This window comes from Ornithodoros turicata, chromosome 3 (genome assembly GCF_037126465.1).
Source record: "Ornithodoros turicata isolate Travis chromosome 3, ASM3712646v1, whole genome shotgun sequence".
Lineage (NCBI taxonomy): Eukaryota > Metazoa > Arthropoda > Arachnida > Ixodida > Argasidae > Ornithodoros > Ornithodoros turicata.
In genome coordinates, this window is record NC_088203.1 from 93650910 (window position 1) to 93791066 (window position 140157).

Genomic DNA, 140157 nt, shown 5'->3' on the forward strand with positions numbered 1-140157 from the left:
TTCATAAGACCCAAAAAAATGTTGGGCCTTTTGAGCATTTGGGTCAAATGCGAAGGGCAGGGTAAGGTGTCCAGAACGCCAAAATATTCATATGGCCCGAAAACCAGGAGGGAAGACTAGGACTGACCTAGATACTGTATTTTCTTTGCACATATGCGCAATATTAATTAAATGCTGAATGCGACAGAGGAGAAAAAGGTAACTGAACTAAAAAAAATTAATAAAAGTAACTTAACTAAAAATATTAATAAAAGTACTGAAATGAAGAAAAAAAATTTCAAGCAAATAAGATATAAATGTGACAAAAAGTAAAATACAAATAAATATTGAATCCTTACAGCGTTCAATATTTCGCTCGGTACAGATTGGTAAGCTCTGTGCCTAATATATTTATTGAACAACTGATTCGTTTGCCGGATTAAAAGCTTTTCAACATTCGCTTGAATACTGCTATGACGCACAATATGTAGCGCTTTTTCTGCGAAGGTATCCAAGCCGGGCACGGCAGTAGCGTAGCTAGAAAAAAATATTTCTGGAGGGGTTCAGGAGGAAATTTGCATAGGAGATAAGGGTTTACTCCTCGTTTCTCTCTTCCAGATGCGCTACCAAAGGTACGATTTCGGGAGGGGTCTGAACGTCGCAAACCACGCCTACGCATGGGACCGTTTTTTCCGCTCTAACCCATCGGTGTAATTTTTTTCGAGACCATTTGTTCCGTCACCAAATTTTCCGGGGCCATTTTTTCGGGGCCGTTCGACCAAATGGCGCTCTATCAAATAGGCGGACACCTTTGAATTGATTCTGTAACTGAACTCTTTGGAGACTACATTTCACAAAACGGAAGAAGCGCATTGTTTGTGTTCACGTGAGATGCGCGCTGCAGAAGGAGCATATTCCACTGAGTGACCGAGTGAAATTGTCCAAAATGGGCACTGCTTGATGAACTGCTGACAGAACAAGAGATAAACTGATGTTCTGAGGCTGGAACAACATAGAAGGGACAGATACAAACAAAGCCTCAATTTGCCTAAGAAATCAACGATGAAAGATGAAAGTCACTGAAAAGGTTAGCCAGCTGTAGGGATCGAACCCACATCTTCTGGATTGCCGGTCCAGGGCTCAACCAATTGAGCTAAGCTAACACGCCTCTCCAGTGACTTTCGGGGTGCGTCATCTGAAGGGACGACAAACCAGCCACTCACTCACCCTCCTTTCACTCTTACATTTTTGCTCACTCATACACACAAATGTACATGCAAAAATGTAAGAGTGAAAGGAGGGTGAGTGAGAGTGAGTGGCTGGTTTGTCGTCCCTTCAGATGACGCACCCCGAAAGTCACTGGAGAGGCGTGTTAGCTTAGCTCAATTGGTAGAGCCCTGGACCGGCAATCCAGAAGATGTGGGTTCGATCCCTACAGCTGGCTAACCTTTTCAGTGACCTTCATCTTTCATTGCTGACTGCTCCTGCGCAGTCACACCTGAAAAGCGATTTTACAGAAAAATATTTCTCGCATATAACTCGCACTGATGAAAGTTACCGCATTTTTCTGTGTACAAGCTCCGTTATATATAAAAAACTTCTCTGAAGAAGTCCTGCGCAGGATGATGACGCGCATATGATGACATTAGATGACGCGCAGGACTTCTTCAGAGAACTTCTTTCAATGTATAACGGCGCTTATACACTGAAAAATACGGTCGAAAGAATACACTGTGAGTCTTCCTTTCTGGTTTTCGGGCCATATTACCATTTGGGCCTTCTGGGCGTTAGGGCCTTCTGGACACCTTATCCTGTCATGCTCATTTGACCCAAATGCGCAAAAGGCCCAATTTTTTTTCGGGTCTTATGAACATGTGGACGTTTTGGTCACTTGGGCCTTATGCCGTCCGTAACGTCATGTGGGGTTGGCTCTTGAATTTCATGCGCAGCGAATTATGCCACCCTTCGGCGTGATTGTTTGTGCGGAGATCGTCCTCATCCGCAAACTAATTCCAGAGATGAACGTTGGTAAGCCACTGCCGCTCGAAGTAGTCTGCGTAAAGGCAAAGGACCGCAAGTTCCCTTTCAGATCCCTAGATGTTTCCAAGAAAGATCACTAACATTGGGAAACGCGGTACTTAGCGAGAACACAGTTATAGACAACAACGGTCACTGTAGGCCAGCGGTCCTGTGAACGGGTTTGTGTTTTCTGTGATTCCCCGTTTGATCGATAATCCATTTGCTTTCATGAATACAGTCACGTGCCATTCACCCAGTGTCAAAATGGCCTGTGCTTTCATGAATGCAGCCAGGCAGTCGCCTGCCGAAAGATTTTTGGGAATTCCCCCATTTGGACGAAATGGGCTATTGGACGGTACGGGTATTGGACGCGCTGGGCAAGTTTCTCCCCGCCTGTTCATTTCGTCCAAGTGTTCAGTACGTCCGATTTTTTTCGGACGAATTAAATATTTGGACGTTGTGAGTACTTGGACGAAATGAACGTTTGGACGAAATGGGGCGTAACCGAAAATTTATAGGCTTTATAAAAGCAGTTCAACATACGAGGGGTGTTCAAGTCAAACCGGGACTTTCTAGGTGCATTCTTTTCGCTTGCACCTTCTGCACCAGATCTGAACTGTTTTTTTTTTTTTGCGTGCTGCACTTTCCTTTTGAAAAGAAAGGCATTACTAATAAATGGCGAGAGAATGCGCGGCCCGTAAAACGGTCGTCGGGGCAACATCGCTTGCGGTGTTGTTTCCGGGAAGATTTTTTCTAAAGATTACTAATAAAGTTCCTTTCAGCTGGAAAGTGTAGCTCCCGAAAACTCGTCTTGCGTGGAGTCCAAGGTAGTGTGGTCCAGTGCAAGTGAAAAGAACGCGCTTTCTGACTCCTGAGTGTACAAATGGCTCGCGCTACTTCTTTTTCGTCATTTTCACACGCAACAAGCCTCCGCGTTCACCACGTGGTGGTCCAAAGTTTGTACAAAACAGAAGACACGTGCTGGACAAGATGGCCGACAACGAGGTGAGCGCGCACATCGAACAGCGAATTGTCATGAAGTTTCTCATGAATGAAGGCGTAAAGTCATCTGAGATTCACAGAAGGCTTCAGGCTCAGTATGGCCACGATACACTTAGCCGCAGCAAAGCGTTTGAGTGGTGCAAACGGTTCCGAGACGGCCGCACATCGGTGCAGGACGATCCCGGCCGGGGCGCGGCTCAGAGCCCAGTGTCAGAGTTGAATTGAATTGAATTGAATTGAAACTTTATTTTACATTGTAGCATGTACAATGTGGGAGGCCCAGTGCAAAAAGCTGCAAGAAGCAGCTTGACAAGGCTCTGGGTTCCCACTCTGACCGTGACAGTTGTCAACGATAAACACACACAAGGCAATGTTCACTGTGTCACATATCAAATCATTCTATCAATACTAATGACCAACGCAAGTGGAACATAATCAGACACACTTAGACAAGTAACATTTGACGAATCTGCTTGTTGGAAGTGTTTGCATAGATTTGAAATTTATTTAAAATTACAGGCGCTTGAAAGGATAGTTTTTGATTACCATAGTTCGTTCTTGAGAACGGAATTTTCCAGGTGTCTTTGTGACGTGTGTTAGCACTGGAGGAGGGGGCTGTGAGCTTTAATAAGTTAAGAAAAGTGCTATTATGAGTTTTCACAGCATTTTTATATATTGTAAGTAGTCGATAATGGTATAACTTTGGAGCAGGTATGATATCAAACTTGGTGAAGAGATTGATTAATTGATTAATTGATTAATTGAGCTATACTCCTCAGGCTCTTTTTCTGTAACCTTAATATAGAGTGTAAATTACCATGTGTCGTTGTCCCCCAAATTAGAGTGCAGTAATTTAAGTACGAATGAATTAAAGCATTATAGACCATTAACTTTATTCTAGTAGGTAATATGTAGCGATTTCGGCAGAGGACTCCTACAGATTTAGATATTTTACGTTTTATGTGCTCAACGTGATCGTCCCAGGTGACGTTGCTTTGAAAATAAACACCGAGTAACTTTTGACTATTAACAAATTCAATTGAGACATATATGAGAAATCCTGTAGTGTAATTCTCTTCATCTCGTCTTCCTCTTTGTGATGAAAGCACCCGCGTCAAAATCTGCGCGGCGGTTACCGAGAGAAAGCATAAAAACTGTCCCATAGGAAGTACATTGGGACGGAGAGCTGGTAAGAGGCCATACCAGTCGGGGAGCAACTCCGATTCACGATTTTCCCGATTCTAGATGGCGCCAAGCTCGCCGATCCTTATCACGCCGTTCGCCTCCGACTCACGAAATAATCCCCATTGCGCATGGTTGACCTCGCGAGATTAAGGCGGCCCGTGCCCTCTGCGCTGTTTGTCGAGTGGTAATGTGTCGGACTTTGCCACGAAAGGTCCGCAGTTCGATTCGAGACATTCACGTCTTTTTGCTTGTCTCCTATTGCTACATGAGTACTTTATTTTTATTTTTTTGTTCTTATATATTCATGCTACAATTATTGTTTTCACAAGTCACTACCGCCTGTACTGACTGATTATGGAATTTTTAGCTGCTCTTCGTATTGTTTTACTAGTGCATACTTACTGTATGCCGATATACAAGTGTGATCGGATAGTACGGATGCCGGTATCTCGGAGGCTCTCAATGGATCTACCAGCGGCTGTAAATTAGGCTATAAACATTGCCTACACACAGCGCTTACAATGCCAGTCTGGAAAATCTGCTCGAAACGGTATTCGTTTTTTTTTTTTTTTTGCACTCGCTTACATAATAATAATGATAATAATTTTACTCAAGAAAGCAAACTACAAATATAATAAAACAGGCCCGTCTAAGCGGAAAAGCTTGTGGCACTGGGCCTGAAGCAGTCAGCGGCATACAGTTTGACAGTACATGAACATATAAAGGTACTACATCCTATGATAAAGTTGCCGTAGCGCTTTTTTTAGTTTGTACTTCGATTGTCGAAGGGGAGCTCATTAAAGATACGAGGTACATAGCATTGCCTGCGACAAAGTCCATAATTTGTGTGTCAGAAATGCACAACAGGGCAGCATTCGCTAACCGGGGTCCTATATGAGGGGTCCCAAAAATGTTTTTACAACATGCAATTTACCTTGATAATAACTCTATTATTCATGCAAAAATGACATTTTGATATATATATTTCATGTAAGTAAGCATTATCAAATATCTGAATTCATTTACAAGGCGTTTGTGCAAAAGACTTTTCAAAATTTCCGTCGTAGAACAGACTTCTTATTATTACCCGAAAACTTCAGTAACATATTTGGAAGGCTCCTTTCCTCCATGTTCTCCCTTCTTTTTCTTTCACCTTATACCCGCTGAGAAAAATGATGTCAGTCGACAACCCCAGTGACAGGGGGCGAACTTTTACTAACCTAATAATCAACTAACTATCGTGCTGTTCCGTCGCGTCCGTTTCATTTATCTCCTATTTCTTAATTTTATTTATTTATTTATTTATTTATTTTAAGTATTTTTGGAATAGCAAGCCGACGTCCCGTTTGGCTGACCTTTAGCCGGGTTCTCTTTTTTTTTTTTTTTTCCTTTTCGTCTAATAAATATATTCCCCTCCCCCGTCGCTGTCGTTGGTTGTCGTTGGTTTTCCTTGCTACGCGAACGTGAATTTGGGTTCCGGAAAAGACTGTTGCTCATTGCGTGGGCGGAAATAATTGTGCAAGCGGCCGCTTGATCGATTTTTCTTATTGGTTCACGTGGAGCGTCCATGAAAAAAAAAAGAAAATAATAAAGATAAAAATAAATCGATCAATAAAAGAAAGAAAGAGAAACAACAAATAAAGCTGCAGTTCTAAGTACCGTTATCCTAAGAAACATTTATCTGTGTGTAATCCGCTTGCTGGCTGTTTCAACATTACGAACGTTGAACATTACGTTGCTCTTCGTATTGTTTTACTAGTGCATACTTAGTGTATGCCGACGTATAGGTGTGATCGGATAGTATGGATGGCAATATGGGCACACACACAGATGGTATTATAAACGAATGTTGCCAGCAGTGAGTCTGAGCACAAGGCGATTGCCAATTAAGAAATCAGGAAATGGCCAAGGAAAGGTAACCTCATATGCTATCAAAGCTCGCCCGAGATGTCGGTATCACGGAGGCTCTCAACTGGATGTACCGGCGGCTGTAAATTTGGCTATAAACACACAGCGCTTACAATGCCAGTCAGGAAAATCTAGTGCTCAAAACAGTATTCCCTTTTTCTTTTTTTTTCTGCACACGCTTACACGCAATTTACCTTGATAATAACTCTATTATTCATGCAAAAATGACATTTTGGTATGTATATTTCTGGTAAGTAAGCATTATCAAATATTTGACTTCATTTACAGGGCGTTGGTGCAAAATACTTTTCAAAATTTTCATCGCAGAATAGACTTCTTTACCAGAAAACTACAGTAATCCTTTCCCCCATGTTGCCTCTCCTTTTTCTTTCACATCGGCTCAGAAAAATGATGTCGGTCGACAACCCCCAGTGACAGAAGACTCCCTTCTTCTCGCCTTGGTGTGCCACTTTGCAAAACCGTACAAAGAACATGAAGGGCGATAAAGGCTTCGGGTCGACCCAACCAAGGAAGATACGGAAAGGTCGAGCGGCGAGACCTCGCAGCGGGAGTCGCGATATTCCCAACATATACTTTTTTTTCTGGACGCCAAGAGGAACGATTCGACAAAAAATAAAAGGGCACACAATAGAAAAATATTAACAATGGTCACCTGACAACATAACAGGTTCTTGTTTGAGTGTTGCAAAAAGTGCAGCTCGGTCTCCTTATCATGTGGGACAGGAAAATCACCATTCTTGTAGGGCAACACGTTCGAAGCAGATACATACTCTAAACAAGATTGAACTAGTTTTATATGGCTGTTAATACAATATCTTTATTTTATACTATGGCGAAATTTCCTTCTTAGCATTCAGACTTCGAGTGCCTTTCGTCCACATATCACTATCCCATTTAGCGTGAACCACATGGCCCGAAAAGCGTCCGAATTCTTTCCGAACCGAATTCGGGACCGGACTTTTTTCGGGGAACAGAATTTCGGGCCGAAGTCGGCCCGATCTGACCAAGCCAGATTTCTCCTCCGAAATGGGAAGTGACGCCAACCGAAAAAGGAGAAGCATCCAATGGCTATTCAGCCGGAAGGAGAACCATAGCAACGATGACGTAGCAGTCGGGTCGACTGTTGCCGTGTGTGCGATTTCTACTTCTATGAATACAGGGATTATCTCATTGAGCTGGATTGTTGAAAGGCGATGTTCCCCAAGGCCAGAAGTCTTCGGCCGAAATTTGGGGTGCATTTCGGTAGCACGCGGTGATGCACAGAAAAAGTTCGGTCCCGATTTCGGTTCGGCCAGTTTTCGGACAGTTTTTCGTGCCATGCCCAGAAGAAGCACAGACTATTGGCTGCTCTCAACTTGAAGACATTTTGTTGTTGTTGTTGGTTGGTTACATAAATAAATAACAAGGGGAGGTTGAATTCGCGCAAGCGAATTCTGCTACCCCCCCAAAAAAAAGAAGAAAAAAAAAGAAACCATACGATCGTACGATCGTGAAGACATTTTCTTCGGTATGTGTCCCACTGGTTCGCGGGATACAACAATAACTTTATTTCAGGATGATGGGTAGGGAGTTCATCGCCGGGGGATTGAAGTAATGGGTCCCGTTACAATTTCGCGGGATACTTCCACATTGTTCTATTCAATTTTATTTTATTTTCAGATGGGAGAGAGTAAAAAGCCAGAAGGCTGTGCTGTTCGTGAATGACAAAGGTCTGCAAATAACCAGTGGGGTCTTTAGCTGAAAAAAAAAAAGAAGCAAGAAACAAACAAACAAAAAAGGAGAGGACACTGATTGCCTGCTCCATATGTTCGAGTCAAAAGTTACAGAAAAAGAGGTGCTAAGGACACGCTGCGAGCTTCGAACTCCCTTCGAAGAAACATCTTTCGAACAAACGGCGTCGATCAACCGGCTTGCGATCAAACGGCTTTCGACCAAGCGGCGTTCGACCAAACGGCGTTCGATCAAATGCTGTTATGCTGTTTATGATGTTTCTTACTCATGTTTGTACTGTTATCAATTACTTTTCTTCAAATAACAGCTTAGGATTTCGGAATATAATTTCGGTTATAATGTGATCGGTGTGTTTTTCATCTTCGCTGGCTAATCTATTTGCGACCACCAAATGCTATGCATTCCAGTTATTTGATTTCTAATACAATAGCCACAAAACTTTTTCATAATCAACATCATCCCATTCAGTGGTCATTCACTGGAGTGCTCACCCCGTGTCTCTTTGGCCTTTCCATTTTCAGCCTTCTTATTTTCGGCCTTCTGTCAGTTCGACGTTATGATTTTTTGGTCTTTTGGCTTCCGGCCTTCTGATAGTTCGACGTTATGATTTTCGGCCTTTTGATAGGCTCAATACTTACACTCAGTCAGCCTAAATAAATGCATTGCATTTAGCAACAGCTATTTAGAAAAAAAAAGAAATAAGAAAAGGAGAAGGGAAGCTCCTAAAACTCTTTGAACTCCGTCTTTATGTACGCGAGGAGGGTCTCGGAGCACAAATTACGTCTCATAATGAACTGATTATTACCCGGAAACTTCAGTACTATATTGTTAGACACTCCTTGGTTTTCACAGGGTACTTCACATTACACCAGACCTTTCGTTACTAGTTTCGTCACTAGTTCAGTTGAGAATCCCCAGTGACCCAGAGTTCCTTATCTTCCTCAGAAGGCTTCCCTTTGTTTGCGGTGCAAAGAACGACGGGTACAGGTTTTGGGTCATCCAACGCGCAACCAGCAAGAAGTGTCGAAAGATGGAAAATCCAGGGAACCGGTATCGAAAAATTGGCCGTATCTCAAAATAACGTGATCGAAGTCGCCGTTGAAAAATAAACAACATGAACATGAAAATGCAAACACCGACCTAACGTGCTGTTCCGTCGCGTCCGCCCCGCTAAGCCTAAGAGCCAAAAATGTGGATCTCGTTCGCTAAAATGACTTGGACAGATAGCGAAATTTGATGCATGATGTAAAACCCCGAGACTAGTGAACACGAAGGGACAGACACAAACACGAAGTCTCAAAAACACCTGTTCGTGTCTGTCCCTTCGTGTTCCCTAGTCTCGGGGTTTGACATCATGCATCATCTTCAGCAGCTCGCTTGCTTCCTAGCCATTTTTTCATCGGAATTTGTTGAGTTTGTGTGGTAAATAGTGATGTCGGACTTTTAAACATGGCATATCACCGTTCGAAGCAATCGAGCATTGTCATTGGTTTTCCTTTTTCGCGAACGTGAATTTGGGTTCCGGAAAAGACGGTTGCCCATTGCGTGGGCGGAAATAATTGTGCAGCAGTCGCTTGATCGATTTTTCTTATTGGTTCACGTGGAGCGTTGACGAAAAAAAAAAGAAAATAATAAGATAAACATAAAAATAAATCGATCAATAAAAGAAAGAGAAGAACAAAGAGAGCTGCAGTTCTAAATGCAGTTATCCTGAGGAACATTTATCTGTGTGTAATCCGCTTGATCGCTGTTTCAACATTACGAACATTACAGGGCAGTCCTGTTGAACGTCACTGGAATGTTTGTAAAGTCGGCCTTCCACTAATCGTAAATACGACAGATTCTCGTTAGCCTTATGAGACAGTTGACTGAGTAAGCACAAACCCGAAACGTCAAAATCGGGCAAATTGATGTTTCATGTGAAGCTAATAAACTCATCTCAATTCTCTATACGCGCACCGAAAAAAGAAGACGGTTGTTGGTCTCTGGTTGTTGGCGACAATGCCTCAGGCTCAGGCAATAATCCCTTTACGAGCAGCTAAGTAAGCTTTTGTTCTGGTCTCCAAGGTCATGCCCTAAGTCAGCGGTCCGGGAAAGTAAAGAGGACAGAGGAGCCAACAGGACGGTCAGGTGCGCACGCGCACGCTTGCTCGGCGGAAGAATACGATCCGCGTGGTTTTGCTGTCGCGTCACCAGATGGCAACACAGAATGACGCCGTTCACGGGGCTTTGAGTGGGCGATTTTGCGTACTCACGTTTCATGCTTTTTTATAAAAACTATAAGTGGTAGACATATAAATTTGATGTCTATCGATTCCTGAAATAATTCCAGAGAGAGTAATGGAAAAGTTTTTTTCGAAATGGCTATAGAAGTTTAATAAAACCTTTTCAAAGAGGGAGGAGAAAAATTGTGTATTTTTTTCGCATTCGTGACGTCGCCGTAAAATACATACGACATATATGAGAAATCCTGTAGTGTAATTCTCTTCATCTCGTCTTCCTCTTTGTGATGAAAGCACCGGCGTCAAAATCTGCGCGGCGGTTACCGAGAGAAAGCATAAAAACTGTCCCATAGGAAATACATTGGGACGGAGAGCTGGTATGCTGGTATGGTATGTTTTTTGGCCTAAATAGAATTGCCTTGGTTTTACCTGCGTTAATCTTAAGTGAATTGTTTGTCGTCCATTGGTAAAGATTATGCAGATCCTCGTTTGCCATAGTTATAAGGGAGTCAGCATTTTGGCCAGAGAACAACAGAGTGGTGTCATCTGCATAAATAACCAGTTTAGCATATTTACAAGTATGAACTATGTCATTTAAATACACGTTAAATAACAGTGGCCCAAGGATACTACCCTGGGGGACGCCAGTTTTGATATCCGTAGGGTCGGAAATAAATTGCCCTATAGCTACATTTTGTTTCCTGCATTGGAGATATGATATAATGAGCTGTAATGGAGTTCCACGTATACCATAATTCTGAAGTTTACAAGAAAGTGTGTCATGGTTCATCATGTCAAAAGCCTCACTTAGATCAAGAAAGATACCTAATGTTATATTCTTACACTCAAAATCCAACAGGATTTGCTCCTTAATAGTTGATAGCGCAGTTTCTGTAGATCGCATTTTACGAAAACCGTGTTGGGAATTAGATATTATGTTGTGTTTATCAAAAAATGATATTAGCCTATTCAATATGATGCTTTCCAGACCTTTTGATAATACGGGAAGAACTGATATCGGCCGATAATTAGATAAGATATTTCTGTCACCTCCTTTAAAAACTGCGACCACCTTCGCATTCTTCAGCCGGGTAGGAAACGTGCCCGACGACAAGGCTAAGTTGTAAATATAAACCAAGTGGGGGGTGATTAAGTCTAGCACATACTTTATAGGTAGGATTTGAAGCCCATCAATATCAGAGCTTTTAGAATTTTTTATATTGGCAAATACGGACATCACTTCAGGTTCAGATGTTGGAAAAAAATAGACTGAATTTGATGTTATGAATTGACACGATTCAGGGGGCTGTGAGTGCACAGCACTAGGCCCTATATTACTGAAATGTTGATTAAAGACGTCTGCCAATGTTTTACCAGTGAGTGTTTCACCATTAATTGTAAGCTCATCAGTTGAGTGATCTCCCACAGAGCGATTCATAAGACGATTAAGATTACGCCATACCGTTCGGATATCACATGTAGAGTCGAACAGCGAATTATAATATCGTTCTTTAGTTTGGCGTATCAGCTTGTTCGTAAAATTCCTATATGCTTTAAACTGATCATAATCCTGCTGCCTTCGAGATTTAAGGAAAGTGCGAAATAATTTGCTACGTTTAGAGATCATACTGATTATTTCAGTTGTCATCCATGGTTTACGAGCTCTTCGGCAGCGTTTTTTTGTTATTACTGGAAAACTCCTTTCATATGCTTCCTTTACAAGGCTGAGAAAGCTATCATAAACTACATTTACATCAAGAGAAGAATATAAGAAATCCCAGTTGATTTCTTCGATGGATCTCCTGAAGTTGCTTAGACCATCTTGAGTAATTGGTTGTGAAGAATATACATTTTGCTTTGCATTTCTACTAACAGGTACACAAAGATCCACAAACATAAATATCGGTAGGTGATCTGCTATGTCACAGGCCATAACACCAGCTGAGATGTTCATTTGATCGTTATTCGTGACAAATAGATCAATAAGCGTTGACGACGAAACGTTAATGCGAGTTGGATGGGATATAACGTTAACGCAGAAATTAGATTCCAACAATCTACTAAGGTTTTGTTGTGGAGTATTACTGCTCATTAAATTTACATTAAAATCTCCCCCGAGATATAGGTGATAACCATTTTCATTGATAAACGATAAGTATTTCTCCAAATAGTCCAAAAATTTCGGAATATTTCCATGCGGTGGTCGATATAATGTCGAAAAGAAATGTTTTCCGGAATGAACTGTGATAAGTTCTATGTCATCGGTAGACATAGTAAACTCGCTAATATATAGACAGTTTAGGTTTTTCTGCGTCAAAATTGCTACTCCACCTCCACGTCTACACTTCCGATTCAAATAAAATGCATCAAAAGTATCTAAGAGAAATTCATCTCCTTCTTGTTCACACCATGTATCAGATCACCAGTTCACACCATGTTTCAGTTCATGAGAACATCCAACTTGTGGAGCGACTGATCCTCCAGGACCGACGGATAACATGTCTCGAACTGGCTCGAAAGACGGGCCTTTCTGTGGGAACGTTGAACACTATCATTCATGAACACCTCCAGTTTCGGAAAGTTAGTGCCAGTTGGGTCCCGAGGCAGCTCTTTGTGTTTGACCGGCAGAGAAGACTGGAAATCTCCCAAGAGATAAGGTACCGTTTAGACACTGAAGGACAGCCATTCCTTGATCGGATCATCGCGTGCGATGAAACGTGGGTGCACCATTTCAGTCCCAGTCTAAACGCGCATCAAAACAGTGGAAGCATCCGGGCTCGCCAGCTCCCAAGAAGTTCCGAGGCACCTCGTCTGTGCGTAAGGTCATGGCCACGGTTTTCTGGGACAAGACTGGCGTTGTTCATGTTGATTTTCTGCCCAGTGGTACCACCATCAATAGTGCATATTACTGCCTGGTTCTCGGGGATGTGCATAAGGCGCCGAAGCAAAAGCGGCCGGGCCTCATCACCAAAGGAGTCCTCCTCCTACAGGACAATGCACGCCCGCATACCGCGCATCTCACGACACGCACCTTACAGGAACTTGGCTGGGAGTTGCTGCCACATCCCCCTTACAGTCCAGACCTCGCTCCTAGCGATTTCCATCTCTTCAGGCCGCTGAAGGCGTTCCTTGGGGGCCGCCACATCAGCTGCGACGACGAGGTCAAGATTTCGGTAAGGATTTCTACGCTGCTGGCATACAAGCCCTGTGCACCCTTGGCAGAGGCAAAAAGACAGGCGATGCTTTCAGACGGCCTGGACTTTGACGTTCACATTGACGTGCGGATTTCTTGCGCTCCGTGGGTGCAGTGCACCTCTTTCGCTTATCGTCTACTATCTCCATGTGCCCGCACACACCAAAAAGGAGTGACCTCAGAAGAAAAGAAGGTCAAACACTACAGAATGGCCCCGTGAGATGTGACCCTTTTCCGGAACACAGCACATACCAGGGACAGAGGACGTTGACACTTTTCCGGATAAGCGAATCAGAATAGCATGGGTCCTGGAAGATTGTTCCCCGTACTTGCTGTCTGGATACGGATAATGAATTCCGGATAACCGAGACAAAATCCAATGGTAGGAGGTTCGTTCCCGATAATGTAGTCCGGATAACGAGGTTTCCGGATATCTGAACTCCGGATAAGCGAGACATGACTGTATATGCTTGCCCTGGTATATCTTGAAACCGCGTAGGGAGACTGCGTCTCATATGGTGAAAGGCGAAAGCACATTTATTAACGCGTGTTCTGCATTCGTCTTGGATTATGGCCCAAAGGTCGCTGGGCTGCCATTCACCGCACTACAATATGCTTATGGTGCCAAAAACCTGGCCATAATGTAGCCTCGAAATAAAACATTGTTGCATATCTTATGAGAATGTGTGATACAACACTGCATAGTATAGCACACTTCTGAAAGAACACATTTATAGCAATAATATGTGCAGATTTGAGAACATCCTCTGAATATCAAAATATCCCGAAGTTGCGTCTCTGGGACGTTCGTGGAATGTAGAAAAAGTGGGACAAACCATAGTCGCCAGGACGTACATGCGGCGTCTACGGGCTCTCTGCAATGATCCATGGGATATCCAAGCATCCAATTTGGGATATCAGGTGGACATCTCCTAGATGTCTATGGTTTACTGGGGGTGCACCGTGAAGGCGGGGCGTCCGTGTATGCCGCGATAGACGCAGACGCTGTGGCCTTTAGAGTGAGTGAGTGGACCTCACAAGATAGATTTTGCGTCGCCCCGCCGTATGAATGCGTGCGTGAGTGAGAAAACATGTATGAGTGAAAGTGGAATGAGTGAGCGAGTGGATGTGATTGTCCCTTCAAATGACGTAACCTTGGAAGTTTCTATAGACGACCTGTGCCCCTACGTCATTGATTACGTAACGCCATCGCGCAACGCATGCTGGTGGGCACTATCAGCTTTATCAACCTATCAGCCGACGCGTTTTTCCCGCTTCTTGCCCACCACAGCAAAACATAACCTCGAACCGGTCTTCTCGTGACTTCACATGTTTGTAAACAGAGGGTCGTCTATTGAATTGTATTTTGTGTTTGTGTCTACATGGCTCAATAAAAAGTTGTGTTCTGTGTTTAAAAAAAAAAGTGTTAGCTTAGCTCAATTGGTAGAGCCGTGGACCGGCAATCCAGAAGATGTGGGTTCGAGTTCCACAGCTGGGCTAACCTTTTCAGTGACTTCTTTCTTTCATAGATGTTGGTCCTCGTGCACAAGTGAATGCAGGCGTGAAAGCGAGGCTGTGTGATGCTGTGTTCCACACATGCGAGCGCATTTATGAGAAACTTCCGGGTCTGCTGCCACGGGCTTCCTGGTAACGCAGAATAGCGGACACGGCGTGGCATTCTCTCTCTCTGTCTCTCTCTTTTTTTTTTTTTTTTAATTTGTGGGTCGCGACCCATAGTTTGGGAGCCACTGCCCTAGGGGGTTTGGTTGTTGTGTTAATTCCTTGCGTTAATTCGTACTGTTATGTTAATTCGTGTGTTAAGTCTCTCTGCACCGGTTTCCTTGGTTCCAGTATTTATACGTTGGATGCCTCTACCGGCATGCCAACGCACTAGTAGTGGAAGGTGTAACGGCGGCATTCGAACCATCATCGAGCTGGCTAGGGAATGGTCACGAGCAAGGAGGTTGAGGCGGGCAGGAAGAACACACGAGATACGATTTGAGACTGGGAGGTAGCCGGGTCCGAATCCCTGTGCCGGCTGTGCTGTCTGTGTTTTTTTCTGGGGTTTCCTCACACGGTTTCAGACATATGTCGGCACAGTTCCCTTAGAAGTCGGCCCAGGACGCACATTCCCCCAGAGCGTTAGTCGTAACGTTGTCCACCTCTGTGAGGCCGGCAACAGCGAGCTCTTTCATTAGCACCACCACCGCCAGATGCGATGTGGACCTGGAAGCAGGTGGACCTCCTAGGCTAGGATCAGATGCCCCCGTTCTATTAAACTCTTTGCTTGTCTACTCATCCTGACATCACCTGCGTTTTCCGCAGACTTTACACACGACGCATACTTAATCCCCCTGTTCCCCGCTCGTCCTTGCTGCCCTCTCTCTATCTGTCCACGTCTGTACGCAGATCATAGCCACAGTTGCTTCGCGGCGCTAACACGGAATAAAAAAACAAAAACAAAATTCTAGCAGGATAATGCACCCGTTTGTTATGGGGTCCAAATTGCCCGCATAGATTGAGAAGTTACCCGCCAAAAAGAACTCGTTACAAGTTAAGTTACCGCGTGCAAAATGTAACTAAGTTAATAACGAAGTTCTTACATGAAATCTAACTCGCAGTTACTGAGTTACTTAAAAAAAAGAACGAGTTACTTCCAAGTTACTTCGGACACAAAATAGCATCACGTAGGTGCAGCGCGCGTGAGCAGTTGAGTTAGACCTTGAGTTGCCTGCGGAGGAGTGCAACACGCTTAGATCGTTTTCCTTTATGCCCAGACCTCTCCCTGTTTGTAAATAAATGACGTCATAGTGTTCGACAGCGCCAAAATTTGGTAGAATTGAACTACGCTCGAAGCTAGAGGGGAACAAGGTCGCGCCCGAAAGCCACGGCCTTGAGGGGATTATGAGATGATCCCTTGAAGGGACGCGATACTCGGTCCTACTTTTCTTTCAATGGGAGAAGCGAACAAGTGCCCGTTCGTGGAACCCAGCCGTCCTTCCGCTTTGTTTCGGTTTCAGTCTGTCTACTAATGTCATGATGACGTTTCTCTGGTAGAGGTCTATTCGAACGCTTTGCATCTTACCCTCTGTGGGCGCACAACGGTTCAGCTTCATTTCAATGGCAGCGGTTGTTACTTCCTGAATAAAATACTGTCACTCACTGAACATCACGTTTTATGGCAAAATATGCCCTGAAGGAACCGGAGAGAAATCAAGAAAATGTGTGGACGTGAGTGAAATGCGAGTTAAAAGTAACTTGGAACTTAACTTTAGTTACTTTGGTAAAGTTACCCAAAAAAGGAACGAGTTCCTCTGAAAGTTACCACGGCGCAAAAGTACCGAGTTAAGCTACAAGTTACCAAAAAAAGGAACTTAGTTACAGTAACGAGTTACTTGTAACGAGTTACCTCGAACTCTGGGATGGAGAGTATACCGACGAATGGTGAGGCCACCACATTCTCCGACAAGAACCCAGTCGGTCTGGTGGAGGGGTCTATTGACCGTCTAGTCTGTCGTCTAGTCTGTGCCTATCTATATGGGCAGCTACCCAAACAGTATGGGTCAACATCTATCTGGAGATCTTACGTCCACTTGTGGAGTCGATGCCACCCCATAATTAACCCAGGATCATAGTTGGCTCACGATCCAAAAGTTACTCATCAAAAATCAACTGGGGTAATGTTACCTGCCCCTGGACCAACGAAAGCAGCACAATGTACTCGAAATACCAGTACAGTAAGCTGTTTTGATAAGTCAGCGCTGCTTACCCTTCCACTTATGCTCGAAATAAGCCAGTAAACTGACAATACCACTACCCCTGTCCACGCCAATCTGCATACCTGTGCGTTCAAAGTTTCTTTCACTTTCTGTTTGTGAAGCTTCACAAAGGGAAGCCTTCTTCTGGGGCATAACAATGTAAATGATCATGCTCGGCGCAATATTTGTTCATTCTATATGAACAGACAGCTGGTGTTTGCGTGGGTATATATATCTAGAGCGCACTCGTTGCGCTTTGTGCATTGCAAACGCTTTTTTCCTATCGCACAACTGGTGGCACTTCCGTTTTCCTTCCTGATCAGTATTGTTTTATTTCACGATCGTTCCTCGTGGCTTGAATCTAGTCGCATGACGGCTGTAAAAGATTTCCTGAAGCCTATTTCTGGTGTTTATAGACGACTTGGTAGCATTTCTTGATGTGCCGACAATTTTATTATTATTTGATTAATTGATTATTTCTTCAAAGCTGTGATATTGTGGATCTGTATGAAAGGGCGAACAATGCAGTAACAAAGCTGAGAGCTTGGCTTAAGTATAATAAATTGTTAGTGAGCTCATCTAAGCCATCGTATGTTATATTTAGACCACCGCAGATTCCCACAAGTACATACACTCAGGATGTACTTCTCGGTTCTGACGTCATTAATAGATGTTCATCGGGTAAAATATTAGGGATTCTACACTCTTAAAAAAAAGGGTGTACTTAAACTCCTTTCCTTGCCACATATATAACACCCTTTTGGAGAGTACAATTACGCTCAAAAGGGTATCTCCTCACTCCCGCAAGGGAGTAGCATAACACCTTCTCCCTGCCGGGGAGTAATATTACTCTCCAGTAGGGAGAAAGTTGTTACGCTACTCCCTTGAGGGAGTGAGGAGATACCCTTTTGAGCGTAATTGTACTCTCCAAAAGGGTATTATATATGTGGCAAAAAAAGGAGTGAAAGTACACCCTTTTTTTTAAGAGTGATACTCGATGAGCACTTGCAGTGGCATGAACATATTTCTTACATCTGTAAAAAAATCTCTTTTGGCACTTATGCAATAGCCAAGTTAAAATTTCTTTTCCCCTTGCACTCTTAGAACAATCTACATGTCCTTTATCCAAAGCCATATTTCTTTCCATTTTTGGAATGACGTTTCATGTTGGAGAAAGGAAGCGCATTCTTTTCCGTTTCCATGACGACGTAAGCGGTTCTAAGGAGGGAGACGGCCAGCAAACCGGCTTCGGTATGGTGACCTTCGGGAACTTCGGGCAAGCGTCACACCTAAAGCGTCACTTCCTGTTCGTCTGCCAATGTATCTCGGCGCTGTTCGGCGCCAGCGTCGACGGTGGCTCGAAAAAAACGACGGTGGCCGTTTTAAAAACCCAATAGTAAAAGAACAGTTCAAGTGAGGAATGTGGGATTTTGCGTGTCGGCTCCATGGACTAGAACGTGTGAATCGTGTTTTATGTCGTTGTAAGTTCTGTGTTGCATCATCTATATTAGACCAGCGGCATGGCCGAGGGGGTTAAGGCGTCCCGCTCGTTAATTGGTGGCGGTAGACAAGGTCGTGCTGTAGACTGGGAGGTGGTAAGTTCCAATCCTACCACCGGCTGTGCTGTCTGAGGTTTTCCCTGGGTTTCCCGAAGACTTTCCAGACGAATGTCGGCACAGTTCCCCCTGAAGTCGGCCCAGTGCGCACACTAACCCCCATGTCACCCACTCCTTCCTACTGTCCTCTCTCCATCTGTCCACATCTGTACGCCGCTCAAAGTCACTTCGCGGCGCTAACACCGAATAAAAAAAAAATCAAAATCATCTATATCAGGAACAACCTATACCCCAAAGCCGTGGTATGTGGCCCACGTAGCTCCATCATGGCTCAATGCGGCCCGCGGACACGAATGAGTTCGGCACCCCTGCTGTACACTGTATACGTTTCTAAACACCCTACCTAAAAACCCCCTGTCTACCTACCTGAGAACATGTCCCTGTCCCCTGTCGAATCCGATCTGCATCGAACTTCCCTAGCACGCTCGAGTTTTGACGCTGCTACACGGCCACTTTCAATGCGCATTGAATGGTTGACCTGTGCAAATGAATAAACGGAACTCATTAATTTCGCGTTTCCTATATAACAGCGATATTAGTTGTAATTTATCGTATACCGATGTAAGCATCATTTGTAGCTTCGCGCGCATGTCCGTCTTAAGTTATGACAGTTCACCGGGGTCGAGGATGCAAATGGCGGCCGTCGAGCCGTCTTGAAATTCTCAATCCTGTTATGGGAACTGTCTTGAGTCAAGCAGGATCAAAGTTCGATCCTGCTTGGAAGCGGCCGTGTAGCACCATCCGATTTGCATTGGGTTCAAGCAGCTTCGGTCGAGCAGGATCGAAAATGCCCGTGTGACAGGGGTACAGGGGTATAAAAAATAAAACCATTGGTCATGGAGGTTTATCAAATTTATTCGGGCGAGTTCGAAAAAGATACTGCTGCACAACAACATGATGAGGATGATGACAATCCTGTTGGCTATTCCCTTTGAGACAACAACGACAATAGATGATGACGATGAAATGGGGTGTTTCACCCCGGTGGTGCGGTACCCTGCCCCATTGCACGTGATGCACGTGTGCCGTAAAATCGAGACGTGAATCTTCTGCTGTGCACCATGGAATAGCATTGGCAGAAAAACAATGGCGAAGCACGTTCTGTACCCAGCTGTGTGCTACGTGGAGATTGGTTTAACTGGGGCGCGTGTCACCAGCCATCTACTGGTGAAAGAACGAAATAATCTTGGGGTATAAAACAAGAAGGGGAATGGCTTTGTGGAGCGGTTTCTTCACGTACTCAGCGTGAACTCCTCGCTTCGTTGGGAAGCGCGCAAGGGATTGAGAGAGACTGAGAGCTGGAGTGTGAGGTGCCAGCAGCGCAACCGTAAGGCAAGTTATGAGTCCGTCTGCAGTGCATAGGTGGTAGAGAACGAAAATATAAAGGGATGCCTGGTACACAACACGAACACAGAGAATAAGGAGTCTCGTGTACCGAAGTGTGGAGGAAAGAATAAGGAGTAACGTTTCGAGTGAAAGCTCTTCTTCAGACACACACATACATTGGATGATGATGAGGTGGACGATTCACCGCCGCTGAGGCGGTACACTGCCCTATTGCGCGTTGGGAAAAGATGGGGGGATGATGATGGGGGGCTTTCAGAGAGCCGTCACCAGACTCGTGGAGCACAAGTACTCCGCAAGAAGACGAAGGCCTTGCATCTGGTGAGCAGGTCCTCGAAGAAGCAGGTCCTCCCCGCGAAGGTCCTCGGACCGTGCTCGGACATTCGCGAGGTTGAACGGCCGCTTGTCAGTACGTTGCATAGAGACTTCCATTAGTGCACGCTCGTGGTGATATTGCCTACAAGCCAGAATGACGTGGCAGAGGTCGCCGTGCACTCCACAAGTGGGGCAGAAGGAAGACGAGGTGGAGCCGAGACGCTGTTGGAAGCAGGGGTCGAAACCGGAACTGAACCGTAACCGAAAACCGCGAAAAACCGTTAGTTTTTGCCGAACCGAATCCGAACCAAACGGTAGACATTTTTTCTCTCCCCTTCAACGAACCGGAACTGAACCGAAAAAATATGATGCGGTAACCGGTTCGCCAGACGGTAAAAACGCCTATACCTTCCCACTCGACTGCCGCGCATAAGCTCCCTGCATCGCTCGGAATCTTTTCCAATTCATAGAGCGGACAATTTGATAAACCTAGAAGTGGTGAGTCCATGCACCTCCTACAGCGTCACCTCCAAAAGGTTCACGACATTCCTGTGCATTTTTGTGACTCGAGGTGTAAAAAAAAAGATGTGCTACACGACAGCTAAACTTTGCATTGTTGCCTTGGCTGCTTACATTCATTCAGCGTCGCAGTGTGAAGGCGACGTAAATTTTAATAGACCACAGTGACATCCACAAGCAACGCAGATTTCTAGCGACCACGGGAAAGAGGTTGGACTGTGGTCCAGAGCATGGAGGAAGGAAACACAGGAGCGACCTCTCGCCCTCTTTCCAATGGGGAGCAGCGTGCCGGCCTGTGCATGGTACTCCTATACTCCTATCTATCACATGACCGCTTTCTTCTCGTTTTTTCCTTTGGAAATTGGCGATAGCCTTTTGCAATGGGATTCAATTATATGCTGTACGCCATTTCCCAGTACTTTTCGCTACAGTAAAGGATGATCTGCTACGAACTGCATGGTTCTCTGTATTATTTGTAGTTGTACCTATGAAGTGCAGAGGCGAGGGAGTAAGAGGAAGGAAGGAGGAGCAAGCAATCGCCGGAACCTGATATTACTCACATGTGGTACACTGATTAGCACAGCACACGTAAACCGGTTCGAACCGATTAATATCCGTTCAAACCGTTATTTTGGTTGCGCTGAACCCGAACCCGAACCAAACCGATAACCTTGGACCGGAACTTGAACCGAACCCCCCAAAATAACGGTTCTGAGCCCTAGTTGAAAGGCAGGTGTAAAGGCAACGTTGAGCCTCATGCGGTGGAAGAGAGCAGTAAAGGGGCGCGGTAGTCGCGGAGGAAGTACGAGAGAAAGCCCGGGGTCTACATCCGAGAGAAGGGAGTGAGCTATGTCGTGTTGCCACTGAGCCTGCATCTTGGGGCCGGTGAGTGTAGAAAGGAGATGTCATCGGTCGCCCGACGACATCATTATCGGGGAAAAAGCTGCATGCTGACGGGCGCTCGGCGGCTCTCTCTGCTTCTTCTTGCCGCTGATGCCGACATGTCCGCGGATCCACTGCAATGCGATAGTGTGTCCTGCAATGGCCGCCTCCTTATAAACTTGCAGGATGTCAAAGACAACAGGACCGAGGGACCCACGTATCCCCAAGTTGGCCACACACTGGAGCGCGGGTCTTGAGTCTGTAAAGACGACCCAGGACTGAGCTGGACTTCCGGATATTTTTTGCATAGCAAAGAGAATGGCGTCTTCTTCAGACGAGTGGGACAGAAAGAGGGGATCGCCGGGTGACGTGCTGTACGTACCACCCAGCCCGCTAGGGGGCTAACGGTATTAGACACGACCGAAACGTTCGTCCTTATTCTTTACTCCCCACTTCGGCACACGAGTCTCATAATTTTCTGTGTAGGTGGTAGAGGATGAGTAGACACGAAAGGCAGTGTGGCAATGAAAAAGCGATGAATCGAACTTCAGAACTGCTAAACAGAGAGAGAAAGAGAGAGAGAAATGCGTTAGTAACACCAACGTGACGCGCCCCTATTTGAACTTACTGGACCTTAAGGTACCGGTACTAAAAAATTGATATTCATTTTATTTCGTGTTATGAATCAACCTTGCTCAAAGGCTCAGTGCGCAAAATATAAATACCAGTAGCGAACAATAATGTTTTTCTACGAGTTTTCGAAAGAAGCCGTAAAACGCCATAGATTCGGACTTTCCAATTAAGGCTTCCCAAGGTGACGTGTCATCGGGAGCCAATAAAAAATTCAGTGGCGATTTAGCGGTAAATGCGAGAGAAATGCGTTGGCATTAAGCGCCTTTTCCAGTCTATACTTGACTTCCGGTTGTCCACTTCCTGTCTAACCTGACTTCCGGTTGTCCACCTCCGGTCCATACTTCACTTCCGGTTCGACACTTTCAATTACTATATGTAATTTATGTATTTGTATGTATATGTATTTAATTAACCTTTAATTCGCCTCAATTACTTTCTATTACCCTTTAATTACAGAACGTAACGACAGGTTACCTGAGGTAATCTTGAATTTAGTTTAATCCTCTTTAATTACGCTTACTTGCTTTAATTACTCTCAATTTCCCTTTACTTGACGTTAATTACCTTTAAGTACGTTTAATCTCTCTTAATTACACGTATCTTACATTCATTATCTTTAAGCTCAACTTTATTGCTTTAAGTACCTCTAATTACCTTTAATTACTCTTACCTCTTAGCCTTACTCTTAGTTATCTCCCCTTATCTCCCCTTTACATCTCCACTTATACCTCTGCCTCGGTGAGCCTTCACCATCACACACACACACACACACACACACACACACACACACACACACACACACACACACACACACACACACACACACACACACACACACACACACACACACACACACACACACACACACACACACACACACACACACACACACACACACACACACACACACACACACACACACACACACACACACACACACACACACACACACACACACACACACACACACACACACACACACACACACACACACACACACACACACACACACACACACACACACACACACACACACACACACACACACACACACACACACACACACACACACACACACACACACACACACACACACACACACACACACACACACACACACACACACACACACACACACACACACACACACACACACACACACACACACACACACACACACACACACACACACACACACACACACACACACACACACACACACACACACACACACACACACACACACACACACACACACACACACACACACACACACACACACACACACACACACACACACACACACACACACACACACACACACACACACACACACACACACACACACACACACACACACACACACACACACACACACACACACACACACACACACACACACACACACACACACACACACACACACACACACACACACACACACACACACACACACACACACACACACACACACACACACACACACACACACACACACACACACACACACACACACACACACACACACACACACACACACACACACACACACACACACACACACACACACACACACACACACACACACACACACACACACACACACACACACACACACACACACAGACAGACAGACAGACAGACAGACAGACAGACAGACAGACAGACAGACAGACAGACAGATACATACATACAACTTTTTCCGCTTTGACACTCCTAATGCTCACGTGAGCGACACGTGGGGACACCCGAATTCGGTAAGGTATTGGAGACACGAGATTTAGTGCGTATTAAAGGAGCAAGGAGCCTTCTTATTTTCTTTCTTTCCGCGGTTGCATTTTGCATTGCTCGACCGGTCCTTCTCGCTGGTAGACTATCATCGGGAGCCAATAAAAAGTGGTCCGCTCACCTGTCGTCACCATACGTCAGGAATATAGCAGGAATTGCCGCTACTTCTCGCAGAAAATTTGCGCTTCCAAAGGGTCTTCCAAAGGGGTGCTTCCAAAGTTTTGCGTGACAATTCCTGAGCGAACTATGTTCATATCACGCTGTAGGAAAACATATGTTCGAAATGCCTTCCCTGGTAGTTAAAAAAAAGCAGCCGTGAGCGATGCAGCGTGATCGTAGAAAAACGGTCCGATCTCATGGCGTGACGTAATCAGGCCCATGTGACGTAGAATCAGCGCTGCGAGCACTCACGAGGTCCCATTTTCCACTGAAACTTCGCCTGCTACGGACGCTATGTCCGCAGCGCTACTTGCGGCGAACTCTCCATGTCACAGAGTGACATCAGCATCACTCATTCACTTTCGGTCTTTCTGAAAGAGGGGAGGGATTTCAAGGAGGAGAGAGAGAGGAGAGGGGAGGATGAGACGAGGAGAGAGAGAGCAGAGAGATTTCTGAGGGAGGGGAGAGATTTCTAGAGGGCGTGCAGGTCAAACACCTCGCGCGCATGCTGAGTAATAATAGTAAATAATCTTGGTTCATATATCGTTCAAGTGTGCTAACTTGCAAAAAATAAAAAGTAGAGCAAAGGTAGTAAGCCATCCAAATTGGTGGCAGTCTTGGGTAACATATTTAGAAGTAATCATTTACTGAACAATTAACCATGCAGTAACTGTAAGTTAATAACTCTTTCTCATTGAGCAACTTTCATGGTGAATACCATTCGGCGACAGTAATGAACGAAGATGCGACCAGTCTCTGAAATTAGTGATCTAAACTGGGAATTCTAAAGCAACTGTAACTACAGGTTTTCCGTCGTATTTAATCCTTATACCGCAGAATTTAATCCATATACCGTGGAATTTAATCCTCGTGCTGCCACTTTTAATCCTTATTCCGTGAGATTTAACCCCTATTCTGTATCATTTAATCCTCTTGCTGCCAATTTTAATCCTTATGCCGTGGAATTTATTCCTAAATTTTCAGGTTATCTTTGCATTTACTATTTCCATGACAATGGGATATTATGAGACTACCTGCATGATTTATGACCTGTTATGACTATTTCCTCGTTTACAGCTATAAATTGACTTTTTATGACTACGACTATACTCCATGCACTACTAGAGGATAGTATGAGACTAACTGCATGACTTATGACCTGTTGTGACTATTTCCTTGTTTACAGCTACAAATTGACTTTTTATGACTGTGACTACTCTATGCTCTACTATGGAATAATGTGGGACTACCTGCATGATTTATGACCTGTTTTGACTATTTCGTTGTTTACAGCTACAAATTGACTTTTTATGACTATGACTGCTCTATGCACAACAATGGGATAGTATGGGACTAACTGCATGATTTATTACCTGTTTTGGCTATTTCCTTGTTTAGAGCTATAAATTGAGATTTTATGACTACGAATGCTCTATTAGTGATGTCACGAACCTGGCAAAGTTCGAGTTCGCAAAAGTTCGAAACTTTCGAACTTTTCTCAGAAAAATTCGCGAAAGTTCGCAAAAGTTCGACTTCACTGCGCATGCGCTGGCGTGACCTGCCCGGAAACGTAAACAGTCCAACGTACGCCATTCAAGGCTTAATTAGGCTTAATCACATCAGACAATATGTCCTCCTGTACGGTATGTACGATAAATCAGTTAGCTTTCCTTCGATTTGTACTGTTCTAGCAACAGAAACTTATACCTGCGCCTACCACGGTACCACCTAGCATTTCTACATACACCTTCGCAGAGTAAACAGACAGTCGGTAAGAAAAACAAAGCACACAAGGACAACGGCGCAAAACTGTTAGCAGTTACATCTTAAATGAACAGTCTACGTTTACCACGAAGCCAGAACACTAGTGCGCTCTGGTCTGGGGTGGACTTTCGTCACTTACCTCTCATCCAAGGCACCACACGAAGTTTTATAGCCAGCTGGCAATTATACCACCCTCTTCCGAGTCTTCTTGAATAACAGCAATATGAGAAATATCTATTTTATTGGCAAAGGAAACCGTTTTCTGCTGTCTGTGTTGTAGCTCACAGCATAAATAAATGCAACTATACCATCCGTCGATCGCAGCCTTGCTCATGTGGGCAGAAATATGTACCTCGCACAGGAGGGCGCACGTGACCGTTCATTATTGCTTGATTTTTTACTTTTCGTCCGTTTCGCTCAAAGTTAAAAAGCAGCTAAAAAATCAGCTAAATTGAGCTGCGAACTTTTGCGAACCTTTGCGAAACTGAGAAGAAATTCGAAGGTTCGTGGTTCGCAGTCGAACCGCGGGTTCGCAAAAAGTTAGTGACATCACTATGCTCTATGCACTACTATGGGATAGTATGGGACTATATATGCATGATTTATGACCTGTTTTGACTATTTCCTTGTTCACATCTATAAACTGACTTTTTATTACTACGACTACTCTATGAACTATTATAGGATAGTATGGGACTACCTGCATAATTTATGACATGTATTGTCCTTGTCTACGATTATAAATTGACTTTTTATGACTATAACAACTCAATGCACTACTATAGGATAGCATGGGACTACCTGCATGATTTATGACCATAACAAGGATTATAGGACATAAACAAGGATATAGTCACAACAGTAAATAAATCATCCAGGTAGTCCCATACTACCCCATAGTAGTGCATAGGGTAGTCGTAGTCTTAAAAAGTCAATTTATAGCTATAAACCAGGAAATAGACACAACAGGTCATAAATCATGCAGATAGTCCCATAGAATCCCATAGTAATGCATAGAGCATTCGTAGTCATAAAAAGTCAGTTTGTAGCTGTAAACAAGGAAATAGTCAAAACAGGTCATAAATCATGCAGGTAGTCCCAAATTATCCAATAGAAGTGCACAGAGTTGTTATAATCGTAAAAAGTTAATTTGAATATATTAAATATGGATTAAATTCCGCGGTATCAGGATTAAATATGACGGGAAAATCTGTAGTTGATGTCGTGTTTGTCTCTCGAATTTCAGAAACTTGTCGCATCTTCGTTCACTACCTATCGCCAACTGGTACTCAACATTAGAGTTGATCCCTGAGAAAGGGTTATTAATTACAATTACTGGTTAATTGCTCAGTAATTGATTATTTTTCCTAAGTTACTTCACAAGACTGGTTAATGGTACTTCATCGACCCTGGACAACACTCTCTATCTCGCACAAACCCCCTTATTTGCGTTCCACTGATGCCATTGGTTTACATTACTTCTACTTATTGAGCTGCAATCAACTACAGCTTTTTCCGCCGTTACTAATCCTGTTGTCGTACATTTTAATCCTTATACCATGACATTTAATCCATTTGCCATCCGAATTAATCCTCCTTTCATTATTTTTAATACTCACTGCACGTAATCCATTTCTCATGCAATTTAATCCAAGTGACTATGTGTGGGCTACGTGACTTTTTTGTATTTTGAGACAGTTCCCATGTGTACGGGTATTGCACATGGTTTCTGCACCATAATGGGATGCTGTGGGACTGTCAATCTGGATTACGGTATTGTGGGACTATCCCCATGTCTACGAGTTTTACCTATGGTTTTCATTAAAAACGTGGGTTTCTGCACTGTAATGGGATACTGTGGGACTGTGTATATGGATTACGATATTGTGGGACTATTCCCATGTGTACGGCTACTACCCATGCTTTTCATTAGATATGCGGGTTTCTGCACTGTAATGGGATACTGTGGGACTGTCGATCTTGATTACGATATCCTGGGACTATAAGCAAGTCTACGGGTACTCCCCGTGATTTCCATTAAAACGCGTTTTTCGCACTGTAATGGGATACTGTGACACCGTCAATCTGGATTACGATATTGTGGGACTACTTCCATGTCTATGAGTATTACCCATGCTTTTCATTCAAAATGCGGTTTTATGCAGTATAACGGGATACTGCGGGACTGTCTATCTTGTTTAGGATATTGTGGGACTATTCCCATGTGTGTGGGTATTACCCACGCTTTTCATTAGATATGTGGGTTTCTGCAGTGTAATGGGATACTGTAGTACTGTCGATCTTGATTACGATATCCTGGGACTATAAGCATGTCTAAGGGTATTCCCCGTGCTTTTCGTTAAAAACGCGGGTTTTTGCACTAATGGGATACTGCAAGACTGTCAATCTTGATTACGGTATTGTGTCTCTGTTCCCATGTCTACGGGTATTACAAATACTTTTATTAAACAACCCGGGTTTCTGCATTGCAATGGGATTCTGTGGGACTGTGTATATGGATTACGATATTGTGGGACTATTCCCATGTGTGCGGGTATTACCCATGCATGTTTTTCATTAAATACGTGGGTTTCTGCACTTCAATGAGATACTGTTGGACTGTCAATCTTGATTACGATATCCTGGGACTGTAAGTATGTCTATGGGTATTCCCCGTGTTTTTCATTATAAACGCGTGTTTTTGCACTAATGGGATACTGCGGGACTGTCAATCTTGATTACGGTATTTTGGGACAATTCCCATGTCTACGGGTATTGCACATGCTTTTCATTAATAATGCGGGTTTCTGCACCATAATGGGATACTGTGGGACTGTCAGTCTCGATTACGATATTGTTGGGACTATTCCAACGTCTGCTTTTCATTAAATATGCGGGTTTCTGCACTGTAATGAGATACTGTGATCCAGATAGCCAGTCCCGCAGTATGCCATTACAGCGCCAACCCGCGTTTTTAATGAAAACCATGGGTAGTACCCGCGCACATGGGAATAGTTCCACAATGTTCTAAACCAGATAGACAGTCCCGCAGTATCCCAGTACAGTGCAGAAACCCGCATATTTAATGAAAAGCATGGGCAATACCCGCACACATGGGAATAGTCCCACAATATCGTAAATTCGTAAGCATGGTTGACGGTCCCACAGTAGCCCATTACGGTACATAAACCCGTATTTTTAATGAAAAGAGTGGGTTATGCGCGTAGACATGGGAATAGCGCCACAATATCGTAATCGATATTCACAGTCCCACAGCATCCCATTATAGTACAGAAACCCGCACTGTGAATGAAAAGCATGAGTAATACCCGTAGACATGGGAATAGTCCCACAATATCGCAATCCAGATTGACAGTCCCAGAGTATCCCGTCACAGTGCAGAAACCCGCGTTTGTAATGAAAGGGATGGGTAGTACCCGTAGACATCAGTATAGTCCCACGATGTCGTAATCCAGATATAGACAGTCTCACAGTATACCACAGAAACCCGCATTTTGAATGAAAAGCATGGGTAAAACCCGTCGACGTGGGAATGGCCCCACAATATCGTAATCAAGACTAACAGTCCCACAGTATCCCATTATGGTGCAGAAACCCGCATTTTGAATGAAAAGCATGGGTAATACCCGTAGACATGGAAATAGTACCACAATACCGTAATCTAGATTGACAGTCCCACAGTATCCCATTACGGTGCAGAAACCCGTATTAATCAAAAGCATGTGCAATACCCGTAGACATGGGAATTGTCCCAAAACACCGTAATCAAGATTGACAGTCCCACAGTATCCCACTAGTGCAAAAACCCGAATTTTTACTGAAAAGCAGGGTAATACACATAGACATGCTTATAGTTCCAGGATATCGTAAGCAAGATTGACAGTTCCACAGTATCCCATTACAGTACAGAAACCCACATATTTAATGAAAAGCATGGGTAATACCCGCACACATGGCAATAGTGCCACAATATCCTAAGTCAGATAGACAATCCCACAGTATCCCGTTACACTGCAGAAACCTGGATTTTGAATGAAAAGCATGGGTAATACCCATAGACATGGAAATAGTCCCACAATATCGTAATCCAGATTGGCGGTCCCACAGTATCCCATTACAGTGCGAAAAACGCTTTTTTAATGGACAGCACGGTGAATACCCGTAGACTTGCTTATAGTCCCAGGATATCGTAATCAAAATCGACAGTCCTACAGTATTCCATTACAGTACAGAAAGCCGCATATCTAATGAAAAGCGTGGGCAATAACCGTACACATGGGAATAGTCCCACAATATCGTAATCCATATACACAGTCCCACAGTATCCCACTACAATGCAGAAACCCACATTTTTAATAAAAGCATGAGTAATATCCGTAGACATGGAAATACTTCCACAATATCGCAATCCAGGTTGGCAGTCCCACAGTATCCCATTATGGTGCCGAAACCCACATTATTAAGGAAAAGCATGTGCAGTACCCGTACACATGGGAATTGTCCCAAAATACAAAAAAAGTAACGTAGCCCACACATAGCCTCTTGGATTAATAACGGCGGAAAAAGCTGTAGTTGTTGACGTACGTAAACATGTTTTTCGGTACCGACGATTCAACTATGATAGCGAACATTTTCCATAAAATTGCTTCATTCTCACATGGCAAGCCGAGGCGTGCGTTTTCGAGTAGAGAAAGTGTATTGCACCATAACAACGTTCGTTATTTCTTCCAGCCTGATTCGTCATGCGGCTCTTCCTGGCCCTGTGCTTCTGTTTGCTGGCTTGGGAGAAGACGACGTCAGCAAGCACGTAAGACATAATGACATTCCCTACCGTATGGCGCTTTTCCCCCTCTTTTCCCCATTGACCTTAACCGTGTATTCACACGAGCGACATTCCCTAGAATATACCTATCCCTGTTTGTAACCAAATAACGTCATAAACAAGGAGAAATGGCCGAGGCAGACCACACAATAAGGGACGCCCTGAACTTAACGAATTCAAACGACTCACGGAAACGAGGAATGCTGACGCCAGGAATCGAACCTGGGTATTCTGCTCTCCGGTCAGATATGCTAAACACTACACCACACCCCCTTTTTTGTTTCAAACTGATTTTAATGCGCCAATGGTATATAATGATGCGGTGTAGAACAATAGATGTGTACACTGTGTACATTACAGCACTAGTCTCCAGTGACACTCCGCACACAGGCATCTAACATACAGCACCATCCAAAAGGGGGAGGGATGGAGCAATACAAAGGGAAACACAACACAAACTGTCTCAGTAATCAACGGGCCTCGCCCGAAGGAGGTCAATCACGCGCAGCCACTTCTGGGATGTCTCCTCACAAGACGTGCAGATTAAAAAATCACCCAGCGAAAACAGCATTCGTCGAAATATGGGCCACGATCCTACAGGCGGTTCATTGGCGTCATATATCCTACGTGCGACCCACAACGCATATAATCCCAATAAGATTAAAATATCCCACGGCAGTGCGCTACCACTCCGCACAGGAAGATAGCGAATTGAACGGGGACACAAGAAAATATCTTCCTTGAATGTGCGCTGGAAGACATCCCAGAAGAAGGTGGCATCCCTACAGCAGAGAAAGGCATGTTCTATTGTTTCCTCCTCCGGGCAGAGACTGCAGTTGAAATTATTCCAGGGAACCCTGAAGTCCCTGTCACGAAGCCATGCGCGTAGCGGCAACGTTCCCGTATGAAGACGGAAGAAGAAAGTTTTCGCTTTTGCGCTAATGTGCATGCGACTCACACGCAAAAGGATGTCACCCCCGGGCTGAGGTTCAAACATCGTGCGATACATTGGTGGCGGAAAAAGGGAGTCCAAAAGGACATGATACAACCACTTCCGAGGGGTCTCGAATGGAAATTCTCTCGAAAAACGAGTTAACAGAAACAGGAAAGAGGCGGCTACTTCCTTGTAGAAGCCCCAGACAGACATTGGTGTGTCATAAACTGTGAACACAAAAACACAAGACCTCAGGAACTTCGTCATGAAGGATCGCAGAGATACAATGCTGCAGGAGAGAATTCAGTTGTTCGCGTACAAAACAAGAACGCCAAACAAGTTTACGAACAAACAGGCAAGACACACCTAAGCCACCCAGTTTGATCGGCCTAAAAAGGTTGCCACGACACATCGGCGGAATTCCATATAAAGGTGCACAGGCACCTCTGAATGCGGTTTACAAGATCCTAGCGCACGGGAGCACTTGCAGGTAGCTTACCCGCGACGCAAAAAACATGTTCACAACGTATGACCGGCCAAAAATGGAGAAATCCAGAGGCTTCCAAGCAGCCACGACGTGTCGCAAGCGGGCAAGGAAGGACGTCCAGAAAGGGCCAGATACTCGGGAACAGCGCAGCTCAATCCCGAGGTACTTTGGGGGATGGTTGGACCAGGACAGGTTTGTCATGAGACTGGGCGTGTTGTCCCACCTATATAGCTACGATCCACTGCATTTAGACCAGCTGACACACGCACTGCTAGCTTAGAGTCACTAAATAAGCTTATTGATGACTCTGAACACTACCTACTGTTGAGCAAAAAAGGGTGACATCATCGGCATAGCAAGAACCTTCACCTCAAACGCGTGTCTCCGGAAGCCGCGGACATGTGGGTTCCCCAGAATAGCTCTGCACAGTGGCTCAATGTAAAGGCCGCACAGTAAGGGTGAAAACGGACAACCCTGCATGACAGACGACTTCACAGGCAGTGGCTGAGAGAGAACATCATTGACTTGAAACCTCGTGTTAACGTCACGATAGCACACGCCAACCCACTTCAAGAGAACACATCCTACATTCACGGGGCGCAGGACTAGAAAAAGAAACGCATATGGCTGACTCTGTCAAATGCATTTCGAGATCTAGTTCAATTAAAGCAGCTCTCAGTCCAAAGAAACTACAATAGTCGAGAACCCTTCGCGCCACATGTACATTTGTGAAAATGGTACGACTGCGAATACCACACGTTTGCTGCTCCCTAACAACGTACGGTACTACCTCTTGGAAGCGAGTAGTCAGTATTTTCACAATAATTTTATAGTACACATATCGCTAGTGTTATTGGTCGATATAGTTGCTTATCGATACGTGGGAATCAGCATCACGTTTCTTCGGAATAAGAACTGTGTGGGTGCTGGTAAAAGATGGTGGCAGCGATCCACAAGAGAAAGCAGCGTTGATGACTCTAGTCAGTATCGGCGCTAGTAAATCCTTGAAGTGCTTGTAGAATTCCGACGTCAAGCCGTCGGGACCAGGAGCCTTTCCCGGCTGCAGATCAGTGATGGCCTTGACAACCTCGTCAGCTGCAATGGGGCCACTTAGGCCCAGTAGGCTGTTGTCAGCCGTTGGTAGGCACGACACAAATAAATCCAAACAAACAAACAAAACCAAACAAACACTTAGAGAGTCCGCAACACTTTGGGGCACCGTCGGTAATAGTGCAATCAGTGAGCGCGCCAGAGAGGCATTCACCAAGGGCACTTTATGCCCCAGTATTCAAGAGAAATACGAGTACTTGCTGAATTCATTCAGAATATCCACAGATGATGATGTAATCCTACTACCCACGTTAAGAGACGAAATGTGGCAATCCGTCGCATGGCGTATTTCAGCAGCGATTTTAGACTTGGATGGTCGCTCACTATCAATGAGTGTCCTTGCCCGTGCTCGCACTGCTGCTCCGTTGTACCGTATATGCATCAGGACGCACCAATAGATCTCTACCCGAGAAACGTCATCATGACGTTGGCAGACAAACTGAAACCGAAACAAATCGGAAGGGGAGGGCTGGGTTCCACGAATGAGCCCTTGTTCGCTGCCTCTTATTGAAGGAAAGGTAGGACCGAAGGTCGCGTCCCCTTTAGAGACCATCGTAATCCCCTCAAGCGTGGCTTCCGGGCGCGACCTTGCTCACCCCTAGCTTTGGGCGTAGTTCAGCTCTACCAAATTGGTGGCGCTGTCGAACACTACGACGTCGTTTGTTTACAAACAGAGAGAAGTCTATTTGGTAGAGTTGAACTACGCACGAAGCTAGGGGCGAACAAGGTCGCGCCCGAAAGCTTTGAGGGGATTACGATGGCCCCTGAAAGGGACGCGACCTTCGGTCCTACTTTTCTTTCAATAGGGGGCAGCGAACAAGTGTCCATTCGTGGAACCCCGCCCTCCCCTTCCGATTTGTTTCCGTTTTAGTCTCTCTACCAACGTCATGCCACGAAGAAGACCGAGAGACACATAATGACGTTTCTCGGGTGCGAAAAACGTCATAACTTTCTGCTGTCACGTGGGCGCGATGGCTCAACGTCAATGTCGTGTCTTCACGTACACTGCTAACCGCGGGGAATATCCTGGGACACAGCTGGTACGTGCGCACAAGGTATTTGTCGTCCGTTTGCTTCAAAGATAGAACCTAAGGGTATTCGAGCCCCGTGGGTTCCAATGGGTCCGTTTTGGCTCCGTCAAAAACAGGGACTATAAAAACGTTCGTGTGAATAGACCTCTACCTGTTTGTAAACAAATGACGTCAAAGTGTTCGACAGCGCCACCAATTTGGTAGAGTTGAACTACGCTCAAAGCTAGGGGCGAACAAGGTCGCGCCCGAAAGCCACGGTCTTGAGGGGATTACGATGGTCCCTGAAAGGGACGCGACCTTCGGTCCTACTTTTCTTTCAATAGGAGGCAGCGAACAAGTGCCCATTCATAGAACCCAGCCCTCCCCTTCAGATTCGTTTTGTTTTCAGTCTATCTACCAACGTCATGATGACGTTTCTCGGGTAGAGATTTATAGACGACCTGAGCCGCTACTCCACTGATTACGTAACGCCGCCGCGGAACGCATGCTGGTGGGCACTGTCAGCTTTATCAGCCTATCAGCCGACGCGTTTTTCCCGCTTCTTGCCCACCACAGCAAAATATAACCTCGAACCAATCTTCTCGTGACGTCACATGTTTGTAAACAGAGGGTCGTCTATAGGGAGTGTTAGTATAGACCGTTGATAACGCGACTGTCAGACAACACACATCATCCTGAGGATATCATCGCATTCCCATCATGTCCGAAACTACGAGACGTCCCGTTGAAACTTTGTATAGATATCCAGGGGACATTCCACCGGGACTATGTACATATGGTATATCCCCTACATGTCTGTCTTGGGACATGTTGCGGACTATATACGCATATACAGTGTGCGTCACGTAAGACTGACCAGGATTTTTATAAATACCCTATGAGCCTATTATACCCTATAATGTTTTTGCAGTTGAGTTCTACGGCCAGGCGGACATCCTCTCGAAGAAAGTGTGCAACTACGAGATGACGAATTACCTAAAATTCATTAATTAGCTTTTTAATTAGGGGATTTCGGGCAAAAGCGAGATGGCAGATTGAGGGACTATCCTAGTTGCGAGCCATTTCACGTTTAGCAAATCCTGAAACCCGCACGTGCGTTAAAATATCCACCCCCGAATTTTGATATGCATATAAGCCGAAACCGAAACCGGCGACCGGGAACGCGGGGAGTACAGCGCTCATTTCACGTCTAGAGGGCCACGTGTTTGCTGCTCAGCTGGCCAGATAAACCGTTTTTCGGTCCAGATAAACGTCCGTCGGCGTGGGTGATTCGCTTCTCATAGCTTCTCAGGCGCGCCTTTTCGGTTTCGGCTCATTTGCATAGAAGAACTCGGGATTGGATATTTTAGCGCACGTGAGTTTTTCAGGATTTTTTAAACGTGGAATGGTGTTCAACGAGGATAGTCTCTCAATATGCTATCTCGCTTTTGCCCGAAATTCCTTAATTAAAAATTTAATGAATGAATTTCAGGTAGTTCCTCATCTGGTAGTTACATACCAGAGGATGTCCGCCTGGCCGTAGAACTCAACTGCAAAAACAACATCTATGCTGCTCCCATACCTTTTTAATAAACATTCTGGTCAGCCTTACGTGACGCACCCCGTATAGACATACATGTGGTACGATATTTACTTTTGCACATCTCCATATCTGTAATGTCGGCTATAAAATACTCCGTGTAAAGTCAGCGTTATTTGAAGACTTTTCTATGGTCCAATAACGTGAACCACGGCCAAACAATGTGCGACGGGTACAGCCTGAATTGACCTCTACCTGTTTGTAAACAAATAACGTCATAATATTCGACAGCGCCACGAGTTTGGTAGAGCTGAACTACGTTCAAAGCTAGTGGCGAACAAGGTCGCGCCCGAAAGCCACAGTCTTGAGGGGATTATGATGGTCTCTGAAAGGGACGCGACCTTCGGTCCTTCTTTTCTTTCAATAGGAGGCAGCGAACAAGTGCCCATTCCAGAACCAAGCTCTCCCCTTCCGATCTGTTTTGGTTTCGGTGTATCTACCAACGTCATGATGACGTTTTTCGGGTAGAGGTTTTTCGTGAGAGCTAATTTATACAACAACAACAACTTTATTTCGGGATGATGGGTGGGGAGTTTCATCGCCGGGGGCAATACTCTACCCCATTGCTGGAGATGATGTGGGGAATGAGATAATGAGCCCCTTCACAATAAGGATCGAAGTCCTGTGGTGTCCAGAAAGGTGTGCTAGTTAGTTAGCTAAGTTGTGCTGTGAAAGTTACAACAATGGCGGGTTTGTGTCACCCCTGTTGTTGTAACTACCCTCAAGCGGGTGCTTTTGGCAAAACTGCCATCTTTTCCTGGTCGCACGCCATAGAACACGTCATTTTGAGGTCATGTGGCTTTGTTTACATGTCGTTTTGCCCCTTACCGACATATTCCCGTCGTCATGAAGCCAAGAAATTGACGTATTTTGCCAGCGTAAACTATGCGGACTATGCGGTGCTTCTTCCGCAACATGGTAGCCCATTTCTCCTTAGTTTAAGTACATCGCATCGGCTCAGTGGGTCTTAACTCGCGCTCGTCATCACATCTTTGAAAGTCGTCAACAGATCGAGGCAAAACTGCGCGGTTTACCGCGAGATTATCGGAGAAAAATAATTACCGTGATCGAAAGACGTCCAAAACGTCGCGCAGAGACTACAACCGCATTGTTTACAAACAAAGCCAACTTGCGGAATGGTGACGCCTACCAAAACAATCCCCAAACATTTTGTCCGCCGATCACGGGCGCCGCCATCTTTAAGGTCACGTGTGCCTTGACGTTGCTGTGACGTACGACCAGAACCTGTCCAGGATGCATTGCCATTGCGTTCACCCAGCACGCTTTTGCCACTTTTGCCCATGACCTACTACTATACTACTACTATAGAGTAGGTCGTGCTTTTGCCCATGCTTTTGCCATTGGATGCCATCCCTGTGGCCAATCCAATCCGATCCAGTGCATTTTCATTCATTGAACGAGGAGCGCGGCGCAGTGAACGCGTCTTCTCAGGTAGGCTCATGATTCAAGTTAATTTCTGTCTACTAATATATTGTTTATTCACACCTGTAACAACCCGAAGGGTACGAAGGTTTGCTAAAGAGGCTGTCGGAAGTGTCAGAGGATCGGCGGAATCGGTAAGCCATCAGAATGCATCTGTTTAGGAGCGCGGTTTGTAGGGAGTTTCTATGACGACAGTTATCACATACGCTCATTTCGCATCTCGTACAACATAAGTCACACTCTGAACAAAGCCAACATATGTTGACAGTCTCTCGTGGTGTGTTGTCGGCTGGGGTATCACGTGGGTCATTGTAGTTGAATTACTAATATGGGAATGCTTTGGTTGCAGTGTATCATCACGGCGGTAGTTCACCGTGACATCGGACGTAGCAGGAGCGTTCATTTCAGAGAGGCCCAGAATGAGCTCGAAAGGTATGTCGCCTGTTGTCATTGCATGATGGCCCCATTATTTCGAGAATGTCACGAAGAATAACACGACAAGGCTATTATACAGAGTGCATGTTGTGTGATGCCACAGCATAAAGACAAGAAGCAGGTTATCGCCTCTGCTCTCTTAAACACGTTCCGAGCATCCTGGATAATCTGTTTTGAAAAGATCATCGAGGCAGCCTCTCGGGCAATAATTTTAGAGCAGTGTTTCTGCGAGCTACGAAAGCTGTTTGGTAATGCCGTTTTCTTACGTCCGCCTGTCTCTGTTTGACAGTGAATTCCAAGTTTTGATTCCAAAAAGCATCTTGGAAGTAACGACTTCGAACGTAGGAAACACCTCAGGATGTGATCCACCAGTATTCCGAACAAAGACTGTTCTTCTTGGCCCAGAAGAAGAACAGTTCATGTTCGAAATATATATAGGCGGTTCACATCCTGAGGTGTTCCCCACATTCAAGTTCTGTTCACCTGGATCGTAGAATCTTCTACTTGAAAAAGATGAGTTACGTTTCAGAGTATATTGTACTCTGCCTCACACATTTTTCAGAATGAAGTATTTAGTACTCTACTTGCTTGGGTTAGCTACGTGACATATGGGTCATTCCGGGCGAAATGATCCAACGGGTGCACTCGACCCCCCACAATTTTGGTTCAAAAAATTACCACCCATTCCTTACGACAGGAGAAGGCATGTATCCGAGATTTACTCGAAAATATTTGCCCGCTCAGAATTTACGCCGGGTCAACGTTTGTAAGAATGACGTAAACCATACCGGGAAGTAAGTAGACTAGTGGGCAGAATATTGCAGCTTGACAGGTGTTTGTGGTGCAGAACGAGAGAGCAGGGTTCAAATAACGTGCCAAGGTTAAAATATTCCCGCTTGTTCCACATTTGACCAGCCAAACGGACCCCATTCGCGGGGCTATTTCGTCCTGTTTTGGGCCTCGCTAAGGATACTTTCCAGATGAGTGAGAAATCCAAGAAAAATTGAGCATATTAACCACTTCCAATACCATAAGTTAATTTATTTTGAAGATTCAATTTGCAGTAGTGTTTGCTACATTTAATATCAAAGTTTGAACTTTGTTCAAAGTTCGGTGATTTCGATGCGAATTTTAAAAATGAAACGGTCGACGGGCAGCAGTAAAAAGGTACGCAGATGATAGCTCGAAATGCAAAGCAAAACATATAGAAAAAGTAAAAAATTACTTTTCCATAAGCGCGAGAAAATATTTTTTATGTCAGACATGGTACGTACGGACCGTGCGGGTATACGGACGGTGTGGGTATACTATCTCGTGGCCGTGGTTTGCAGAAGACGCCTGCCGGCTGGGTGACAGCTGTACCATAGTAGTTCTGGACCTTCCGTTTTAAAAACCCAAATTGTCTCTGTTGATATCATCTACAATTCCATCTTCGGCGTTCAGTCGTCGCAGTGAGAGAAATGCACAACGGTCCGTGAAGTGGTAATGGCGGTGGCACTGCGCTCACAGGGGAAATAGGCAGTTTTCGCCCGTTTCGACAGCATCAGCGGCAGGGGCAGACTGGCCATGGGACCCACCGCGAAATTCCCCGGTGGGCCGGTGGGGCTGGATACACATGGGCCGCTTAAGTGGGCCGCATAGTGCTAATCACTACCAGTGTCACGAGTAAATGCTTGCCTGTGCAGTACCACCTCGATTTGGTAATTTGTGCCGACGCTATCTGTGAATGCACGTTGATGCTGTGGAAGGGCGAAAACAGCCTGTTGCCCCTCAGAGCGCAAACCCACCGCCATCACGACTTCACAGACCGCCGTACCCCTGTTTCACTGCCACGATTGAACGCTGAAGAGGGAATTACAAATGATATTGTAGAGGAGGTGGTATTCCTCTACATGAATCCTGACTGGCGATGATGGAATGTCCCGGCGGGCAGATGGAGGTGGCCTCATGCAAGGACGGTGTCGGTAGAACTGGCTGGCAGGCGGAGTAGCGCGCGGCAGCAGAGGCGCGTCGTCATCGTCTTCCGAGGGCCGCCACATCATCAACACAGACCATTTCGATTCTCAAAAAGAAAGGTCCAGAACTACTACGGTACAGCTGTCACCCAGCTGGCAGGCGTCTTCTGCAAACCATGGCCACGAGAGCCGCCCGTCAGTATACCCGCACGGTCCGTATGTACCATGTCTGACATAAAAAATATTTTCTCGCGCTTATGGAAAAGTAATTTTTCTGTATGTTTTGCTTTGCATTTCGAGCTATCATCTGCGTACCTTTTTACTGTTGGCCGTCGACCGCTTCATTTTCAAAATTCGCATCGAAATCACCGAACTTTGAACAAAGTTAAAATTTTGAGATTAAATGTAGCAAACACTACTGCAAATTGAATCTTCAAAATAAATTAACTTATGGTATTGGCAGTGGTTAATACATTAAATGTTTCTTGGATTTCTCACTCATCTGGAAAGTATCCTTAGCGAGGCCCAAAATAGGACGAAATAGCCCCGCGGGTGGGGTCCGTTTGACTGGTCAAATGTGGAACAAGCGGGAATATTTTAACCTTGGCACATTATTTGAACCCTGCTCTCTCGTTCTGCACCATAATCACCTGTCCAGCTGCAATATTCTGCCCACTGGTCTACTTACTTCCCGGTATGGTTTACGTCATTCTTACAAACTTTGACTCGGCGTAAATTCTGAGCGTGCAAATATTTTCGAGTAAATCTCGGATATATGCCTTTTCCTGTCGTAAGGAATGGGTGGTAATTTTTTGAACCAAAATTGTGGGGGGTCGAGCGCACCCATTGGATCATTTCGCAATCCTCATTTGGCAATCATCATTGCAATGTTCTGTTAATGGGTATTTGAAGGAAGCCAATCTCTGTTCAGATGTTAACTGGTGTTGATGAAACCTGCCTTTAGTGTTTCAAATGTTCTGTAGGGAACAGCACCATGGTAACAGCAATGGTGCTTACCTTGAGTGCTAATTGAGTCTTTATGTTGGCTAATTTCCGTTCTCGATGCTCTCGTGCTCATGGATACTAAGTCCATGCATATTCACTCTAGGTGGCGATGCTTCGGAAGCATGGCGGCATAAACGGAAGAAACGCAACTCAAAGTACTCTGCGCACACTGATGACGGATGAGGTGGCGACATCCTTCAACTGGTGGGGCGGAGAAGGAAAAATGAAATTCTGCGACGCCATGTTCCGTGAGGTGTTTATCTCAAAGCTCAGTAACTTTTGTTTTAAAGCATCTAGAGAGAATCAAAGTGCAAGTGCAATATATTGAGTTGTAGTTGCGACGTTGATGTGAAATACCGAGTACTCCACATGCTACTTCAGAATACATGAGAGTATGATGAGTAACAGTTAATAGAATAGTGTAAAGACACAGTTGAGCCAAGCAGTGTCTGCCTAGCTGTATTTAATCATTCTTCCATCAAGTCCTTTGACATGCATGGTGTAGTAAGTATACAAACTATGTATTTGTGTATGTGCGTATGATGTATAGAACCTGACTTTTCTGAGTTATATGCCCAGACTTTTTATACTTATACCCGGTAACACTCAACGTCGACCGCCTTCCCCTAAGCAGATGAGCAACAACTAGGTTTAACCCGATATTTCCCCGAAAACTACTGGACCAGGTGGTTCCAAATTCCCCAGAACCGACGAAAAACTACAAAAGAATCTATTGTAAACACATAAATATGGTTATCAAGACTGTCAAAATAAAACTATCATGCCGAGTAAACTGAAAGTTCACACCCACATCAACCCAGTTGAACCCAATCTGAGTCCAGTTAGGGTGCAATTCACTAGGGCGAAAAACTGGGCATGTTGGTATTGAACTTGCATGGTGTACTAGCACAATGTGGCACGGACAGAAGAAGAAGAAACAGGACAGAGAAGCAGCACCTTTGGAAGTCTAGCACCTTGTGCTGTTTCTCCTTTCTCTGTCTGTGTCACGTTGTGCTAGTAGGTTAGATATAGATTAGGGGGGAAAAAGATGTAAGGTTGGAACTTTCAGCAACCATTAAAGGCGCTACCTCCTCCATTGCCAGAGATGCATAACCGCAGCACACTCCGAGAAAGCAACGAGAAAATACAAGAACACAGAAACAAAAGAAAAAAAAGGAGAAAAAGACAAACAAACACAGTCACCGTCAGATAGTTTGTGTACGGAATTTATTGTTCACATTTCATTACTGAGTCCAGTCTGGTTTAGGAAGACAACTAGTACACCACGCAGGTGCTATTCAACCCCACCACACTTGAACTTTTAAAGAAAAGTATAACCAGGTATTTACCCCCAAATTTGTTAAAAATGTAACCAGATAAAGTCAGGACCTACTTATATTTCTCGGTAAATTCAGGGGCTAAGTATCAAGTTACGCTTTGCCAGAAAACTCAGCTGTAATCGGGTTAAATTGCATGTGATGGAACCCTATTTGGTTTGAAGTCAGGCCCTAGTGACGTGTAGTGTTTCTAACAGCTAACTATTTTGACTGTTAGCTAAACTGTGCTGAATTTTAGCAGCACAGTTTGCTGTTTCACTCAGCTCTACTACTGGGTGATGAGCCACTATTGTCATTTCTAAGAATCTATAAGTTCCTGAGAGACATTGGCTATCTATCTGCAATGTAGTTTAATATGCATATTTTTATCATATCATGTCTTTGTTTATATCCCAATTTACCGAGTACAGTAGACCCTTGTCATAACGAAGTTGTCGGGACCAGAAAAAAATTCGATATAATCGGTATTTCCATAACAGCGAGAGCACCATAAATACGGTGTAATTTGACCAAAATTGCGTTGGAGCACGTTAGAACAAGTAATTTCAAGAAGGCAATGAGAAAAGCAGCCTTACAAACTTTTATTGTGGCTAGAAAAAGCTCATAATCTCATAATGCCGGGCGGTATTGCTGGGCAGGTTTCTTGAGGCACAGCATAAGGGTGTAGTCACCGCCACCGCATTCGACTTTGTTGCGTAAAAGACGAAGTATATTATGTGTCACCGCCGTCGACGGAATTTCCCGTGGTCCGTCCCCAAAGTCTTCGTTTTGACTTTTCGAACCCAACACAATGTCGACGACTTTCTAATCCGTTGTGGCACCAACAATGGGCACTCCCGCATCAACAAACGGGGAAGGAAGTGCGCGCGACTGCATAGCATATAGGTTTATAGTCTTCCATGTGAGTTGCCAGTAATTTTTTTTTTTTTTTTGTGTGTATGTATGATTACTATGCTCATTCATGCGATATTTTTCCAGCCTCCGGAGCATTTACACTTCTTTTGAGAACTTCATACTTTGAGCGAATATGTGAGCACATCCAGTTTATGTTGCCTATTTCAGGTTGCATTTGTGCTTTCTATAGGTAGGTTAGGTGGGTGGGCATTACCACCAATAATGGGGTAGATTATTGCCCCTGGCAATGAAATTCCCCAATCATCATCATAAAATAAAATTGTTGCTTTTTTTGGTGAACTTGTGCAGACTCTCCAGGCCATGTAACCTACCTATGGAAACAACAAAGGCACTCGTAAGTGTGTAACATTAATCAGGACGCTTCCCATACTCTCATTACGTTTCCTGGCTTTAGAAGGAAGTAAAAATGCTTTAATACTGGCCAATTGGAGTCACTTGCCTCTTGTTATATTGTACATGTATCACGTAAGTTATTTCCAATAAATAAGTCATGACAACGTGAATGAAGCAACCTTCTTGTGTGATAATGCCTTCCTTCCCACAATAAATCGCCACATCGACACGCTTCAACACCAAGATGTCCAAGCGTGCTGAACGGGAGCATGCATATCCATACCTGCCAACTCTCCCGGATTATCTGGGAGACCCCCGAATTTCGTTCACTCTCACGAATTGTACGGACACGCCCTCAAATCTCCCAGAAAATTCGGGCCTTGGGCTTTTCTTCTTCATTTTCCTTTAAAAGCTTCGCATACACATTCCTGAAGAATTCGAAAGAACACGTGTTTCGCAGCGTGACCATCAATGGCTTGAGGTCACGCCAGATCGGGTGCTTCATTGCATCCGTGTCTCTCAAGAAGACGCGCTATCATCTTTTTGTCAGTCCAGTTGCGTACGATAGTCATCTCCGATGGTGCTCTCCGAAAAGAAGAAATACCTGCAGGTGTTCCTCATACGTGCCGAGTGCCTTTTCACGGGTTTTCTGGTTGAGCACAACCAGCCGCGGAGTGTAAGTGACCGTGTGTGACGCCGTGACTGGTGTGGACGGACGAAGACCACTGCCATCATCGGTGAAATGTCTGTGACCGCACAACATGCAACGTTGGAGAGCCTGAGACGATGCGTTTTTGTAATTGTGGTTGAGGGAAGGAACAATTGGGCATTGTAGCCCCACCCAATAGTGGCTGCTCATGATGTAGAGGAATCGCAATACAGTGGCAATACTATTTCGGGTGCACAAAATTAATGTGTCCCCCCCCCACACACCCCTTCGCCGGGTGGGCAGTCTCCCAAATTTTGACTTCGGCAGGTCTTTGCACGTGGAGATGATTTTTTAAAGGTGTGCTCTGTAGGTCACCCGCGCTCATCGTTCTTTCGCAGGAGCTCATTTTAATCGTTGCCCAACACGCCGCAGCAAAAATAAAAGAAATATTTTGGGGGTCACTTCCGTGCTCCTTTAAGACTGACTGAGACATCCAGCTAAAGTCAACGATACTGATGATAAAAAAAAAAGATGAAAGGAATGGGGCTGAAGTAGAAAGACTGCATCATTTATTGCTCTGTCTTAAGAGACTATTCTAGGAGTCTATATTCTTTAACTCTCGTTTTTCTTTGACGGGGATTTTAAGATTGCCTCTGCAGGCCAGGTTAAGAAAAGTATTTCGTTCTTGTTTTGTTATGCTTGGGTTTCATTTAACATTTTGTTGTGAGGTTTTTGTGAGTGGATCCATGCAGCGAACCATCACTTTAACTCCGAGGTAACCAGCCTTCATGATCAGAAGTTGCCACATCCAGATCAGGAAGACTGATAGGAACATACAAGTGCACCTGTTCCATCTTTAAGCTAACGCTAAAGGCCAGCAATATAACATTGCTCGACATGTGTGGATGAAGAACAAGAAATGGCAAACGTATCTGGTTGTGCAGCCTTTTGTGTGTCACACGTGGAAAACTGTATCTGACCCAGTATAATTTTATTTTCAGAGAGTACTTTCTGACATGTCCTGGCTACCTAACAAGGGGCACCAATGCCAAGTGTTACTTCGTACTGCCGTGTAACTGTAGCGGTGGATATTTTGTGCTGCAACTTTACCGCCGGTTCTATGACGAAAGCATCAATGATACCCTGGTGCAAGCAAGGAACTACACTATAGCCAATGGACGTAAGTTGTGCTTGCTTGTTACTTGTAAGTCGTGTAAGTTCACTGTACCGCATACATACACACGCACGCACAAATGTACATGGCGATGAGTTGTTATTCTTTGCTGTGCACTCTTAAAACAGGACATCACAACGTAACACTCTGAATGCCAACCATTATCACTCCTAATTTGTGGAAAGCGCTGCAAGTAAACCTTTTGTGACAATTAACTTCGCAGTGTCACAAAAAGGCGTGCACCTGACGCTAACAAATCGGGAGTTTACGATGTCATTTGGGACCATGGTTGGCTAGGAACGTGCTGTGCGGTGTAGTTCTCTTCTTGTAGTTTCTTTGCACTTCACGGACTCATGCACCCTCTACACATCTCCACCCTTTATCCTCCATCCGTTATTTATTTATTTTGCTATAGTAGTGATGATGCCCAGTTCTGTGTGGCCAACAACGGCGAGCATATTGTGTTATTTTCTGTCATCAGCCCCCCCTTCTAAGAACATATTATTCAGATCAGGAGTTCGAGGTCTCTATATCTTATCGTCATTCACACAATGATAATCGTTCACTTCTTTTAAAAATAAACCCTGTCACAGGTAGCTTTTTTGCGTAGTCTTTCCACATGCTGTCCACCCTCCAAAACACGGATGCCTCTCTGGACGCCTACTCCTCTGTTGTCACTCGGTCTGCCGCCTGCTGGAGTTGCTCGGAGGAATAGTGCGTCCTAGGCCGACTTCAGAGGTCGATATGGCTGGCATCTTTGTATATGATATCATTCTTTCTTCTCATTTGTTGAAAATGGGAGGCGTACGTCTTATTGGGACACTTTGCGGTTATGTTAGCCGTCACAGAAAGGCGTAAGCCTTATTCACAACTTGGTTTAGAAGTGATATGGGAATCCTTCTCTGCAGTGGTTTTGTCTCGAGAGTGTCTTTTATAGTGTACCTTTCATCTGAGCTGTGTTGTACCAAACTGAAAATCTTAAATTACAACTCAGAGAAGTGACTTAAAGTAGGTCAGTAAAGGTATAAGCTATAGGGTACTACATACTGTGCTTCCCTGGTTACATTGTTCAGTGTTTCAATTTTTTTTAAAAAGAGGAATAATGTACAGGGTAATAATGTACGCCGGCATGCCGTACTTGGTTATTACTCAGTGCAGGGGGCACATTGTGTGGTCTACATATAAAGCTCATAAGGACATTCAATCATGGTAAATTTCGAAGGAATTAAGCAACGCAGCGCGAAGTTATAACGCAAAACGTGCAATTCCTGTAGTCAAAACAATCAAGATGGCAGTGTTGCGATTGCGAAGAAGAGTTGACATGCCGCTCCCCAGATGGAGACGCATCGCATATCCTGCCAGCCGGATGGAACTGCGGTTTTCATTTTGCTTTCGTGTAACTGTCGTACGTATTTTGCTTCTGAAGTGAGCAACGTGAGGAACGAAATTGCCAACATAATTAGCCAGATGATAAACAAAAAGGGATGTCGTCTGCTTATACTGAAAGGCAGTGAAATAACATTACGTGGCAATGCCTCCGCATGCCAAAGCGACACGTCGCCATATGGGGAGCTGCGTCACAACTGCACTTCGCAACGCCGCAATCTTTGCTGTTTTGACTATGGGAATCGCACATTTTGCGCTATAACTTTGTGTTGCTGTGCTCAATCTCAGCGATATTTATAGAGCCTGAAGTTTTCGGGAAATATTTTTTTCTAAATTCAGGGGGTAAAAATCGGGTAAATAAACATGTGCACTAAATTCATGCGAATTCGGGTGAAAAAACGTCCATTACGCTAAAATCGGGGAGAAATCTGGCTCAGTTATTCAAACTAACTGTAGCGGTTTGGTACAAACGGTGATGTAACTGCATTTTTCTGCCAAACAAGTAAGTTGGTGCATTCCTACAGACATCCGAGAGAGGGCAATTTGCCTGGTAAAAATCGGGTTTCACCCTAAAAAGGCAACCTTCAATTCGGGGTGCAAATTCGGGGAAGAATCGGGTAAAACCCTAAAACTTCAGACGCTAGATATTTACCATGATTGGATGTTCTTATGAGTTTTATATGTAGGCAACACAATGTGCCACCTGCATTGAGTAATTGGCGAGCATGGCATGCCGGCGCAGGTAGACTTTTATAACGTAGGACCCTGTATATTGAATTTCTGAATCGGTGTTCCTGCAATGTTCCACTGTGAGTGCCCGTGATCATCGTATTACATTGACAACACGGCACCTTTTTATGATGTTGAAACACGCTCGACTGTTTCAGCCACTTCGTTCCCGTTCTTCTTCCCTGTGCCTATGGTGGATCAGGATTACTACTACAGCCATTACTTCAGGGCTGACATCTACGTGAACGGAATGTATTTTCTCAACATGACAGACGTTAGCTTTGTTTTCAGCCCGCAGGGTAACGTGCTGATCCAGACTGACAAACCGCAGTACAGGCAGGGGGAGACAGGTAAGGTACTTTCTGCATATTTGTCCGTGGATAGAAAATTACTTCGAGGGGACTCGTTGTGTTTTAACATAAATGTAGCGTGCCAGTTTATTTATTTATTTATTTAATTACGTTAAGGACCCCCGTTGGGAGTTGGTTTTGTTCGCGCCACGAAGAAGACCTTATAGGCAGCAAGCCTTTAAAAAAATGGTGGCGATAAAAAGAAAAAATAGAAATAAAAAGTACCCCTAGATGTTCTTCCTGTATTTAATAACATTCCATCAATATGCAGACTACTATATAATAATAATAGGGATTAGATTTACACGTAAGGCTGAGTCAGCTTTTATTCGTAGCGACATGCTGCACGTACCGTAGGGTTCGACTGCGGATAATAATCTTGATGTCGGCAAGCCAACATGTTACTGACTGAGCTTCCAAGGCTGGCAACATGCAGATGAGATAGTTTCCACGGAGAGCTTGATGAGGAGAGGGTAAAGCTTGGGGAACCACGTGATGAAGTATCTGTCCACTCACAAGGTAGCAATGAGCGGGTATTCATCGACCGGGCACGGTACTTCCGTTTGGGTTCACAGAAGAAATCACGTGGTCCTAATATTGAGCTGCTGCCTCCTTATCTGGAAGAGGGACCAATGAGGTTGCTTCACGGATAATAGGGAAGCGAGGGAAACTGGTGTGCTGCGCAGACAGCTTTACCCACTTGCATAGCGTATGTGTCGATTTCGAGCGAAAAGGCTCGCAGGAGCGCTGCTTGGTGTCGAAGGCTCCTCTCTGACATACCTATTTATTTGAATGACGTTTGGGGGATGATGTTATGCCCAGCATTTTTTTTTTTTTTTCAGTGAAGTTCCGAGTTCTAGTGCTTGATGACAATTTGCTGCCGATCGTGAACCAAACGGTAGGACAAAGGTAATTTTTGATCGAATTAAGTCCTTACACACGTTTTAATGCCACTACAGGGCAACATTACAATCATGAACCCAGGCGGCCAAATCGTTGCTGAACACCTACAGGTCGACTTTGGCGAAGGTGGGACTCTATGCATTTATCTGCTCTGTCACAGTTGCATGGGACGCTTGTTCATTGATATTATAATATGCTGCGAAATATGTACTCCTTCAGGCTTGATTCAGAGAGAGTACAGGCTGCTTGCAGTGGCAACTGAAGGCTTCTGGAGCATTCAAGTTGGTGTTGCCGAAACAACCGGCTTCCAATCTTTTGAGGTCACAGCCTTTAGTACGTACCACAAACTCAGAAAATGCTATAATTATGAAACAGGCGAAGTGCGATATCATCTTTTTTTTTCTTTTCGTTTCTCACTGCAGCCCTGCCAACGTTTTCCGTCACTATTACTCCTGATCCAAACGACGTTGTGACCAACCCTACGATCCAGTACACCATTTGCGCACAGTAAGCAAACATGTTAGTGCACTGTAAGAAGAAGAAGAAAAAAAAAGGATGATGATGATAGTGGAGAAAAAAAAAGAGATGTGAGTCTGCTCACCGCGGGATAAGCTACTCCTTATCTAGTAAAGAGAGAGAGAGCAAAAAAAAATCTGAAAAGACGACTAAATTGGCGACAGTTTCTACACTCTTAAAACAAAATTCTCACCACATTGCACGGTGAAAGCCAACCATTGCAGAGAATGATAATGTTAGACTACCTAATTTCCAGGCGCACAGCGTGCTATGTGCTGAAATTCTGTTTTTGGAAGCAGGAAACCTTGTTCTCTTCCTGCAGCAGGTGGGTCTTGCCCAACGACCCCTCTAGCCCTTTGCACTCTACGATGGACTCACGCATCCTTTACGCGTCTCCACCCTTCCTCTTCCATCCTTTTTTTTTTTCAGTTTTTCTTTTCTTTTTGTTTTTGTTATAGTCATGTTCTCAAAAAACAGAACTTCATCGCATAGCAAGCTCTACGCCAGCCATGGCCATGAACGATAGGGTTATTGCTTCTGATTCGAAAAGGGAGAGAGGGGCGTACACATATTTGTAGCAGTTATCCTAAACTCTTAAAAATGAATTTCACCTCATAGCACGTTCCTAGCCAGCCATCATCTCAAATGATATCGTTATCTGCCTGGATTTGTTGAAAACGGGAGGCGTATGCCTTTTTTGTGACACTTATGCTGTTCATCATTGTCACAAAAAAGGCGTACACCCCCCGTTTTCAGCAAATCAGATCAGATAACGATATCATTTGAGATGATGGTTGGCTAGGAGCGTGCTATGAGGTGAACTTCATTTTTAAGAGTGTATATCCAAATTGCTACAAAGAGGCGTACGCCCCCCCTTGCTCTTCGAATCAGTAGCGACAACCCTATCATTCGCGGCAATGGCTGGCACAGAGTGTGCTATGCGGTGAGGCTCTATTTTGAGAGCGTGACGATGCCCACTTCCGTGTGGCCAACAACGGCGACCCGATTCTATTATTACCCCCCTCCCTCTGTGTTTGAAGTGTGGTCCTGAAATTTCTGCAAATAGTCTCCAAACTTTGCATAAACTTCCATATTGGTCCTAAAAAAGTACTAGAGGTCCTGGCTATGCATCTAGTCCCAAAGTAGACCGTGGTTACTCCTTGTTTCCTGGAGTCTGTTTGAAAAAGTGCTTCACACCATATTCTTAAAACAAAGCTTCACCACATAACACGCTCTGCACCAACCATTACACAGAACGATGTTGTTGTCATTTCAGATTTGTGGTAAGTGCCGTTTGTGACAATTACTGTGTGCTCATTAGTGTCACAAAAAGACGTACGCTTCCTGTTGTGAAGGAGTCAGAGGGAGAACATTACATCATTTGGGAGGCTAGGAGCGTGCTGCGAGGTGATGTTCATTTTTAAGAATGTATATCCAAATTGCTACAAAGAGGCGTACGCCCCCCCTTGCTCTTCGAATCAGAAGCGACAACCCTATCATTCGCGGCAATGTCTGGCACAGTGTGCGCTTCCTGTGACTGCACGATTTGTTAGAAAGCTCTCAACGAGAATGGGGTAGACAACAGGTTACAAGCGAGATTTTAATCACAGTGTAAAACAGGAAACTTTAACGATTTTTGTTGGCCGTTATGTCTGACGGTTCAGTGTCCTGTGATAGTGTATCTCTTCCTGCACTCTTAAAAACGAACTTCACCTCATAGCAAGCTCCTAGAGAGGCATCATCCCGAATGACCTTGTTCTCGCACGGGAGGCGTACGCATTATGTACTGCATAATGGCACAAAAAAGGCCGCGCCTCCCTTTTGCAACACATCAGGGGCGAGAACGATGTCATTCGGAATGACGGTTGGCCAAGAGCTTGCTATGAGAGCCCTTTTTTAAGAGTGTGAGTTCCGTGATCGCCTTATTGCTTCTCATTCGAAGAGAGAGGGACGTATGCCTTTCTGTAGCAATTATCATATATCCAAATTGCTACAAAAAGGTGTACGCCCCCCTCTCTGTTCGAATCAGAAGTGGTAACCCTATCATTTGTGGCAATGGTTGGAGGAAAACGTGCTATGCGGTGAAGTTCTGTTCGGAGAGTGTGAGGCGTTCTTGGCGTACTGTTCTGATCTATCCCGAAGTCTTGTGAGATGAAAATCACTGAGGGTACGTGCCCACCGACCATGATAGAAATTCATAGTAAATAACGTATAGGCAATGGAAAGAATGCGGTCAAGGGATTTTTTTCTGTCAGGAGCATTTGTCACATATTGGTACCATTTTTATTTAATTTCAATTGATAGAAAATAAATTTTTTAATTTCTTGATTTGAAACCTGAAATTTCCGAAGTCACTAGAAATTTACCAAGTCAAGCTAGGGCTGACGAAAAAGTGGCGGATCCAAGGACTTACTATATCCATGGATTTTCAGACAATTTATTTCAGCAATTGTCGTTACATTACAGGTGCTATACTGAGTAAAATGACCTTGGAGGAACTCATTTCCGCAAAGAAGACGTTAGTTGAATTGGGAAACTTCAGAATTCAATTGAAGAAATTATATTTCCATCAATTGAAATGAAGTTAAAATGCTACCAATATGCGGCAGATGTTCCTGACAGAAAAAAAAAATTCATTGACTGCATGTCTCTTCGTTGCCTACGATATTTACCACCCTGTTTGTGGACCACCCTGTGGATGTGACTTTCATTTCAGTGCTTATGCGTATCTCCACGGTAAGGAGGAGGACACAAGGTGCATTGCACCTTGTCGCGTCCACCTAACACTATCCATGCGTTAGGTGGATAGCGCACCTAACCAATGCGCAATTGCTAACCTAGCAATGGAAATAGTCTAAAAAAAAGTAAAGGTGCTGCTTTAGCCCTTCCCGCTTTATTGTCTCAAAAAAGCGCACGCGAGATGTGTGGCTAGACGAGGAAGTGTCTCTGCCTTCATTTGTTTTGCTTTCTTTGTGATAAGATGGTCGTCACCAGCATCAAGGTCAAAGCGGGGGAAAGAAGGGCGAAACACTGCACCTTCCACACGTACTTTCTTGCGACAATAAAGCAGGCAGGGCTACAGCGGCACTTGTACTAATTTTGTTCGACTATTTCTGTTGCTATGCTGTGCAGGGTTTTTGCTGAGTCTGTGGTTATCCGTGGAGGACTTCATATTTCTGTAAAAAAAAGTGAGGTTCACTTGGGAATTTTCATAGTTAGACTGAAAAAAACAAATTTCCCTCAATTAAAAGTTTTCCAAAGCCCTCCAAAGCCAAAGCCTAAATGGCAACAAAAGTTTCCAGAAGGTAATTGCTGAAAGTCCCACAATCTTCTGGCGACTACGTTGCCGGTTAGAATTTATTACTTTAGGTGAAACACCCTGTACAGTGAAACTTTCCTATGTTGGACACCCGCGGTGCAGCCGAAGCGTGTCCCACTTATAGAGGTGTCCGAGTTACAGAATATGAGGGGAAAAAAATGGAAAAGATCACAGCTGTGTTGCCAGAAATGTCCCCCTTCTTCAATTTATGGTCCTTCGTGGTACCTGGTGGTAGTGGTACCTCTACCCATTCTTCACTGATAATTATTACTGATTTTGGTAGATTCAATTCCGTTCAGATTCCACTCAATGGCATTACCTCTGGAGCTTTTCGAGCAGCGAGGACATGTCTCTGAAGTGTCAGCCCGCTTTTCATTGCTTTGTTGCAGTGCGCGTTCAAAGGCTCTAGACAAACCGAAGACAAGTACTCACACAAAAATTACAATGTGGACTGACAGCACTTGTTTTTGGACTCGAAAAACTAAAGCAACAAAATGCTGAGACCAGTATAGGGGGAAAAAGGGGTGAAAGTCAAGGCCACTGGCTCATTTTGAGTCTTTGGTGCAAAGATGGGCCGAGATTGAGGTAATTTGGCCAGGGTTTTGTCCGACTTAGCAGGGAAAACCCTGTCCTACTTCCGGGATAGGGAGGTGTCCGACATAGAGAATTTCGTCCCCATGTAGTTTCAATGGGAGCCTGCCTGTGCAATGAAATCTTGTCCGACATGGGGAGTTGTCCGAGGTAGGGAGATGTCCGACTTTGGAGGTTTTACTGTATATCCATCCTACAAATTAGTAATTGAGCAGGACGTGAAATCTTTCTAAGCGACGCGCATAAACTGCACTTTTTAGGTGGTTTACATGGACTAGCGCATTCTCTTTAGGTACACCTTCAGACGAGCTGTAAGAGGAATCGTGCAGATATTTGCCTCTATAGCGTACTACTACTTCGAGCCTGGCCAAATGCCCGTGGTGTACAGAGCTGACAGGGTACGCACATATCACTAGAATCATTTTAACGAACTGCCGTCGAATGAGCGTAACACTTTTTATACATCTACGCAGATCAACGGCTGCTACAATTACACCTTGAATGTCTCCCTTCTTCGAGGAAATGGTGATCAAGGGATATACTATCCCTATCCCAACTCAATCAACCTCACGACTGTTGTCACCGAGCAAGGCACAGGTAAAATCACTTTATATCGCTTAAATCACATTGGGGGTAGCATATCGCCCCTGGCGATGAAACTCCCCATTGATCATTTCAAAATAAATTGGTGTTTGATATCGTGCTTGGGCCAACCTCGGCAGGTTGAACAAGTGTAAATTATACTATGCAATACTTTTTCTCTAAATATGTGCAATTTTAACGCAGAAATTCACTGCGCAACATTCAGAAGGCCAACCGTTGCGCAGAACGACATTGTTGTCACTCTTCATTTGTAGAAAGTGCGGAGCATATGCCTTTTTGTAGAACTTAACGCAAGTGTCACAAAAAGACGCACGCCTCCGATTTTCAACGGATCAGGGGAAAGAACGATATCGATATACGGCATCGTACTGGGATGCAGGAAGCACAGTCCAAATTCCAGTAATCATCTGCCGTGTGGGCGGGCCAGGAACCACAGTGTGGTTGTAGCGCCGACAAGCTTCGTGTGGGAAAGCCTGATGTCGATGCTGAAGTGTTGCAAAAACTCTGCCCCAAGGATGGCATGAGGAACATCGGCGATCACTAAAACCAAGCGGAAAAGGTGTCTGAGGCTGATCAGTCTAAAGGTTGGAATAGACTAACATTTCACGGCCTGAAGGGTAGTGGGCGACGAGCCGTTTGCACGATCGGCGTGGGTAAGAGGTATAATGCTGACCTCAGCTCCCGGGTCCACAAAGAACCTGTGACCCGCGATCCGGTCGGAGACGAATAAATGGCGGCTGGTCCAGGGTCGTAGGCCGCCGCTATCGACCGGGCTCCGCGATTTCCTGACCAGGAGCACGGACGGCTGTGGTACGGCACATGTTATCAAGCGTGGCTCTGCAGGATGGAGCAAGGGGAGGAGGAGGACGACGGAGCCTTGGCCGTCGAGGGAAATCTAACCGAGGGCAGTGACGGCCTCGGCGAGTTCCTGTATTTGCTTCTGCAGGTTCGCCACGGCACCATCAGCGGAGCTAACAGCAGACATGGAATCCGGCCGTGACAGGTGGGTAACGGTGGGCGCTGAGTATTCAGCAATCCTGTCGGCCAACTGGGCCGGGCAGTCAAGTGATACGTCATCTGTACCGGCCAAGACTAAACGAACTTGCTGAGGCAATCGCTGTAGGAAGAGTGCCAGCAAGATTGAAGGCTGGGTAACCGCAGAATCACCAAGGAGTTGCTTTGTGTGGTGGAGCAATTGCGAAGGTCGTCGATTCGCCCAATTCCTCCTCGGAGAGGAGTTGGCGTATTCGTGACTGCTCAGTGCACTCTGTGCAAGACAGGATGGCCTCTTCGAGATGTTCGTATGGATTGTCAGGTGGCGTGGATGTAGCAGGTAAGTAATACTAGGCCAAGGATTCTAAAGGCCAGGCCCTTACACATGGATACTACGAGCCATCCCAATACAGAGCAGGGTATTTGGAGCCGAGGCCGGCCGCGCGTTTCCTTCTTGCGCATGCAAGGGCTTTCCTTCTCACATTCGGACATACATTTGCCTGCCCATCTTATTCACTCTCCAGCCAATTTCACATACATTACATCCCGCACGTGGAGGTCCTCCCACCATGCTTCCCCATGCGGACATGTAAGCAATAGACACATATAATGTACAACAGGTTCGGTAAAGGAGCAGCGGAATCCGCCACCGTTCTCCTGGAGAATGTGCCCCAAAAAACTGTTTATTTCAACCTCCTCTTTGCCTTCCCCTGTTCCCTTCCTCTTCATCCTCCAGAACATACACATTTGTACATGTGAAAATATTTTATTAATGTAAATTAAAGCCAATGGTGCTGGGAATTGTGCCTAACGCTAATCAGATGAAGGAGAAGAACCCAGCTGAAAAACTTTCACACCTGAAAAAGAGACAAGACACAATAGAAAATATTTTTTATTATTAAACTCCACCCACAACAGTCACACGTGGGCCACCCATCGCGGTTCAACACCTGTTGACCCCAGCGAGCCATCACATAGAAAGGATTATTAAAGAACCAACCCCTAAGCTAACACACCTCCCGAATGACTTCCAGTGTAGCGTCATCTGAAGGGACAAATCTCATCCACTCACTCACTCATCCCCCTTTCTCTCTTACATGTTTTCTCACTCACACACGCATTCATACGACGGGGCGACACATGCGGCATCTGTTGACATGATGGAAATTGGTGTTCTGAGGCTGGAACACCTAAGACACGAAGCCTCAAGTGCCTAAGAACAATGAACGAAGAAAGTAGGAAATCACTGAAAAGGTTAGCCAGCTGCAGGACTCGAACCCACATCTGCTGGATTACCGGTCCAGGGCTCTACCAATTGAGCAAAGCTAACACACCTCCCCAATGACTTCCAGGGTTGCGTCATCTGAAGGGACAAATCTCATCCACTCACTCACACACTCATTCATACGACAGGGCGACACATGCAGCATCTGTTGACATGATGGAAATTGGTGTTCTGAGGCTGGAACACCTAAGACACGAAGCCTCAAGTGCCTAAGAACAATGAACGAAGAAAGTAGGAAATCACTGAAAAGGTTAGCCAGCTGCAGGACTCGAACCCACATATGCAGGATTACCGGTCCAGGGCTCTACCAATTGAGCAAAGCTAACACACCTCCCCAATGACTTCCAGGGTTGCGTCATCTGAAGGGACAAATCTCATCCACTCACTCACACACTCATTCATACGACAGGGCGACACATGCGGCATCTGTTGACATGATGGAAATTGGTGTTCTGAGGCTGGAACACCTAAGACACGAAGCCTCAAGTGCCTAAGAACAATGAACGAAGAAAGTAGGAAATCACTGAAAAGGTTAGCCAGCTGCAGGACTCGAACCCACATCTGCTGGATTACCGGTCCAGGGCTCTACCAATTGAGCAAAGCTAACACACCTCCCCAATGACTTCCAGGGTTGCATCATCTGAAGGGACAAATCTCATCCACTCACTCACACACTCATTCATACGACAGGGCGACACATGCGGCATCTGTTGACGTGATGGAAATTGGTGTTCTGAGGCTGGAACACCTAAGACACGAAGCCTCAAGTGCCTAAGAACAATGAACGAAGAAAGTAGGAAATCACTGAAAAGGTTAGCCAGCTGCAGGACTCGAACCCACATCCTCTGGATTACCGGTCCAGGGCCCTACCAATTGAGCAAAGCTAACACACCTCCCCAATGACTTCCAGGGTTGCGTCATCTGAAGGGACAAATCTCATCCACTCACTCACACACTCATTCATACGACAGGGCGACACATGCGGCATCTGTTGACATGATGGAAATTGGTGTTCTGAGGCTGGAACACCTAAGACACGAAGTCTCAAGTGCCTAAGAACAATGAACGAAGAAAGTAGGAAATCACTGAAAAGGTTAGCCAGCTGCAGGACTCGAACCCACATCTGCTGGATTACCGGTCCAGGGCTCTACCAATTGAGCAAAGCTAACACACCTCCCCAATGACTTCCAGGGTTGCGTCATCTGAAGGGACAAATCTCATCCACTCACTCACACACTCATTCATACGACAGGGCGACACATGCGGCATCTGTTGACATGATGGAAATTGGTGTTCTGAGGCTGGAACACCTAAGACACGAAGCCTCAAGTGCCTAAGAACAATGAACGAAGAAAGTAGGAAATCACTGAAAAGGTTAGCCAGCTGCAGGACTCGAACCCACATCTGCTGGATTACCGGTCCAGGGCTCTACCAAATGAGCAAAGCTAACACACCTCCCCAATGACTTCCAGGGTTGCATCATCTGAAGGGACAAATCTCATCCACTCACTCACACACTCATTCATACGACAGGGCGACACGTGCGGCATCTGTTGACATGATGGAAATTGGTGTTCTGAGGCTGGAACACCTAAGACACGAAGCTTCAAGTGCCTAAGAACAATGAACGAAGAAAGTAGGAAATCACTGAAAAGGTTAGCAGCTGTAGGACTCGAACCTACATCCACTGGATTACCGGTCCAGGGCTCTACCAATTGACCTCCCGCCCAGGGGGTCAAACTGCGGCATGCGGCACCCCTTCTCCTGTCAACAGCAGCCGCCTCCTGTATATCACGGACCCCGTTTCTCGTCGCCGCTATCTTGTCGACACCGGAGCGGAAGTTAGTCTAATCCCTGCAACTCGCGCCGACTGTTTGAAAGAAGCCACTTATCACCTCGCTGCCGCCAACGCTACTGGGATTCCCGTTTACGGCGAACATTCCTTGACACTTTCCTTGGGACTTCGCCGTATATTTCACTGGATTTTCCGCACCGCCGCCGTTACTCACAACATTTTGGGCGCAGATTTCCTACGCCACTTCGGCGTGCTCGTCGATCTGAAACGCAGAACCCTGGTCGACTCTACCACACAATTGCGCACGCCTGCCCTGCGTTTGACTGCACCCGAGACCGTTCCCACTCCCATCATCTCATCACTCCAATCCCCTTTCGCTGAAGTGGTGCATGAATTCCCATTGCTCACGAAGCCACCAGACTGGACGAAGCCGGTGGGACATGATGTCGTTCATCATATTGAGACGAAGGGTGCCCCAGTTCACTTTCGACCACGCCGTGTCGCCCCTGAAAAGCTGCGGATCGCTCAAAGCCAATTTCAACATATGCTTGACATCGGCATCGCGCGTCCGTCAAACAGTGATTGGGCGACTCCGCTTCACATGGTCCCCCCAAAAAACTGGTGATTGGCGGCCTTGTGGGGATTTTCGAGCACTTAACTCCATTACGAAGCCAGACAGATACCCCCTGCCCAACATTCAAGATTTCACCATCAATTTGGCCGGCACCAGATACTTCAGCAAAATAGACCAGGTGAAAGCGTATCATCAGATTCCGATGGCACCAGACGACATTCACAAAACAGCGATTACGACGCCATTCGGATTATTTGAATTCTTACGCATGCCGTTCGGCCTCAAGAACGCGGCCCAAACCTTTCAGCGCTTTATCGACACCATCCTACGAGGGCTCCCTTGCGCTTTTGCGTATATCGACGACATACTTATCGCCAGCGCTACAGAGCAGCAACACTTAGACCACCTTCGACAAGTTCTCTCTCGTATGCAGGAACACGGCGTCGTCATAGACGTCCAAAAATCCGAATTCGGCAAATCGTCTCTTGAGTTCCTCGGTCACAGAATCACATCGGACGGCATTGTTCCTCTTTCCAGCAAGGTCCGGGCCATCCGGGAGTTCCCTCGCCCCGCCTCCAGCAAGCAACTGCGACGTTTCCTCGGGCTTGTGAATTTTTATCGTCGTTTTGTTCCAGGCTGCGCGGCGCTTCTGCGGCCATTGATAATTTACTGAGCTCGTCCCGCTCGCCAGCCGCGCTCTTGTCCTGGTCAGAAGACGCGGCAGAAGCCTTCGACTCTGTCAAGGAAGCACTCGCGAGCGCCACCATGCTCAGCCACCCAATTCACGATGCACCAACTTCCCTTCTTGTCGACGCTTCCGACAATGCACTCAGAGCGGCTCTTCAACAGGAAATCGGCGGCATGCGTTTTCCCCTCGCTTTTTTCTCGGTGAAACTTTCTGAGACCGAGTCAAAGTACAGCGCCGCTTACTCCGCCGTCCGACACTTCAGGCATTTCGTGGAAGGTCGGAGCGTTACTATTTGGACTGACCATAAGCCTCTTGTGTAAGCGCTTTCACCTCCGCAAGTCGGAACTACACTCCGCGTGAAATCCCGGCGTTTGGCTTACATCGCGGAATTCTCCGCGGACGTTTGGCACATCAGAGGCGCCAAGAACGCAGCTGCTGACGCCCTAAGTCGCGTTCACTCTATCGGCAGCCCTCCTGTTCTCTCCGCAGATATCATTGCCCTTGAACAGTCACGTGACCCTGAAATCGCTCACCTCCGAACACAGCGTTCCACCAGCCTCAAGCGTCAGGACATGCTTTTCCCGGGCCATAGCGCACCCATTCTTTGCGGCAACGCCTGCGATGATCCCCGTCCAATCATACCAGCGACTTTATGGAAATCTGCCTTTGACAGTATTCACAGGCTTGCCCACCCAGGAACGCGTGCTTCCATCAAACTTGTCCTCGAATGCTTTGTGTGGCACGGAGCACGTCAAGATATTCGCCGCTGGGTACGCTCTTGCGTTCCGTGTCAGCTCTCCAAATGCCATCGACACACGGTTTCCCCTTTGGCAGCGTTCCTGCCTCCTACCGACCGCTTCACCAAGGTGCACATTGATCTGGTCGGTCCATTACCACCATCCAAAGGAAACCGCTACATACTCACCTGCGTCGATCGGTTTACGCGGTGGCCGGAGGCAACACCCATTCCCGACGCTACTGCTGCCACTGTCGCTACGGCATTTTTGGCAACTTGGGTTGGCCGTTTTGGCGTTCCGGAGGAAGTTGTAACGGAACGCTTTTACCCGCGCCCTCGGAACTGAAAAAGGCTTCGAACTTCTGCGTACCACCCCACCTGCAATGGACTAGTCGAGCATTTTCACCGCCACGTGAAACAAGCTATCATGGCGCAAAACTGCCGAGATCACTGGACCGAAACCCTTCCGTTGCTCCTTTTGGGTATCCGATCTGCGCTCTCAGTCCGACTTGGGTTGCTCTTCCGCGGAACTCGTCTACGGAGCCCCGCTGTGGTTGCCTGCGGACGTTTTTAACCCGCCTCCCCAGCCTGTTCACCCTTCAACTTTCGTCGCACAACTACTCCGGAACGCCTTCGCAACCCTCCAGTTTACTCCAACTCGTGCCTCATCCGTTGCTCCACCTTTCATTCCCACCGAACTGCAGTCCATCGCCCCACGTATTTTTGCGCACCGACCGCCTTCGTCGCGCCCTCGGATCTCCTTACTCCGGCCCTTACCAGGCACTGTAACGCGCTTCTAAGACCTTCCTCCTTGACGTCCGCGGCCGGCCTGAAAGTGTGTCGATTGATCGCTTGAAGCCCGCATTCCTCGACAACATAGCCCCGGCCCACGATCCTGACTCATCTCTACCACCGGACATAGTCACGCCACCCACGCCTCCAAGACGTGTAACTTGGGCTCCGACTACTCTCGCTCCAACTTTCCTCCGGAACGCTGGAAGGGGGCCATATGTAGTGTGACGACAACAACGACACTGCAATCCGCCCACGCCGCGCACTCTTGCCTCACGCAGGAATTAAACATTCTTCTTTCGCCCACCGACAACGGCTGTTGTAGTCTGTCCTCATTCCTCTGCGAGAACCCCACGACTAAATGTAATTATGATACTTCTAAGCAAATGTTGCTTTTGCAAACTTAACCATTAGAAGCAGCACAGCTCACACGTAAACATGGATCTGTTATCCAATTCCCCAGGTGTACCAGAGATTTCCTGAAGTCCTACTGAAAACGCTCAACCTATTCGTGGTGGCAAAGCTTACGGTCACTACAAATGGAAGGCATCCCAAGGGCATACTTTAATTTTAGAGGTTTATAGCTCATATTAAGGTAAACAAATGCAAACTGTACACCAAAAGTCATTTCCTGCTTTAGTTTTCACACTCAAAACTGCACATAGTTTCTTCCAAATTTGAGATTTTTGTTGATTTTATTGGGCTGGCTCTTCGTATTTATGTGTACGGGCCTGGCCTTTAGAATCCTTTTCCTAGTACTACTCAGGTAGTCTACTTGATCGGCAACTTACATCGAAATGGCGGAGACGACGTTTAAGTACCTCTTCAGGGGCAACGTAATCCGACGTAGGGTGAGGCGTGTTTCGACCTGTGAAAACCAGGCTTGAGGGTTCTTGAGACAAAACGGAGGAAGGCGAATCTCTGCCCCAATGGCGGCGATGGTCTGGTTGTCCTTGATGTTGTGTGCTTGAGAAGAAGCCTGCACTCCCGTAGCAGGAAGCGAAGTGACGTCCATCAGAACAGTGAATGGAATGTTCGGGTCACCAAATACTGCAAACGTATTTTTATTCGCGATGTACGAATTTTCGCAAATCACATTTGGGAAGTTATTCGCGAGTATTTAATTTCGCGATTCCAGGTCTGTTTCCTTCCGCAGGATCAGTGTCAAGCTGTGTTTGCGAGTAAAATTTTTCGCGATTTTTTTAGCGGTCTCGAAATTCGCGAAAATTAATACATTACGAATAAAAATACGTTTGCAGTATGGGAACGTGTTCTGCTGACAGAACCGAAGAAAGCAAATCCGTTGCCAGGTGTACGGCAACTTAACTAACCACCCGTGCCGCTTGGTTTTATTCAACATTAAGCGTGATTATCGTAGGGATCTGACGCATCAGTGCTGCTACAGTATCGCACTTAATGGAGCTTGGTTACATAAATATAACTTTATATCTTTACCAAAAATATAACTTTACATCTTTACCAAAAATATAACTTTACTTCAGGGTTACATACACCTTTTTGTGTCAATTTGGATACAGTCAAACTCCGTTATAGCGAACACCTTTTTAACGAAAATACCACTACAGCAAATTTTTTTGCGGTCCTGCTGGAGCCCTATAAGTTTAATAATGGACATCCTTTTTAACGAAAATACCTTTACTGCGAATTTTTTTTGCTGTCCCCTGAGTTTCGTTGTAAAGGAGTTTGACTGTATATGCTAATTGACACAGAAAGGCGTAGCCCCCTCTCTCTCTGAATCAGAAACGATAACCTGTCATTTACTCTAAAAACAGAAACTTCACCGAATAGCACGCTGTGCGCCAACCATTGCAAGGAACTGCGCTTCTGATTCCAGGAGAGAGAGGAGGGCGTACGCTTTTTTGTGCCAATTATCACATAGCTCAAAAGGCGTACGCTCCCCCTCTCTCTCTCTTTGAATCAGAAGCGATAGCCTCATCATTTGCGGAGACGGTTCGCGCACAGCGTGATATGCGGTGAAGTTCTGTTTTTAGAGTGTAGAGGGAATTGAAAAACAAAGAGGAGCGGGTTCGACTCCTGTTGCTGTATGTTTTTATCGACGGCTGCGACATTTCACTCTTCCATATTTCAAGAAATTGGCTGTTCGTTGGGGACGTTCTTGGGAATTCATCTTACGCATATCCAAAATATGTTGTATGAAATTTCACTTAAATATGTGGCTTTGCATTTATTTTGAGACAATTGTCCAATTTCACCATACACACACTTATGCTATCCATCCTCTTTTGGACGATTCCGCTTTGCACCATGTCGCTTCATAGTCGTAGCCGTGCGACGTACTACTGCGTAATCGACGTGCAATCTGCTTTATTCTGAAATTTCAGGCGTTTCCAGCAGTGCCACTAATATCCTGAGCCGTAGTTCCACAAGGATCCTTCTGAGCTTCAACCATCCCATTTTTGAACCGAATGGTGGATCTCGAACTGAAGATAACACATTCAAAGTTGGCCTTGCATACAAGGGACGCGTAAGGATTTTTTTTGTGATTTTGACTCGTGCTAGACTGAAAAAACATGAAATACAGAGAATATGTTGCTTCTTAAAGAATACTGCCGTAACTGCTCTGATTTTCGAAATCTTACAGTACTATACCCGGAGACAACAGTCCGGGTATAGTACTGTCCTGTATACTGTACTGTACTGTACTGTACTGTACTGTATAGTACTCCGGCTATACCCGGAGACAACATAAGAGCTACTGCCACAAAGGTATATTTCCACCAGTGGAAAATGTAGTCAGCACATTTGAAGTAAGACATATGAGAAGATGGGGGGGGGGATGCCGATTCACATGTTGTGGAACATGTGGACAGAAATATTTTATGCGTTTGCTTTCAGAGCAAGTAAATGTGCGCTAGGCATACATCGAGTTTGACAGTGTTTTCGCAACATGAGCAGAAAGAAGACTGTTGAGAACATCCAGTTTTGATGAAACAATACTTTTGTGCAGAAACCTGCCCTTCCTAGTACCTGAAGAACCTGAAACCTGAAGGAGTGCAGCCTCCTGCATGAAAGTCTCGTTTAATTAAAATTAGATGCTCTCAACAGTCTTCTTTCCGTTGTGAATTTCCATCGCCGGATACTTGCACATTGCTCTTCTACGCGTAGTACGGTGTCAACATGAGCAGTCTGTAGAAGCAGCAGCTTGAAGCATGCGGGTGCACCACGATGTGACTCGGAAGCATTGCGCGCCTGCCTAAGCCAATCGGAGACCTCTTAAAGGAGTACAGAGGGCCATCCAAAAAATTTTCAGATTAAGACATCTGATGAAAGTGTGTGTGTCATTATACCGAATAGCGCGAAAGGTTTTGTTGTGTGCAATTTGTTTCCCAGAAAAAAACTCGCATAAACATAGCTCCGCGCCTTCACCCTCAACTCGCCACTCCAGCTATAAGGAGGATGAGGAGGTATGATGGCACGTCACCGATGACGGCATAAGGAGACTTGTTCTGGTTTGCCGGTCAGTGGGGGTCAGAGCCTTGTCCCTTTGCCGCCGTAATGCCAGTTTTCCCGGAGAATTGGGGATAGAAGGAGCGGCCGAAGCATTACCGAGCAAGGAGAAAGGCTTTATCAGAACCCCGAACAGCCGAGTAGCAGACGACAGCGGAGTAGCGGACAACATTTCTCTAGGCCAATCAGCGAGCGTTCTCCTTATAGCGTCAGCGCGAGGTTCCAGGCAGATCACAGGCTGGTACTGCTCTTCACCACCGTTGCGCATGGTCGCTTTTTGCGGCGTATTTTAAATTAAATTTCTGCGATAATTATGACTCTGTGGTGTAAATTACTTTGCATGGTGCATCTTACTGGCCTACTTAACAGTTTTATAGGAGGAAAAACCGGGTGTTAAAAATGACTTCTGTGCTGATTTATGGAAGTACGTAGTTGATCTGTAGGTGTTGACTCATTACTGGTGCATTACTCGTTACCCTTACATAGAATTTATGTCATATTTCCCCATTTGTTCGTCCCCTCTCATGCAGCTGTACGTCCAGAAGCAAGATGGGACACCACTGCCAGGAACGAAAATTCACATTTGTGTCTTTGTCCGCGAGGAGCTGTATTCGTGGCGACAATGGAACACGTTCCGCAAGGTGGCCTGCAAGAACTTCACCTCAGATTCTCATGGGATTGTGCGCTTTACCGTGCCGCCTTTGGGCAGGAGGGCGGAAGAAGCCTACGTCGAGGTACGCGGATTGTTCCTCTATCATAATCTACCAATGCCTTTACGAATGCGGTAAATTTATCTCTGACGTCGACCGTGATATATATATATGCAGGCAATTGCGGTGGACTACCCTATGATCGCTGTGCCTTATGGCCCAACTCTTCGGAAACCGTCAGCTATTTTGAGTTTGAGGGTCTACTACTCTCGCCACGGCCAGTCCATCAAGATTCAGACCACCGACGTAGGCACATTGCCCGTTCAATCTCAATACCAAGCACTTGTCGTGCTCACCGCTGTACCAGGTTACATGTACAACTTCTATTTCTTGGTGAGTTCACCACAGCATCTGTGATCGAATGTTTTCTCTATGTCTCTGTCCTCTACGTAGGAGTCCATCACACTTGAAGGGGTAGTAGGTGCTTTCTATCATATGTTGTGAATGAGAGCCACAAGATACACTCTCAAAAATGAGCTTCACTACATAGCACGCTCCTAGCCAACCATCATCCCGAATGACGACGTTCTCACCCCCTGATTTGTTGAAAACGGGAGGTGGAGCCTATTTTGTACCCATTACGTACGTCATAATGGTACTAAATAGTACCATAATGGTACTCCGCCTCCCGTTTTCAACAAAAATGGTTTGTTAGGGGTGTATAATCTGGTGAAGTTCATTTTTAAGAGTGTGGGATATATAAAAGGTTTGAATGGTTTAACGCATCAGGTATGCTACCGGGGATGACGTCACAGAAAGCCTCCATACATCCGTCAGTCTCCTGTGAAGCGTGCTTTCACTGTGTTGCATAAGTGTGCACAGGAGAAGCAGCCAAGAAATATATCTCGGCTCTCCATGACGGAACCTGAGACTGCGCTCTTAAAAACGAACTTCACCGTATAGCACGCTCCTAGCCAACCATCATCCCGAATGACGACGTTCTCGCCCTCTGATTTGTTGAAAACGGGAGGCGTACACCTTTTTGTGGCACTTATGCAGAAATGTTAACTGGCACATAAAGGAGTACGCCCCGCGCTTCCACAAATCAAGAGAGGTATCATTCTGTACAGTGGTTGGCCTTCGGCGTGATATGTGGTAAAGCTTTGTTTTAACAGCGCGGGGTAGAAATACTCTTAAAAATGAACTTCACCACGTGACACTACAGTTCTTGTCGTAGGAAGAATCGTTGCTCATTCATCCCACATCGGAACCACGTCACAGGAACACACACAACACTTACAGATGACGATGAGCTAAATCTTCTTTAATCGGACGAACTGAATACTACGCGTAACTATTTTCAACGAAGCGAAGCGTTTAGCTTGTTCCCCATGCTCATGAGCAAATCCTTGACGGATTGCCTCCAAAAGATACAAGAGCACTCAACTTAGCTCTTCCAATTACGGTCGTCATTAGCGACCGGCAAAAGGCAGTGACAAAGCGCAATATATAGTTGATGAAAAAGGAAACATCCACTTCGACACAGGCAAGAGCTTGACTACATCCGCGAAGGCCCCGGGCTCGTCACACTTGCACACTTGCCCTTACTGTTCAGAAAACATATTTGTTGGAGCGCGGGAATCTGTCGAAAGTTCGAAGAGAAGTCATCCCCTTGTCCTTTTCCCCAGTCCTTGTCACTTTGCTCTCGATGCTCCCCTCATTTTTTTTTTTTTGTTAACGATATGACCAAGATAGCCCTGGCTGTAAAGCAACATGTTTTTAACGGAGCTGACAACCTCTCCGTTTGTGTTTCTGCCTTTCGAGAGGAAAGGCTAAGGGGCCCTGCTGCGTCTGGTGCTGGTCTGTCTACACCAGTTTCATCGCTCATCACTGTGTCAGGTTCCTACACTTCAAATCATGCGCAGGTTTACTGACGCGTTCGTTCGAAATCTACGTTTTCAGTTGCTTTTTCGGCTCCGGGGGCCCCGCCAGGCGCCGGACCCGATTTGTCCAAATCGGTCAAATCAAATCGTCCTAAGGCCGGCTCTGGGTCGGTTGGTTGGAAAAAAAAAGGAAAAACATGGAGATGTTGGCCACCGCTGTATGTGGGGCGAAGTAAGGTTGCTAGAGAGATGGCCGAGTATCCGAGGCTCGTTATACGAAACTTGAGCATGTCATGGAAGGTCGTGATATGACAGCAGTCGAGAAGAAGGTGTTGAATGTCCGCTGCAGCGTTGCAGGTAGAACATGGGGGATGGCTTGCTGGCCCACTTTTGAGCAGTAGTGACAGAGTACGGGCAACATTAAGGTGGAGCCGATGGAGGACAGATCCTTCTGTCCTTCTTCCATCCTAGAGACACGACCGCAGACAATATAAATCATCATTGGGTCAATGGATACCAAGAAGGGGTACGTTGGTCCTGGTAACATCCTTGAGAAAGAGCTTTATGCTGACTGTGAGGAGGAGGCGTAGCTGCATATGGGGCAGACTGATGTCGAGATGCGTATGCTACCAGCCAGCTCCAACGTGTGGGCACGTTTTGCCGTGGCATCAGCGCAGGTATTGCCGTGGAGGCGACATGATTCAGGACCCATTGAAACCACACAGTGTGGCCCGTGGACAGGAGCTCATAGTACATTACGAGTATCATGGAATGGACATCGCAGATGATTTTGACAGAGTATATGATACCAGGATAGCTAGGGGTGCTTTTAACCACTCCAGGTGCATGGGTGTTACTGTACTTTAGGCGACAGGATGAACGATACAGGTTTTCATACAGCTTTCTAGTCCGAGTTTCGACAGAGTGGCTTAATACCTATATATCCAACGTTCTGCTTGCAGGTTATCGTGGGTTCAAGGATCATTAAGACTGAAGTGGTTTCGAAGACCTTCACACCGGCCGACCTGTATACTGAACCAGTAGATGACACATACGTTCTCAATGGTGCACCACCCCCTGGATGTAAAGGGCCTGTGATTGGACTGCCAGAGCAGGACAGGATGAACGTTGCAAATTTCACGTACACAGTTTCTGCCCTATCCGATGCGAGTCCCAATCTGAAGATACTTGTCTTCTACGTTCTACGAGGTTCTGCTCATGTTCCCGATGAGATAATTTCTGATTTGGCTGAGTTCCAATTTGCTCACATGGTAAGTTTGGTTGTCATCTGACATCTTTCGATGTCTTTCCTAATGCCATAATGTGGCTGACTTGTGCCGTACGATTAATTAGAATGAGAAGAAAATAAAAATATGGTGGTATATTTAAGATTAAAAAAGTCAAGATTGGTTAAGCACTTTATTTGATCTCGTTTAGGGTAGTCATGAGGAGGAGACATGCTTTTTACAGCGCTAGCTGTGAAGTGGAGGTATTAAGGGCGTGGGGGAGATTCTGGAGTCAGCGGAAGAGTATCTGAAGCACGGTGGTCTGAAGCATCCAGTAAAGCGCTTCCGCCTGCGCCTCATAGATATTTCCTCGGGCTCATAGCGCGAAGGATTTGTGTTAGTTCTGCAATATTACTTCCTTAACGTAACGGATGTATCATAAAGGAAACTGCGAAGTATGTGGCACCCCATTTATTTTAATAAACATTGCAGGAGAAAGTCAGATTCTACCTTGGTTAGGGTCGAGCTTCACAGAAGTTTCTTTCGCTACTCTGCGTTTGATGTTAACAGAATGCTCGCATAATATGATGTGTGTCTTAATCCATACGTGCGTCAAACCTTTTTACAGGTTACGCTCGATTTCCAGCCAGACCAAGCAGCACCCGGAAGTAATGTCAGCGTTATTCTTACTGCAACCGGTAACTCGCTGTGCGGTGTTGGAGCTGTGGACAAAGGTGTTACTTTGCTCCCAGGTTACGAAGATAGGAATTCCAGGCGAAGTGTCAGTATATTTTTCGAGGACTCTCGTATTTGTATTACAATTAGGGGTGTGCGAATATTCGAGTTCTCGAATTCGAATCGAATATCAAAGGCTCGAACTATTCGATTCGCGAATCGAATATCCAATATTCGATTTTTCGAATATTCGACTATTCCACGAATATGAACGACGCAACCCGAAAGTGGGCTTCACCTGATGCTTCCGTGCATGAGGTGAAGCCTCCTTTACGAAATTGCCCTTGCTGCAGGACCAACACAGGCGGGACAGTGTTTAGTTTAAGATAAAGTTATCCAAAGTTAGTTTTGTAGACATCGTCTGTAGAAGGGGTGGCGCCCCTCCCACATGCAGTTTAGCAGTGCCGACGAGGGACTTTGATTTGATGTCTGTGAGGTTGCCTTTAAAAAGTTAGGACTCTCGAATAATGACTACATCTCACGAACAAGAAGGGTGTCTTAAAGATGTCCTTTACATCTAAAATTTCAGTAGTGCAACTTCCTAGGGCGAGTGCAAAGAAACTAAAGGGTGTTCATGGGCAAAGCTGAGGCAGGATGCCAATTCATTTGTTTCACAAATGGCCTGTGGTTGTCTGAAACGATTACAACCTCATCCGTATAACATGCTATACTGCCCGACATAAAATTTTGAAATGAAGGTAACCACTCCAGTACCCCAGTAAGTGTAGGCTCACCTGAAAAGCAGGAAGCAGTCTCATGTAAAATTAAAGAGTAGGGGCTTTTAGCAGAAGAATTGCACGTCTCTCTTGTGACAGTTAATGGCAGAAAAATTGCACTAAAGCCATGGGCTACAAAATGTAAACTTTTAGTGCGAAAGTCACATATTGTAAATTTTGCACGAATATTCGATATTCGATTCGGTATTCGGAATTTTTTCCTCTATTTGATTCGATATTCGATTCGACTTAAAATATTCGGATTCGCACACCCCTAATTACAAAGAAAGGACTTGTATTATTCGTCAACACATTGTGAGATATGTCGTGAACTTTTCCTCTTCTAGATTATCGACCGTCTGAGGTATCTGAACTTCAGGTTCTACAGCACCTATCTCGTTAACCAAACTTACTGCTACAACGGTACGACAATGCATCTCGAGACCGTTTCTGTGCTTAATCGCTTCTGTGCTGTGCTTAGAAATGCTCCTATTGTGTTTTGCTGCACATTGAAGAAAAAAAAGAAAAAAGACACGGCGAAAAAATCAAGTGCTGTGCACTTGTGTATTGTTGCTTTAGTGAAACTGTTTTATGACTTGCTCACCCATCAAATTTGTTTTTGTAACAGTCTGAACCTCTCGGGTGCCAGTAGACCAACAATCTTAGTGATGGTGATGTGATAAAGAAAAAAAATGGGGATGTGAGACTCGGACTGGACAGTCGGACTGGCTACCCCAGGATGCCTATACACACAGTGAATACAAACAGATGAACGGGTTTAATAAGATGGAGTGCAACATATACAGTCGCCGTCCGATTTTTCGGACTCGGCGGGGATTGCGCAAAAGTCCGAATAATCGAGCAGTCAGAAAAAAGCGAATTTCGCTTCAGAATAAACTTTACTAAGCCCTAGTAGGCTGGAAAAATTTGTCGATGCTTTCCTAACGCGCTACCAGCTCTGCCTGATAACATTAGCTTCTATTTCCCGAAGCGACATTTCGTCAATGTACACTGTCAGAGGCACCGTCGTCATCAAGTCCGCAAGTCGGCTTCACCTAACGCATGCGTGCTTTAGGTGAAGCTCGCTTTACAACGCTATCGCGCGACTCGCGGGCGGATAGCACGTGCTGGGCCGTTGGCCAAAAACGAAGACGCAAAAGCGCTACGACAGACCTCTTCTACTCAGAGGAATGGAAAGTCAACAATCATCACTGCCTATTTTTTTGCCTCTATGTTTTAGTTGGTTGATTGCTTTTGGTACGAATTTCAGATGATACCAATATTTTCCGTCACCCCAAGAGAGAAATTCGCAGGTTGGGCAAACAGAGTCCGAAATATCGAGCGACGGAGCTGCACGGCGTCCGAAATTTTGGACGTTCTTATACATCACCTCTATGGGACCCGCGGCCGTTCAGCGAACGAGTCCGAATAATCGAGCATGTCCGAAAAATCGGTCGGCGATTGTAGTCCAAAAGCTTCGAACGAGTTCGTGTAAAATGTCAAACAAGAGGACTCACTGGGGGAGCACACAAAGCACGCACATAGCAAGCCATAGAACAGCCTTAGTCTTTTGGTGAAGATCTTTCGCTTAACACAGCTAAAATGCCTGAGTGGCTGACTTTCTCAAGTTAGTACATAGGAACAATATTCTGGATAAGCTTTTGTTCTCTTTAGGTTCCTTACGATACCAGGAAGGCTATGAAGGCTGTGGTAACAGCCGCTCAAAGCGCTCCCTGCAGTATCCTGAAGATGTTGTTTCTTATGATTCGCTATCGGCTTTTGAGGTAAGCACAAATGGAGGAGTGCTTCATTTCGTTTTCACATCATCTGCACCACCTGTAGTCACACCTGCACCACATTTAGCAACTGTGTTACCCTCCTATATTCTTTTTGTATTGAATGCATGTTTTAGGATGCTGCTGTGGTCGTGTTCACTAACATTCGCCTCCAAACTCGACCTTGTCCGAACCGTGCTTTCCCTGGATATCCCCTCCCGCAGATCGCTCAGTATGATTACTACTACTACTACTACGATAGAGGTTATCCCGTATACGACCGTGAGTACTGCACAAGTGTGCCAATATTTCTTTCTGTCGATGATAAACTTCAATAAGCAGGATAGGCTACAGCCTGACTACACGTGCCTGACCTCGCTGTGCTTGAGTAGAAGTGCATTCAATAACGTTTAAAACAAAGAATGATTAGGGTTCTTTGTTTTCGGGTTTTATGATTTTTCAAAAATTTGGGGGGGTGGGGGGGAATCGGGTGCTATTTACACACGAGAATTCGGGGAGAAATCGGGCGCTACGATCTCTGTTTGATGTGTCATCGGGGAATTTTCGGGTGAAACTAAAGGCATATGAACCAAGTCACTGCTATGACACAGCACACTGAAAAATGAACTTCACCGCATAGCACGCTCCTAGCCAACCATCACCTCCAATGATATAGTTACCTGCCCTGATTTGTTGAAACGGGAGGCATACGCCTTTTTTGTGACAATTGTGAACAGCATAAGTGTCACAAAAAAGGCGTACACCTCCCGTTTTCAACAAGTCAGGGCAGATAACAATGTCGTTCGAGAAGATGGTTGGCTAGGAGCGTGCTATGCGGTGAAGTCCATTTCTGAGAATGTGGGATGAGAAACAAGAACTTTTATATTTCCACTCTGAACTGGGGCAGTGAATCATGATGAATGATTATTCAAACACTTGCCCGAGCTCCACAAAAGCTCGCCTTTGACTGCTGTAGGAGAGGTTATAAAGGGAGGACAAATAGGGTTGTCACAAATAGCCCTCTTTGCTGTTATTATGATTCACTTTTCCAATGGTTTACGTAGAACGACAAGGATTTTGTGTAGATGTCAGGTTTTACCCGAATTCTTGAAAACTTGTTCGAGAGGAAACTATCGTGAAAAATTGTGTTTAACCCGAAAATGAAGAACCCTAAGAATGCTTGGCCTAGGATGCACCTGAGATCATACTTACCTGCAACATGCCACCTGCAACGTGTGAGGAGGTTCAAAATATCTTGTGACGAGGCTGTAAGAGGCTGTCCGGAAGGACTGTGTTGCTACATCCGCTGTTTCCAAGAAATAGGGGTGGGACTACACTCTGACGATTTTAATCCTTTTTGGGGACTACATGTGTTGCTACAAACATGGGTCCTTTTCGGGACTGATTTCTCTAGAGTCGCTGAATAAGCTTCGCCTCAGAGTATCGACACTGAGGTCCAAGGGAGAGCAGGAGCGCCATCTTGTTTCCGCACCACACCAGTACCATTCGCAGTTGGAGATCAAAGGCTGCTAACATGATGCTTGCTGTGGGATAGAGGAGTGTGTATGATTGTTGTGCGATAATCCACGTATTGTCCACCAGAGTGTCCCGAGGATGTCAAGGTGAGCTCAAGGCTGTCGACCGTGATGAGCCACTTGCAAGAGGAAGGAACGCGCACGATAAATGGCATAATCCGTGTGGCTATCGTGGCGCAGAAACAAGATGGCGCATGCTCGCTCTTGGAACTCAGTGTCGGTACTCTAGACTAGTCTGTACTCTTAGTGACTCTAGATTTCTCCAAAGTTTATGCTAAGGTTAGAGAATATTTGCAGTGTAGGAGAGTAAATTTCAGGCTCTGGTGAGTAAATTCCAAGCTGGGGAACCAGAAGCCATAAATCCTCCCCACTTTTTTCTCAGAGTGTAGGAAAAATGTGGACAAGTTTGGCATGGTGATGCCATTACATTTAATAAGCTACTTCTCATCTATCCCTCCTCCAAGCTCTTTCAAACTACCATGAGCCAACTAATACTCCTGTCAGACGGGTGCACTTACGGCCTTAACGGTTACAGCTTTAACGGTTACGGCCTTAACGGTTACGGCCTTAATGGTTACGGCTTTAACGGTTACGGCCTTAACGGTTACGGCCTTAAGTGCATTAGGATCTTGCCAGATGGTCAGTCATCCGGCCTTTGAGACAAAACAGGTGTAAGGGCAACGGAGCTCCCGCAATGAAGCTGGGCATTCCCCCGAAACTGTCGAAGTCTCGTTGCCAAACGCCATGAACAAGATGGCACAGATTTCCTTCAGTTTGAAATGGTGTTTTATGAGACGTAATGTTCTGTGAACGTTCTTCGTGATCAACACCTTCAGTTTTTCTGGTGAATATTTGCACTTTGCTTGTCATTATATCTTGTCAGTTCGTAGTGATGCCCTCGAACCACTGCACTCCGTGTCGTCTGCATCCAAAACTGTGCCCGCACAACAAAGCATCGAAATCGCTTCAAAACACATAGCGTGTGCTGTCTTTCAAATTGGCTAAGGGCAAACCAAACATTGTTTCCAAATACTCGCAGTGAGAACAAATGTGATTTGACTACATTTCATTCAACGTTCCCAGATGTGTTTATCGCCGTACACATCACCGGCGAAACGCCTTGACGGATACCGTCTGGCAGCCTCCCAGGGTTTAAGGCCATATTTCAGCTACGGCCTTTTCTTAGCGCCGTTGCTTTAAAGGCCGTATGTGTGCCCGTCTGACAGAGGTATTGAAGGAAATGTACGGTCAGAATTGCTTTCAATGGACCATTTCCATATTCGCGTCGCCCTGGCGACGGAATGTCGAACGTCATGTCTTTCCCCCCAATAATGGTGACACTTTTCGGACTGGCGCGTTGCGTGGGAAAGTATAAGCAAGAGAAGATTGGAAGAAGAATGCGGAAAGAGTGAAAGCGCATTGTACTCATTACCAGACCTCAAACGCCCGCGTAACCTTGAAACCGATTATCTCCCCACAATGAACATGACAGTCGCCCGCAGGTGGGTCCAATAGCGATGTTTTCCGCTCAAAGATGGCGGACACAGGGGCTGGGCATGCGCATACGCGTTGTCGGAAAAGGTCCATTGTAATTATGAGCAAGGTATGCGTAATTATCCTCGAAACGTCAAACAGTATTCAATACATTAGGAGGCCTATCAGCTGAATCAGCTGGACAGGGTGGAGCTGGCGCTGCTTCTGTAGCTCCACCATCTGCAGCTCCACTATCTGCAGCACCACCATCTGCAGCTCCACCATCAGTTGGAGCTGAGTCGGTGGAAGGGCAGGACACCGTTCGAGACTTCTTTCCCGAAACTTGGCTATGGCAGATCGAGCGAGTAGGGTGAGTCGACAGATAAGGCCGTCATGTTATTACTGTGCTCTAGTATCAACGTTCTGGTATTCTCAGGATGGATAAAAAATTTAGGAAGATCCATTGGTGGATCCTTTGGAAATGCGTTCGTTAAGCCTTTGGTTCGTTCTTGTGCTTCCTCCTTTCTGTTTTGCTTTTTTCCCCTTTGGTTCATTCTTTTTCTTCCTCTTTCTGCGTTTCCGGGTTCGTGTTAACGTTTAACTTAAGGGTTACCATTAAGGGTGAACCTCCGTCTTCGTTGTTTTCATTCAAGCTGCTCCTGTGATAGTACCTCCTTCCCTCTCGTTTCTTGCTCGTGTCCGCACACCAACACCGACGTTTTTCCTTTGACATGAGCCTTCTAATGCTAACGCATTAAAAGTGATACTAACTGTGTAAGTGTTCCAACAACGACTTATTTTTAATGGTAGTGACGACGAACAGTCCCATTACGAAACTTTCCAGGACTAGTGCCGCCAAATCAAAGAGTCCCATAATCATGATGAGATGACATCAGGGTAGCAGGCGGCTGATGGACGTGACGCACACAACACAACCCTTGTCCAGGCTATGAGCTAGATAGCTAAAAACTTGTGAAACTCCGTGATGTTATGGGGTCTCCACACTAGCCCCGCTTCTCCAAGGATCATATCCCGCGCACAATCATGAATCGTGTGCGCGGCAGTCACGTTTAGGACGCGATCAGTGGTCCCATGCTTTGTGACAACGCCGCAATTTACGTCATCCACCAAGTCTAGCTTGTGTAGCAGCGACTTATTGAGTACAGGCTCGGTCTTCATGTGGTTTGAAAGCTTCTCGAGTCAAAGGAAGATCTAACAGGTGAGTGGGAATAATTGCTCGAACCCCCGACCTTGTTCTGCTTGCTTCATTGATTGGTAAAAGAAAAAAAAAGGAAAAAATCGGGGACGGGCTCACTTGTGTTCTAGCCGTAGTGTTTCACATGAAAACGTCGTGATTTCCAATTCTTTTGCTTGGCTCTGGCTCCTCACCCCCCCCTTCTTCTTCCCCTCTGGATGCACTCCGTTGCCTTTGTAGGTCACTTTCACAGTCGCACAAGTTGAAGTTGCCCCGCTGGTAGAGGGTAAGGGCTCGCTGTGTGCGCCAGCAGTCAAATTCGACTGTGCCGCTAATCTTCTTCGGCACTCCTGTAGCTCTCTCGATCGCTCTGTGCTGGACTTTGGGGCTTTTTGGGTTCCTCTCGAGATGGTCTTTCTTCTGATCACCGATTCCTTCGATTCTGATCATATTTTAGTCTCATATATGCTTTATATGTATATATAATATGCATATATATGATGATACATATGATATATGTATATAAGGGGAAAAAAATTAGCAGGAGCTCTTTGGCTGCACGTATAGCATGTGTTTGTAAGTCAAACGTCGCCATGCCAGTACTGGACAGCTGTTTCGGCCTTCTTGGGCCTCATCAGCAGTACGTAGGCAGGCAACGTTTGAGCGGATGGCGTCAGAAGGTCACGTGACACGTGATGCCTCCCGTCAGGGTGTCCTAAGGCACCTCTGAAAGCCCAATGCAAAGCCAGTCTTGACCAGTCAGTGACCTTCTGACGCCATCCGCTCAAACGTTGCCTGCCTACGTACTGCTGATGAGGCCCAAGAAGGCCGAAACAGCTGTCCAATACTGGCATGGCGCCGTTTGACTTACAAACATATGATATATATATATATATATAGAGATAGATAGGGGAGAAAAGACACCAGAGACTGAAGTAGGGAGTAGGGGAAGTTATTTATTAAGCTGGCATTTAAACTAAGGGTCTGGGGAAGTCTACGTTTCGGCGGAAGCTCCGCCTTCTTCGGGACTGTCTTGTGACTGGAAGGCGGAGCTTCCGCCGAAACGTAGACTTCCCCAGACCCTTAGTTTAAATGCCAGCTTAATAAATAACTTCCCCTACTCCCTACTTCAGTCTCTGGTGTCTTTTCTCCCCAATCTATATTCAACATCCTGGTCGTTCGAACCTAAATTTTGTAGTATATATATATATATATATATATAAAAGTGAAATAATAAGACTTGGACTACAGATTACAGGAACGTGAACAAAAACTAATTTATTTAATGGGCAATTTAACACATAGATTAAAAAAAGAATGGTCGACGTTTCGACAGTGGCACTGTCTTCGTCAGGACAAAGGTCCTTTTGTCCTGACGAAGACAGTGCCACTGTCGAAACGTCGACCATTCTTTTTTTTAATCTATATGTTAAATTGCCCATTAAATAAATTAGTTTTTGTTAACGTTCCTGTAATCTGTAGTCCAAGTCTTATTATTTCACTTTTATTCAACTTCGTAGCCATCTGATATATTAACCTATTTGTTCTATATATATATATATATATATATATTTTCCCTTTGTACCTTGTTCCCTTTTCGGCTGTTTTCCCTTTGTATATATATATGATATGCATATATGCTCAAGATTTTGATGCTTCAACTTTGCAAATTTATAAAATGCTGGTTATTAAAGCTGAAGCCGATATTGCTTAAGGTCCAGGTAGAACTTCTCAAGCGCTTTCCAACGACACCTTGATCTGCGTCCTAGCTTGGGTATTGGGGTAGCTAAATATTGGGGTACGCGTGCCCCAATATTTCCGTCTCTCGCAGGAGACCGCCATACCCACAGATTGCGTCAGCCGCCACAATGACCTTGTTAGCTAGAACCTTACACGTGTCAGCTATCTGGATTTATCCGCTTGGTTGCTATAGGTTTATTACTCACAGAGTTATTGCGTCATGAAATTCGGCATAATTTTGTTGCATTGTAAATTTTGACGTGGCTACCAAACCGAACTTAGACATTTTCGCGTAAAAAAAAATTGAGATGTTAGTTCCAACCTACTGCATGAAGTAGGTCTCGGGAGGTCGGTTAGCCGGGAAAGTTCAGACAGGAGATTGAAGTCGAGGTGCAATTAAGCAGGTCGTCACAAATTCGTGGAGGGACTGTCCTACGGATCTGGTAGTAGCTACCCTAGGCGCACTCATCTGATTGCCTCTGATTGGCTCTCACGAGTCCAATGGGGGCAGCGGTCAATCTTGACGGCAAGCGACAGTGCCACTTCACACTCCGACATACATCATGGCATCTGCTATATCCATAGAAATCTTAAGGAGTATGCTAGAAGGAAACCTCCGAAACTGGGACGTACGGGCGAGGGGAGCGCCATATTGAATCAGCTACTGTCGCCGCGGCGCATGCAAACAAAGGAATCCAGTAAGCATACAGCAAACATAACACCAAAAATGTTTTTGGAACAGTAACACACCGCCAGAGCCCATGAAACCGTACGATATATGAAAACGCATACACACACACACACACACACACGAAGAAACAGACATGACACGGACGCCACATGGGGACGCCGTCTCCGCCGCTGCCTCAACCAGCCTTGACTACAGCCTGGATAGGGGCGGACACTGACAAAATATGTAGCCGACGGAAGCAGAGGAGCAACCGAGCAAGTGTTGCAACAGCTTTTGGAACTGTGGCTGCTTTCACGGGCTGGAAATACACGACGTTTCCTCGGCTGATTCAATACGGCTGCCTCCGAGCGCATACATTGAGAGAGGGAAGAGCCCCGTTCAAGTGCTTTGCTCTCCTCCGATCCTCCTCCCCAGCTTTCCTTCTAGCATCTCTCCGTAAGATTTCTATGGCTATATCTGCACACGACGTGCTCAGCGGCTGCCGAGAACTATAGGGTTGACCTTCCTTCATGCGTAACTCTAAAATTCTGTAAAAGTGGTTAATTTCGTGGCCTTAATAATTCGCAGATTTGTGTGGAAGCGCATTTCGGGAATATTTCGCGGGACCTTAATTTCGCGAATTCGTGTGGAAGCGTACGGAAGTGGAAATCGCGGGATCAGGAAGGTCGGGGGTTCATCACACTGACGGCGGTGTCATAAAGACTCTACGTGCCAACTGGCTTATAGAGGCTTACCGTGAACTCCAATCCTGTGACAATGACATACATGCTGGTTTTGTGAAAGCAGGTGTCTGCAATGCCAAGTGATACAGTATGCGAATAAACTACTGATGTTGAAGCGGCGTTGCAATTATAGAAATGTTTGACAAGAACAACGTTGTGAGAATAAAGATCGTCAAGTAAGTCTATTTCTCTTTGTGTAGCTCATATCGTTGCGAATTCCAATGCCCATACTTTTTCATCCCCGCTACCTATATTTCGCGGAACCTTAATTTCGCGAAGAAAGTTCGATCGAGAAACTCGCAAGTATTAAATCCTCGCCAAAAATTTCTACTTTTACAGTACAGCTTCGAGCTTTCATTTATTGCAGCCCCCAAATGACATGCAGCCAAATTCACATTTCGCTGCAAGAAATTCTAAATTATTTTTGCTTAGTCATCTCAACATGCTTGTGCAGTCTGGATGGCAAGGTCGTCTTCACAGAGACACTACCTGACACAATCGCTACTTGGCAAGGCATGGCACTCTGCGTTCATCCCACGGCTGGCTTCGGCATATCTAACCTGGCCAACGTCACAGCATTCCAACCACTGTTCGTAACTCTCACCCTACCACTGAACCTAATACGTGGAGAATCTGCAACGGTTACTCTGACGGTCTTCAGCTTCATCAAGGAATGCGTTGCAGTAAGTTTCCAGAACTTGAAAAGTTGGGAGGACCTCGATATTCCAGGTTGCAAAATTCCCGATCTCGAAATTCACGTTCTAGAAATGAGAAAAATCAAAGAGAATTCTCTATTGCTTCGTAAGATGGTATGCCGTGTTTAAAAACTCAACGTTACTATTTAACTACTCAAATTCGCAGGTTTTCGATGTCTGTCAGAGTTGTTTTAGCGAAAGGAAGACACATTTAAGCAGCTGTTAGGCTTAGCAGGGAACCCGTGAATTTGAGCGGTTACATAGCGATATCATGTTTTTACACATGGCATATCATCTTACGAAGCAATAGAGCATTCTCCTTGATTTTCCATGTTTCAAGAACGTGAATTTCGAGATTGGGGATTTGGCAAGCGGGAATATCGAGGTCCTCCACGATGGAGCAGCATGTTGATTAGTTTCTTAATTAGGCTAGTCTAAGTTCGTCGCTGGCGACTGCTCATTTTATAGTCAGATATCATTCATTTACAATACGTTGTTTATTTTGCAACTGGGATTTCGATCACTTTTTCTCGAGGTACACCCTTTTTCGTTCATTTTGATTTGAGCCTTAACTCTAACAACTGGACGAAGGCACCATCCTTAGACCCTGATGTTTTAGGGTTAAACCCGATTTTTCCCCGAATTTGCACCCCGAATTGAGGTTGACGTATCTAGGGTTAAACCCGATTTCTACCTGCAAAACTGCACCTAGGCTAGGCACCTCATGGCATCGACATACACTAGTTTCTCACAAAATATGCAACTGCCCCTTACTTCTGGCACTCTGGATAAATGGTACAGTGAACTTTTATTCTACAATAATGCCCGATTTCTCCCCGAACTCAGTTTGATGGTAATTTTTCTGCCCAAATTTGCATGAATTTTCTACATCAATTTATTGACCCGATTTCTACCCCCCGAATTTGGAAAAATATAAAACCCGAAAACTTCAGGGTCTAACCATCCTTGAGTTTCAGGGACGAAGGGAAGCCGGAGACACAAACAAAACGACACAGGTCATGCACGGTTCGCATTTCCCTTCATCTCTCAAACTCAGGGCTGCTGCCTTCGTCGATTTCATGCCAGCTCGCCTGCCTCCTCGTACAATGCTCCTCTAACAACTGTTCTCTTTTGTCTTCAGGTAAGAGTAAACCTGGTCGGCCTCGCGAACGTGAATGTAGACTTCGTTCCCTGTTTCCCATACGCGCTGCTCTGTGGGGGATCGGACTCCATGTCGTTCACGTACAACGTCACCGCAACTCACGTTGGAGTCGGGAACCTGTCCGCGGAAGCAGAATCAAGACCCGAATATGCTTCGCAGTTCCCTGATGCCGACGTGTTCCCGCTCAATGCCAGTGACACAGTTATCAAGTCTATTGATATCAAGGTGAATATGTCATCAGTTAATATTTGTAACAGTTTGATGCTGTAGTGGCAAGCGTGTAGTGACGAGATTTTCAACTTCAGTGCATTGGTTCATTTTCAGTCGAGTTGAGTTTGAATGTAAAAATTGGGGAAGAAATTGAATTCTTCACCTGATGAATTCTGCTACTCCCCATTACGAACCCCTAAATGGATGAACCCCACAAAAAGGAAAAAGAAAAATGAAAAGATGAAAAGAGAAGAACATCACCCCTCCCGGTCATCGAACTGTATATGCACATGCGTAGCTGCATCCCCTAGAAGTGAAAGGAATTGAAAGGAATTGAAACAAACTGTATAACAGGAACGAGGAACTCGATGACACACGCCTAGAACGTTGTCCTAAAATGCAGATTCCATATCACTCCTCACTATGAAGTTGACAAGCGCTGATAACACTGCATCTCTCTTCTTGGGTTCCCATACACCCAGAACCTTGGCTACAGTATATCGAAGGCTTTATTATCCAGAGCCCCTGTCCCCAAATCCTTCCTGCTGTCCTCTCTCCATCTGTCCACATCTGTACACCAGTCATAGCCACAGTTGCTTCGTGGCGCTAACACGGAATTAAAAAAAAAAAAAAATCATCCAGAGCGGTCTAGAGCAGACTTCAATGTAGCTCTTTGGGATGCATACCTTGTGCAGTGCATGAGGACGTGTTCCATGTTTTCCACAGATGCACACACTGGACAGTTTGCTGAACTAGCCCCGCCGACTTTACAGAGAAACTGTTGACCGTACGGAACGTCTGTTTTCAGTCAAGAAAACTGGCTCACGCATGCAACGTACAATATTGGGTGCTGTACTTTCCGAAGCGTGGATGCTTTGTTGGAAAAAGGTTATTTTTTCGAAAATTTTTATTATTTATTTTATATATATTATATTTTTATATATTATTTTACGAAAATTCTTGTACGGAAAGGTCCATTTGCGGGAATGTTGTTAAGAACGTCTCAGTGAGTGGCACGGGTAGAAAGAGGACTTCTATGACGAAACGCAAGCCTCTGTCGAGTCGAATAAACCCTGGTCTTGCGTACCCGAATGTATCACCGTACAAAAGAAACCCATCTGTTCCATTCCAAACAATACATCTTCTACCAAGTCCAACCACAACAAACACGCTCTAGCCATTAGATTAGATTCAATTAGAAGGACAAAGAGAAATATGCCCAACCCCAGGAGTTCGTACACCTTTGGTAGCGCATTTTGAAAAGCGAAAACGCGGGTGAAATGCCCCTCCCCGTGTAAAATTCTCATAGAACCCTTCCCAAAATATTGTGCTGGCCGTTATTTCGATGTGCTCATGTTTGAAAGAATCTTCTAACAATATCCATTCCCTTTGTAGCCTGAAGGATACCCAGTTCAAGTCGTCCAAACCTACCTCATATGCGCTCAGGGTAGGAAACTCAGTCGCTATTTATTCATTATAAATATTTTTTTTTCCCAACCGCGCGATATCCAGAGCCCGATGATTAATACACGAAAATAATGTAATCCTGCATAATGTATAAAACCCTCGCTCCTCTGAGCGCCATGTTCGTAAACCTCCTGCAACATTGACGCGTGTCCCCACATACCGATAATACGCGTTCTTCTCCACAGGTTCTATCAACTCAAAGAAGTGACGCGCACTGTTTCAATCAAATTGCACCTTCTGAACCCTTTTCAATTATTCAACAAATGGCCGTCTCTTGTAAATTCTCTTTGGTCTGAGCCGCTGATATACCCTTTCCGGGACGTATAGAGAAGACCGCCAGGGCCTTTATAGTACAATGACATATTTAGACCGCCCAGTTGCTTCGTGTATTCAACGTTGCTCTTGAAAATTGTGCGGGAGGAGACTTTTCAATTCCAGCCTCGTCTTTTTGGCACGTGGGTGGAATACGTTCTTCTGTGTTTAGCGTAGCGGAACTTTGAACTCATCTTGTGTAGATGAAAGCGCTCTTTGAAGTGCCTTACAAAATGTTTACCTCTGTTGTCCTTTCGTGTCTCGCTCTGAAGGTTTTCTTCCGCCATTCTTGCGCCTTATGTGTATGACTAATATTTTACCATGGTATATGCAGCGTCGTAATTCATCCGTATTCTGATATGCGCTTTTTTTTCTTCTGCATCTGCATCGTTATTGACACGACTATTTATTGTAAGCGCTGTTTACAAAGTGCGATATATTGCGCGACGTTCATGTGTGAAGCACAGAAGCCACCCTAATCACCTAGATCACTTTGTCTCTCAATCTGTGTATAGGTGCTAGCCGCCACCCACCTATAGAGGCGCTGGTGTCGCTTGGGGTGTCACTTCTGCTAGCGTTCCTGAACGATATTGTAAATGAAGTATAGTATCTTAAAGGGGTGAGGGTATACGTTTAATAGAAAGAAAAGAGGAAAGACTTGGCATGCTACTTCTGCAGAAATGGGAAAAGCAAGAAATAAATAGTCCTAATCCAGGCATGAAGAATGACAGCTGACGGAAAGTCGTCGGCACTCACTGACTCTTCGTCAGCTGCTGTCTTGGCTGCTGTCTGCTACTAGGCGTTGGAAATATTGCCCGGTGCATTGGCCGCACGATACTGTCCGCACTAACACGTTATGGTTAAAAAGACAATACTATATTGCAAAGTCTACGTGACCACGTACACGAATTCTTCATTGCTTGCTATGTCACGGGAATCCGTTTCTAAAATGTACCGCCTGGGTATTACTGTGCAAGATAGGCCAACATTAACGCGTGCATCTGCGCATGTGCTCTATGAGGGCCTTGAGGTTGCCATGACCGCCGCCCCCTTGAGCTGTCTGGTGTAATACCGTCCATACAAGACCAGACACCTATTTCGATAAGCTGCGCCCGGCAGATGTGGCGTAAAAGAATAGTAATAAAGCGCTGATAATACTGTTGTAATCTTCGCAGATAACACAGGGCTGATGATCCCGCTAGCAAATCCTCCAGACCTTGTGGAAGGGTCTCGCCAGGTCCTCGTTGTTGCAACAGGTGTGTCATTTGAAGTGCTTTTACAGAGCAATTTGCCTATGCAGTTGTCCTTTTGTCATTCCCGTTCCATCAGGTGACTTGCTTGCTATCACCGTCAACAACTTGGCCAGTGCTCCCTTTTTTACATACTACTATGACATCGAAGAAGCGTTGTCGTTTTTGACGAGCACTGTCTACTTGTACAAGTATCTGCAGGCTACGGGACAGCTGTCACCTACTCTCAAAAGTCAACTCGAATCAAATATTATGGAAGGTAAGGTTGAAACTGCTGGGGGGTGCCACATACGCTGTCACAGTGCACAACAACGCTATTCGACAAAAATAATAAAACCTGATGGTGATAATGATGCCTATGGGGCGGTTCCCTACCCTATTAGTATACATACAAGTAGGGGTGTGCGAATCCGAATATTTTAAGTCGAATCGAATATTGAATTGAATGGGGGAAAAAATTCCGAATACCGAATCGAATATCGAATATTCGTGCAAAATTTACAATATGTGACTTTCGCACTAAAAGTTTCCATTTTGAAGCACGTGGCTTTAGTGCAATATTTTTGGCATTAACTGTCACAAGAGAGACATGCAATTCTTCTGTTTAAAGCCCCTACTCTTTAATTTTACATGAGAGTGCTTCCTGCTTTCCAGGTGAGCCTACACTTACTGGAGTACTGGAGTGGTTACCTTAATTTCAAAATTTTATGTCAGGCAGTAGCATGTTACACGGATGAGGCTGTAATTGCTTCAGACAACCACAGGCCATTTGTGAAACAAACGAATTGGCATCGTGCCTCAGCTTTGTCATGAACACCCTTTAGTTTCTTTGCACTCGCCCTAGGAAGTTGCACTACTGAAATTTTAGACCTAAAGGACATCTGTAAGACACCCTTCTTGTTCGTGGGCTGTAGTCATTATTCGAGAGTTCTTTTTGAAGGCAACCTCACAAACATCAAATCAAAGTCCCTCATCGGCACTGCTAAACTGCATGTGGGAGGGGCGCCACCTCTTCCACAGACGATGTCTACGAAAGTAACTTTGGATAACGTTATCTCAAACAAAACACCGTCCTGCCTGTGTTGGTCCTGCAACAAGGGCAATTTCGTAAAGCAGGCTTCACCTCATGCACGGAAGCAACAGGTGAAGCCCACCTTCGGGTTGTGTCATTCATATTCGTGGAATAGTCGAATATTCGAAAATTTGAACATTGGATATTGGATTCGCGAATCGAATAGTTCGAGCGTTTGATATTCGATTCGAATTCGAGAACTCTAATATTCGCGCACCCCTACATACAAGGTATTCTCAGTTGTCTCGCGACGTAAACACCCAATTATTAATTAATACAAGGTATTATGAGTGAAATGGAAATGAAGTGGATGGGTCATTGGGTACCGGTTAATGCTGAGCATCCTGAAGTAGACTGCTACTGTCTAGTTTTTACCCGTGTTCTTTCACAGAACATTTTGTAGTTGACCGTCGACAATAATTATTCTCTCTACAAGTCAGCCTCATGACAGACTTGCTCACTTAAAGGAGCAGTCTAGAGGCCCACAACTTTGTTTCTGTTTTTGGTCAGTATGGAATGTTAGGCGGCCGAAAACAGTTTTCCCACAATTAGTGCAACCGTAGCCAAATTGGGACGCCTGCAATAGCTCCCCGAACCTCCCGTGCGCGAAACACCCTCCTTCGCCTTCACGATAGGCACATGATGAGCGCCACCACGCGTGTCACTATGTGACGCAAGTGGTGAGGATGCTCCTGATTGGGCTTGGGATCACATGATCGAGGTGAGCAACATCGCGCAGACCGGAGCGCCTGCTACCGTTTCGGAGACGCCATGCGTTCTCCGGCTACGTGATGTCCGAAACGGAGGGTTTGAAGGCTGTCCATGACACAACCACGATTTTTTGGGACCGCAGACACCACGGGAAGAACGAGTGGTGCAGCCCGAAATTAACTGCGCTTGTACATCGAAAACCCTGTGCTTCTCGACAGTGTGCAGCCTGTCCGACCGTTTTCACCGCGCAGTTGGTTCAGTGGCTAACAGGTGGCACCACAATACCTCCGCCATCGCTTGCTTTTTGCTACTGTGAATTCTGAGATTGCACAGAAGCCACGGATATATTACTCTTGTGATCGTAATCTTATTTTCTCAGGCTGCCAATATGAATTGTTTTTTTTTTAGAAAACGTGATATAAATCATATAAAGAATAGAAGTCGACAAGAAACAGCTCGCAATGTTCGTATAGCAGACGGTTTTTCCTACGAACGAATGAGGGGCTCTCTACCACCAACGTCACAGTAGAGTGGGTGTGGTCTGCAGTTGGAGCGCTCCGGCCTGTCACCGCGGCAGCGATTTTCCAAATTAATTGCACCGTGGTGAAACAACTTTGGACAGAAATATTTTGTGGGAATGCTTTTCACATACTGCTCTACAAGATGACAGCAGTTTTTGGCCATGTTAGATACTACCACTTTAATGCTCCTTTAACTGTTCAGAGTTTATGCATCATCGGTGAACCACCGTTAACATGGCAACGGCTCTAGGTCCCGGGCCCAATATCATGCAGCACCGTCCAGTACTTCATTTTTTTTTTAAATGGAATTTCTGAGGGACATCGGCCTCCTATTCATTGTTTACGAGCTGGGCTCATATTCCGATTTTTATCCCTTTATGCACTGGCAGTGTCTGACCATGAGCACTTCATGTCATACCAAGTACAATGACACAATAACATTATTGACTCATTATCCCATCATCTCATCATATTCCCTACTAACTACGGGTGTTCTGAGGGAGTGAGCCCTAAATTAAGTGGAAAATTTCCTCCTTAATCGTCACTAGAAGTATTTCTTGCTGTTCTCTTTTTCACTATGAAGTCATACCAGAGGTCCAGATGAGGAAGCATACATGCACTCATGTTGTACACCGGCTACATGATTAATTTTACTTGCCTTTCTTTTTTTTCTTTCTAGCGTACAACTTCCAAGAGGCATTCAGGGCTCCCGACGGCTCCTACCCGTCATCCTCCTACAGCACTGCTGTTTTTGTAACCGCATTCGCTGTTCAGGCCCTAACAGAAGCCTCGACTGTCGTCGGTGATACGAGCGCCCAGGTTGATGACAGTGTTCAGTACTTGCTTCCCCTCCAAGATGCCGTTAGCGGATGCTTCAATGACACTGAGTATCAATATTACTATCCCATCAGGGTAAGAGCGTTTCAATAATCTGAACACCGCGACAGCTTATGATTAGGGCCTGACTTTTTAGGGTTAAACCCGTATCCGCCCGATATTTACCCCCCGAACGAAATCTGCAAAATTCGGGTTTAACCCGAATCTACCCGAAAACATTCGGGTTGCGTGGCACACTCATAAGCGTGCATTAAACTAAAGTTTGATAACATTGCTAAACATTAGTTCCATGTTAAGACAAATTTTTATTAAACAAAAAAAAATCACCCGAATTCCTGACGACAGAATATGCCGTAACGGGATTTAACCCGAATACACCCGAATTTTCGAATGAAAAATATCACCCGATATTTACCCCCCGAATTTGGCCAAAAATAAAACCCGAAAAAGTCAGGCCCTACTTATGATGTGACCTGTAAAGCTTGAGTCACCCTGTATCCTTAGGGTTCTTCGTTTTCGGGTTTTATCATTTTTCAAATTCGGGAGGGAAAAATCGGGTGCTAGTTACAGACGAGAATTTGGGGAGAAATCGGGCGCTATGATCTCTGTATTACATGTAACCGGGGAATTTTCGGGTGAAACGAAAGGCATATGAAACAAGCCACTGCTGTGACACTGGGACGAGAAACAACAATCTTTATATTTCCGCTCAGAACTGGGATAGTGAATGACCGCAGTATTCAAACACATGCCCGAGCTCCACAAAAGCTCGTCTTTGACTCCTGCAGGAGGGGATCATAAACGGATGACAAATAGGTTGTCACAAATAGCTCTCTTTGGTGATATTATGATTCACGTTTCCGATGGTTTACCGAGGACGGCAAGTTGAAGGACCGCAAGGATTTCGGGTAGATATCGGGTTTTACCCGAATTCTCGAAAATTTGTTTTGGGGGGGCGGGGAACAATCGTGAAAAATCGGGTTTAATCCGAAAATGAAGAACCCTATGTAATACATAAGGCGACGAAAGTTACCTTTGGATCGGCCTCAACGTAACACGCAAGATTCCGAGTCACTATAGTACAACAGCAGAATCTGTATGGTACGATCACGGATTATACGAATTTCGGGATGATACGAATTCTTTTCCGGTACCGGCCAGAATGCCTATTCTTCCCATGTATATTAGAGTTCGGATGATACGAACACGTTATCTTGCCTTTACAGATGATACGAACGAGCCGAGGATGCGACAGAGGTCGTTCCTCTGTGGCGCGAGAGCGCGCGAGTCATGCCGCTCCTTCTTTCGAAAAGGGAGAGAGATCTAACCATCCTCACCACGAACTCCCTTACATCATGTTGTGCAATGCAAGAAATGACTCTCCCTTTGGTGGTGGTGGTGGAGATAAGATGAAAGGGATTAAAGGCCCGGAGCCTTGACCTTTAGATACCCATTTAGTGACTCTAAAGGTCATATGGCTCCGGGCCGTGTAATCCCGGGTGTTGTTTCCAATGTAGCCCGCCCCAATAGACGGATTATCTCCGATGAATAGAAGGATTAGCCACTGTGTAGGGTACACGACTAGAGGGCGCGGGTATTGTCAACCAGAGCGTCCCGAGGATGTCAAGGTGAGCTCAAGGCCGTCAACTGCTGCTTGCAAACGAAAGGAACATTTCACCCATGCACGACAGACAAAATCGTGCGCTAAAGTGCGCATTGCGCGTGCGCGTGGGTAGCGCGCAGAAACAAGATGGCGCATGCTCGCTCTTGCAGCTCAGTGTCGATACTCTGAAGCTTAGCGTATTTAGTGACTCTAATTACCTTATCTCTATTTTGACCTTTTTACCCCCTCGCAACAATAAACCACGAAGCTGTGTGACATCGCACTGGCGTAAAACAGCGACCAGAACACGTGGAGCGAACATATCAGGGCAACTTCTGGCAAGATTACGCGTCACCATTCCACAAGTCGGCTTCACCTAACGCCTGCGTGCTTTAGGAGAAGCTCGCTTTAGAACACTGTCGCGCGACTCGCGGGTGGAAAGCACATGCTGGGTCTTTTGAATCATCTCGCGGATTTGGGCTGCATTGGCCAAGAACAGACACACGTAAGCGTTATGACTGACCTCTTTCACTGACAGTAATGGAAAATGAACAGTCACTGTCTATTTTTATTGCCTCAATTTTTATTTTGGTTTAATTCGTTTGATACGAATTTCGGATTATACAAATTTTTTCCGCTACCCCTTGAGATTCGTATCATCGAGATTCTACTGTACATGGATTTGGATGTGTTAAGCTAAGCCAAGAGCAAGAATGATTACACCGACTCAGAATTACGGGTCAGCAGTCTGCTTCAACATTTCGTGCATACATCTCAACACGAGCTACCCGATTGCCATGTTACCAGCCATGTCATTAGGGAACAGATAAAAAGAAAAAGCCAGAAGTACTTGTACAGGTCAGCCTAAATGTCTTGAACAAAGAAATGGGGTACAAGCGAATTGGTGTAGATTCGATTCGATATATGTAGTAGGTATCATTTCCTTGAGTCTGAGGGAGAACACACACACCCATAAAAACAGACTGGATGACACGAGACTCAAATGTCGTTGAGACCCGTGTCGTCCGGTCTGTTATTACGTGTGTGTGTTCTCCCTCAGGCTCAAGGAAATGATACCTACATCTAAATGTGTTACTGAAGTATTATGCAACCCATAGTAATTCCTTTGGCTTTGGACAGTGCAATCATTGACATGACTGAAGCAACGGTATCATTTTTTGTTCTCATTTGGCAAGAGCAATTAAACAGTTGATTGAGTGTCATCAAATATTAACTTTATGCACTGGATGAAACAACAGAGTTTAACTTTCACCCTCAGTTCAGTATAGAATTCCTGTACCGTTATCCTCGGCTTTTAACTGTCTGGTCCTGTGAGCAGGCGGCTCACAAATGGTTTCCGGATTGCCCCCTGTGGAGCCGTTCTGCCAATTGAACCAAAACCAGGAATGAACGCATAAACCATAGCAGTGTTGCCAGGAAACGTGCCTTTCACGTTTCTCCGGAGTTATTCTTATGAAATATCCTCGAGGAAGTGTTAGGAAATGCATATTACATTCGCATTTTGAGGCATATTTGAGGCATTTTGGCGGCAGAGATGTTCGACGGGGCAGTTCTATTTCGAAGTTCGTTGAGTGTATACTATTGGGTATGGTGAGGCACCTGGGTATATCGTTGGCACTCCAAAAAGCCGCGGACTAAAGTTAAGAGAGATTTTGTGGAATGAAGCATGATGACTGGGCCATAAGGACACAGAAATAAATACTCAGTTATTGGGACTGCGTCGTTTCCTAGAGGGAAGCAGAAAAAATGGTACTACTGGCTAGAGTGTTCTTGACAGAAGTGAAAGCGGCTCGCGGATCGTCGGTCCAGGACAAGCGTGTTGATGAGGAGGAGGGGGATTCGCCTTGAGTAACGTCGATCGTCGTAGCTGGTATACAGAGTCTGGCAAGGGACACTCCTGGGTGGCCTTAACTTTGTGTGGAAGGGGAGGTATTTCATCGGCTGATAATCTCATGCCAGAGGAACTCCACGGAAGGCTTGCCGAATTCGCACTTCTAGATGTTGATGACAATGCCGCGTTCTTGCAAACATGAGAAAACTTGACGTAGATGTTGCATGTGTTGCTCTTCAGTTTTGCAAGCGCCAGAATGTCATCCAGGTAACCTGGCCAACCTCGCATGACGGAGTCCACGAACCTCTGGAAGGTCTGGGAGGCGTTCTGTAAGCCGAAGGCCATCCTAAGGAACTCAGAAAGTCCGAAAGGCATCATGATAGCAGTTTTAGGAACGTCTGCGGGGGCCATCGGTATCTGGTGGCAAGGTCTATCTTGCTCAAGGGATGCACTCCGGCGAGGTTCGTGGTGAAGTCTTGAATGTTGGGTAGGAAGTACCGGTCGGGCTTGGTGATGATATTGAGCGCTCGGTAGTGCCCACAAGGTCTCCAATCACCGGTGTAAAAGTGAGACCCAGTCGCTCTGAGATGGTCGTACAGTGCCGATGTCAAGCGTGTGCTGGAATTCAGCTTGAGCAATTTTAAACTCTTCTGGTGCTAGTCGACGGGGGCTGGAAATGCACAGGGGACCCGTCGTCTGGACGTGATGAACCACGTCGTGGCACACGGGCTGGGTCCAATCCGGTGGCAGTTCGTCAAGGACGGGAATCCGTCTAGAACAGCAGTGAATGGTGCCTGTAACGCCGAGATTGTGGAGGTGGGCGTAGGCTGACGAACAATCGACGGAAACCCAGGGGTGCGTAAGTTTGTCGCAGAGTCCACAATGGCTTTGCGACCGAGGCTGACGGTCAAGCCAAGTGGTGCAGAAAATCCGCGCCCAAAATGTGCTGAATTGCAGCAATCTCGGAAACCCACGGAAACGAGCTCCTTAGTCCGAGCGATAAGGTTACAGAGCGTTCGCCGTCAACGGGAATGCTTGTGCCGTTTGGAGCCGCGAGGTGATAAGATGGGCTGCAGTAGCCGTTCCGAGCGGGTAGAGGTATCAAGCTAACTTCGGCGCCCGTATCCGACATAAAACAATGTCGGGAGGTTTTGTCGGAAACGTAGAGTAGGCGGCTGGCTTTGCTGGGTGCTATCCACACACCGCCGCTAGCGACCCCTCGGTCGGTTTCCTGGCAAGGCACAAGGCGATTAACATCTGCGGGCTCCTGCGCCGAACTGGCAGTGGTACCAGCAGAATCCTGTCGTGTTCTCTTGAGGCGCCGGCGAGGTCTGCGCAGGGATCTGGACTGACGGCGACTGTGCGGCATGTTGCGGTTATCCGCTTGACTCTGTCTGCGAGGTAAAACAGACGCTAGAAGGGATGACATGCTCGTACCTCGTCTTGCAGCTCTTCAAGGGACGTTCGGTTGGTTTGACTATCCCCTGAATGGGGAGAGGGTTGTGAGCGAGGAGAACGATGTGCTGGCGCCGAGTGGGTGTCTTGGTACTGCACGGCCGTGATGGCTGGCACTGCTACCTCCATTATCTTGTCAGCGTGCGCTGCAAGTTCCGCAGTGGGAAGAGCCAGCAGCATCTGTACTGTTGGTGGGAGGCGCAGCAAGAGGAGCTCTTCATATATCAATATATGTCTGTATTTCAAGTTAGGTTACTTTAGTTATGCTAACAGCATCTCCCACCACCACACTACACTGTTAAAATGGAACTTCACCACATAGCATGCTCCTAGCCAACCATTATTCTGAATAATATCATTCTGTATCCTGGTTTGTTCAAAACAGGGGGGAGGCGCCTATCTGGGACAAGATAATTAGGGAGTGACTTTTTCAGGTTAAACCCGATTCTGCCCTGTTATTCCCCCCCGAACTGACCTCCGACCAATTCGGGTTCAACCCGATTTCTCCCCGAATTCCAGTCACTATGAAATCCTCAGGTGACGCTTCCACTGAAGACGAACAAAGGTTACCACGTGTAACACATGCAAGAATGGGTCACTTACGATCCCAGCAATACACCCATGTGTGTCAACGCTGTCTATGTCTTCGGGGATTACCGCTGGAAGGTCACGATCCCGCAAAAAAACAAAAAAGAGAGATTAGAGAAGGACTTAATAGACAAGAGGAGAAACAAAAACACCCAATAACATCCGAAGGCACAATTATCGCCCGATTTCTCCCCGAATTACAGATTTAAAAATAGCTCCCGATTTTTACCCCCGGAATCTGAGAAAGGTATTTAACCCGAAAAAGTCACTCCCTAAAGATAATGTGTCCCAGATAGGCACCTCTTCCCGTTTTCAACAAATCAATATACACAGAATGATATCATTCGGAATGATGGTTGGCTATGAGCGTGCTATGTGGTGACTATCTGTTTTAACAGTGTACACTCTAAAAAACAAGGAGCAAATTTGGGAGTGATTTCAGCTTCTTGTCCTTTACTCCATATTTACTCCCTTACTCCTGTTACTCTCCATCTTAGGCCCCCTGAGCCTGAAGTTTACTTTTCAGCACTGTTAATAGTCCCTAAAACTTTGCATCAACTTTCAAGCACATAGACCTGAAATTGAGTAATTGCTGTGGAAATCATTTAGTCACCAAAATGACTAAAACTATACTGTCACTCACCCTGTTGAAATTTTGAACTACATGTTGAGCTTCATCACTTTAACTGGTTCATCTCTTTGTATCTTCTGTGTGTAAGTGTCCTGGGGTAGCCAGTTCATTGCGACTCCCATCTGAATTTTTTTCTTTATTACATCACCATCAGCACTGTCATTTCCGAAGAGCCTCTCTGGTTGCATACCCGCATGGCACTTATGCAAATTGAACGATAATAAGAACCCATTTATGTGAGTGTGTGCTACTTAAAGAAGTTTCAGAACTAAATTTAACGGGGCAGTCTTGTTTCGAGTTGCATTCGTAACGAGTTCCTAACCATAAAGCTCTTTCTTTCAGCGTCCATCCGACCTGAGCCTCTTCATCGGCATTTCTTTGCTGACGGCGGGATATCAGAATGAAAACGTTTACGGCCAGATTATCAACTGCACGAATGCCGAAAACTTCCCCAGCAATCGTACGCAGGCCTTGTACGCTTACTTCTTGGCCAGGCTTGGTCAGACTGGGGAAGCATCCACCTTGATAGACAATCTCCTGGCCAGTGCTGACACCTCGGGTAAGTTCCGTAGCACATCGCTCCACCTTATCGTGTCAGTATTCCAAGGTTGTGGCTCAACGATAACGCGGAAAGCTCATGGCGGAGGGACCGTTGCCAAAGTATAATTGCGCCCTAGAAGCTCAGGACGATTCAAGGACGTATTCTTAAACCATCCTCGATTTGTCCTTTCGATCACTTGCTCCTCGAGATCGGTTTTGTGTTTCAAAAATAGACATTGACTTGAAATACTGCCTGAACAAAGAGAAATCCCTCACGACTTCCTTGAGTTCCGGTGTTCGGTGGCTCAGTTGCAGGTAGCGTATTTGCCTACTGATCCCAAGTATTGTGGGTTCGAACCATGCCCGAAGACACCGGCAACTTGGTGGCAAGGTACAAGTTGCTTTGACAAGCTGTCTTCCACGAAGGACGTTTAATAGGTGTGCCGTATGTTGGGAAAATTCAGGGACCTATGTATGTTGAGATTTCAGCATCAAAGAGCCCCCAGGTGGGAAAAAAAAAAAGTGGTGTAGTGTTTTTAAACACGGCATATCATCTTACGAAGCAACCGAGCATTCTCCTTGATTCTCCTTGTTTCGAGAACATGAATTTTGAGATCAGGGATTTCGGAATCGAGGGAATATCGAGGTCCTCCCACATTAATCCACAGACCGACCACTGTGGCATCGCTCATGATCACAGTTGTCTCGCGACGTAAAGTCAGTACATAATTATTTCCTAGAGTGCTGCGGTAACTCCTTTGTTCCCTTGAAACTCCCTGGCTCCTCAAATTGAATTGGCTTCCTTAATTGGCTTCCTCGCCTCAACTCAGTGGAGTCGAGGCGAGGTGTACAGTCGAGGATCGCTTAAGAATACGGCCGTCGGACTCTAAAAATTAAGTCGTGAATGTAGCTGTGCAGATAGCAAAATTTCCATTGCAAATAGTTTACAGATATTTCACTTGTACTGTGAAGCGAATCCGAATAATTTCTTCGGACAGCGAATCGAATTCGAATAATCAGAAACAGCCCAATTCGAATAATTTTGAATACCTCATGACGAAATGTTTTCTGATGTTGCGCACATTCGATGATGTTCTGCTCCAAACTAGTGAGCCTTTTGACCCAGCATAACATATCATGAAAGAAGGGTCCCTCTGTGTTGTGTATGGTAGACTGCATTAGTGGGATGAACTGCATTGAGAGTCAGTTAACATGTTCCATCCAGCCTGCTTTCTGTGCAGCTCCTCATTTCTATGTTTATATTGTGAATTTCCTGTACTTTTTTAGAAACTGCACATATTTCCATCTGTTACTGAACTGTTGGGAGTACATTTACTGGAACATGCGGTGCCCAGAGTACAGTGTTGACCATGAGCTCACAGAAGTTGTAGTAGGCTTTAGTGACATAATATTGTAAACTGTGTAAAGCGGGCTTCACCTAACACTCGAGTTTAATTATGTGAAGTCGACTTGGAGAATGGAGCAGTACACCAAAAGAATGGCGGTGACGTAAAGTGGACTTCACCTAACTCTTGGATGCAAAGCAGCGAAGCCCACTTTGCAGAATGGCGATAGCGATACCTCGCTGCAGTACTATGTGAAAAATATTCGAAAATTTCGAATACTGAAAATATGTTGCAAATAACATTCGAACAGCATCAGATATTCGTTTCATATTCGAAATTGCACGGCTCTAATGTTTTTTTTTTTTTAAAGGAAAATACCAATGCTAATTTGGGGTAAATGAAGTACCAAGAACCATCGATAATTCGCGGGTCATGGTAAAGGTAATGCTAACGAATTGGAGATGTCGGGTTCCCAGCTTACCATCACACGTGCTGTCTGGAGTTTCCCCTTGGCGTTTTCCGACAGACTTTCCAGATGGATGTCTGCAGAGTTCTTACTGAAGTCATTTACCCAGCACGTTAACTAACACCGCTGTCTCCAACTCATTTCCGCTGCGCTCTTTTTATTATGTGATTTATGTCCACCAGTGTATAACGCTCACAGCCAGAGGGGCTTCGCAGTGCAAACATAGAATAACAACAAAAGAATTACCTAGTTCGTAAAAACAAAAACCTTTCCCTCGACCTCCCACAGACAGCGCGGAGAAGTGTCGTGAATTTTCAGCGAGCGGTTACAGAATCTTCTATGTAATATTTTCAATCTGTAGCGGAGCACTCCTGAATTTATTAATCCAAGAGAGAGAAAGAGAGGGGTTTTCAGCTCACTTTGCCATAGCAGAGTGCGTGCAGCTACGTAGTTTGTCACTAAACTACCACGGAACACGACGCACCTCGGATGGCATCCCATCGAGAAAAGTTCGAGCAGACTGCTAAACCACGATCGTGAAATATAATCGCCCGTCTCCGTTTGTCTTCGTTCAGTAAAAGGCTTAAGAACGTCATGTATGCTCCCTTTGTGCTTTCATAAATAAGCGTTTCGGTGTGTCTCCTTAGATTAATTATTTGTAAAGCCAGTTGCAGTATGGCCCTGCGCCTTACCCTCTGCTGCGTTGCATGCACACAACATACTATTCGCTGTACTGTTCCTGCCCTCCCCCCTTTTTTTTCCTTGGGAGAACGGTGGGAATTAAGGGAATGCGGGGAGCGATGACTCGGAGATATATGGCGCGCACTCTGAATAGCGTTGCTGGAGGTAATCTTGGGTAAAGTAAGGTCGACGGCTTTCCAGGAGAGAGGGTACACTAGGCGCCCTCCTCGCAGTCAAACTTTCTTCCACCTGTCGGGATGTTTTTCTCCTTTGATCCGCATTGCGCTTTTGGCAGCTTATGGAAGTTCAAAAGCAGATTGCCAGTATACATATCAAACACAAAATAAACTACTGTAAATAAATGTTATCTGACTATAAAGTGCACACCGAACTTGGGCTAGCCTAATAACAAACTAACCAATGAGCTGTTCAGCCGTGTCCGCCCCGCTAAGCCTAACGGCCGCAAAAATACGACTTCGTTTGCTAAAACGACTTGGACGGACATCGAAAACCTGTTAATTGGAATGGTTAAACAGTGATGTCATGTTTTTAAACCCTGTTGACCACCTTACGAAACAGTCGAGCATTCTTCTTGATTTGCCTTGTTTTGGGAATATGAACTTCGAGATCGGGGATTTTGCAACCGGGAATATCGAGGTCCTCCCTCCGCTCTTTTCCTGTTCTTCTCACTTTTCTCTCCTTCTTATCTTAAAACTCTTTTTGGCGAATGATAATGATCATTAAAGGTCACAATGACACCACAGCTTCTGCTTTCTTGCTTCCTTCCAGGTGGTTACACTTCCTGGAGTGATCCTAGTGTGTTTGATCTTCAACTGGATACAGCAGGCTATGTCATCCTAACAATGGTTCTCTTGGGACGCAACTTGGGACCTGCTCAGCCAATAGCACGTTACCTGTCTCAATATATTGACCTGAACTACTACTACTCGTTGTCACAGGTAGCTTTTCTTTTCTTTTTTTTTGTTCGTGAATGCTGCATTTGCTCGATAACTAAGTTTGAGTGATACTGTATTCCCAAAGGGAGTATTATGAATAATATGAGACACATAATAGCTCTGTGGGTGCATAATATTCCCGAAATACTCTGTTGCGCACCTAGAATGTCACTTGGCAACGATATGCAAGTTATCCCTACAGAAGAAACAGCACGTCATCTAAGGATCAGCAGGATGCTCATTGCAAAGTTTCATTCGGAACTACTCAGTAATAGTAATAGATTGTTTAAGTGTGAACGTGAAAAACCATCCGCATACCCGCATAACATCAGCATGTCAACCGATATCATCCTTTCCTTTCATAACGTTTTTTGTGTGCAGGTTGCAGTTTTTGTTTGGTATTATGCACTGACAGGACGGTAGACAATAATGAACAGGGGACTCACAAAACAAGGGACTTCCACCAGGTAGAGGTTCCCCACTGCAACCCAACAAAGAACGAAAGAGAGAGTGTGGGATTAACCCCTGAACATGAGACAATAGCGAGTTTTAGTTCATAACGGTTCTGAAAATATTATAACCCAATAATTTTTTTTTGTCTCAAGTGGCTCACAACATGTTGCTGATCTTTGATTTGACAGCTTCCTTTATCCTATCATACCATACCGTACAGGGATTTACGATCTACTCGAACTATCTTATAAACTGCTCTTTTACAATATGGTCTTTCCGAGCGAACTGATTGCTAAATTGATAAATGCTATGGGCAAACTTTCACATCTTGTCATGATCTTGGTGTCCGGAGCAGTATCGTATCATGTGTAGTCTTCAACTATTTGCTCGCCCCCAATGAAGAGACTGTACAGACTGTAAATGAACACAACCGTAATTTAGCCGTAGCCATAACGAAGAAGGGTAGCACCCAAAGCCAGTCATCTATTACCTTGAAGAAGCAATCAAGTTCCAAAATAACAAAAAAATAATAAGCGCTTGAAAAAAATGCAAAAATTAGGAGAAATCAAAAGCCAGTAAGCTGGTGGTGTACTACTCTATCGGAACAAAAAGGAGTGGGTCTGGTTCTTTCTGTGTATACACAGTGTCCCCCAGCTTCGTGAAACCACAATGTCCACATTATTTTTCAGTTCAATGCAATCCACCAAATGCTCTCCGTATCTTGCGGGTTTTATTGCCTCGTAAACATTTTCACCACTACACGACACTAGCGACTCAACCACACGACGAAATGCGTGTAGTATCTACAGAAATTCGAACTTTAGTACTTTCCTTTTTTCTTTTCAGCCCTACACCGTGGGAGTGCAAGCACTTTCAGAGTACTCAAAAGCTGTGTACACGCCAGATGTCTCGCTAGTTGTTACCGTAACTGGTACCAACGGTGCGGGCAGTTCTCCTGAGGTACTCACGTTCAACATCACAAATGCCAATAGACTTGTCTACCAGGTGAGTCACCTCGAAGAGTAATTGGCTTTTGAGCAAATATTCGCTACATTTCAATTGCTGTCCCGTGTGCCGATGGTAATTCGACGGCTAAGGATCATTTTCAAAACGAATCCGCATCCATGCACTCCCCTTTTCACTTTCTTCTTCCTCTCTTTTTGTTTTTCAGCAACGGCTATTGGAAAATCCAAACGTAACTAACCTTACTGTTACCATTAGCCCATGCAGTACAGGATGTGCTCTTGTTCAGGTATGTTTACTTCATTTCTTCCCAACATGGCACTTCCTTTTGCCATAAGGTGACCTCATAGCTGGTGTGTAGTATTTTACAAGCAAACTAGTCATTTAAGTCGTGCCTGTCGTTAAATAAGTCAACAACAACAACTATATTTTTAGATGATGAATGGGGGTTAAATAAGTCACACTAGGGGAACACATTCAATTCCTCATTTATGAAGTTCGGTGCGAGATATCAGACCCAGTCGACGAATACGAGAGCGTCTAAGCAGTAGAATGCGTTGTGGGATTCTTGTATCACATATCGTGTTTATCGCATGATAAAAGTTATAGATACACAGTTATGTATGCTCCAGAGTAATAGTCGTTGATCTAAACGAAAACCGCATTTCATCTGCCCATACTAAATTTTAACATTCAGAGTACTACTTCTTCTGTTTGCTAAAGTATCAAGACACAACTAACTTCAATTAGAAATGTAATTATGCAATTAGAAATCGACTCTGCTTTGTACCTGAATGGCAGAGCTTTGCAGTTTTCCTTTATGCACCAGTAGGCCTAACGGTTCCAGAGCATGCCGGCAAGGAAAGGTTTTGAATGAGGGCTGCCTAGCTGTTAGTGGGCTCATAAAAGGATGGTAATATCAGCCCCGAAATGGGCACTCGATATAATGTGATGTTGAGGGAGGTGTGCAAAGGGACCACAATGAAGGAGTGTGGTGTGGTCCGTATTGCGCAAACGATTGCAACGTTGATGTGTGCAAAGGCAGTTAGAGAAATGTTTATTTCTGTGGGCGAAGCAGGCCTATTGAGTTTCATTTCGTTGGGACGTTGCTTGGAATCAGTTTTATGGAAAGGATGTCTTGACGGCTAAATGTTGTGCACGAAAGAGGTGCAAGCACGGGTGTTTGTATAATACGCAAGTATACATATTTTTTAGGGCTGTGCGAGTAGCAAAATTTTCGAGTTCGAGTCGAGTTCGAGTAATACCAAATCCCTGTTTCAAGTATCGAGTCGAGTTCGAGTAGTTGGCGTTCCATTAAATGATAGGCAATGTGTAGAAACAGGAAGATAGATATAAAATTTCAAGCTGCTGTAGCACCACTTTTTGGCCAGCTTCCCCTTAAAAATGTTATTTTGTGCTACAGTTAACAAAAAATGAAACGAATGAAGATTATAAGAGCTTTATGAAAACAATGTGCCACCTAAGGACAGCATTGCTAAATGAATATTGCAACCATAAAAGATTTAAAAGTTATGGGTAGGAAAACTGGTCTTTCTACAACGTGCGGTTTAACACAATTTTCGGTGGTTTGACCAATATTTTTTTTGTGGCTGACAGTATCACTTCAAAATATGTTGCTATATAGGAAAATGTAGCCAAATGATTGCTGTAAGTTTCATAAACAAAGCTATCCATGTATTCCTAAAATTGATTTTGGGACACCAAAAAATTGGTGTAACAGCAGAAACCTCATGAAGATATGTCTGTATTTTGAACAAAAATATCAATCTACAAGTTCTAAAATATACAAAACGCGGCAATCTTTGTCAGAAATAATACCTGAAAATATCAACCCTTTGGATTAAGAAGTTAATGAGTTGTGGAAAATAGCGTTAACACTGCATGTTGTTCATGTAACTGAGTGACAGAGTTCATTGAAGGAGTAAAACGAAAATTAACATAGTAATTTCCGCTGAAAACATTAGTTTCAGGCTCAACTTTCCTGTTGCACCACTTATTGCTATTTCACCACTCTTCCATTCGTCCCGGTTGGTTTTGAGACAGGAAGAACAGCAATAGTGCAAGTTATATACATGCCCACACATGCAGGACAAAAATCTGATTGTCTAACACCTTCAGAGTTGTTATTTGCGTTGTAACAGACGAAATCTAATTCAAATACGCTTCAAATGCGACTATTGCGCATTTGCAAAAGAGGTCTGCCGCGGGAACGCGACGCCGCAACCAAGATAGAATCTCCACACTGCCTCCTTGGCACAGGGCCAACTTCATAAATCACTACCACAAGGAAAAGATAAAAGTGAAAATGGAACTCATTCTGTAGTGTTCATAGTATCTAACAAATGTGACCACTTGTCCAAATCTACTTTAGGGACCGAGTAGCGCCGCTCATAAAGCGTCAATCACCGGTGATCGACTCTCTATGGGCGTGGTAAGGAAGCGTTCGTACCGGAAATTTTCGTAGTCCTACACAAGGCTTCCAGCCCTTTTCGATTGTGTGCAGATGCACTTTCTTCACTCGTGTCAGGCATCTCTGAGTTTTATGAACTAGTAGAACCGAAACAGACTCCGGCCGAAGAAACGAAACTACGAAGTGCGCTCCTCCCATGTCGGATACGCTTCCGCGCGCGAGACGCCTCCATGGCCAGCAGTAGCCAGTTGAAGCCGGTTTGCCATTCATAGCCACTACTCAGTCTGTAGCCAAGTCGAGGTTTCCCGAAGCTAATAGTGAAAAGAAGATGGCGGAATTGTGACAGCAATTGCGGCTGCGCCAAATGCGTGTTTCCAAATGGTGGAATGAATCGTTGTGACAGGTTATATCTTATATGTGATGGATTTTAATGTGGATCGAAATCGAGCTCGAAACGATATCGAGTTCTCGAAAGTTGACAAGTCATCATTTGTCGAGTCGAGTTCGAGTCGAGTATGAGATCGACTCGACTCGAACTCGAAATTTCGAGTACTCGCACAGCCCTAGTATTTTTTAGTATATTTATTATACTTCTTCCTCTTGCTCAGTTTAAAGTTGCATTGGTTACATCTTCAGAATGGTTACATAATTCAACTCATCTTGGTTCATTTGCCTAAAGAATGCTTGTTAAGTTACCTAGAGGCAACCTGCCTCACTAAGTTAATATAGCTCGGCAACCCATCAGGGCATCTGCTGGTTGTGAGAGTGACGGAACCAGGAGAGTAAACAACCACTCGTCTGGGCATGCCACGAAGTTCTGTGGACAGAGGAGAAATGGCGACTCCCTCGCCTGGGGATGCCCAAAATCCCAGCGTGGGTAGGATGGTTCGGGTGAGCTCCTCGCCCCAGAAATGTCTCGAAGTCTTTTAGACAGAGGAAAATTGGTGACCCCCTCGCCAGAGATTTTTCCTCAAAACTTCTGAGCCCTCAATGCGGTGGGCGTCATGCATGCAGCAATCACAGAAGGGAGACCGGAGGGTATTATTGGCAGTTATTGCCATGGCTATATCCCATATACCTTTCCCTGCCTTGCTTCAAATTTAACTCACTTATGTCTTCTTTCTTAGCAACCGTAGTTAGGGTTGCCACCAGGCCGGTACTATACCGGCACGGCCGGTTATTTGGGCGCTCTGCCGGTTGCCGGTAGGAAAGTGATACCGGCAGCCTTTTGCCGGTATTTGTGACTCAAGACCTTTCATAGGGGCTTCTGCGGGCTTTCAGTTCAACATTCCACTACAGCTTGAATAAATCTGGAATACAGACCCAGCTCTGCAGTCACCAGGTCGTTTTCTTAGTTATTCATTCTTATTATCATGATACAGCCACACACAGGAACATATGTTTCCTCGTATTATCTTGAGCGAGCATGCTCTCTCTCTCTCGCTCCATGTGTGTCCTCGTCCACCCCTCACCCACTTTCCCTTTTCCACGAGCCTTTCCTCCTTTCCATCTATTCCACCTCCTCTCCCTCAGCCGGCATTTTTCACTACGAAAGGTGGCAACCCTAACCGTAGTATATGTAAAGTTCCTCACAAAAACAGTCATTGCCCTTTTTAAATCAATGACACATAAGACCCTACTTGTCTCAAACCAGCACAGAACATGCAAACACAGCACGAAAAATAAATCATGTGTCTTGGCACTATTTGGCCTTAGTTGCTCTTGTGCCATGGCATAAAGCACCAAAAACACCATCTTGGTTCATTTGCATTCCTCACTACTCGCAAAGGTGAACAGACATCTTTCCAATTACCAGCTTCAAATTTGAACTATATCGAGAGTCTGTCTGTTTTTGGGGTAGATGTCTTTGTCTGCCTTTTTTGGGGGAGGGGGTTGACCGGGTGCTATTTTTAGATGTGTAATTATGCGTGAAATCGGGAGATATTGATGTATTTGGGTGTTACGTATAGGGTTATACCATTTGCTTTCTGTCTGGCAAATGGCCTGCAGTTATAGCTGCATGTATTGGTCAAACATACATTTCTCACGAATAGAGAGTGACTTTTTCGGGTTAAATGCCTTTCTCAGATTCGGGGGGTAAAAATCGGGTGCTATTTTAAATCTGTAATTCGAAGAGAAATCGGGCGATAATTGTGCCTTCGGGTGTTATTGGGTGTTTTTGTTTCTCGTCTTGTCTACATATTAAGTTATTTCCTAATCTCTTTTTTGTTTTGTTGTTGTTGTTTTTTTGCGGGATCATGGCCTTCCAGCGGTAATCCCCGAAGACATAGACAGTGTTGACACACATGAGTGTATTGTTGGGAGCGTAAGTGACCCATTCTGACAGGTGTTACACGTGGCGACCTTTGTTCGTCTTCAGTGGAAACGTCTAGTTTATACGAATAGTTTATTTAAACGAATAGTTTATTGTTGCACTTGAATAATACGTATTTACATGAAAAATGCGTACAGATCTCTACTAAATAGTGTAATCGATCCGTGATGCGAGATTGGAACCCAGACAGAAATCGGATTTAACCAAAATTTCTCCGAAACTGATTCAGGAGGGAACAATCAGGAGAAATGGTGTTTAACCTGAAAAAATCAGGCCCTAACTAACGAGGCCTGTTTGTCGATTGCTGTTCGGACCATAACTGCATTACACAGTAAGTTACGCCAAATGCCCAAAGTAATGCAAAATTTAGTTTAGCACGGCGTCATATTTTCTGAACAAGGGAGAACCGTATGGGATGTCCACATTCGGTAACGTTTTTACGGTGACGTCATCATGGGCGTGGTGACGTCACCTTGGTGGAAGCTATAGGGGTGTGCTGCCGAGCCTAAAGTGATTCAGAACTGTTCTGTAAGGTGATTGGTTGCTAGAACAGGAATCAGAAGCTACTGAAATGACGTTACGGTTGCAAAAAGTGTAGCTTTAAAATTCAATCGTAAATAATTGGCTACAAATTTAATAGAAATATTTTGATTCGTTACTCTGAACGTCATAAGTAAGGCCCGGGACTGTATGCACAAAAATCTTCCAGAATCTGCATGCAAATATGCAAAAAAAAAAAAATCTGTCAAATATGTATGGTCAAAATATGCACAGCAAAATTCTCGCTTCATGAAACGTGATGCCAATAGTATGGCACAAAAGCCTATTGTATAGTACCATGAACCTATTTGTGCAGCAAAATAATGAACAGAAACAGATCATAGAATGTCAAACATGTCCTAGATAGAATGTCAAACATTTAACTTGTCCCAGGTTATCACAAACCCTACCAGGGTATGTTCTGTCTCCCAGGCAACACTCGACTTGGTCTTGACTTCCCATCCCGAGCACGTTGCTTCCTTGCATGTCACCAATGGTCTCAGTGACCACAAGAACATATTCTTCGATATATCCTCAAGACGTTCGAATATCCGCAAATTCGTTGCTAAAACCATTTACGACTACAGTCGTGCAAACTTCCAAGCAATTAACGAGGGTCTCGTTACTCTGTATGATAATTTTTTCCACGACGCTTCACCACGCTCCGTCGAAGAAAACTGGTGCCTCTTTCGCGACAACATAAATCACCTTACTGAGCGTTACATTCCAAAAATAAAGATAAAATCCTACGACCACAATCCCTGGTTTACGAAAAATCTCAAATCACTGTTAAACAAGAAAAAGAGATTTTTCAGGATCGCAAAGCGCCGTGGCGATGATGTATCATGGGCCAAATTTCATGAATGTGCACGTGCGTACATGCGCGCGACAAAACAAGCGAAACATAAGTTCTTCAACCTTGACCTCCCTTCACTCCTGGTGAACAAACCTAAACAATTTTGGAAAGTTCTGTCCCCGCCTAAATCTCACTCCTTTAGCCTAACCTACCCCAACGGGGAGGTCATCCCAGACAATCTATGTGCCAACGAGTTTGCTTCATTTTTTTCGTCTGTCTTTAACACGGACGACGGTTGCTCACAAGTTTTATTACCAGTGATCCCTTCTTCCATGAACCTTTCTTGTCCCATGATGCCCATCGATATCAGCCCCCACGGAATTTGTAAGATCATTGAGTCACTCAAGCTGTCCTCAAGTTCTGGTCCTGACTCAATTAACTCTAAAGTACTATACAACACGAAAGTGATTTCAAGCGAACTGCTATGTTGCATATTTAGACAGTCACTTCAAGAATCCGTGTTGCCGCGGGACTGGAAGACAGCGATTGTCGTCCCCATTCTCAAATCCGGTAACAGCCAGTACGTTAATAACTACCGCCCCATTTCTCTAACTTGTATCGCATGCAAAATTCTTGAACACATAATCTTCTCAAACTTAGTCAAATTCCTTGAGGAAAAAGTGTTTTTCTACCCGCTGCAGCATGGTTTCCGTAAATACTATTCTTGTGAAACTCAACTAGCTTGTTTCGTTCATGACATATTTTTAAACGCTGACAACAACCATCAGACCGACGCCGTCTTCTTAGATTTCCGCAAAGCCTTTGACATGGTGCCTCACCCGAAGCTTATGTACAAAATCTCTCTCCTGAATCTCGACCCTCTTGTCGTCCGTTGGCTAACTCAATTTCTTTATAAGCGCTCGTTCGCAGTCTCATGTAATAACCGCATATCTCCATCTGTCCCTGTCCTTTCGGGAGTTCCTCAGGGTTCAGTTCTTGGTCCCCTCCTATTCCTCATATATATTAATGACCTTCCTTCAGGCATATCTTCCACTATCAGACTATTCGCCGATGATTGCGTTGTATACAGGCAGATCAACTCTCCTACTGACCAACAATCCTTACAAACCGACCTTGCCCTAATTCAGTGCTGGTGTGATGAGTGGCAAATGCCCCTGAATATATCTAAGTGCTGCATCGTGACATTTTCTCGCCGACGTGTTTCTTATCTCCCTCCCTTCTGCTACACAATTAGCGATTTAGTATTAACCAGAGCAGATTCCTACAAATATCTTGGCGTTCATCTCTCTTCCAACTTAACTTGGAATGAACACATTAATCACATCGTGGCCAATGCTTCTCGCTCCTTGGGCTTTGTCAGACGCACCCTAAGATCAGCACCTGTCCATCTCAAGCTTCTAACTTTCACCACTCTGGTACGAAGCAAGCTTGAATACGCATCCGCAATATGGGACCCTCCTCAAAACTATCTCTGTGATGCAATCGAAGCCATCCAAAATCGAGCTGCCCGCTTCATTGTCAACGATTACTCTTTCACTACCTCTGTTTCCGCGTTAAAACTAAGTCTCAACCTCGAGCCGCTCGAACATCGTCGTCGCTTCGCCAAGTTAACCCTCTACCATAGATTTTTTTTCACCTTGCCTGCTCGACAATCACCCATCACACGCTCGAGTGTCATTTTTCCTCGCTTTGATCACACTAACAAGGTTACTCGGTTCCTCTGTATTACTAACGCGTTCTCCAAATCGTTTTTTTGCACAACTACCATTGAGTGGAACAACCTCCCATCATCAATCGCTACCATTGACGACCATACACTTTTCCGTAGCTCCCTCTCTCACTTTCTTCATCTTCAATACTAGTGTTCGTTCTGTTGTATTGCTGAGTTTATCGCTTTGTTTACTTACTTGTATTGTTCTTATCCTGTTATTCCAAGATGTTGTTGTTATTTTGTTTCCTTATTTCTGTTTTCTGTTTATTTCTGTTATTACTGTTTCCATTCTCAATGTTCCATGATGTGTTCCCACCCCCCATGTAATGTCCTCCGGACCCTTGGGGTTTTTTGAAATAAATAAAATAAAATAAACGTACATTTTTTATTGAAGCCAACTTTGAACTATAAGACACTATTGTATGTAACTAAAGCCATTTTTAAGTTTTCAAGTTTGAGAGACATCCTGTTGTCGGACAATACAGCCTTCTATCGAGAAAACGTGCGCTCTACATCTCAAGACGTTATCCTTGCTAACTTGAAATGAGCTAGTGCATCTTCGAAGTCTTGTTCTTTGCCTTCAAGAATGGCGCCATGGACTACGACAGTTTCAGCCGCTTATTTTTGTCAAGCACGGCTTCAAGCTTTGCTGTAACAATAGATGCACCTCGAGCCCTTTGTAAGGAATCCTGCATGTCCCAAACGATGTCCAAAGCCTGTACGAGAGTCAAGTTTGCAGACTCCAACCTTGTGATGGGAGGGGGAAATGATGAGAAATTAGCTTCAATAGCTGCTAAGTTTCACGCTAACGTCTTCAAAGAGTCGCTGTGCCGAACGAAACCTTGCGGCGTCTTCTTTTCTGAGCTTGCTGACCACTTGACGCACGATTTCAAGATTTGCGGCATAATACTTTGCCGCTTCGATCCGCGTGCCCCATCTCGTCAGCTCAGGCTGAGGAGGCAAAGCCACATCTGGCGCCAAAATCTTAAAGGAGTACAGAGGGCCATCCAAAAAAATTTCAGATTAAGACATCTGATGAAAGTGTGTGTGTAATTATACCGAATAGCGCGAAAGGTTTTGATGTGTGCAATTTGTTTCCCAGAAAAAAACTCTCATAAACATAGCTCCGCGCCTTCACCCTTAACTTGCCACTCCAGCTATAACGAGGATGAGGAGGTATGATGGCACGTCACCGATGACGGCATAAGGAGACTCGTTCTGGTTTGCCGGCCAGTGGGGGTCAGCGCCTTGTCCCTTTGCCGCCGTAAACCTGTTTTGCCAGTTCTCCCGGAGAATTGGGGATAGAAGGAGTGGCCGAAGCATTACCGAGGCAAGGAGAAAGGCTTTATCAGAACCTCGAACAGCCGAGTAGCAGACGACAGCGGAGTAGCAGACATTTCTCTAGGCCAATCAGCGAGCGTTCTCCTTATAGCGTCAGCGCAAGGTTCCAGGCAGATCACAGGCTGGTACTGCTCTTCACCACCGTTGCGCACGGTCGCTTTTTGCGGCATATTTTAAATTCAATTTCTGCGATAATTATGACACTGTGTTGTAAATTACTTCGCATGGTGCATCTTACTGGCCTACTTAACAGTTTTATAGGAAGAAAACTGGGTGTTAAAAATGACTTCTGTGCTACTTTAAAGAGCTGCACGTATATGGGACTCTTTGCAAACACTTTCTTTATGTTTGATATGAGGTCATCAACATTTTGGAAACAGTCAGGACCTTCCTCTGCAACTCTGTGTAGCGCGTCAGCTGCGCAGGAGACGTGGACAATTTTTGCGTATGTGACACGAAGAGTGGCACCAGCTTACACCATGTAAGGAGCTGCGTCCGTAACAAAAAGCGGCACGTCATTTGTATCCACAAACCCATCGAGCATCTGAACACAGTCTATGAAGAGCCGTGCCACTGTTGAATGATTGACCTTTGGAAGCTCCTCGACTGTCAGTACGTAGCCCTTTTCACATGTGTGTCCAGCCCAAGTGGTCTGACGACAACAGAGGCTACGCAGCGTCCTGAAGCGTTTCTGTTGTTTTGTCTACGGATATCCACACTTTCCGTGACTTCAGATTCTCAAGGATGTTTTGTAGGGTAGCCTGATAGCAGCGATGCAGGTTGCCTTTTCTTATTGTCGACTCGTGAGGGGCCGGCCTGTGTACTTCTCAAGAGATACTGTAGCTCAGCATTTTCCAGCTTCCAAAAGGGAATATTTGCAGCACAGAGTGCCCTACAAAGGTCCATCGCAAAATCGGAACATTTGGACGTAGAAGGTGCACTCTGGTCCATAAGTTGCGACTCGCAACCTGACTCGTTGACTGGCCTCCTGGTGCTTCGCTGTCTTCAAGTGCTGATGGACGAGAAAACGTTGTTTGCAGGTTTTTCATGTGCCAGGCAAAACAAGACGGATCCGTCCGTCTTGAATGTGCCTTTGGACTCGGCTGCCAGCTGCCTCAGACGCGAAGCCGTTGTTTTCGGCATTGCCGCACCTTACACGGGCGGCACAAACCAAGAGAAGAGAACTCTTCCGTATTCTGCGTGCGCACGTCCAACCTTTGTGGAATGAACCGGAAAGTGTGAAGGGGAAAGGGGGACACTCTGCAGCATCCGACCCCCGGAGTGGCATCGTAATGTCGCAGGCACCATTGCGCAATTGAGCGTAACAGCCCAGAAGCAAACAGCGAGCTGCCATTAAAGAAAGCGTTGTGGTGAAGTGTTAGCAGCCTTTGCATCACCTGCAGACCATTTAAAACCAGAGGCGCTCCAGGTTACTTGTGGAGCTGCGACACAGCATGTGTTGCATAACGTAAAAAAAACCCGAGACTTCTTGAAGCCATTTTTTCACAGCATGTGTGTCCATAAGCTGTCCTCGATAAGTGAGTGTGTCAGAGCTCAACCTGGCAGGAAACCTGGGAAGGCACACCAGAGCAAAAAACATGCAGTAGAAATATGCACGAAGACATGCAGATACATGCTGTCATATGCACGTTTACGAATTCGGCAAAAATATGCGAAAATATGCGTAACGAAACACATGTTTTCATGCTCTCTGTGCTTGGAAACGTGTGGGGAAACATCAGGGTACTCGCAGAGATGTCTACAAAAAAAAAAAAAAAATATGTATTTGCATAAAGTCCCTTGCCATAGTCATAAGGAAGGATGTAACAGTGCTCATTCAGATTAGGTTATGTTATGCTTGGATTCTGTCTGTAGCTCGGAAGAGAGACAAAGTTCTCTGAATCAGCCCACTATCGTCCCTGTACTTACTGGCTCCCTGTTCGAGACAAGGGAGTTGTAGTGAGCAAGACGCGAACCTTTCAAGTACAGTCGTAGCCAAAAAAAATTAACAAAGCAATATCACTTTGTTTTTTTCTCGTTTAGGCACAGTTGTTCTACAGTGTGTTGAACTCCCCAGCGACTCGTGGCCTTCAAATAAATACTACTGCCATGTCAACGCCAGATTGTTTGTCTGTGGACCTCAGCATATGTATACGGTAAGCTTCCAGTGCCTTGTTTTGAAATTCGGTCTTGAAAAAGATATGTGAAGTTTTCAGTGCTGTCACTCCTTTGTCCTTAGTTACATTGAAGTTTAGTGTTGCTATGGTTGTAAGGCTACGGATTTTGAAACGTATCATCAAGTTGTCAAGCGAACGAATAGGCTGTTTCCCCAGATTGCAAATATAAATTTTTTCCTGCGGTTACCTTATTTTCTTTTATCATATTGTTATTAGTACTATAGCGAAATGGAAAACGCAGATTTGGTACTTTTACAGTCTATTACATGTTAAGGTTACTTCCGGTATTCGAAATTCTATGATATTTTGGTTTGAATGTTAGTACTACGATTTGGAAACGCTCTCCATATTGCATGACACCTGCTTGATGCTCTGAGTACGCCTGAGAATGCCCGTTGTTTATCCAATATGCTTCTCTGAGGTCCTTCGGTACATTTTAGAAAAGTGACCATCCTTTAGTTTCTCGGTTTGATTTTGATAATTGCAATTATTATTGTTAATACGTAGTCCTTACAGCAACACCGGAAGTATACATATTATTATTTCATTAATGCAAATTTCCCCCTCGCGTAATCTTTAGGTTTTAAATCTAAATGCAAATTCTCAGTCTCGTTTGCATGCTGGTTCGCTCATAAATCTACAACTTTCAAAGAATTAACGACCCATGTTAAGTGTTCGTAAGTGCAGTTTTAGAATCAACTTCAAATGATATGTCATTAATCACCACCGCGCTCGGGGCTGTCTTGACAAATGAGCCATATTTTTGGCGAGTCTGGTGCTTTGGAGCCATTAAATTAAGTTCGCTAATAAAATATCTGAAGATGTTTTCATTGACCTCATGCATCGCGCGCGTTGTCTATCTGAAAATGGTTAAAAATTGGGCTGTTTGGTGTAGCATACTTTAAAAGCGATAAACCCCAGTGCCGGGGAACAAGTCAGAAGACGACACAACACACAGGCACTGTGCCTGTGTGTTGTGTCGTCTTTTGACTTGTTCCCCGGCACGGGGGTTTTATCGCTTTTAAAGTTTGTCTATCTGTACATTATCAAAACCACTCAGCAGTACACCGTGCTCAATATGTTAGGCCTTGCACGCATTACTGTGGTGGTGGTTGTGATGATGAACTGGCTCGCCGTTGTCGGCCTCACACAGGATGCATTACTGTACCCTCTTGGAACAGAGCTTCACTGCAGAGCAGGCTCCTAGCCAGCCATCATCCCGAATGACATCGTTCTCTCCCATGATTTGCTTAAAACTGTAAGCGTACGCCTTTTTGTGACACTTATGTGATTATGTTGATCGTCACAGAAAGGTGTACACCCTGCACCTTCTACAGAACAGGAGTGTTAATGGGATCGTTCCATGCAATAGTTTGCTTTCAGCTTGTTGCGTGGTGAAGTTGAGTTCTAAGAGGGGATCACCTTTCTGAACTGGCGGCAAAAACTTTGTCTTGATGTTGATGGTTCGAGTGCTTTACCTCCATAGGCGATACTCCTCCTCATTGCTCGTAATTTGGTGAAAATATAATAATGAGCCTCACAGCGAAGAACGAAGTCTCGAACAGGACCCCATGAAGTGCACTAGTCTCTAGGGATCCCCAAAGGCAGAGCGACAGTATGCCAGAAAAGGACCCATTGAAGTGTACATGGCCCTAGGGATCACCAATTCTAGAACGAGAATACAGAAGAAAATTACCCCTTGAAGTGCACTAGGCTCTAGGTCCCCAAATTCCAGAGCGAGAATACGGCGGCAAAAGGAGGACCCCTTGAAATGCACTAGTCTCTAGGGATCCCCAAATGCGGACTGAGAATATGGCCGAAAGAGATGACTCTTTGAGGTGCCGAGGCTCTAGGGATCCCCAGTTCCACAGGGAGAATACGCCGGAAAGGGAGGACCCCTTGAAGTGCACTAGTCTCTAGGGGCATTCAAGGGCTGAACGAGGATACGGCGTCAAGAGAGTGCCCCTCAAAGCAGCACTATAGGCTCCAGGGATCCTCAAGGGCAGGGCGAGAAGACGGCGGATAAAGTTACCTTTCTCGTCGTTCTTTGCAGCCGTTGTTCTATTATGTTTATGTACCAATTACCCCAGTACAGCCCTTTGGTTCAGATAAAGAGAACCCGTTGAAGTGCACTAGGCTCTAGGTACCAGCTCCCGTGGCATAGTGGTTAGGATGATCGCTTTCCACGCCGAGACTGGGAGGTGACACGGGTTCGAATCCTGTCACCGGCTGTGCTGTCTGAGGTTTTCCCTGGGTTTTCCGAAGACTTTCCAGATGAATGTCGGCACAGTTCCCCTTGAAGTCGGCCAAGGACGCATACTAACCCCCCTGTCCCCCACTCCTTCCTGCTGTACTCTCTCCATCTGTTCACGTCTGTACGCCGCTCATAGCCACAGTTGCTTCGCGGCGCTAACACTGAATTTAAAAAAAAAAAAACTAGGCTCTAGGGATCCCTTAAGGCAAAGGGAGAATACGGAGGAAAGGGTGGGCCGCTAGAGGTGTGTTAGGTTCTCGATATCCCCGGGAACAAAACGAGAATACCATGGAAAGAGAGGGCACCTTTAAGTGCACTAGGCTAGGAATCCTGGAGGGCTAAGCGAGAATACGGTGAATCCATGATCCAAGTTTTGCTCATAGTGAGTGGGCAAAAGTCTAGCTGACTTAGAGACACTGCAAATGTGGTCCTGGAACATTGATTGTGCTGGCAATAAAGAAGGACGTGTCCCAGGTTATCCAGGACACCACAGTGGCGGCATCTGGGACAGTCCATTATTGCTGAACCACAGGTCGCAAGCGGCAACACAAGTGGCAGTATGATGAGTTCAAAATGTGCAAGCTCACTGTTATTGATTCTAGAATTGAGAAAGCAACAGTAAGCCAACACCCAAATTAACAGCTATCCCAACCAACTTTGTGTGATGTTCCGTTATTGTTCGGTGACCTCCGAGCTGTAGAAGTCGTAACTTTGTTGTATAAGCTTGCTAGTTCGTCCTTCATCTTATACGTACCATAACTTTGTCTCTGACTTAGAAGCAGTCAATGACCAATGAGTTTTCTTTTCACAGGTACACTCTGGGCTCCTTGCAGAGACCAGCCATCGTGGACATTACTCTGTTGTCGGGTTACGAAGTCGTTGAAACGTCACTTCAGGAGGTAAGTTCCTCTCCCGTTGTTGTAAAAGGCTCTCTGAGAGGCACAGCTAGGTTAATTTCTTCTTGCCAAAAGCCCATCTCGGTTCTCAGCTCTCGAAAGGTTCCTTGTTTCAATGGCATGTCACTTTCAATTGTCGTTCGGAAGTGAGTCTGTCATCTTCTAAAGTTGTTGGCTGTATTGATACTGAACAAATTGCTCTTGCGGGGACAGGTCCTTTCTATAATCCGTTCCTATTGTTGTCAAAATGTCATCTCTTTCGAAGCGTTGCTGCCCCTTGCCACTTGGGTTTTGTCTGTAAAAATGTTTTACCACAGTTGCAGCGTTCAATAATGGCATCGTGCGATGAGTTGCAAAAAATGTTAGCTTATGAAGGCATGTGAACAAGGTCACTGAATGGTGGAACCGTAAACGTTGACAGTGATACACAAACTTTGTGTGTCGTAGTATACTTGCTTGCTTTCCATTAATATATTCAGACAAGAACCATGGCTTGCATGACTTTCCCGGTATGCTCTTGAACCAGGATTTCGTCACATAACAGGCTCCTTGCCGAACAGCGTTGTTTCCTCTAATTTCTTGAAAATGGTTCGCGTATGCCTTTTTGTGACATTTGCGTAATTACGTCAATTGCGACAAAGAGGTGTTTGCTCCGCACTTTACACAAATAAGCAGTGGTAACGGTATCGCTCTGTTTTACCAGTGCAGGTTGCATGAACTACTGACAGTGGTACAGAAACTGCTAACAATGCATACGGTTGTTACAGCAGTCTGTGCAGATCTCTAAACAATTCAGTCGCTGCTGTATTTGCAAGGAGACAGCTTACATGTCGTCTGGTGTGCAATATAAGTAGAGCCTGAAGTTTTAGGGTTTTACCCTATTCTTCCCCGAATTTGCATCCCGAATTGAAGGTTGCCTCTTTAGGGTGAAACCCGATTTTTACCCGGCAAATTGCCCTCACTGGGATGTCTGAAGAATGCACTAACTTACTTGTTTGGCAGAAAAATGCAGTTACATCACCGTTTGTACCAAACCGCTACAGTTAGTTTGAATAACTGAGCCCGATTTCTCCCCGAGTTTAGCGTACTGGAAGTTTTTTCACACGAATTTGCATGAATTTAGTGCACATGTTTATTTACCCGATTTTTACCCCCCCGAATGTAGGAAAAAATATTTCCCGAAAACTTCAGGATCTAAATATAAGTAACGCTGAAGTAACTTTGCAGGCAATCGCAAACTTGTGTTACGTGCTTTCGATGTAGAACGTGTCATACCTTGATCTGTGAAGCTCAGGTGCAGCCTTAATGCACATATGTGCCAATCTATTAGGGGGTTTTAGTAGATTTGAAAAACTTCAACAACGTGATACCATCCACTTCAGTTTGGTTCAGAAACCATTATCATGAACATTTTTTTTATCTACTAGAACTTCCTATTATCTGTCTTGTCCGCGAAACGATCACGTGAAAGAAAGAGGGCGCCAGAAAACTGAAAATATTCAGGGTCGAGGACACCTACTTTGTTCTAATGAAAGCCTCCCAATAGATGCACGGTAAGTTGGTCATTTGACTTCACGACGACAATCACGACTCTTCCAGTCAGAGTGGAGTTTGCACAGCATTTTGGAATTTCAGAGAGACATGGGTCTCATTTGTACGGCGTGGTCAGTTTCATTCAATGCATTTACGTTCATCACACAGCTTCAAGCTAATGGAGTGATACAGAGCTTCAGGACTACTGGCAATAGGGTCCTCCTCTTGATTCGACAGGTGAGATAGTCTAAGTTTACCCTATAACCTCGGATAATGGTCACATGCCCTCGTGATGAGCACAATATCACCAGCGAAGGGAATGAAAAAAAAAAAAAACAGGAAGACCGAAGAAAGAAAACAAACTGAACTGGTGGTTCCAAGAAAGTGCATGTGGCTATTGCAGAGCACTTAAAGGGGCACCAAAGAGCAAAAATGTCTCCTCACGGAATGAAAGAGGATGTTACCTTGATATCAACACAAAAGGAACGGGAGTCATCGGTTGCGTTGTTCGTGAATTGTGAGCTAAAGTAACCACAACCTTTTCCCTCTCCTGCTCAAGAGGCGCAACAGAGTGCGGAGAGGCCTCGGATTCGTCTCCTCAAATCACCTCCCGCGATGGTTGGACAAATCGTTTCAGGAGACCAGTGAGAGCCTGCTTCACATTGTCGCCGTTCTTGAGAAGGAGAGGAAGAGCGAAACACATAAACTGAGTTTTTTTTTCTATCGATCATAAATCACGAACTACGCATCAGATTAATTCCGCTCATTTTGTGTTGGTGTAGAGGTAACGCCACCATTGATTTCTCAAGGAGAAATTGTTGCATTTCAGTGCCCCTTTAAGACTCATTTCGCCTCAGATGAGGAGTGCTGAAGACGTGTTAAAGCTGGAATGGGAAAGTGAATGAGGGAATTAAAGAAGGAAAGATGGGAAAGACAGGAAATAAATTGGAGTGAAGGAGATGGTGAACAGACTACATTAAACGAGGGATTCAGCGGAGTTCCCACAGGGTTACTCTGCTGGAGAAATTATACTACAGCGCCATCAGCAGCCGCCTATGCTACGAGTCGGGGTAGCTGGTGACAGATCATGGTGCGGGACGATGCAGCAGCAAAACGCGGACAAAAGGGCTAGAACAAGGAACAGAACGGGGGAGTTACTATCATCCCGTTCTGTTCCTTCTTTTAAACTTTTTTGTGCATGTTTCGCTGCTGCATCTTTTCGCACAGCTCGTCTAATGTGTCTTGTCAGTTGGTTTTACGTTTGGGCTGTCTGCGTCGTAAGCCTCAGCCAACCACTTGGTGACTCTTGCGTCGAAAGTGAAAGAAACTTATGGACGGTTGCCCGCCATACTAAAACATCTTTATGCTCCGCTGCATGCAGGACGATGGCGTACAGTGCGCTAAGGCTCTGTACCTGTCTCAGAAAAACTGTCTCTGAGATACATTGTCTCACCTCCTGCTTACAGCTCTGCGTGCCACTGTTGTCACGCTACCTTTCCTTCTGTTTATGATTTCATTTTTTCAGGTGAGCCGGAAACCAACCTGCTTCACCCTCCGAATGACCACATTTTATACAGTGAAGGGCTTACAACCTGCACCAGTATTGGTTTATGAGTACTACAATAGTGGTAAGGAGCAGAAAGGCTGTTCGAGATACGATCAAATGTGCATTCAGTCGCGTGTGCTATTGCGTACAGAATTGTCCAAAGCGCAAGTTCACTAATTAAGCTACCTCATTAGGAGAGCTCTAAGGCAATATTCCATTATGTTTGCAACAGTGTACACTAAAGTATTCTTTTTGTCGTAATTTGATTACTCAAAATCAAATTGAGCACTCGGTATTACCAGAGTGTGCCTTTGTCTCTTTTGGCAGCATCGTGCATTGCTCAAATTCGTAATCGAACACGCGCAGATTATAAATCCCAAAGTGTAGTTAAGATCATACAGTTGGTAAAGAATCTGTAATTGCTGGCTGTTTGGTTTGTTAAATAGAGAAATTCGTTAAGTGCAACATGCCAAGCTAAACAAAGATGGCCACTGCCACTACCTGCACTGTGCGAACCACAAAATGCCATTTGTCATAAAACAGGTATCAAGCTATGAAGGGCACAAAATATCAAGCTTTATTCATCACATAATGCTAGGTAATGCATAATTTATGCTATGCACAATATCACTTGGAGCGTTCGTAACTTTTGTAACTCCAGAGGGCCTCTACTGCTTCCCTCCTGATTCTCCGGCGAGCTCGCATATTGACTTTTCTTGGTTGGTTCACTAAGACTCATGACGCACATGATGCACAATTCCGGAAAGAACGAGAGTACACCGCCGTTGAATACAGAAAAGAACAAGAAATGGGTACATGTCACGTAGACGTTTGCGCCGATAAAACTTTGACCGTCGGCAGGGTCATGCCCATTTTACCACTGTTGGCGTCAGCTGCGCGAACAAAAACAAGGAAAGAAACGTCACAAAACCGCAACCTACTGTCATCGGCATCAACAAAAGCAAATTAGGCTTTGCGAGAGGCCAGTAATGCGCGTATTCCTGTCCGGAAACTGGTGCGAAGAGGTCCTTGGCCTCTCACGGCCCTCGGGCCGGTTTCGAATCAGCATCGGCTTACTTGAAATTACCGGCGGCGGCGCACATGTCTACACCATCTACAACATTTACGAGGAGAGTTTGGCCATCGAGAGCAGCCTGTCTGAAAGCGTGCCATTTGACATCACACGATAGGTGGCGCCAAGGCCAGTGGCGCCATTGTGGATCAGAGTTGTCGCCTTGAAATCTCCCATTCCGCTATTTTGAAGAAGAGGTACGGCCATGAAATCCCCACGTGCTGGGCGGCGTGTGGGCGGAGCGATGACAGCTCTGACGTCACGGCGGCCCCCCATCTCCGGGCGGCAAGAGATCACAGAATGGCCAAACTCTCCTCATAAACGGCTCTGGTGTACACGCTCCCTTTACGGCGTGCCTACAGCACGTGATGACCGCAGTAACCAACGAAAACACGCATGAGGACAATGGAGAGATTTCGCCCAGAGACTTCGTTAAATAGAGGCGACCAAACAAATGTATTTCGTTAAATCGAGCTCAAAAATATATTGGCGTCTATGGGGACGCATACTAGAGACGGAAATTTCGTTAAATCGACGTTCGTTGATTCAACTGTTTTCATGTATGCACAAAATTACTTATTTCTTTTCCAGCATGTTTCTCATTTTCCAATGTCGTATAATCTTTTAGTCTTTTACCTGCAGCACCACAAGGCAAGCAAAGGGAAAAAGTTATCCGTGGAGGAGAATCAGTAATCTTGTTGATTTTGACGAATTGCTTTGTAACTGGAGGAGAATGTCTTTTGGCACAGTAATGGAATGTACCGTAATGGAATGGAATGTACGGTGATGGAATGGGCCGTAATGGAATTGCACCGTAACGACTCGCTCATGGCAAACATAAATACTGAATGTGCACTGCATATAGTGTTCGGTTTCGTGTTCTTTTAATTCGGCTGTACCTGAAACAAACCATGTCATTACTGTGCAGGTAACAGAGCCACTGCCCTGTACAGTCCTGGAACCGAATGCGTTCCTGTTCCGGTAACTAATTCATCTCTGCCGGAGCTAACCGATGGAGACGAAATTATCTACCAATGACCATCTTACCTGAATACTTTCTACCAACTACTTTAAAATTGATAGGCAGTGCTGGAAAATCAGCGTGTTGATACGGGATTATGTGTACTAGAAGACAAGGAAAGGAGTCTTTTATTTTTATTCATATTTTATTGTCATTATTTAATAGTTATGAGTGTACAGCACGTGCTTTCTCCCAGGTCATTTTAATGTGTTATGTACAGTGACCAGTGTCATTCGGGGGCACCTCTATGCACTTCGAATAGCCCAAGAAGAAAGCTGTTTGACCAGCCGCTTTAGCCTCTACGTTTATGAAACAGCGTAACGGCACCTACGTGTGAGATCCGGCTTTAAATAAATTGAGATGCATGTAAACTGTGTTTTATTTGTTTGTTACGCTTGTGCAGAGTGCACTATTAAAAACTATCTGGAATAAACGAAGCTGTCTGAAAGGTTACAGTGAGGTGTCATATTGAGCAGCATAACAATGATAACAACGTGCCAAAAGAAAAGTGACGAGTTAAGCAATAAACAGATATGATAAACAAGTTAATAGTATACCGTTCCACCACAGTGCCGTTGCCGCGGCCTGGCACTGTGAGGTGAGGCCGTGGAAGCCCTGCCTGTCCCTTATAGTACTTTCCCATACACTATAAACTGCCACAATACAAAGATTCAAAAAAATTTCGAAAAACAACACTGAAGCTTTCTAAGTTTATTCTATACGAGCATTCGCGTGGAGGGCCACTCTTTTCTAGACCACTTTCAGACCACGCTTTAGAATAAATTTAGAAGCTTCTGTGAAGCCATCCCAGGACTTGACTATTTCTACACACTTTCTCTGCCACAATACACTCTAAAAACAGAACTTGACCGTATAGCACGCTCTGCACCAACCATTGCCAAGTTTGAGTAGAGCTGGTTGTGAAGGAGGGGTATTTTTAATGGAGAAAAACACAAAGTGAAAGATTAACCATACTAGAGGCTTGCTATTCCCATAAACAAAGAAGAAAAACCGAAACACGGAAAACTATAGAGAAATACAGAAAAAAAAAGAAAAAAGCTCCTTCACCAGTCACTCAGGCAGGCATCAGGGAGGTATCAGAGTGCACAACAGTCCTAGGAACAGGGAATCCTGTAGCAGTGCAGACGTGACGTCAGGCTCAGTAGGGCCAAGTAGCACCGGTAGGGAAAGCTCTCGGTAGCGAGAAACTGCGCTGGAGATTGGACAGTTGTTCTTCTTCCCATGGAGAATGGCCATTAGCCACAACGGAGATTAGCCAGGGCTATGAGGTTGACTACCTATACTATGACATGACGATGACGGTGTTCTTCGCATACCGCTGGCAGGCGCGGAGGATGTGTTGCACGTCTGCTTCTACATGGCACGTGGGGCAAAGAGAATAACGCAGTTGGCTTATCTTAAACAGGAGGAGACGAGTTCGGGTCACATTCAGCCTCAGCCGAATAAAGCAACGTCTCCTCGCTGCGTGGTATGCGGCCATGCACAGCGTGGGCCACTTGAGCTCGGATTTCTGATACATGTCCCGATAATAGTGTCAGCTACGAGAGTACATGCACCAAGCGGCTTCTCATCTGGTTTTACACTTCACTGGCTACGACACCGCCTTGCGATCCCCTAGTCACAGATGTGTTAATGGCTTACCACAGCAGGCCACAGGCTAGTTCTCCAATGGGTTCCAGCCCATTGTGGTGTCGTGGGGAACGAGCAGGCCGACAGCGCCGCAGAAGCAGCACTCTCGTCTCGGAAACGGACCGGTATATTGTTCTGCTGAGAGGAGACCGCCGTTCCATTCTGCGACGCCTCGTGACACCCCTGGCTTCCCGCCAATGGACAACCGACATTCTCCCCCCATCTATGTTGAGCAGAGTTGATCCAACGCTCGCTTTCCGCATGCCACGAAACACCTCTTGTCAAGATGCTGCATTAATCCACCGAATGCGACTCGATGTGGCCTTTACCGCTCAGTGGCGTTACCGCTTGAGACAATTAAGTTGACTCTCCCACCTGCTCCCACCGTGTCTTCCCATTTCGCCTATTCCCATTTTGCCTAATGCTTCTTAGCAGATTATCTCGCCATCCCTTAGCAGGTTCACCGACCTCGAACTGCAGGGGGTCCCATTTGGCCTAATGTATGCTGCAGACAGTCCCACTTCGCCTACTAATCCGTGTTACGTAAGAAAGAAGGCGGTCCTCTGGCATGCTGCCAAAAGTCAATTTCGGATCTTCATATAACTTTACATGCAACCTTGTTGGTTTCACTGAAGCATGAGGTCTGTATTTATAATTCATATTACACTAGGGTTTCTTCCCTCATCTGTTGGTTCACAAATATAGACTGTGCAAGAGTGAAAACATAGTTTTTATTTACATTTTTTTTAAATTAAAAGGGCAGCTTTGTTTTCTCCACTTCAAAATTCTTCCAAATTTGCAGCTCTACTCAATATACATTAGATGTCCCACGGCATCGAGGTACGACATCATGTCCCGTTCGCCATTCCAACGCCCTACGCCGGCTTTTTCAACTGACCCTAAGTGATTTGGGAGAAATTCACAGCACACCCTGGAGGAGACTAGAATTTATACGACACTGACCAGAAAAGGAATTCCTGTCGGAAAATATTTCCGTGTATAACTCCCACCGTTAGATAATGCGCAGGCCCTCTTCAGAGCACCTTTTTACCGAATAACGCGCGCGTTATACACCGGAAAATACGTAGTTAGGTTGAACGTGGGTTAAGGCGTCTCGCTCGGTGGTGTCGTGCTAACTGGGAGGCGGTGGGTTCGAATCCTACCACCGGTTGTGCTGTCTGAGGTTTTCCCTGGGTTTTCCGAAGACTTTCGAGACGAATACCGGCACAGTTCCCCCTGAAGTCTGCCCAAGACGCATATTAACCCCCTATCCCCCCACTCCTTCCTGCTGTCCTCTCTCCATCTGTTCTCATCTGTACGCCGCTCAGAGCCACCTCGCATCTCCACATAGCCACATCTCGCTCATAGCCACCTCGCCGTCGCTCATATAGCTTCGCGGCGCTAACACGAAAGAAAAAAAAGGAGTTAAATTAAACACGACTATAGTAACACCAGTTTCCATATTTAACATCGCTCAGGTGACACTGAACATGGCTCGAAGCCTTGTTCCATTCGTCATGCTGTCCATCAGGAGTCACTATGTAAAATGTTTTTGTTATATTTGTACATTATATTTACACCTTATATTTGCAAATGTAAAGGGTCTTTGTTTCGGACGACGTAAGGTAGTTGTCCGACGAGCATAATAATAATAATTGGGGGTTTACGTCGCGAGACAACTGAGATCATGAGCGACGCCACAGCGGTCGGTCTGTGGATTGCTTTTGCCCACCTGAGGGTTCTTTAACGTGCGATGAAAGCTTATCACACGGCACCCCGTATTTAACGTCCCTCGCGGAAGACGGCGTGTCTAAGCAACATGTACCCTGCCACCAAGTTGCTGGCGTCCTCGGCCGGGTTCGAACCCGCGATCTCGGGATCAGAAGGCGAACACGCTACCGACTGAGCCACCGAGGCCTTCCGACGAGCACATTCATTTCTTGCACACGTCATCATCGGGTTGGAGCGTGTAAGTAACGCCCACTTGCCGACAGTCCCGTTTTGCCTAATGAGATTGCACGGCAGTCCCATTTCGCCTAACGGCTGTTACCCCTCCCGCCTCTTTAATCCGATAATCCGGGTTAGGCAAAATGGGAATAGGCGAAATGGGATGTAACCGCTCCCACTGTGGTGCTCTTGAGGATCTGGAGCATATTCTTCTTCATTGCCCCCGCTACCAACCTCCCGGAACCGCACTCTCCGAGTCTCTTAGTCAGCTAGACTCTCGCCCCTTCTCCCTACCGAAATTGCTTGGTCCCTGGCCCAATCCAGCCCAGCAACGCTCTGCGCTCAAAGCTCTTTTGACATTTCTGGACACCATCGGACTTCGATCGTTACTGTGAAGGGGCTCATTATTTTATTCCCCACATCCCCACCAGGTGTAGACCCCCATGTAGACCCCCCTTGTGTCTACCCCCATGGGGTAGAGTATCGCCTCTGGCGATGAACCTCCCCACTCTCCACCTCAAAATAAAGTTGTTGTTTGTTCATCTGGTTTTCGTAAACCTCGTTGCCCCGAATTTCTGCTAAAGTCCCTGAAGATTACAGACTCTCTGGACTGGACAACCGGGACATTTAAATGTCCCGTTATTTAGCAGACACGCCTGTAGGCAATACGTGGTTTTTAACAGTTGATGAGACTTTTTCGCTGACGAGGAGTGGGAATTGCATTTTTTCTTTATTGCGTGTTAGCACCGCGAAGCAACTGTGGCTATGAGGGGCGTACGGACGTGGACAGACGGAGAGAGGACAGCAGGAAGGAGTGGGGGACGGGGATTAGTATGCGTCCTGGGCCGACTTCAAGGGAACTGTGCCGACATTCGTCTGGAAAGTCTTCGGAAAACCCAGGGAAAACCTCAGACAGCACAGCCGGTGGTAGGATTCGAACTTACCACCTCCCAGTCTACAGCACGACCTTGGTTACCACCAACGAGCGGACGCCTTAGCCCACTCGGCCATGCCGCTGGTTTGCATTTTTTCGCCATCTCTCCTACAGCGTCGGAATTTTGGGCGCTTGTGCTGGCAACTGCTGTACTGGGAGGACTGGGGTAGAGTACTGCACGGGCCTAATTTTCAGGCCCGCGCCCGGCCCAGACCCGGCTGCTACGGCCCGGACCCGACGTCTTCTATATAGGTTTCGAGCCCGACTGGTTCCATGCTCAGACCCTGTCCCAGCCCGCCCCTGCTCTATGTGTTGTTTGGCCCGGAGGCGTATTTAGATTTACTAAAGAGCACAGCGCAGCCAGAAAATGGACGCAGCGAGTTGGTGGAGAGTGAGGAGGTACACTCGAACGGCGTATTTAGATTTACTAAAGACCACAGCGCAGCCAGAAAATGGACGCAGCGAATTGGTGGAGAGTGAGGAGGTACACTCGAACGGAACGGCTGTGTTTCTCTGCCGGCAATCCGCTGTGTGCTTGGTGCTTGCTTGCTTCGGAAGGCAGCGCGCAGGCCTTTCTCGAACTCTCACGCGAACGAAATATGTCAGAATGTACCTAACTGACCCTCGTGCTGGACTCTCAGCGAGCCCGCCAAACCCAAATGTGTGTGAGTGCACGTGTGAAATCCAGACCCACTACACGAAATGATCACATTACATTACATTACATGATCACATATTAAAAAGTGATAGTTCTCAGATGAGAATACCATAGTATCCCATACCCAATGAAAAAATGAAATACAAATAAAAATAAAAAATTGACATGAAAATTTATCTGTCTACAGGTTTTCCCGTCAGGTTCGTGGTTTCGGGTAAACCCGGGCCCGTGCAGTGCTCTATCTCACATACATGATACTGTGATACTGCCTTTAACTTCTGTTTTGAAAGAAGTCGTATGCAAGCCTATCCTTAAAGTTCCACCAAATTGCTGACCTCAGTAAGCGCCGACAGAGGTGCCGAGCTATCATCATACCATTACATGTGTTAATTTACCTTTCATATGCCACATAATCTTCCGTCTGATCTCCATATATTGAGTGCAAATATTATAACTAATAACGAATTAAGAAATTTTCAAGAAATAAATTGTATACAGCTGTTTTGTGGGTAGCCTGACCTCACTTCAGTGGGAAACTCAGATGCGGGAAGTGTGATGCGGTGGAAACAGTTTCCTTTATTCTAAATTTTATTTCCAAAGGAAAAAAGTAGTACAGCTGGAGAAGCTGTTCAAGCAGCTTGAAAAGAGCCGTACCCTCAGATACCCGGGAAGAAGAAAGCAAAGGAAGAATAGAAATACAAATACCATACATCGCGCATATTCAGCAAAAGTAGTACCTTGTGATAAAGTAATTTGAAATGAAGTTAGAATGTTTTAAATAGGAGAACTCTACATGTGATTGTAAGAGACCACGGAACATGCGTAACTCATAAGTGGTACTGGCTTCAAAGTGGTTTCAAATATCAAGTGGGACGGTGCAACACTGGAGCCAAGACATCCCCACAATGGGACCTGGCTTCAAGTGGGCTGGTGGGTTGTGCTCCCAGGATGGACACACAGTGGGCCAGACATCCAACTTTAAATACCAATATGGGACCTGACTTCAAGTGGGATGGCAGGACGGGGCCCAGCCTGGAGGCACACTGGAACCACTCATGCTACCCAAGGGTCCTCAATGGGACCTGAGTATACCACTCTGGAACTGGCTGGGACCATCCTGAACCCAACTGGAACAACTGTGGTGCCAGTCTGGGACCATCCCAGATTTTTGCCTGGGAGTGGAGCGGTTGTCACCGACTTCAAGAATCCGTTAGTGGAGAAAAGGCACAGCCTGAGCAAAAAGACGCTTGAAATGTTCCAGACCATATCCTTCAACGCACGAGAATACGCAATAAAAGTTGGTCAGCCTTTTGCGCAGCTCCTCAGCTTTTCCCTTTACCCTGGTGCGGATAAAACGGTCTTGGACGGCTCTCAAACAAAGTACCACAACAACTTCACGTGGTATCTTTTTCACGATACCGTTGGCAGGCACCCAAAATAAAAGCTCAATCAATCAATCAATATAAATACCGTCAGTGAACGTTACGAGCTGCCACGAAAGAATCCGTAAAATTTCATAGTTTCGGATTCTTCAAGAGCAGTTGACGTCATCGAGACAGCGTGGAGACAAAGGCTCGCGCTCACGTTCCCGGTCTCCACCCTCTGCCTCACGTTGGAAGATTGCCAGCAACTGTGGTGAGGCGACGAAAATCGTCCTTCCAGAGCAACACTAGCAATGATTAGATTAATAGATGTCTATATATTTATAAATAAAGAAATCGAATAATAGAAAGTATATCGAATAAATCAATTAAAATAGATTTAATTAAAAATAATAGAATTATAGGGTTATCGCTTGTGATTCGATGAGAGAGGGGTGGGGCGGCCCTTTTTTGTCAATTTGGATATATGATAATTGTCACAAAAAGGCGTACACCCCCCTCTCTCGCTTCGAATCAGAAGCGATAACCCATCCGTGGCAACGGTTGGCACACAGCGTGCTATGCGGTGAAGTTCAGTTTTTTTTTTTAAGAGTCAGATTGTCAGGCACAAAATGGAAAGACTGCGTGGTCTCGCTGGTCGCTAGCGGCCGGTGATGACAAAGTGGCGGTCCGGATGACGTCCCCATTTGAACAGGACAGATGTTGATGAATAAAGGTACGGACCAGCAGGCGTGTTACCAAAGGCAAGATAGACGTTTATTAAGGCGTTAGGTTGGTAAAGGGCCGAATGAAAGAGTTCATATATGTTGATGCGTCGACGCTGACCGATGAACTTTCGTGGGCTCTCTCGCGATGAAGAAGATGATTGGTCAGCGACAGTAATGCTGCTGCTGCTTACACCTTATTTGGGAGAGGGACCAGTGAGGTTACTCCACGGGCAATAGGGGAGAGAGGGAGACTGGGGAGCTGTAAACAGACAGCTGACCGACTTGCAGAGCGATAAGATAAGACATTCCCCCAGAGCGTTAGTCATGACTCACCTCTGTGAGGCCGATAACGGCGAGTTCTTTCAGAAGCAGCACCTCCGTTATGGGACAATGACAAGTTGAAGATCGGGCTCGTGGTCCGGCGACGACTGTTTGTAGCGCAGCACTCACCGGGGCTCGGCAAGCCAGCTGGACTGGGCTAACATCTCCTTATATCTCTGAACGAACGCCCTTCAGAGCAACTACATAACGCCATCAGAGATGCAATGCACATGCAATGAAGTCAAGAATAACGTACAGACAGTGGTTCTCAACCTTTTGCTCCATGCCATGCACCCCGGCCTTTGGCCGTCCATGGAAGCGTTATTCCACCACCAACCCTTATCGCCAGTCGAAACTCGTTAATATGACCACAGCCGTTCCCGCGGATTTTTGTCATAAAGCGAATTGTCATATTAACAAACAGCGCGTGTTACAAGTCGTACCGTGCCCTTTACGTAAGCTTCAAAAAGTAGAAAATGACGTAGCTGTCAACAATACGAATAGTAAGGGGGGGGGTATTATTATGTTATATATATTTATTATTATATTATATAACATGTTTATTATTAGAAAAATGAGGAAAGGTTAGCCTTCGCACGAATAGTGAGGCATTTTAAAAGAATATACTATAACATTTTATGTTTTGAAAAAGTCTGACAAATCCGGCAGTCAGCTCTGTTCGGTTGCGCTTCATCTCAGACATGGTCGATGAAAGCCGTATGAATGCAACAGGTCACTATCACCATATGACCAAGGACATACTGCTCTTTTAAGCACGTCAGGCAGGGTCATATAGTAACCCGGAAACTATGGACCGCATTTTGGCCGTCAAGAGAAGCGCCGGTTCAGTGACGAACGGTCATAGTAACGAGGGTAAAGTGTTAGCCCGCCGTTGTGCGGAAATTACTGGTCATTGTCATATAAACGAACCAGGGTTACACACGGAGGCCATTGAAAGGGAACGGTTCCCGAGAATAAGGGTCATGAAGCAGGGATGTCGTGGGTTCGATTGTATTTTATATTTCACTTTTCTTGGTGAATGCGAGAAGCAGGTACAAAAGGGGGGAATCCTGTGACCTGACCCTCTACAGCAGTCATAAAGGAATTGGAGGTATTTTATTGGTTCTTCCAAGTAAAAGTATATTGTTTGTGGCGAGGAACTTACCGCTAGAGTCACTAGATAGGGAACAGAGTAATGACACTGATGTACGGCGGCAAGCACGGACTCCATTTTGAGTCAGACTCCGTTGCGGCCGGATTTCTTTTTCCCGCGCACTCTCTCACGCGGAAAGCAGCTCCTCTACGTTACTCAGCATGTCACGGATGCGGAACAAGTGTGCTATGGGGGAAAATAAAAAAGACGTTCATTTTTTCTTTTTGGTGGGGGGAGGGAGGATAATTTATGTTAGGAGTAGCAGCACACGTCGGGAGACCAGTTTAATTTCTTTTTTTTCTCTCTTAAAAACAAACGGGAGCTACATGAACAAACTGTTTACATGCCATTTGGGTTCCTGTTACTTGTGAGGCAACTGGATAATATATCTGTGTTTCGAATTTCGATTAATCTTTTACAGAGCTTATGAAGTCAGTTGACACCCTTAATTAAAGCCTCTGGAAAAGAGACAAAGACAAATTAAATAATTAATTGGGGCTCTATTATTGGTGCACCACATTACCAAGCCCAACCCCCGCCCCCGAAATCAAACATTTTATTTGACAATCATAATTCACAACACTTGCCACAGACGTTGAATATGTGCGATGCCCAGCAGGGCCTGCCTTTTTTTCATTTCCTTTTTTGTTTTGTGGAATAGCAAGCCGGCTCTTTGCCTGACTAACCGTTCCTTTCTTTTTTCTTAATAAAAATCCCCCCCCCCCGCCCTGTTTGATCTGCGGCTGCTTATTCGCCAGAGAGCGACACCTGTGTGGCATTCCTGTGCTTATTTCCCAGCTAACCGCATTCAAAGGTGTTTCCACTACCCGCCGCCTGTGGAGGCGCAGGATAGCAGTACACCTCTGCAACCAGACGGGGATGATCTCCAGAGTCACCCCACTGAAAATATAGTGCAGTAACCGCAACTACTGCACGCTGATGGCCAATGTCCTCATGCCAACACATATGCTCCCAGTTTTTACTGAAGGCTTACGTTTCGCTGCAGCCAGAGCATTAAGTTTTCGCAAGTGGATTCGTAGTCGTAACATGAAATAAAAATCCACCAGTGTCGCGGAAAGCCCATGGCAGTCGGGAATCTACAACGGCCTGGTTGTCTGTAGAACAACGTCCCTCACCTCCCTCACAACAAAGGAACGAACATCCAGTTTATTTGAGTTGAACACCTTGTCTGCGTGCTGCAATAGCTGTACCACATGTATGGAAGGTGTGAAGAGTGGATTTTCTTCGTCTGGTCGGCGGTAGGACTTGAGGGCTAGAAGCCGGTAACGATTCGGTGCAAGGCTGTCTTGCGGAAAGTCTTTGCACTTCTCGCAAAGTTTGTACCACCTCATTGCACCCTGCAAGGTATGTGAGGGTCTGCTGCTCCAGGTCATTCAAGCCGCCTGATGAGATGGTCAAGTCGAGTGGTTCCGGTTCGGCATCTTTACGGGGTATATCATTTCTCTCCGTGCTGCACTGCGTAAAGTCAATCAAGGCAATTCTGTCGTCAACACTGTAGCTGCCACTTGAGCTGGGACAGAAAAACTGTGAAAGCGTGATGAGGCGAAGCTTGGATTTAAATTCTAGTGGTCGTGGCACTGGATTCTTCAGCCTGACTGTTGAGAAAAGGTTCTCCAGGGCATCTTGACTCAGGCGGTCCAAGGAAACAAACTTGAAGCCTTGTCTGCCCAGGAGGTACTCTCGAATTTGCAGGGAAGCTGTGGTTGACACAAGTACTCGTGCCTGCACTGGTTTGAATGATTCCCTCTGGTTGGGTGCACTGATTGAAAGAGCCTTGAAGAGCTTTGCAAAGCCATGGAGAAACTCCACTGAGCCCCCATGCTTGTCCTCCTTAGCATGGCTCATTGCTGTGCTTCGTGACGTCATCAGGCGAAACCAGCGGTGAACTTGTTCAATGAACCATGCAGTCGTGATGGCATCAGGTGCCACCTTCTTGATCTCGGCGACTAGAAGAATCCCTGCAAATACTGCCCCGTTCAGTTATAGCCACTGCTGACGAGACGTTCATCTTATCGTAGTGCTTGTTGTCCAGGAAACGTAATTTCAGGTGTGGAGCAAGGTTTAATGACGACGCTGCATCGATCTCCGCCAGTCTCCTCACACGCGGGATCGATACCTACGTGCAAAGAAAATGTCATGTTTCGCGAGACACATGCCTCAGGTGGTAGAATCACACATGCATGTCAGGTGGTAGAATCATGTGATGAGATGCAATACCCCTGCAGTTGGCAGGCCATTCTGCGCGACAGTCTCCTTTGGCAAGTGTATGGACTGTCCCCTTACAAGATGGGCTCTAATGTTCTTCAATATATGGGGTGCGTCAGCAATGAAGAACAGCTTGCGGTCGCCCTCTTCTGCACACGGGTGGGTACACGAAACTGTTGTTCCACTGCGGGTTGCAGTGGACCACCACATCTTTTTGTAGAGGAGGACGTTGGGCACTGTGTGGGTGTTCCGAGGTTGCTATCACAACATCTGAGAATAATCATTACGACCTATGACTAAAGAGCGCCCTATTTTCACAAGCGATCTTGGAGTTCCAGGGGTGGGGGTGGGGGCACGGCCCCCTTGCCCCCTCTCGGTACGCCCATGAGCCATAGTCACAGCTCTTCTTTGTTGTTTGGAGCTATTGAACCCAAAATTTTTAGCCTGCATTTGTGTGGTACTGATTTTCCAAGGAGAGAGGAAATAGGGGAGAGGGGCAAAAACCTTCCAGTGCTCGTTATCTGTACATGGAATACTAAAAGGAAGAACGCCACCTCACGTACACAAAGCAGCGCCGCTCCCTGAGATATGAAGTGCAACAAAACCTTTCCGAGGTTCACCTACCCAGGAAATTTCCATTCCTTCCAGGATTACACTATGGAGTCACCCGACAGAATATACGGATAACCTTCCCAGCGCTTCACCATATACTAGCTGCCGAAGCATATACTATTAAAGAAAAATCGTGGCCCCAAACTTTCACGAAACGACCACAGGGCTTATATGCGCGCCCATTGCATCTCGCGAAGTCAGGGTTAAAATTTGTGGCTGGATTAGTTTACCCATCACAGCATTTCGTAAAAGCAGCATTGATACGCATTATTTTTATACGCTTTTGCACTTGTCACGCACGCGAAATTTTCGCTAGTTAAATCAGACTGCTTCGCAACCATTAAATATATTTTTGGAAGTAGATGAACGACCAATAAATGCCATCGATTATTACACTCACGTTCCGCCTTTACCGACAACCACTACCACGTGAGTCCTACCATGCTGCTATGCATGTGCACTTGACGGGGAAATTTGATGTTTCTCATCAGTCATCCCCCCCAGCCACAACAAAGTATGTTCTCCTGCGACAATCATTTTTCTATACTGTACGTACCACCAAACACGACACATAACTTTCGAGAACAACAGGCACGTAAAAAACCTCGTGAGCATTCGTCCGCCTTGAGCTCTCGGACGGTGAGCAAATGTCCGGTGAGCAAAAATCGCGGTTTTCATGAAAACGACGCCGCACAGCGGTGAAGCACTGAACTAGCCGATCCATGTTCGCACGGCCGACCCCGCGTTCACTTACGGAGAAGTTGCTGTTTTTCGCATGGTTCGTTGAGCTGCACCTGTATTTTGTTGTTCAAATCATGGATGAAGGGAACAGTGCAGACAACGACCAACAAACTAAACCAAACGACTTGTGTTCTGTGCCACGATGCGGCTCTGCGCGCCAAAGAGACAGCAGTTTGTCTTTCTGCGATCTCTTCTTTCCACACAGGCAATGCCGCCTACTTTGACGCATCGTCGGAAGAGATGGATAGAGCGACTCAAAATCAGCAAACCTGTTACGTCAGCAATGCTTGTGTGTGGCAGAACCCTCGGAGCGGTACTACCCTAGTAGCACAATTTGTTGCCGGAACGTTGTGGTAATGTTTTACTCAAACGTTTCAGAAGCGTGGCTACAGTCCTCTTGAAAAACGCTGATGGAAAACATTTCTGCAACATTAACGAATCAAGTATAACCGACAACATTCCTGACATCCCTTCCTGTCATGTACCATGTTTTGAAGTCAGGCTCGTGTTACATTAGATATTAACCGAGAGGAATGCACGAGATCCCCTCACAAAACCTGGACGCATTACGACTATGCTGCCTGAAATGTCGTATTTATTTTCCAAGAAACATAGCTGTAACGCTGTCTAAATGCTGCAAAAATACAACGCAAATGTTGCCTCCGCATTGTATTTCGGTTGGAGAAATATGGCTGTAACGCTGTCTCTACGTTGCAGAAACATAAGACAAATGCTGCGTTCATATTGCATTTGCATTGAACTAATGAGGCTGTAATGCCGTCTCAGTGTTGCAGAAATACAAAGCAAATGTTGCCTTCACATTGTATTTGTGTTGGTGAATATGGCTGTAACGCTGTCTCTATGTTGCAGCAACGTAACACAGATGTCTTTAATAGCGTATTTTTATTGGAAGAATACAGCTGTAACGCTGTCTCAATGTAGCAGCAAAATAACGCACTTGTTGCCTAATATTGTATTTTTATTAGAAAACTATCACTGTAAGGCTGTCTCAGTGTTGCAGCAACATAACACAGATGTTGCCTCAATATTGTATTTGTGTTGGAAAATATGATTGTAACGCTGTCTCGTGTTGGCAGCAACATAAAACAAACGTTCCCTCTGTGTTTTATTTGTATCGAAGGAATTTGTCCCAGTGTTGTGGAAATGTCCTCCAGCATCGTTGCTGGCAAAAAAAATTTCAAGGGAACATATCCACGTTCATGCAATTTTTGAGGTAACATTTTCACAAATGTCTTGCAAAATATTGCGCGACTCGCTATAGTGTACGGTCAGGTGCTTGGATGAGTAATGTTGCTCGAAAGTGACTGAGGAAGGTTCAGACACTGTTCCCTAGCAACAGCGGAGAAACATTGCATTGCCACGTTGCAGGAACATCGTAAAATGGATAGTAACATTGGGCCGCTTCTGGTAATATTATAATAATGTTAACGAATGTTGCAAAACGTTGCTCCACATTGGACAACATTTGCAATGTTGCTTCAACGTCATGGCAACAATGTGTGCTACTAGGGTGCCTACATATCTGATGAACATTTTTCCTCCAAATACAATCGCAGCTCACGTCAGGAAGGGAAGCAGAACCTTGTCGAGGCTAAACAGAACAAGTTTCTTTAATACTTCAGTAGTCATTATGTGTAACAAAGCGTAAGGGATAGCGCGAAAACGTATAACCTAGTCAGTTTTGTAACTGTGCATTTTAATCAGCGCGTCAAATCATTTGGGAAAGAATGCAGAGATAATGCGACGTTTCGCTAAGATTTCCCATAAACGTGCGCACCAGTGACACACGGGTATTGCAACATTCCCCCGTGAATACCCTGCGCAGAACACTCGCTGCTTGCCGTTTCGGCCTCGCAACCGGTAAGTGTGAAATTTACCTTCACGAAGTGTGGTTGATCACCGGAACTTCGCGAATAATACGCGCCAACTACACAAGATGTTTGCTGCGCTAACGTGTCCAGAAATTTTATTTAAAGCGAGCGATAAAAGAGACGAGCGCTACTTTTCAGCTACTTGACTAAGAAACAGATGGTACTAGTGAAGCAGTACCTGTTTCTTACTCAAGTAGCAGAAAAGTACCACTTGCGTTTCTTTTATCGCTCGCTTTAAATATAATTTCTGGACATGTGAGAGCAAACGCCCTGTATACAGGGTGTTCAAAATTAAGCTTTCACGAGCGCTACGCAAACACAGCGATGACAGGAAACCGGATGATAACTTTACGCTACTTGTGTGAGAAACAGGTGGTGCTAATTATGTAGCACCTGTTTCTTACTCAAGGAACAGAAAAATAGCAGCCAGTTTTCTTTTGTTCGCCTATTTATAAAGTGCTAGTGAAAGCTTAATTTCGAACACCCTGTATAGCCTTCTCTTTGGACAACTCGGTTACGCCTGCCAGAAGTATATCAGTGGCATTTAATACTCGTTCGTCTTCAACGCATCGAGAATCAACATTGTAGGTCAGCAATCTCAAAATCGAAACCAAGGGTCAACATGGCTACGTCCGCCATGTTGGAGTTTAGATGTGCCACTTACAGGTCATGGAGTATGTGTGCGCAAGGGCCCACTGGAGGCGAATGTTACATGGTGTCATTCCCACCCATAACATTCCCAAATTTTCCCAGGGGCAATTCCCACACCGGTTGAGAACCCCTGTCTACGATGTTCCCCTGCTCTGACTTTAGGAATATACGTACTTAGCTCGGGTACCGTCAGCAAAAACATTATCAGGGAACTAGAGACAACGTAAATCACAATAGAAATAAAATAAAAATATAGAAAAGAAAAGCAAACGGAGTCAGGCAGCTCTGTTGTTGAAGCATATACGCTTCGGAAGTGGCCGGGCATCGTTACTCCCGAAAGTACATATAGGAGAAAATGTGGGCGGCACTTTGGTGATAACTGGCGGCATTTTCATACAACGAATCATTGCGCTCCAACAGAGGCAGTTATGTTGTATGTGACAATTATAATAACCACCTGAACAAAATAGGAACAACCACGTCCCGTCCACGCACATAGCTCCCGATAGTTCTGACTTAGACGATAGATTTTGTTAACTTCGCAACATCTGGCATTCCATCACAGAAGGGTACTTACAACCTGCTTCGAGCTGGAAAGGAATATATCAAGTAATTAATTTAATTAAACAATTAGAACGGGCCGTCGGGTGCCATCGGGTTCCAGACGACGAGCGAGTTCGATGACTGCTATATCTAGCGAGCAGCTGTGCCCAGAAGCAAGTCTGCTAAACATTTCAGGACCGACAGACAACAGGATTTTAAAAGAGTTCATTCATCCCAGGTCAGCGAGCTAGGTATCACGCAGCGAGCAGGGTAACGTAAACAAGCCGTCGTACAACACGTGCATTGCGTCTGTTACGTGCTGCTGCATGTGGGCGCGTGTAGAGATCTGCCGCGTTAAGTAGGTGGGGGCCGTGTCATCCACGAGCTGCAAGTACAGTCAAGCACAGAGCTGCATTCATGGTGCCGATCGAGAATGGCTACAATCAATGAACCGCTGTAACCACCAATTAATGTAATTAATGTAGCAACACACATTCACATCACGAGTAGGACAGAACAAGAGCGCACGATGCGCTATTAAAGGGGTTGCGATACTTGGTCTCAAGTTATTCCTGATCAACAACTTTATTGGGAGATGATAAATGGGGAGTTTCATCGCCAGGGGCGATACTCTACCCCATTGCTGGTAGTTATGTGGGGAATGAAATAATGAGCCCCTTCACAATAAGGATCCAAGTCCTATGGTGTCCAAAAAGGTGAAGAAAGAGCTTGGAGGGCAGAGCGTTGGTGCGCTGGTTTTGGACAGGGACCAAGCAATTTTGACAGAGAGGGGGGAGAGGCTTCTCTGGGCGGGAAAACGGCTTCTCTGGTCAGCTGAGCGGCACCTACTCCAGTCATCTCCACCGCTCCAAATCACGTGTCCCCTATGACGTGAAAGGAGCGCTGTACTCCCTGCGTTCCCGGTCGCCGCGGTTTCCGTTTCGGCTAATTTGCATTTAAAAATTCGGGGATCGATATTTTAACGCACGTGCGTGTTTTAGGATTTGTTAAACGTGAAATGGCTTGCAACCTGGGATAGTCTCTCAATCCGCTCTCTCGCTTTTGCCCGAAATCCCCTAATTCAAAAGTTAATTAATGAATTTTAGGTAATTAGTCATCTTGTAGTTGCACACTTTCTTCGAGAGGATGTCCGCCTGCCGTAGAACTCTACTGCAAAAGCGACATCTATGCTGCTCTCGTAGCTTTTTAAGTAAAAAATCTGTAAAGGCTAAAAAAAGCACTGTCTATAAGGCGACGATTGAACAGGGGCATTGGGGTATCGTTGATGTGAAAATGACTGCAAAACATTCCGAGCTGAGTGTGCGCGATTGATTGAGCGAGCCACATGAGGGAGCAGGAGATGTTGTGAATCGTGAAACGGGTAACATTTCCTCGAGTCTGAGGAGGACCTGGGCGACGCACACCAAAATACTCAACGAAACGTTGCCCGTTTCACGTATTCACTAGCTCGCTTGCATTCTACTGATTTGTTCATCGATGTTATGAATGTTTGTGCAAATTTCCAGACAGTGGCGGCTGCATGGAGGGGTTGTGAACTCGTCAAGTCACTCCGGTTACTTTTTTTCACACGTTCTCACATGTATATGTGGAAATAAATAAGAATAATGTATTATTATTATGGTATTATGGTCTTCAAAAAAGGCAAACGTGATGATGGCAAGAATTATCGTCCAATATCTATTATCCCGGTTTTCATTAATTATGGAAAAATTTGTATACTCGGCAATGAATAACTTTGTTGCCCGCTTTAAGTTTTTTTCCGACAATCAGTTCGGCTTCATTGAAGGAGGAGGAGGAGGAGTGTCGTTGGGAGGAACCCGAGAGGTCTGCCTGCCTGATTAGGCGGCATGTTTCTCGGGAAGGGAAAGGTGGTGGAGAGGAGGAGAGGAAAGGGTGAAGTGGAAGACCGAGCGGAATCCGCTCGGGGGGAGGATAGCTGCGTCCATGGGCCGACTTCAGGGGAACTGTGCCGGCATACGCCTATTACACATCTGAGGGAAACCCAGGAAAAACTCCAGACGGCACAGCCGGCCCGCGGATTCCTCCCAGTCTCCAAGCGCACGCGTTACCGCTGCGCCACCGGAGCTGGTGGCTTCATTGAAGGTCGTGGTACAGTCATGCTTTTGGAGAACCTTAGCGACCTACTTTATAGTGCTTTAGAAAAGGGGCAGTTTGCTGTAGGTTTATCCTTGGATCTTTCGAGGGCGTTCGACACCATATCCCATGACATTCTTTTGCATATTCTCTATGCTTACGGGTTCAGAGGTCGCATACACTCTTGGTTGGCCAATTTTTTAAGTAATCGAACTCATGTGGTCTCGGTGGGTGGCGCGTTTAGTAATGTTGTATCAGTTGACGTTGGTGTTCCACAAGGTTCTGTGTTAGCTCCTTTATTACTTAATTGCTATGTGAATTATCTATTTCTGTTTTGAAGTTCTGTAAAGTGTGTCAGTATGCCGACGACAGTTTATTGTTGGCAGTACACGCATCTCAACGTGAGGCCATTCGATTGTTACAAATAGATGCCACTAATATTTGTAATTGGTTCTCTAAAGGTGCTATACAGTTGAACTTTGACAAAACCCAGCTCATCTGCTTTCGCAATCCCTCTAACACCTTTGATGACACATGCTCTATTGTTTTACCTGGCTCACAACCACTGACGTATTTACAAACTATGAAGTGCCTAGGCTTGTATCTTGATTCGGACATGACATGGAATTCTCAGTTATCGTATGTGTGTAAGAGACTGCGACCTAACATCCTGCGTGCATTTTTTTCGCTTAGGTATGTAGACCCTTCAAGAGTTCGTAGACCAATGTTAGATGCTCTCGGTTACAGTATATTACGATATGGAATAACGTTGCTTGCACATTGCAGTGAAGCTTGAAAAATTAAGGTTAATAGTGTTCTTAGAAGCTCTCTCAAAAGTGTTGCTTATAAAAATTGCTCCATGGGGCGTACTGGAGAGCTTTTTCGATATCTTTCTTTTCCATCTTTCGTTAATCTTTTTAAATGTTCAACTGTACTGAGTCATTTGTTGTCAATCTTCCTTCAAGATACCTGTCATGCTGGACCGTTTAACCAGAACAAAATCATTTAATTTTGTTGTACCGTTTTCTTTCACTAAGTATGGGTTTTTTCGTAGAGCATGTTGTGTGCCTCGTGTTTTTAACGATCTTCCTTCTGATTTTTTAATGATTCAGTCGAAGTCATATTTTAATAAGGTCACTGCGTCAATTATATTATTGTGCTTAATTAAGTAACATGTAAGTTGTTGTTGTATTTGGTTTGCTTTTTCTTTTACTGTCTAATTGTGTATCTAGTTGCTGTGCCGTTAACTGCCTCCAGGCCCAGCGTCACAAGCCTCTCGGCTTAGGCGGGCCTGCTTTGTGTCTCGTCTTTAAAGACATTAAATAATAAAATTATTATTGTTATTATTATACAGGCGTCAGGCTAGAAGACTGAGCTCGCATGTATTATGAGCCATACGGGGTAATATATTGAATACACGGAAGTCCCAGAAGTCATTGGACAGCAGCATGCAATGCATAATGGTCACAAGTACCACCGTATACCATGAGGTATTAGAAATGCCCATCCTGTACCCGTCGTGGTCTGACATCGTGTGACCGAGAGGCGGTTTGGACAGCAGCTGAGCTGCTCATGGCAAGCAGACGAAAATTATCGGATATAAAGGCATGATAATGGGTGGACATTAGGAGGGTGGCGATGGTGGCGTTATAGGACGTCCCATTTGGGACGTCCTAACTTGTGCGGCCGTTCAACATTCCCCAATTTGCGGTGTCACGTGTTTACATAAACAAAATACAGAAACCGACACTGAAGATTTTTGTTTAAGTTTAATTTGTACAAGCTTTCGCGTGGAGGTCCACGCTTCCTCAGGTACAAAGTGAAGTGGTGACACACATAAGTATATATAGTATAGCCGTATACACGACTAAACATACTGCTGTACAAAGAAAGGGAAGGGGAAGGAAATATGGTGCCACATGTCTGTGTACAATGAATAGCTAGGCAGACGGATAAGTGACCTCCATAAGCGTGGACCTCCACGCGAAAGCTTGTACAAATTAAACTTAAACAAAAATCTTCAGTGTCGGTTTCTGTATTTTGTTTATGTGATCTACAGGACTTGACTCCCCTCTTCGTATACGCTTCTGTCACGTGTTTACCAAGAAAACCTGCTAGAGGGCATTGCCACCCAATTGTTGATGGCCCAGTGGCCGGCCATGAGTGCTTCTGCTTCATGATCATGAGTGCGACCAGCGGCTTTTGGCTAGTAACGCCCATGGTAACAAAAATAAAAATTAATTAAGAGTCGATTTACAGTAAAGGTGAGCCCGCCTACATTTGCGTGGCCACATGCGGCACATGCCGCTGGGTAGGGCTACGGATAATTGCGACCACCTGGGGTCCTTTAACGTATGCAGGAAATCTCCGACACACGGTGCTGGAAGCAATGTTTACATTCCCCGCGTTATTTCCGTTCTCTGCCAGGATGGAACCAGCAATCATGAGTTCAGCAAGCCAACGCACCACCGACTAAACTACCGACGTCAGACGGGTATGGTGAGTGTGACGGGTCTACGAAAGACAGAATAGTGCTGTTGCTGTGGCTGCAAGGGAACGAAGCGTAGTGTTTGGCAGAGCCCGCAGGGAAGGTGGTAAGCAAGACTGCAGGTGGCGACTGACTGCAGTGCGACGCCAGGCTTTGATGGCTACACAATACCAATTGTAAATCGAAAAGGATAATCAACTACAACAGAAACTCACTGTGAGGTTGGAGGAATTGAGGTTAGTGACCAGGACACGTCAACATGTGAAGACGGTGTCTCTTGGTGAAGGTCTAACCACAGGATGCGACGTTGACATTGACGGCGAGGCAAACATGCAAGACAGGTTGAGACCAATTATCTATTAGCTGTCAATGGAGGAGGTTGCGGTAGAACAGTTGAAGTTGGAGGGGGTGACGCTGTGTCGGTCGAGAAGGGTCGAAGGATTGCTGAGCCTTCAAAAAGCCAAAGAAGTCGGTGACCGGAGTATTATCCCATGTTTTCTAGAAGAAAATGTAGATGAATGATGTCCTAGATGTCCAAAATGATGTCCTAGAAACCGCGGAAGAGGAGTGTGGGTTCGAGCGTCGTTTCAAGTCTGGGCCGTATAAAGCAGGGGGCGACCCGCATCCTGACGTCAGGGACATCTGGCAGAACGCTGACCGCAAGCATCGCGTACCTGCGCCTCCAGAAGCCATGGTCGGGGAAAACTCTGCTCTAAGTTTAATTTATGACTGTCCTCAGAACACTCTCAAAGATGAGGGGTCACGCGCGTCAGTGCTGAGTGCAGTGCGTGGAAGAACGTCTCTGCGCAGTGTAGAGAGATACACTTGTCTTCAGCCGGAGGGCAGCCCGAAGAAGAGGTAAAGGAAGGAGAGAAGAGGCTAGAAGGTCTAACTATGGTAACGAAGAAGAGGCCCAATCCGCTCGTTCAGGCGTAGTTTCCAGCCCGGTTTATACCGACGACCAGCCTGAGAAACCACCTTCGAAGCCGTTCTGAACCAGCGAAAACCTTCAGACCTATACTGTAGCCGTCTCTTGGCTGGAGATCAACAGCATGATGGTGAACATCAATGCCTACCCCAGTCCGTCAGCATGGAGACATTGATCAGTTGAAATTCTGTTGAACTGTCTCGATATACTCCATAAATTTTGTGCTGAAAAACACCAGGATTTCTATTGCAAGAGCTATTGACGTATTATTGACAGGTGTTTGAAATTGGACACCGTGTGCTTCTTGGAATTCCGTTGAGCTTCTGCTGTGTGAAAGTGTATGGAGTTTTCATTAAACCTGCATTGAAAAGTTACGCGTGGGCACACGTGTAGGATCAAGGAAAATCCTTCGTGTGATTCGCAATAACTTAATTTCCCAATGCTTTCTGGACGTCCACCTCTGAGCAAGTAGCATGCGTGGAAAGGCATATGCAGCAGTCACAATAATATTAGTGAGATAAAAGTTCTAGTGTGTGTGTTAGATGATTGCAGTAACATGATCCGCTTAATGATGTGCTCCATTAATGAATTACTATCAATGTATTAGTCTGGAGTCGTCTTAAAATGCGTGAGAACGTTAACACATCTTTTTTTTTTGCGAATTTAGATTTTTTCTCGAATTTCAAAATCAAATTTTTGATGACCCTATTAATTTATTAAGTGTATCATGTTATTGCATTCATCTAACGCTACTATTGATAAACATATTTTTCGTGGTTTTCGTATTATGTGTTCATCCGTACTTTTTACTGTAAAATTCACTTTGATTCCAATACCGCTCTCAGATGAATGTTTAATTGCCTCATCCACTACAACGTTACATCTCTCAGGACATGCCACTAGTGATATGTCTTTTTAGCTGCACATGCTACGTGCTCAGAGGTGGACGTCCTGAAAGCACTGGCAAACCAAGCTATTGCGAAAGACACTGACCATTTTCCTCGATGATCCCACGTACCCATCGCCATGGCCACGCGTTGCTTTTTAACGCAGGTTTAATAAAAAGTCAATACACTTTCACACAACAGGAGCCGAACATAATTTCAAGAGGTACGCGGTGGCCAATTTTCAAAACCTGTAAATAATATGTAAATACGGTTCCCGCAATAGGAATTGTGGGGGTTCTCCACAGAAAATGTATAGGCTATATCGAGGCAACAGTTTTCATGAGGGTCAACAGCGCTAAAGCTCAACAGAAAAGCAATAGTAACTCTGAAATAGGGTGTGTATTGAGAATTGTGTAATCAAAATTATATTAAGTTATTCTTGAGCCAACTCAACACTGTTGAAGCTCAACAGAAAAGCAAAAGCAACTCTGCAGTACAGTCTCTATGGAGGATTGTGCA

At 45.3% G+C, this 140157-nt stretch overlaps 1 protein-coding gene across 1 annotated transcript; it reads left to right on the top strand.

The window, feature by feature from the left end:
* The first annotated feature begins 36989 nt into the window (after nt 1–36989).
* Nucleotides 36990–118256, top strand: LOC135388848 (alpha-2-macroglobulin-like protein 1). Its single transcript, XM_064618693.1, has 36 exons — nt 36990–37474; nt 37545–37599; nt 37815–37897; nt 40964–41113; nt 45096–45274; nt 47542–47733; nt 48576–48631; nt 48693–48762; nt 48856–48969; nt 49059–49143; nt 53355–53460; nt 53536–53659; nt 62892–63034; nt 64548–64751; nt 64845–65060; nt 67513–67821; nt 68405–68557; nt 69575–69650; nt 70902–71011; nt 71140–71284; nt 74188–74380; nt 78813–79041; nt 80195–80440; nt 81821–81872; nt 83380–83460; nt 83534–83713; nt 86438–86670; nt 93067–93283; nt 96547–96716; nt 98013–98171; nt 98338–98418; nt 109348–109460; nt 112547–112634; nt 114333–114401; nt 115690–115792; nt 117711–118256. The coding sequence occupies exons 6-36, from the start codon at nt 47574–47576 to the stop codon at nt 117818–117820; spliced, it is 4395 nt and encodes a 1464-aa protein (XP_064474763.1). The 5' UTR covers nt 36990–37474; nt 37545–37599; nt 37815–37897; nt 40964–41113; nt 45096–45274; nt 47542–47573; the 3' UTR covers nt 117821–118256.
* The last annotated feature ends 21901 nt before the right edge of the window (nt 118257–140157 follow it).

What these genes read in the sequence shown, in the direction of transcription:
- LOC135388848 (XM_064618693.1), top strand. Translation starts at nt 47,574, where the DNA reads ATGGTGGATCAGGATTACTACTACAGCCATTACTTCAGGGCTGACATC. An exon ending in TGTACAACTTCTATTTCTTG is followed by an intron (nt 65,061 to 67,512) that starts GTGAGTTCACCA and finishes TTCTGCTTGCAG; the next exon opens with GTTATCGTGGGTTCAAGGAT. An exon ending in TCATCAAGGAATGCGTTGCA is followed by an intron (nt 79,042 to 80,194) that starts GTAAGTTTCCAG and finishes TTTTGTCTTCAG; the next exon opens with GTAAGAGTAAACCTGGTCGG.